The sequence below is a fragment of the Coregonus clupeaformis genome, chromosome 27, assembly GCF_020615455.1.
Source record: "Coregonus clupeaformis isolate EN_2021a chromosome 27, ASM2061545v1, whole genome shotgun sequence".
NCBI lineage: Eukaryota > Metazoa > Chordata > Actinopteri > Salmoniformes > Salmonidae > Coregonus > Coregonus clupeaformis.
In genome coordinates this window covers 34,752,439-34,896,617 of record NC_059218.1, presented here as the reverse complement: position 1 = coordinate 34,896,617, position 144,179 = coordinate 34,752,439, and the positions used below count along the sequence as shown (strand labels likewise).

The following is a 144,179-nucleotide window of genomic DNA, read 5'->3' as shown; positions in this document are numbered from 1 at the left end:
AAAAGAAATAATTTCTCACCATGACTGTTCCCCAATGGTTGTTGTTACAGCTTGATCAGATCTAGGTCTTGTTGAAAGTTTGTGTCCCTGATATGAACAAGCCAATGCGGCCATTATAAGTAATGTCTACCCATTATTGTAAACACTGCATAGTCACTTTACCTCTACCCACAATTACCTCGACTAACCTGTGACCCCGCACATTGACTCTGTACCGGTACCCCCTGTATATAGCCTTGCTACTGTTATTTTACTGCTGCTCTTTAATTATTTGTTATTTTTCTATTTTTTATTTATTTTTATTTTTACTTATCCATTTTTTACTTAACACTTATTTTTCTTAAAACTGAATTGTTGATTAAGGGCTTGTAAGCATTTCACTGTAAGGTCTACACCAGTTGTATTCGGCGCATGTGACAAATTACATTTTATTTTATTTGACTCACTGGTTTATTCGCTGTTTGTTCAACTGATGAAGAGAGAAAATTGAAATTCCATTGATTGAGCCAAATTTGTTTACAGAGGAGGAAGCCAAACATGTAGCGCAGAGAACCTCTCCCCTAAAATGAACTGAAGTTGGACCAACGCCCCAGATGCACACCCTGTCTCTTAGGCAGACCCTCACCGGCCCAGTTTCTCACCCCAATCCCACTAGTAATTCTTAGAGGGTGTTAATATGAACTACCTTGAAGATGGCGAAGCCGATGGTGAGGTTCTCTCCCTGGCCGATACGTCTGTGGATCTTCATGTCTCTCTGCTGTAGGGAGATCAGAACCTCATTCACTTCCTTGGTCACCTCAAACAGGTACTGGGGGTTCTGTAAGAATGTCTGTTTGTGGTTCATGCAGCCTCCACAGCGGTTGTGCAGAGGCTCTGCATTCTTGGTCCAACTCCCAAAAATCATCACTTCGTTCCATGTCTTGTCGATGGTGAGTAGGGAGGTGTTGATGAGATGACACACGTCTGCATCTGTGAAGTACTTACACCAGTCTCTAAACGCCATCCTACGAAGATACAGTAACACACACACACAGAGAGACACAAATGAACATGGGTAGATAGATAAAACACTCTCACACGCTGAACAGAAGAGATAATAGCCTTTAATTGTTTTGTTACACTCACCAGAACTCCCCATCATCTTCCACTGTGATGCCAAGCTTATTCCTCTCCATGCTGCCAACCTTTTTCCATTCTTCTGAGCTGAAGTAGGAGAGGGGGAGGGGCAACAGGAAATAGAGGGACAATGAGATAATGAGTTGATGAGGTCACTTGTGCACTGAAGTGTGGAGAGGTTGAACAGTACGCGAGTGTGGAGGATAAAGGCTCCATGTCCTCCTCACCTGTCACTCCAGGCTCCGTTCCACTCAGTCTTTCCCCAAGGGTTCCTCATGCGGATCAGGGGGATGGTCTCGTTCTGGAAGTAGGCCACCAGCCCGTGGCCCAACCGTACTTTCTTCACTGCAGTCACTGAGTAAGCATGGCCCTTCACCAGCCCACACGCCATCCGTGCCTCGATTTCAGAAGGAGACGCCTAAAAGTGGTCCAAGCACAGTAGACAGTCACTTGTGTCTACTATACACAATTACCTGTGACTATAGTGTGCTGACCAATTGAAAATGATCAATTGAAAAGACAAACCTTGATGGAGCAGCTGATTATTCCATCCCTGTCGAAGACTTTGAACAGGTCCTCAAACAGTTTGTCCATTCTCTCCTGGTCTTTGTGGAAAGCTTCAGCCTCAAGGTTAATGGCCTCTGCCACAGCTCCACTGAAATCCACCACCGCATCCCCAGTGTTGCCCCCGTCCAGCGACTCATAGCAGCCAGAGAGCCTGGAGACAAGAGGAGAGAGAGGCGAGTCCGGAGAAGATACAGAGAGGTTAGAGGGTACGAAAGGTTATGATTTATGATTCAAGGGTTGAGAGTCATGATTCAAGGGTTGAGAAATGGGTCAAAGGATGAGAAATGTTACAGTATACTGACTTGGCATAGGCTTTCTCAAGCAGGGCACTCCAAAACTCGTTTTTGGCTTTGGAGTGGCAGTACATGAGCTCTCCGTTGATGCTGGGCAGGCGGTCATCCACCACCACGTCCACCCACTCCCCAAACACCCAGAACTGGAAGTGGAAGATGCCAGTGTAGTTCTCAGGGTGCTTGGAGTCCCACTCCTGCTCCTTCCAGTTAGGGATGACCTGTCAAAACACAGGGCTTCATAGTGAATCACATGTCTAGTCAAATGTGAATAGTTTTAAACTTGGGTGGGGATGTAGGCAAGTAGTATCTTTCCCAGCCAGGCTTGAATAAGGAAAAGTTGAATGTTTCTGAGTGGTAATGGTCATTTAAGAAGGAAAGATAACACTCTTTTCCTTTCAATGGGAGTTAAAAGCCCCTCAGGTGAATTCCTAACGTGAACTAAGTTACATGAACTGTGAGTCAAGTATCAACAGCATGAAATGGCACACAGACATCCACCCACATACTTCATAGACATTATCTGCTCAATTTCGATTCACACATTAGCAGTGGCGGCTCCTGAAAAAATTCTCAGGGGGGGCAATTTTTCTGATGATTTAGGTGACCTACACACATTTTAAAAAAGATATGTCCAGCAACAACAGGGGCAGCATATAAGTCAATACTGATATACACATTACTTGCTTAAAAAAGGCCTCATGGTTGAATTGGAAATATGTGCACCTGAGCATAATTCACAACAAGCAAGCAGGAGCTTTTGATAGAGGCTACTGAAAACATTGATGCAAGTTATTGGTAATAAGAAATTTTTATAGACTTCCATATTCTGCCCTCTTGTATAGATTTGTGAAAATGAACAGTGATAGACATTTAGCCTGAAAACAGAATTTGAAAATAATTTCTAGAAAAGGTAAACACAGCTATCTGTATGGCTTTGTAAAAATGAACAACCATATTCTGGCCAATTGTATAGATTTGTAAATATGAACAACCATATTCTGGCCAATTGTATAGATTTGTAAAAATGAACATGAACATATATATATTTTTTTTTTTACTTTTTTTAAAATGAAAAATAATTAAGTATTAAATAATAAGCTAGCCATCTTGACAGTTGTACGTGAATTGATTGACGCTGCTACCCGCTCTTTTCTTAGTTATGTTCATGGTTACTTATGTTACGTATGACGAAAGCGCGTAAGTGCAAGCCCTCCCGGAACCCATAGAGATTGTATTGAAAGCTCTGATATTTGAAAACAAAAATATTTTACATGATAGTCTATGAGAGACTCCTGGTTGACTGAAATCGCCCCAAAAGGGGCGGGGCCATTTGAAGCACGACTTTAGCCTGATTGGACATTTAGTGGCAGATCAGACGTCTAGATTAGAACACTGATAACTACTGTTGCCGTGATATAATTGATTAGAAAAAAAATCCCTTCCTTTTCCCGTTTGGCAGTGCGTCGCCCATATCGCCCTAATGAACACACCGCCCCTGCATTAGGAATGTGACCAAAATAGCTTTTTACCACCTGAGGAACATCGCTAAGGTGTGTCAGTTTCTATCTCAGGCTGATACAAAGAGACTCATCCATGCTTTTATTACAAGCAGGCTTTATCCTCTTATGTTTGCTGTGTAGTAAATATTTCTGTTTTTATTTTCATTGACTATTTATTTTTAGTCTTTCCGTTTTTGTTATTCTTTAGTTTTTTTATCCTCTTCTGTTTGCTGTGTAGTAAATATTTCAGTTTTTTATTTTCATTGTATTTTTATTTCTGTTTTTTACCTGTGCGTTGCATCTGAAATGTGCTATATAAATAAAGCTTGATTTGATGTGTTCCTTCCCAAACAGCACCATGTATTCCCCCATAAGGTGACTAAGGAAGGACTGATAAAGGAAACTAATACGCACGGAAATACACACATAGTCTGCTCTTGTGACACTCATCTCAGACTGTGTGACCAGACAGGAGGAAACCAAACTCACCTTCTGCCAGAGGTCTGGCTTCAGTGCCAGGCAGGAGCATGCCGCCACGAACCAGCAGTTACCCAAAAGCCCCTGGTTCAAGTCATGGGAGCTGATGCCCTCCACAAAGAGATGAGGCCCATCACTGATCTCCTGTAGCAGAGAAAGAAAATGTTGTTGACAAGTTATGATGAGGGGTGGTAAAATGTGAAATTGTGAGGTAAAATGTTCCATGTTCCATGTGAAAAATTTAAATACCTTAGAATGTGCTTAGTAATAAGTTATACTTGTAACAATAGTCGCAAATCCTTGGAAAATAGTTCTGGCTTAGAGTACGTTTTCTTTTTAAATGAGTTGGAACTCTCTTGAGGTGTACTGTTGTTATAAATAAGAAATTGTGTTTTCTCTTGTCACTTGGGCAACATGCCATACAGATGCAGGATCTTAATTTGATCACTCTTTTGTTGCTGATCATTTTCCTGCAAAGCAGGAAATGCAAAGTTGTAGTGTATTTTAGTTTTTTTTTAAAGGCTTCTAAAGTTAGTAATTTCCACTTTGAATTTTCAGACTTGATTTTATGCACATAATAATTCACATTTCCTGTTGCTGCAGGATTATTTTCCTGCCGTATTAAGCTGGCTCAAATTAAGTTCCAACATCTGTACAGAGAACAGATACAGTAACACATTAAACAGGAATTATATAACTCTGTCTTCCTCCATTGAACAGAATGGCAGCTATACAAACATAGATTTAATTTTTGTTTTTCTCTGACATTATTGTCATATATCTCACACACTATGTAAAGTATACACTTTGAGACACATCCCAGCACCACCCTCACCCCAGTTTCACAACACAATTTGCTGTCTGTCACCACCATGAGTATTGTGGATGACACTCAACCTTTAACACAATCCTCAGAGGCAACCCTTCAAAAGGCATTAACCTTTGAAGTACTCCATCACAAAATATTGTATGAGCCTATATAAAACCTGGCAGACAACACCTTTCACAATACCTATGTATGGCCAAATGCCATAAGTGCCTTGCAAAAGTATTCATCCCGCTTGACATTTTCCTATTTTGTTGCATCACAACCTGTAATTTAAATTGATTTTTATTTGGATTTCATGCAATGGACGTACACAAAATAGTCAAAATTGATGAAGTGAAATGAATTTAAAAAAAATGAATAAAAAAAAATCTAAGAAATAAATAACGGAAAAGTGGTGCGTGCATATATATTCACCCCCTTTGCTATGAAGCCCCTAAATAAGATCTGGTGCAACCAATTACCTTCAGAAGTCACATAATTAGTTAAATAAAGTCCACCTGTGTGCAATCTAAGTGTCACATGATCTCAGTATATATACACCTATTCTGAAAGGCCCCAGAGTCTGCAACACTGCTAAGCAAGTGGCACCACCAAGCAAGCAGCACCATGAAGACTAAGGAGCTCTCCAAACAGGTAAGGGACAAAGTTGTGGAGAAGTACAGATCAGGGTTCGGTTATAAAAAAATATTCGAAACTTTGAACATCCCACGGAGCACCATTAAATTCAATATTAAAAAATTGAAAGAATATGGCACCACAACAAACCTGCCAAGAGAGGGCTGCCCAACAAAACTCATGGACCAGGCAAGGAAGGCATTAATCAGAGAGGCAACAAAGACACCAAAGATAACCCTGAAGGAGCTGCAAAGCTCCACAGCGGAGATTGGAGTATCTGTCATTAGGACCACTTTAAGCTGTACACTCCACAGAGCTGGGCTTTACAGAAGACTGGCCAGAAAAAAGCCATTGCTTAAAGAAAAAAATAAGCAAACACGTTTGGTGTTCGCCAAAAGGCATTTGGGAGACTCCCCAAACGTATGGAAGAAGGTACTCTGGTCAGATGAGACTAAAATTGAGCTTTTTGACCATCAAGGGGGGCTCAAGTTTTCTGTTTATTTGTCTTATTTCTTGTTTATTTCACCAAAAAATGTATTTTGCATCTTCAAAGTGGTAGGCTTGTTGTGTAAATCAAATGATACAAACCCCCCAAAAATCCATTTTAATTCCAGGTTGTAAGGCAAAATAGGAAAAATGCCAAGGGGGGTGAATACTTTCGCAAGCCACTGTAACACAGTCATACTGTTTGTATATCAATGCCAGAGGTCTTGTAAAAGTATTGTAAAAGTCAGCACACATGAAAATTAAACCATAGACATGACATATTTGGTTTCAATATTGCACCAGAAGAAGGCCATGCTCTGATCCCAGAAAGTACTCTATAACACGTGTCTAAGCTTTAATTTTGACTAATCAACAGCAAACTATAAATTGGTATTTTAAGCAATAACATTTCCTAAAAACTATGAGGAAAAACATGAACAATACATAGTTTCAGTGAGCCATTAAAGCTTGTGACATTCTATTTCCTGTTTCATGTTTTTGCATACAGATTCTGCTTCTGGTATTAAGCTAATAGACAAAAAATAAAGCACAGGTATATTTTTTCCTTGGTAAAATCTGCCTGAAATAAAAATGACTGGTCAGGTGAATAGAAAATCTAATAGAAACGTTGATAATGAGTCAAGTGCTCTGTTTAGCCGTCACAGTCACTCACCCTTGGTCTCTTCCACTCCACCATACCAGGAGGTTGTTTTCTGTAAAACAGGGATGCGTTGGTGACAGGAAACTCTGGATCCTCAAACAGTTTATTGTCCTCCAGACATTTCCTCTTCAGCTCAGAGTAATGCTGGTTCTTGTATGAAGTGGCCGTGGAGAACATGTTTCAGACGCTGGAACCTCAAAACTGCAAACTGACCACAGAAGGAGACTTCATGTTACTTTATAGGCAGACTATCTGGACAGTCCTTGTCAGCTTAGGATATATTATTGTACACCTTTGACCCTGGGTGTCTGGACAAGAGCTCAGCATACCGTACCGTAATACACCCCATAAATCCCAGAGTAGCTCTTTCTTGGAAAATGTTGCAATGGCATTTTTCATCTGAATCACCGTAGTTTGGATATAGTATCCAAGGCAAACTCCCATAGGGGCCGACAGGGCAACAAACTGGTCTAGAGATACAGTGGGGGAAAAAAGTATTTAGTCAGCCACCAATTGTGCAAGTTCTCCCACTTAAAAAGATGAGAGAGGCCTGTAATTTTCATCATAGGTACACGTCAACTATGACAGACAAATTGAGAATTTTTTTCTCCAGAAAATCACATTGTAGGATTTTTAATGAATTTATTTGCAAATTATGGTGGAAAATAAGTATTTGGTCACCTACAAACAAGCAAGATTTCTGGCTCTCACAGACCTGTAACTTCTTCTTTAAGAGGCTCCTCTGTCCTCCACTTGTTACCTGAATTAATGGCACCTGTTTGAACTTGTTATCAGTATAAAAGACACCTGTCCACAACCTCAAACAGTCACACTCCAAACTCCACTATGGCCAAGACCAAAGAGCTGTCAAAGGACACCAGAAACAAAATTGTAGACCTGCACCAGGCTGGGAAGACTGAATCTGCATTAGGTAAGCAGCTTGGTTTGAAGAAATCAACTGTGGGAGCAATTATTAGGAAATGGAAGACATACAAGACCACTGATAATCTCCCCTCGATCTGGGGCTCCACGCAAAGATCTCACCCGTGGGGTCAAAATGATCACAAGAATGGTGAGCAAAAATCCCAGAACCACACGGGGGGACCTAGTGAATGACCTGCAGAGAGCTGGGACCAAAGTAACAAAGCCTACCATCAGTAACACACTACGCCGCCAGGGACTCAAATCCTGCAGTGCAAGACGTGTCCCCCTGCTTAAGCCAGTACATGTCCAGGCCCGTCTGAAGTTTGCTAGAGTGCATTTGGATGATCCAGAAGAGGATTGGGAGAATGCCATATGGTCAGATGAAACCAAAATATAACTTTTTGGTAAAAACTCAACTCGTCGTGTTTGGAGGACAAAGAATGCTGAGTTGCATCCAAAGAACACCATACCTACTGTGAAGCATGGGGGTGGAAACATTATGCTTTGGGGCTGTTTTTCTGCAAAGGGACCAGGACGACTGATCCGTGTAAAGGAAAGAATGAATGGGGCCATGTATCGTGAGATTTTGAGTGAAAACCTCCTTCCATCAGCAAGGGCATTGAAGATGAAACGTGGCTGGGTCTTTCAACATGACAATGATCCCAAACACACCGCCCGAGCAACAAAGGAGTGGCTTCGTAAGAAGCATTTCAAGGTCCTGGAGTGGCCTAGCCAGTCTCCAGATCTCAACCCCATAGAAAATCTTTGGAGGGAGTTGAAAGTCCGTGTTGCCCAGCGACAGCCCCAAAACATCACTGCTCTAGAGGAGATCTGCATGGAGGAATGGGCCAAAATACCAGCAACAGTGTCACGCCCTGGCTCTTGGACTCTGTTATGTTGAGCCAGGGTGTGTGGTTTCTATGTGTTTTGTATTCTAGGTCGTTTATCTAGCTCATTTGTTTCTATGTTGGCCAGTGTGGTTCTCAATCAGAGGCAACGTGAATCAGCTGTTGCTTGTTGTCTCTGATTGGGAACCATACTTAGGCAGCCTGTTTTCCACAGTGTGTTGTGGGATCTTGTTCCGTTGAAGGTTTGTGTTTGTAACCAAGGACGTCACGTTATCGTTTTGTTGTTTTGTTCGTGAGTTCTCTAATAAATAAGTATGTTCGCATTCCACGCTGCGCCTTGGTCCTCTGTGTATGACGATCGTGACAAACAGTGTGTGAAAACCTTTTGAAGACTTACAGAAAAAGTTTGACCTGTGTCATTGCCAACAAAGGGTATATAACAAAGTATTGAGAAACTTTTGTTATTGACCAAATACTTATTTTCCACCATAATTTGCAAATCAATTCATAAAAAATCCTACAATGTGATTTTCTGGATTTTTTAAATTTATTTTGTCTGTCATAGTTGACGTGTACCTATGATGAAAATTACAGGCCTCTCTCATCTTTTTAAGTGGGAGAACTTGCACAATTGGTGGCTGACTAAATACTTTTTTCCCCCACTGTAAATATATCCAATAACCGATATGAAAGCGATGCATATTTCAATAAATGGAAGTAGAAACACAGTCTTCTATAAACAAAATCTACAAACAACTACGCTACATCACTTTAAAAGTTATAGTCAACCATAGATTTTATTGTATCTGACCTTTGACACAAACACAGCAAATGGCTAAACTTTTACTGGTTTTGCGATGGAAACATCCCATGGGTGATTAAACGCATCTGATCAAAACATCTGCTATCCTCTGGGAATATTCTGATATTCTAACTCTATGACCGGTACAGTGCACTTTAATCCTGACCCCCAACCCCATAGGTCAAGCTCTTTATAAACAAGATGAGATTCTATATGGAGTCTGTCTGACAGTGCAGTCTCGTACTTTGCTGTCTGCCATGAATAACACAGACACAAATAATTACATTCCAAAGGAATTCCATTTTGTGGCCACCGGAGAACAGTCAAGCTCTAAACTCCCGGTGAGTCTCTAATTACACATTTCCCAAAAACATTACACACTTTAGGAAATGCCTCTCAGAGCAAAGCCCATTTGGAACAAAGTGAGAGGCAGTTCATGATGAGGTTGTCATGAGGATTCTGACAGTTCATTATCATCATGGCCAACTCTCTGCTACCTTCAGTTTTCAGTCAAAACATTAAGCAGAAATGTACCAACAGCCAATACACTAGAATAATTGGTGGAATAAATTAGAATGTTTTTCTCTCTCTCTCCTTCCTTCCTTCACATACAGAACAACCACATTCTCTGTCTCTTTCTCAAACTATTAAAGCAAAGAGAAGTCCTTACATATATCACATCTAAGGATCTATAAGAAAAAGCTCAATAAAACTGTCTACTGTACCTCACCTGTAATGCTGTGACAACTGCCTCCTCCCAGGATAGTGAAAGAGAAGGGTGTTTCCACTAGGTCTTTGTACCTGTCTGTTTCGCCCCTCCCCCTCCTCCCCTCCTCCCCCACAACACCTCCGCAGTGACCTAGTTTGTGTGTGTGTGTGTGTGTGTGTGTGTGTGTGGGTGTATATGTGTGTGTGTGTGTGTGTGTGTGTGTGTGTGTATGAGTATGGCTTCATTGATTGAATAAGTGACTGTGATTGGAGTTTGCCATGCATTCCTTCATGATGTCACTTCCTTGTAGAAGAGGAAGTCCTTCCTCAGGTGTACACTGGCGTGTCTGTGTGTGTGTTTATACCATATTAGTACCTAACTGACAAGCTCCAACAGGTTTTTCTGTGTTTGGTATGAATGGGGTCACTGCAGGGGAGATTGAGGAGGGTAGAGTGTCGCTGTTCTAATTGTCACAGTTGTTGGGTTTATTGTTATAATGCTCTATTCTGGTGTACGCTTACACAATATGCTTAGACTCGATGGTCACCAACAATCTACTAAAAAGCTGTTGCTGTTTAAATGGTTAGTTCACCAGTACGCATCATCAAAGGTTATGTTACTAACAAGAATGATGGCAAAACTAAAAAGCTTAATTCACTGTAATAATGCCTGTATAATAAATGTTGTAAGTGGAATGCTATTATCGCTATCCAACTGGGAGTATGTCCACATCCAATGTGGTTTCAGTTTAGCATAGCAGAGCTGCCTTAGATGCAGGCTGTAACATGGAGGCTGTGATAGACAGCATTCCACTCCCTCTACAACTGCTGCTGAAAAAATTGAGAGATGCTGCTTTTAAAGGGGAGTACATGTTATGTATATGGCATTCTTAAACAAGACAATTTGACAAATTCATATTCAAACATTCAAGGTGTGCAACCAAACGTAGTTCTCCACAGTGTGTGGCTCTTACCTGTTCTTGTCCTCCTAAAATCCCAATGGAAATCCTAAAGTTCCTTATAAGGTTGTAAAAATGCCACCTCTAATACACCCTGGGAAGTTCCACTGGCACGTCACAACTAGAACCAGAGGGTTGTGTCCTCCTGTCTGTCCCCTGCCTATGACAATGGTCTACAGCACGTGGGGCTCCCAAAGAAGCAGCCAAAAACACACAGCAATGGTATTTCCACTCCTACAAGGAACATAACCCCCAACACACTCATTAACAAACAGACAAACCCACATTCACTCACGCACTCCAAAAACTGGTCTGACGAGTGGTTATTTAGGGCAGAATGCATAATGCAAAGTGCTGGCTCCCAGTCTCATTCCTTTCTAGTGAAGTTAGATGATAGATATGTTATCCACTGCATTCCTGGAGCTGTTACGCTCTCCAAGGTGCAGGGTGCTGAGAGGGGGAGTTGTAAAAGGTCCAGGAGTGTTACGCTATGGTTAAACCCAGCACTCAGAGAAACAAAACACGACTAAGGGAGTGGAAGAAACAAATTATTTTAATAAAAGTTCAATTTGTCTTAGTCCAAAAACAACTGAAGAAAAGGAACAGAGTGGGCTAGTCGGCTCCGGAGGAAGGAGAGGCTGAGGCAGGCAGGCAGGCAGGCAGGCAGGAAGGCAGGCAGGCAGGTTGGGAGGTATGTCTGAACTGAAGACAAATCAAACGACAGGTTAAGGAGAGTAAAGAGCCAGGCTGAAGACAAAGACAATTTAACTCTACTGGTGAGCCAAGTTACCGCTCTAGTAAGAACAACGATCTGGCGCCGGTGGAGAGCCATGCCCAGGAATTAGTAGTGCAGGTTGATGAGAGAATAGGATGCAGCTGCGTAGGCAGGAATCACTGGAAACAACCCGCAGCTGCACAGGAGAGGCAGATCCTGAGCACGCCCCCCGATCCACTCCAGACACAGACCGGCAGACGCACCAACATAATGGGGACAAACACACATACAGATACAACAGACAAAGAGGGGACAAAACAAGGAGGAAGGGAAACAGAAAAGGGAGAGACAAGCTGCCCACATAACAGTACCCCCCCCTCAATGGTCGCCACCTGGCGACCCACCATGCCTGTCAGGGTTGTCGTGATGGAAGTCCGTGATCAGCTGAGGATCCAACACAAAACGCTTAGGGACCCAAGACCTCTCCTCTGGTCCATAACCTTCCCAATCGACTAGGTATTGGAGACCCCTACCCCGCCTCCGAGAGTCCAGGAGCCTATTGACGGTGTAGGCCGGATGGTCGTCAATGAGGCAAACAGGTGGAGGTGGATCTGCCGGCGGACACAAAAGGCTGGAGGACACAGGTTTCAGTTGGGAGACGTGGAAAGTAGGGTGTATCTTCATGGCTGAAGGCAACTTCAAACGAACCGCAGCCGGGTTAACGATGGACTCCACCACAAACGGACCCAGGTACCGAGGAGACAGCTTGCGTGATTTGGTACGAAGAGGTACGTTCTTTGATGACAGCCAAACTTCTTGACCAGGATGAAACACAGGTGCGGGAGTCCTGCTCCTATCCGCTGTCGTCTTGTTCCTGTCGGTGGTCCGAAGCAACGCTTCCCCGAGCGTCGCTCCACACTCTCTGGCAGCGGCGGAGGTTCTCCTGAACCGAAGGAACAGCCAATTCCGTCTCCTGAGCAGGAAACAGAGGGGGTTGATAACCCATGGTTACTTCGAAGGGTGAAAGACTGGTGGCAGAGGTGGTGAGGGAGTTGTGGGCGTACTCTATCCAAGGCAGATGTTTGGCCCAGGATGATGGATGTTGAGCAGCCACACAACGAAGGGTTGCTTCGAGGTCTTGATTGGCTCTTTCTGTTTGACCGTTGGTCTGGGGATGAAACCCTGAGGACAGACTAATGGAAGCACCCAAAGCAGAACAGAAAACCTTCCAAACACGGGAAGTAAACTGTGGGCCTCTATCAGATACGATGTCCACAGGTATTCCATGGGGACGGAATACATGTTGGACTAGGAGGTCCGCTGTCTCACTGGCAGACGGTAATTTTGGTAATGCTATATAGTGAACAGATTTAGAGAATCTGTCCACAATGGTAAGTATAGTATCATTACCTTCAGACTTGGGTAGGCCGGTGACAAAATCCATGGCTATGTGGGACCAGGGACGGCTGGGAACTGGGAGGGGTAGCAGCAGCCCCGAAGGGGACTGATGGGAGGCTTTGCCCCGAGCACAGGTTGAACAGGCTGCCACAAAAGCCCGAACGTCAGTTTCCATTGAAGGCCACCAAAAATGTATCTTAAGCAGCGTCAACGTGCGTCTCATCCCAGGGTGACCAGCAAAACGGGAGGTGTGAATCCACTGCAACACCTGAGACCGGACCGTCTCGGGAACAAAGAGTAGGTTGGGAGGTGCAGTCTTCACAAGAGACTCGATCTCCCACGACGCATGAGGAAGGTAGGACTGCCTCAGGCTCGCTGGTCTCCGAAGGGTCAGCAAACTGGCGGGACAAAGCATCTAGTTTAACATTTCTTGACCCCGGTCTGTATGTTAGAATAAAGTTAAACCTACTAAAAAACAGGGCCCATCTGGCTTGGCGTGAGTTGAGTCTCTTAGTGGCTTGGATGTAAGCCAAGTTTTTGTGGTCTGTCCAGACCACAAACGGAAGTTCAGCTCCATCCAGCCAGTGCCGCCATTCTTCCAGTGCTAGCTTGACCGCCAGCAGTTCCCGGTTTCCAACGTCGTAATTCCGTTCTGTGGGTGACAATTTCTTGGAGAAAAAGCACAGGGGTGAAGCTTTGGTCAGTGGGGGAGCGCTGGGAGAGGACTGCTCCCACACCTGAGTCAGACGCGTCCACCTCCACAATAAACTGCAGAGAGGTATTGGGGTGTATCAACACGGGGAGGTGGAAAACAGTTCCTTCAAAACCCCTACCGCCTGCTCCGCCTCAGGGGACCACAGAAAAGGGACTTTTGGGGATGTGAGTCTAGTAAGGGGTGCCACCACTTTACTAAAACCCTTAATGAATATACGGTAGAAGTTAGCAAAGCCCAAAAATCGTTGAAGTTGCTTACGGGTGGTGGGTGTGGGCCATTCCGTCACTGCCCGGATCTTCTCGGGGTCCGCCTTCACCTGCCCGCTCTCAATGATGAAACCAAGGAACGATGTAGACTGTTTGTGGAACTCACACTTTTCTGCTTTGACGTACAGCTTATTCTCCAAGAGCCGTTGAAGGACTTGACGGACGTGTGACTCATGCTCCTCGGGTGACTTGGAAAAAACAAGAATATCATCCAGGTATACAAAGACAAAACGGTTCAAAAATCCCTAAGAACATCGTTCACCATGGCTTGGAATACAGCAGGGGCGTTTGAGAGCCCAAAGGGCATGACCAAATACTCAAAATGCCCCAGTGGAGTGTTGAAAGCGGTTTTCCACTCATCTCCCTTTTCGGATTCTGACAAGGTGATAAGCGTTCCTGAGGTCGAGCTTGGAGAAAACTGTGGCGCCATGCAGAGGTTCAAAAGCTGAGTTGATGAGTGGAAGGGGATACTTGTTTTTAACAGTTATGTTGTTTAAACCCCTGAAATCGATACAGGGGCGTAACGACTTGTCTTTCTTTTCAACGAAAAAGAAACCTGCACCCAAAGAAGACGACGAGGACGGATTATGCCCGAGGCCAGAGAATCACCAATATACTGCTCCATTGCCTCTCTTTCCGGTCGGGACATATTGTATAGGCGACTAGAGGGCAAGGGAGCACCAGGAAGCAGTTCAATAGGGCAATCATAAGGCCTATGTGGTGGTAGAGACAGAGCCTTGTCCTTACTGAAAACCTCAGCTAAGTCATGGTATTCTTTGGGGACAGATGACAGATCGGGAGGAGCTGAGGGATGAGTTGGGTTACACTTAGTGGGGGGAACCGCTGACCTAAGGCACTCTGAATGGCAGTTAGTGCTCCAACTGAGAATGGTGTGACGTGTCCAATCAATTTGTGGGTTGTGAAGAGCCAACCAGGGTAAGCCAAGGATTAGGGGGGTAGCTGAGCCAGACATAACTCTTAACTGAATGCTTTCACAATGATTGCCAGAAATCACTAGGGTGGTTTGATGAGTTATCTCCGCGAGGAGGCGCCCATCAAGGGCTGTGACTCGAATGGGGGTAGGTAGTGGCTCCACGGGGATACGAGCTTGTGTAACGAACTGGTGGCTAATAAAGTTGTCTTCTGCACCTGAGTCTATGAGAGCTGAGAGTGGCAGGGAATGACTCTGGAAACGTAAGGTTACAGGTACTTGTAATCGGGGAATGATGGGTTCAGGATCTAACTCTGGGCTCGCAAGTAGACCCACCGTTACGAGCGAGCCTTGTCTTTTGGTCGCTTAGGGCATGTAGCCAGAATGTGTGTGGCGTCTCCACAGTACAGGCACTCACCCGCCTGGAGGCGCCGTTGCCGCTCTGCTGGTGGTAGTCGAGCTCGACCCACTTGCATTGGTTCCTCCTCTGTGCTCGGGATGGGATCAGGAACAAGAAGCTGCCGGCTCCGGGGAGGCGAGACTCGAGTGGTTGAAGGCTGGGGAACTCGTCCTCCTAGATGTGGCCGACCGCCTCTCTCCCGACGCCTCTCCCGCAACCGGTTGTCTAGCTTAATGGACAGGGAAACGAGAGAATGTAAATCATGTGGCTCGTCACGAGCAGCCAGTTCATCCTTAATGGCTTCATTCAAACCGTTTAGAAATGCTCCTTGAAGTGCCACATTGTTCCACTTGGAGTCCGCTGCCAAAGTCCAGAACTCAATAGAGTACTCAGCCACACTGTTAGAACCCTGCCTCAAATTAGTATCTTGGAGGAATTACCCACATGGTCAGGATGGTCAAAAACAGTCTTCAATTTAGCAGAAAAATCAGCAAAAGTCAATCCAGTCAAAGTTTGATTTGAGCACACCGCCTCAGCCCAAACCAGAGCTCTCCCTCTTAACAGCCCCAGAACATAATGTACCTTAGAGGAATCAGTAGAAAACGACAGTGGTCTCTGCCGAAAAATCAAGTCACACTGAAGCAAAAATCCCCGGCACTTGTCCAATTCTCCATTGAACGGTTCAGGCGACGTGACAGGGGGTTCCCGATGGAACGAAGCCTGCATAATGTCCGAGGAAACAACTTGGGGTGCATCAAACTGGGGGTCAGAGAGAGATGGAGAACTGATAACAGACAATTTAGAGACTTGTGTTGTTAACTGAGTCACCTGGTTCAGCAGTTGATGATTATTTTCCAAAAGAGTCCGAATCAATTGGTCATGCTGTCCTAGCAACGTTCCTTGAGCCTGGATAGCTTGTTGGAAGCTGTCTTTGTCTGCCCCGTGCTGTTTCTCTGTTGGGTCCATGGCCAGATCGTTCAGTTACGCTATGGTTAAACCCAGCACTCAGAGAAACAAAACATGACTAAGGGAGTGAAGAAAAGGAACAGAGTGGGCTAGTCGGCTCCGGAGGAAGGAGAGGCTGAGGCAGGCAGGCAGGCAGGCAGGCAGGAAGGCAGGCAGGCAGGTTGGGAGGTATGTCTGAACTGAAGACAAATCAAACGACAGGTTAAGGAGAGTAAAGAGCCAGGCTGAAGACAAAGACAATTTAACTCTACTGGTGAGCCAAGTTACCGCTCTAGTAAGAACAACGATCTGGCGCCGGTGGAGAGCCATGTCCAGGAATTAGTAGTGCAGGTTGATGAGAGAATAGGATGCAGCTGCGTAGGCAGGAATCACTGGAAACAACCCGCAGCTGCACAGGAGAGGCAGATCCTGAGCACGCCCCCCGATCCACTCCAGACACACACCGGCAGACGCACCAACATAATGGGGACAAACACACATACAGATACAACAGACAAAGAGGGGACAAAACAAGGAGGAAGGGAAACAGAAAAGGGAGAGACAAGCTGCCCACATAACAAGGAGAGAAGGGAAGAGGAGATGATGGAGAGGAGAGGAGAGGAGAGGAGAGGAGAGGAGAGGAGAGGAGAGGAGAGGAGAGGAGAGGAGAGGAGAAGAGGTGGAAAGAGGAGAGAGAGGAGAGGTGGGAAGAGGAGAGGAGAGAGAGAGGTGGAAAGAGGAGGGAGAGGAGAGGAGGGAAGAGGAGAGGAGGGAAGAGGAGAGGAGATGAGAGAGAGGTGGAGAGAGGAGAGGAGGGAGAAGAGAGGAGGGAGAGGTGGAAAAAGAGGGAGAGGGGAGGGGAGGAGGGAAGAGGAGGAAGAGGGGAGGAGGGAAGAGGAGAGGAGAGAGAGGTGGAAAGAGGAGAGGAGGGAGAAGAGAGGAGGGAAGAGGAGATAAGGGGAGAGGAGGGAGAGGTGGAAAAGGAGGGAGAAGGAGGGGAGGAGGGAAGAGGATGAAGAGGAGAGGAGAGGAGAGAGAGAGAGAGAGAGAGAGAGAGAGAGAGAGAGAGAGAGAGAAGAGGGGAAAGAGGAGAGGAGAGAGAGGTGGAAAAAGGAGGGAGAGAGAGGTGGAAAGAGTAGGAAGAGGTGGGAGAGGAGAGGAGGGAGGAGGAGAGGAGAGGAGAGGAGAGGAGGGAGGGAGGGAGGGAGGGAGGGAGGGAGGGAGGGAGGGAGAGAGAGGAGGGAGAGGAGAGGAGAGGAGAGAGGAGAGGAGAGGAGAGGAGAGGAGAGGAGAGGAGAGGAGAGGAGAGGAGGCATGCGAGAGGAGGGAGAGGAGGGAAAGTTTGTAGGAGGAGGTGGGAGCCAGGTGGGAGGAGAGCTTTACTGCCACTCTCTGTTATATCAAAGTACTAGTGAGAGCTCGTTCGGCTGGGCGCTAACCGTCTCTTCTCCTGATAGGCCCATCCCAACAATGGTTAGCATACCTGTTAGCATACCTGTTCCATTGTTGCATATAGAGCAGAGCTAACAGTCCCATTATACTCCACAGCTGTTTGGATGAAACCACAGAAACTAGATTTACCTGCATGATTGCCTTTGTGCGTTTCTATTGAGATGTCATCAACCAAAAGACACTGTGAGCACAGACAGACTTACAGGAATACAGTCTGGTTCCCTTCAGTGTTTCGTCATGCACCTGTTGTCTGTAAAGCTGACTGTTTGCATGACTACACCTTATTGACGGATGGTTGCTCAGTCTAATTTAGTGGAAACTCAGTGCCAAATAAAACAATTAACGGGCTGGAAATATGCCACAAAATTGGCTGTATACAGAGCCAGGTACTGTCTTAGTGCGGTAGCATTGGTAATGGGATGAGCTGTGTGGTCATCCACATATTGTAGTGGTCTGGTGGTCCCTGTATGCCATGAGAAAGGCTTTAGGAGGAGATTAGAGTTATTAGTTTAAAATTCCAGCAGACAGAGAGACACATCCTGTCTGGCTGCCTGGCCTGGGTCTGTGTGTGGCAGGGCCAAGTGCTCAGCCAAGGGACAGTCACTCAACTCTGAACATGGCAGCAGCAAATTAGGTCAAATCCATGCTAGAGTGAAACACGGCCTGAAGAGATTCCCAAAATAAGGGGGAAGCATCTGGATCAGCAGAGACGGGAGCGAAGAGGGCCATCGGCGCGGCCTCTGAGGTCTCATATACAACCCAAAGTTCAGAATATGAAGACCAGTAGAACTTGTAATGCAACATCATATTACCTAGTAGTTGGTCTCATAGACTAGACGTAACATAGTAAAAGTAAATCCGGGAAACTCAAATGATTATGATATCGTTACATAAGATAGAAGGTTACTTAAGGAAAAAATAAAAGGAGAGTGGTTGGTTGGGATGGGTGGGTGGGTTTGGGCGGGTAACTACTTACTACTTTTTAGCTACTTCACAATTACTTAGCATGTTAGCTAACCCTTCACCTAACGCTTACCCTAACCTTAACCCTTTTAGCTAACCCTTCCCCTAACCCTAACCTTAACCCTTTAACCTAACTTCTAACCTTAACCCCTAACCTTACTGGCTACTGGTCAGGTGAGGTTGTGTTTCTCTAGCGGGAGGTAAGCTTGGCTTCTTATATGGTGTCGAGTAAAGCTTAAACCATGTATTTAGATTGTAGGTAGGTATTGTAGTTAGGCATTGTAGGTAGTTTATCTAGGTAGTTATTGTTGGTTATTGCAGGTAATTATTGTAGGTAAGTATTGTATTCGGCTGAGCCCGGTGAAGCACGAGGTTTTGAGATTTATTCCTGATTATTATTTGACCATGCTTGTCACTTATGAACATTTTTGAACATCTTGGTATGGTTCTGTTATAATCTCCACCCGGCACAGCCAGAAGAGGACTGGCCACCCCTCATAGCCTGGTTCCTCTCTAGGTTTCTTCCTAGGTTTTGGCCTTTCTAGGGAGTTTTTCCTAGCCACCGTGCTTCTACACCTGCATTACTAGCTGTTTGGGGTTTTAGGCTGGGTTTCTGTACAGCACTTCGAGATATTAGCTGATGTACGAAGGGCTATATAAAATAAAATTGATTGATTGATTGATTGATTGAGCTAACCCACTACCTGGACCAATAAAGCTAGCTAGCTAGCGGGTAGCTACTGGTAACTATTAGCAACTGTGGATAGTTGTTTCCAATGTTATTTCACGCTTAAGAGTACCTACCATTCAGCTGTTTTTCTAACCTCATTATCTGAAGCGTTAACGTTAGGTAGTTAGTAGCTACTGTACTCGAAATGTAGCTAGCTTGTTGCTACCTGGATAGCTAACTAAACAATAGCTGGAACGACCTAGCTGTAATATTTGGAGATGCTTTCTCTCCGTTGGGACAGACACGAACTGGCTGAATCGATTCAGTGGCTAGCTTTGTACTTAACTGGCTAACAGTAGCTACTAAGGGTAAGTTATAACCTACATTTATTTTTGTTTTGTTTTTTACATACTGGTAACCAGAGTCGTTCAAGGGAATTCGGGACATGGGTGACTAGTTAACGTTAGCTTGGCTCTCTCTGTGTGTTTCGTGCCGTGGGAGGAGAGGTTGGTTCGTTGGCAGAGAGCAATGACTAGCTAGTATGCTAACTATTCTAGCTAACTAACTGGCTGAATAAGTTGACGACATACTCACTCAAACTGTCAAAACTAACCCAAAACTTTACACAACGTTAGACACGGACACAAATGATCTGTTTGGCGTGTTAACACACTGGTGGTTTGTTGTAACCGAGTATTGGTGCTAAACCGTTTTATTGGAGGCTGGCATGCTAGTTGGCTATGGCTTCATAGGATTCGGTGCCCTGGACGGTTTTCACGGAAGAATACTGTACCAAGTTAGCTAGCTGAATAAACTAAGTTAGAGTCTATTCCTAGAAAACATTGAACCGCTTAAGTTCACAACAATTATAATTTCTAAAGTGGAAGTTGGGAGAGTTATATTTGAGTGTTTCAGTGAAACATAAGTGAGGGAGGCCCCGCTCTCTCGCTTTCCCAGATGTTTAGTTCATTTCATTCCAATCTCCTTTGCATTATTGTAGCCTTTTTCTGTAGCCTGTCAACTATATGTCTGTCTATCCCTGTTCTCTCCTCTCTGCACAGGCCATACAAACGCTTCACACCGCGTGGCTGCTGCCACTCTAATCTGGTGGTCCCTGCGCGCACGACCCACGTGGAGTTCCAGGTCTCCAGCAGCCTCTGGAACTGCCGTTCTGCGGCCAACAAGGCAGAGTTCATCTCAGCCTATGCTACCCTCCAGTCCCTTGACTTCTTGCCGCTGACGGAAACATGGATTACCACAGAAAACACTGCTACTCCTACTGCTCTTTCCTCGTCTGACCATGTGTTCTCGCATACTAGCGTCTGGTAAGCGCGGCGGTGGCACAGGAATCCTCATCTCTTCCAAGTGGACATTCTCTCTTTTTCCCCTGACCCATCTGTCTAGCTCCTCATTTGAATTCCATGCTGTCACAGTCACTAGCCCATTCAAGCTTAACATCCTTGTCATTTATCGCCCTCCAGGTTCCCTTGGAGAGTTCATCAATGAGCTTGACGCCTTGATAAGTTCCTTTCCTGAGGATGGCTCACCCCTCAAAGTTGTGGGTGACTTTACCCTCCCTACGTCTGTCTTTGACTCATTTCTCTCTGCCTCCTTCTTTCCACTCCTTTCCTCTTTTGACCTCATCCTCTCACCGTCCCCCCCTACTCACAAGGCAGGCAATACGCTTGACCTCATCTTTACTAGATGCTGTTCTTCTACTAATCTCACTGCAACTCCCCTCCAAGTCTCCGACCACTACTTTGTATCCTTTTCTCTCTCACTCTCCTCCAACACTACTCACTCTGCCCCTACTCAGATGGTAATGTGCCGTCGCAACCTTCGCTCTCTCTCTCCCGCTACTCTCTCCTCTTCCATCCTATCATCTCTTCCCTCTACTAAATCCTTCTCCCTCCGATCTCCTGATTCTGCCTCCTCAACCCTCCTCTCCTCCCTTTCTGCATCTTTTGACTCTCTATGTCCCCTATCCTCCCGGCCGGCTCGGTCCTCCCCTCCTGCTCCGTGGCTTGACGACTCATTGCGAGCTCACAGAAGAGGGCTCCGGGCAGCCGATCGGAAATGGAGGAAAACTAGACTCCCTGCAGACCTGTCATCTTTTCACTCCCTCCTCTCTACTTTCTCTTCCTCTGTTTCTGCTGCTAAAGCCACTTTCTACCACTCTAAATTTCAAGCCTTTGCCTCTAACCCTATGAAGCTCTTTTCCACCTTCTCCTCCCTGCTGAATCCTCCTCCTCCCCCTCCCTCCTCCCTCTCTGTGGATGACTTCGTCAACCATTTTGAAAAGAAGGTTGACGACATCCGATCCTCTTTTATTAAGTCAAATGACACCGCTGGTCCTTCTCACACTGCCCTACCCTATGCTTTGACTTCTTACTCCCCTCTCTCTCCAGAAGAAATCTTGCGACTTGTGACGGCCGGCTACCCAACATACTGCCCGCTTGACCCTATCCCCTCCTCTCTTCTCCAGACCATTTCCGGAGACCTTCTCCCTTACCTCACCTCGCTCATGAACTCATCCTTGACCGCTGGCCATGTCCCTTCCGTCTTCAAGAGAGCGAGAGTTGCACCCCTCCTCAAAAAACCTACACTCGATCCCTCCGATGTCAACAACTACAGACCAGTATCCCTTCTTTCTTTTCTCTCCAAAACTCTTGAGCGTGCCGTCTCTAGCCAACTCTCCTTCTATCTCTCTCAGAATGACCTTCTTGATCCAAACCAGTCAGGTTTCAAGACTGGTCATTCAACTGAGACTGCTCTTCTCTGTGTCACGGAGGCTCTCCGCACTGCTAAAGCTAACTCTCTCTCCTCTGCTCTTATCCTTCTAGACCTATCCGCTGCCTTTGATACTGTGAACCATCAGATCCTCCTCTCCACCCTCTCCAAGTTGGGCATCTCCGGCGCTGCTCACTCTTGGATTGCGTCCTACCTGACAGGTCGCTCCTACCAGGTGGCTTGGCGAGAATCTGTCTCCGCACCACGTGCTCTCACCACTGGTGTCCCCCAGGGCTCAGTTCTAGGTCCTCTCCTATTCTCTCTATACACCAAGTCACTTGGCTCTGTCATATCCTCACATGGTCTCTCCTATCATTGCTACGCAGACGACACACAATTAATTTTCTCCTTTCCCCCTTCTGATAACCATGTGGTGAATCGTATATCTGCATGTCTGGCAGACATATCAGTGTGGATGTCAGATCACCACCTCAAGCTGAACCTCGGCAAGACGGAGCTGCTCTTCCTCCCGGGGAAGGACTGCCCGCTCCATGATCTCGCCATCACGGTTGACAACTCCATTGTGTCCTCCTCCCAGAGTGCAAAGAAACTTGGCATGACCCTGGACAACACCCTGTCGTTCTCCGCTAATGTCAAAGCGGTGACCCGATCCTGCAGGTTCATGCTCTACAACATTTGTAGACTAGGACCCTACCTCACACAGAAAGCGGCACAGGTCCTAATCCAGGCACTTGTCATCTCCCGTCTGGATTACTGCAACTCGCTGTAGGCTATGCTCCCTGCCTGTGCAATTAAACCCCTACAACTTATCCAGAACGCTGCGGCCCATCTGGTGTTCAACCTTCCCAAGTTCTCTCATGTCACCCCGCTCCTCTGCACACTCCACTGGCTTCCAGTTGAAGCTCACATCTACTACAAGACCATGGTGCTTGCTAACGAAGCTGTGAGGGGAGCGGCACTTCCTTACCTTCAGGCTCTGATCAGACCCTACACCCAAACGAGGGCACTACGTTCATCCACCTCTGGCCTGCTAGCTCCCCTACCTCTACGGAAGCACCGTTCCCGCTCAGCCCAGTCAAAGCTATTCGCTGCTCTAGCACCCCAATGGTGGAACAAGCTCCACCATGATGCCAGGACAGCGGAGTCACTGACCACCTTCCGGAGGCACTTGAAACCCTACCTCTTTAAGGAATACCTGGAATAGTATAAAGTAATCCTTCTTCCCCCACCACCCATACAAAAAAAATAAGTGGTTGTCCCACTGGCTATCATAAGTTGAATGCACCAATTTGTAAGTCGCTCTGGATAAGAGCGTCTGCTAAATGATGTAAATGTAAATGTAATAGCTAATGTTAGCGTTAGCCACCTAGCCACCTAGCTAACATTAGCCACAACAAATTGGAATTCATAACATACAGTGAAGTCGGAAGTTTACATACACCTTAGCCAAATACATTTAAACTCAGTTTTTCACAATTCCTGACATTTAATCCTAGTAAAAATTTTCTGTCTTAGGTCAGTTAGGATCACCACTTTATTTTAAGAATGTGAAATGTCAGAATAATAGTGGAGAGAAGGATTTATTTCAGCTTTAATTTATTTCATCACATTCCCAGTGGGTCAGAAGTTTATATACACTCAATTAGTATTTGGTAGCATTGCCTTTAAATTGTTTAACTTGGGTCAAACGTTTCGGGTAGCCTTCCACAAGCTTCCCACAATAAGTGGGTGAATTTTGGCCCATTCCTCCTGACAGAGCTGGTGTAACTGAGTCAGGTTTGTAGGCCTCCTTGCTCGCACACGCTTTTTCAGTTCTGCCCACAAATGTTCTATAGGATTGAGGTCAGGGCTTTGTGATGGCCACTCCAATACCTTGACTTTGTTGTCCTTAAGCCATTTTGCCACAACTTTTGAAGTATGCTTGGGGTCATTGTCCATTTGGAAGACCCATTTGCGACCAAGCTTTAACTTCCTGACTGATGTCTTGATGTCTTGCTTCAATATATACACATCATTTTCCTTCCTCATGATGCCATCTATTTTGTGAAGTGCACCAGTCCCTCCTGCAGCAAAGCACCCCCACAGCATGATGCTGCCACCCCCGTGCTTCACGGTTGGGATGGTGTTCTTCGGCTTGCAAGCCATCCCCTTTTTCCTCCAAACATACTGACGGTCATTATGGCCAAACAGTTCTATTTTTGTTTCATCAGACCAGAGGGCATTTCTCCAAAAAGTACGATCTTTGTCCCCATGTGCAGTTGCAAACCTTAGTCTTGCTTTTTTGTGGCGGATTTAGAGCAGTGGCTTCTTCCTTGCTGAGCGGCCTTTCAGGTTATGTCGATATAGGACTTGTTTTACTGTGGATATAGATACATTTGTACCTGTTTCCTCCAGCATCTTCACAAGGTCCTTTGTTGTTGTTCTGGGACTGATTTGCACTTTTCGCACCAAAGTACGTTCATCTCTAGGAGACAGAATGCGTCTCCTTCCTGAGCAGTATGACAGCTGCGTGATCCCATGGTGTTTATACTTGCGTACTATTGTTTGTACAGATGAACGTGGTACCTTCAGGCGTTTGGAAATTGCTCCCAAGGATGAACCAGACTTGTGGATGTCTACAATTCTTTTTCTGAGGTCTTGGCTGATTTCTTTTGATTTTCCCATGATGTCAAGCAAAGAGGCACTGAGTTTGAAGGTAGGCCTTGAAATACATCCACAGGTACACCTCCAATTGACTCAAATGATGTCAATTCGTCTATCAGAAGCTTCTAAAGCCATGACATAATTTTCTGGAATTTTCCAAGCTGTTTAAAGGCACAGTCAACTTAGTGTATGTAAACTTCTGACCCACTGGAATTGTGATACAGTGCATTATAAGTGAAATAATCTGTCTGTAAACAATTGTTGGAAAAATTACTTGTGTCATGCACAAAGTAGATGTCCTAACCGACTTGCCAAAACTATAGTTTGTTAACAAGAAATTTGTGGAGTGGTTGAAAAACGAGTTTTAATGACTCCAACCTGAGTGTATGTAAACTTCCGACTTCAACTGTATCATATGAAATGGATTATGGACATCCACAAATTAATACATACCATACAAAACGTAACATATCATACTAAATGGAGTGTCTTGGATTTACGTACAGAAATTACGAAATGCTCTGAGACCACGTTGAAACTAGGCTTACATGAATGAGGCTTCATGAGGAATTTATGTACATGTTGTTACAACCCAGCCCAGTCCAGCCCAGCCCAGCTCTCTCGAGGGTCCAGTTATAGATTGCGTAACACAACATGACTAGTAGTCTCCATGCTGATGGCACCGGCAGGGCACTTCTTCAGGGCACTTCTTCAGGCCACTTCTTCAGGGCACTTCTTCCCCACTAGGGACCCAGATAGAGACGAAAACCACCCTGACTCACTCTCAGAAACATCATTCAAACTAATTATGATAATTAAAAACAGAACTCCACACACAACAACTCTCAAAAAATATCCTTCCTAATCACTCTCACCATCTTTTGCACACACAAAGTCAATGTTAGGAAATCCTTGTAATTCCTGAGAATATTAATGGGAAGTCAGTGCAAACGCTGACTCACATTGTTGCTGATTCATTCTCATAAACCATGTGGGGAATATAAAGCTATATCCTGTCATAGTTCTGTGGAGCTTTGTGTTCAAAGGCAAACAAAGCACAGCCCTCCACTTGTGTGTGTACTGGCAGAGTTGTGTCCCATGAACAGCTATTTATATCGGAATCATCCTGATCCCTTATCATCAGTATGAATACTCCCATAGCCCCTGGTGCCATTCCAGTTACAGAGACAAGGAACATGAGAACTGTCTGTTTCTGAGTTTGAGTGAATGTGAAGTCCTTACTGTAGATACTGCAGAATGAACTGTAACTCTTCTATTGGTAACTTGTGTCTGGCCCTGCCTGTGTCGGTTAAATACCACAGGACAGGATTGTTAACTATAAACCCATTTCCCTTCTAAATACACCACTATGGTAACCACTGCCTAACCCTATTCTCAGCAGTTCACACAGTGTTGAAACATCTCAGTTTTTTCAGTAATTGCAGTAATTACTCAACAGATAGAGCCCGAATTACTGACCTTGTCATGTTGTCTAATGTCAGAGTCCTCCCCTGATGAGGGTCAGTCTAGTGAAAAGCAGCCAGTGGTGCAGCCAGTGGTGCCAAATGACCTGGCGTAGACCTCAGGATGAAGATGTCCTGTTTAATTGACAACCAGAGCAACAGTACAACAGCCTCCCCTGTCTCAAATCAGTTTCACCATTAACATCACCCTTCTGGAGGCAGATAGAATCCAGACCTCTGATCCTCATGCCAAACTCCTAGTGGATTCCTTAGACAACTAATCCATGCAGTGGCAAGTCCTACACATTCCTAGGGAAAGGCGACAAATAAAGGGATGCACTCGTCATGCCCTGACAAGCCTCCAGATGGCAGACAAACCATGTTTTTCTTCTGGCCAATGCCACATATAGCCAGTGGTTAAATTGAGCCGGAGCTACAGGGCAGATATTTTAATTCAGGTAGGTGTTTGGAGTGGCCTGTGTGACCTTTTCCCCTAGCCTCTCTGGCAGCTTTGTGAAATGTCCTCTTATCTAACCTTAACCCTGTAGACAGGGCCCAGAGAAAGAAAAACATACATTTTGTCCTGTCAAAGATTTCTCAGTGGATTACGCTTGTCTATCCCCTACTCTTGCAATTAAGCTTTTGGGTCACCCTGGATATTGCCCCAAAATCCAATATGGCTACCTCAATACCATTAAATGGAGGTTTAGCACCTATAAATATAAAAAGATGTATGATAGAATACAATTTTCAGAGTTGTATTATATATCTATGCCCATTTAGACTATTTTTGTGTAATTTTGCTTTACTGTGAATCCAAAATGTCCGCCATACTGAACATTAAGGCCAGGCATCACACCCAAAGTCTTTTATTTTCTTATTTTCTTCATATCACTATCAACTTTAACCCATTTAATACAGACACAAATATAATAATGTTTTGTATTACTTTTTCTGAAATATTTAATTATATGCAAATAAGGCAATACATGCAGTAAAGATTTCAGTGGGATGCAGACCATGGCCTTTTCTCAATTGAATTGGCTCACCTCTTCTGTCCTCTCTCCTCCGTCCTCTCTAGCCTCCTTTTGAAAAAGGTCAAAGGTAATCGAGGAGAGTCGGTGAGGAGAGTGACCGTGGACAGAAATGCGCTTGTTTGAAATGAGACGGCACTTCTCCACTCCCGCGTCATCAGGCAAATTACATTTACAGGGGTGGAATCTGAAAAGAAATGTGTAAAATATATATATATATATATATTTTTTTAACGAATTTAGCTAGTTGTGCAATACATTTTATAGATAAAAGGAAAAGTTGCATGTTGTTTTTAAATGTGTGCATGCTTTTCTCCTCTTACAATGCCACAGCTGATTCAAAGGGAGTCAACTAAGTACCTCTTACATTATTAGAATCCACTTCCATGTCATTATTATGTGTTGGTTGGGACAGAATTCAGGACTTAAAATTTAGTGAATATGAACACACAGCTTTAATAATTAGGGAATACATTTTTCCCAAGTGGGGTCCCCTGCCTTTTCTTGTGTCAATTTGGGGTTGTGTGCAGTACAAGTTTGGAAACCTCTGCTATAGTGCAATCTTGCCCGTCCAAAGTGGTAAGTGAATGTGGTCTTTTATAGGCGGGGGGGCTCTGAGGTACCGGAACAGATAGTGAGTGCGATAGGGGGGAGGGGGGTATCCGGGGGCTCTGAGGTACCGGAACACATTGAGAAAAAAAGTGTCAAACACAATGTAGCAGCCAAGTAGGCTAGTATTTATGGTGGTGAGATGGAAAGCGCTCTCCAAGGTGCTAATTCATTCAAAGCATTTTAGACGTCACTGCAGTATACCCACATACCTGAGTATAGTATTGGCTTACAGAAGTCCACATTTCTAGACATCAATATACAGCAACATTTTTAGATGACAGTGCAGAACAGCCGCCATATGCACACATAATCAGCTGTGGGGCTTACAAGATCGTACGGCGTACGTTGATACACACCGAACGCCGGGACTCCACAGATCATGAGGATATCTTATTTGTCTGCCTGTGACCTACCGTTATTAGTCACCAGCCCCGAGAGTCAAAATGTTTATTTTACACAACGTTTTCACCAAACAACAAACATCTTACAAGGTAAGCTTCGATTTGGTCTGTGTTTGAGCTATTGCTACATGGGGGTATCAAATTAATCCTTAGGTTAGTAGGAACAAATCTAGCCTATTGCCAATGTTATCTGATGATGTATGACTTAATGACAACATCGAATGTCCACCAAGTGACTATATCTTTGCACATCAAAAATATGTTGCCTGCTTACACGCTGTAGGCATCCATATCCCCTGTATGTCCCCGAACACCACCACAATGTTTGAGAGAGGTTGGTGTTGTAGAAATGTAGATTTTATAGTGAACAACAATTTTTAGGCACATCCAATGTGCAAAAACAGTGCAATTACCACATTCGGACAGGTTTAAGGACACTTGAATGTACCCTGGATACCCCATCATAATGTTTGAGTTTTTTAAATTTTATTTAACTAGGCAAGTCAGTTAAGAACACATTCTTATTTACAATGACGGCCTACACCGGTCAAACCCGGACCAATTGTGCACCGCCCTATGGGACTCCCAATCACGGCCGGTTGTGATACAGCCTGGAATTGAACCAGGGGGTCTGTAGTGACACCTCAAGCACTGAGATGCAGAGCCTTAGACCGCTGCGCCACTCGGGAGCCCAGTGAGGTTGATGGCAGAAATTGTGTTTTTATACTGAACAAATAGCATTTAGGTATTGCAAATATGTAATAGCACTGGAATTATCTAATTTACAGACATATGCCACTTTGGAGAGGTTTAGGGACACTTGGAAACTTATTTAATGAGGTATTACTTTATTTGCAGATTTTAATTAAATATTTAAGAAAAAGTGTTATACAAAGTATTATATTTGTGTTTATATTCAACTGGTAAAAGTTGATTGTGATATAAATAAAGGGGAAAGGAAGACCCTATAAGGGTGTGATGCCTGGCCTTAATATGCTTATACAAAACATACATACAACAAGAGTGTGTGTGTGTGTGTGTGTGTGTGTGTGTGTGTGTGTGTGTGTGTGTGTGTGTGTGTGTGTGTGTGTGTGTGTGTGTGTGTGTGTGTGTGTGTGTGTGTGTGTGTGTGTGTGTGTGTGTGTGTGTGTGTGTGTGGTTTGGTTTGGTTTGGTTTGGTATTATGACAGCAAAATTATCAATTTCTATTGTGAAATACATTCAGTTAAGTCTACTGCACTGACTTCATGTTGTGTCTGATGATGTGTGAAACATAACTACTGGTACATAGGAAGCTACAATCTCAGGAAATAAGTAGGAATTGTATTAATATGCTAACACAAATGTTTTACATGTTTGCACTCGTGTGTGTGTGTGTGCATGTGTGAGAGAGAGAGAGAGAGAGAGAGAGAGAGAGAGAGAGAGAGAGAGAGAGAGAGAGAGAGAGAGAGAGAGAGAGAGAGAGAGAGAGAGAGAGAGAGAGAGAGAGAGAGAGAGAGAGAGAGAGAGAGAGAGAGAGAAAAATGGGACAAACACCAAATTGAGACTCTGCATGCAGAATTCTGCAAAGAATATCCTCTGTGTACAATGTAAAACACCAAATAATGCATGCACCTGGAGAATAGTCCCCTAAGCAAGCTGGTCCTGGGGCTCTGTTCACAAACAGACCCCACAGAGACCCAGGACAGCAACACAATTAGACCCAACCAAATCATGAGAAAACAAAAAGATAATTACTTGACACATTGGAAAGAATAAAACAAAGAAAACAGAGCAAACTAGAATGCTATTTGGCCCTAAACAGAGAGTACACAGCGGCAGAATACCTGACCACTGTGACTGACCCAAAATTAAGGAAAGCTTTGACTATGTACAGACTCAGTGAGCATAGCCTTGCTATTGAGAAAGGTCGCCGTAGGCAGATCTGGCTCTCAAGAGAAGACAGGCTATGTGCACACTGCCCACACAATTAGGTGGAAACTGAGCTGCACTTCCTAACCTCCTGCCAAATGTATGATCATATTAGAGACACATATTTCCCTCAGATTACACAGACCCACAAAGAATTCAAAAACAAATCCAATTTTGATAAACTCCCATATCTATTGGGTGAAATACCACAGTGTGCAATCACAGCAGCAATATTTGTGACCTGTTGCCACAAGAAAAGGGCAACCAGTGAAGAACAAACACCATTGTAAATACAACCCATATTTATGTTTATTTCCTTTCCCTTTTTAACTTTAACTATTTGCACATCGTTACAACACTGTATATATACATAATTTAACACTTGAAATGTCTTTATTATTTTGGAACTTTTGTGAGTGTAATGTTTACTGTTCATTTTTTATGGTGGCCATTTTGGATTCACATTATATTATAATTACCCACAAAATAGTTGAAATGGGCATAGATAATATAACACAACTCTGAAAATTGTCTTCTATCATAAATTTTTTACATTTATAGGTGCCTAAACCTCCCTGCAATGGTATTACGGCAGCCATATTGGATTTTGACCACCATATTGGATTTGGGGCAAAATCCAGGGTGACAGCCCAGCTCATCACCAACTCAAGCCATAAACCTAACCTAACCTAACGTTAACCTTAACCCTAGCCCTACATTAGCTTCATGTCCATGGATCTGTCCATGGCAGAGCTTCAGTCCTGCAACAGAGGGCAACAAAGCCACACATTCACTCTACATGGCCATTAGAGGACAGGGACATGGCCTAGAGAGCACTCACTTGTTTGTGTCTTCCCCTGTTTTATCAGTGTCATGTGAGTCATTTGGGGTTGTGCATGAAGTGATTGTGATTATTCAGAAGGGAAATTGTGCTATGCATTGTGTGGATGCATTATATCTGTTGTGCTTGTGTACAGGAAGAACAAATGTTGCGACAGTGTTCACAAAGAACCAGGGTCTCAGACAAAGCAGATAGTGTTTTCTTTGTGATCAAATTTATTAGATTTTATATGACAGCGATGTTCACAAAAATGAAAGCTTCAGATTTTAATTTCACTCAGTTTTGATCTTTACATTGTATAGTTGTGTCCATAGAAGGACCATAGAAACCCCTACTTACCCCAATATTGTTACATGTACTAATGTACTAAGCATGCAATCTCACTTTAAAAAAAAAAACTTAATAATGTTTAGTTTTACAAAGATAAGTTATTTTTTAAGTCAGAACTCACAAGAACTAAATGGACATACGTCATCTCAGCAAGACACACGTTGAATTCTATAATTTTGCAAACTATCCTCTAAACTACGGAACGTTTCTTTCTTTGCCTTCTAAAGTCTATAACAGTAGAAATATCCATGTGCAAAATGAATATCTCACAATAAATATTCATTTAAACAAAGGCCAAAAAGTGGGCATGACTGAGAATCGTACACATGGACAGCCAAACCAACACATGAGATTGAGATCAGACAATCATTATTATTTTTGTGTGTGTGTTTTTCTGTGCTATGAATAATCAGTGTTGATCAGTCATTATCATCAGTAATGACCACAGATGAAGAACAGCTTTATAATCCATGGCCAATAGGGGATGATATGACTGTTTATTCTGGTTTTGACATGCCTTTAAAGGTCAACTGGACCTTGCGTTGTTCCAAATAATACATATAAACATTGTTTAGTTACGTAGCTACATTATCTAAGAAATTAACCATTGTATCAATCTGTTTCTTATTCTTGACTAAATAGTGTAGTTAATTTCTTTGCAAACCCATGGATGATAGTATTAGTTATTCATCAGAACGTCCCTGCATACAGTAATGTAGACTACAGTATAAAGGTTTGAATGGTCCTGTATTAGGAGATTCCTAGACAAGATGAGAGTATAAAGGTTTGAATGGTCCTCTATTAAGATTCCTAGCACCGTGATAAAATGTGGAGTTTACTATTTACAGATTTGCCCAACAGCCCTGTCCAATTCCAATAAACGTTGTCATATACTGTGTATAGCATGTCTCTCTGTGTGTGTGTTTTTTTGGCTTTACTATCCTTGTGGGGACCAGAAGTCCTAACAAGCATAGTAAAACAAGGACAATTCATACAAGTGGGGACGTTTCGCCTGTCCCCACAAGGAAATGTATATTTTAGGGTTAGGGGTAAGGTTGGGGTTACAATTAGGTTTAGGGTTAGAATTAGGGTTGGGGGTTAGGTTTAGGGTTAGGAGTTACGGTTAGGTTTAGGGGTTTGGGGTTAAGATTAGGATTAGGGTTGTGGTTAGGTTACAGGTTACAGGTTAGGTTTAGGGGTTAGGGAAAATAGGATTTTGAATTGAAATTAATTGTTTGGTCCCCACAAGAATAGTAAAACAAATGTGTGTGTGTATGTGTATGTGTGTGCAAGCATGTGTGTATTTATGTGTGCATCATTGCACTGTCTGTGGGCAACACTGCTGTATCCTTCATAGGGTTGACCAACTCTCAGCAGGTGTGCTGCCTGGGGGTCAATGAGGAGCAAGTGGTTTCTGCACCAGACAAAAGTTAAAATAATAATGCCTGAGTTTATACCTGTAATATGTTATATTCTAGTGGATGAATGACAATCATCTGTATTGAATTCTATGAGGTACACAGTAATTGTGGATGTATTTAGCCCGTACAGGTGGTTAGGTGCATGTGTTGATAAATGCTTTATCTTAGGATTGTCTTATTGCAGTTTGGTTGCACTCTCCTCAGTAAAATATAATGAGTAACAATGAAGATATACTGTAGTAAATGATATAATGGATTTAGGCAGCTTTTGTCTGTATGGATGCATTTACTACTAGAAAATAATTGACATGCTACTCTGTCTTCATGACTGTCTTGGACACTGTGCTCGTTAGAGAGAAAGCATGTCTTCCAGTCGCCCTGTTATGTTTTACCAGAGGAAACCTTACAGAACAGCAGCAGTTATTCAGTGCTTTGCTGTGTTTCCAGCAGGTCTACTAATGTGCCACGATCACAGCTGCATTGAAAGCAGTGTAAACGTGAGGAGAACTCCCCAGTAGCATACAGTGGAATGAATTCCCCAGACACCCCTGTTTATATGGAGACAGATACAATGGAGACAGATACAATGGTGAGTTCTCATGAACAGAATAGAATAGAAATATCGTGTTTTTCACACTGTGGTACTGCCTGTGGCATTCCTTGTATATAACCATGTTATTTTTACTCATTGTTACGCGTTATTCACTGTGTATTTATTCCTCGTCACTATTTCGATTTGTTTATCTTTAACTTGGAATTGTTGGAACAGGACCCGTAAGCATTTCACTGTTAGTTGACACCTGTTGTTTACAAAGTATATGACAAATAAAATTTGATACGATTTTTTTGTACCTCTTGATGTCTCGACCTAGCTATGCAGCTTTGCATCTCATTCAGACTTCCCACTACCACAAACACTTCCAAATTCACCTGAGCTTGCATGTCTCTAGAATACAGCTAAGAGGAGCTGCTGCTAATATTACACAGAAGAATCCATTGCAGCACAGACCACGCTTTGTTCACTAGCCTAATAATGGTCAAAAACAGCTTGGAGATGGACTGTAATGTGATTTCAACATTATAAGATTTATGGATATGAATGTGTGGATATAGATGTATGGTAGTGGTGTGAATAAAACAATGAGACAGAAGTGTAAAACTGTGTTGCTTGGTTAAGACTGAGCTAACAGCCATCATTGGAATACAGCCAGAGGGAGAGGTGGAATACAACTCTTTTAATTGCAAAAGGGAATCGATTAATACATAGAATGAAGCACTGAAACAAGCCACTGTGACATTGCAAAAAACACCATTAAAGACATTGTACATTTCCCAGTAACCCAAGTCATAAAGAGCATAATACATTTGCACCATGATAAAGTTATCCTGGCAGTCTACAAAACAATGTATGAGAGCTCACACCGCGCTGACGGCAGCTCTACAATTCAAGACATTTAAAAATTATTTACAAACAGTTGGTTAACAAAGAAGACATGTCTTAGTTTCCCTGTTTTATTTTTTAAAAACATTTTAAAATCAAAAGACAGCAATCCAAAAGAAAAAAGAAAAAAGGGCACCACTGGAGCTGAGAGGTGGTTCCCACCTCCTGTCTTACATGGTAACTGCAGCTTCACACAAACAACTGACTGACACTGTTAATGTTAAGCTGTAGAAAATCTGGGGCAAAGACCAAAGATATCAAACAGCCGGTGAGATAAAGTAGAACTGAAATTTCCACAAAAGAAAAACTGACTCCTAAGGTTTTATTTTACAAAGTGTTGATTCCCAGACGGTGTAAAAGTGGACCTGCAGTTGGACTAGCTGTAGTGCTGACATCACAATGACATCACTCCCTGCAGAAAGAGGGTGGGAGTAGTCAAGGTGCTGTGCTGCTCACTTGGGTCCGATTTAGCAGATGTTTTTTGCAGTCAGGTAGATCCAGAGAGAGGTGCACACTGGATCACCTGACATACGTAATACATAGTATGTCTACCTAATAGTCTAGTATGTCACACTATTCCTTGCGATGACTGCCACAGAAAAATGTCCCTGTATGCCTGCCCTAATTCACTTTCTATTGCACAATGTGTTCATCAGATTTAATAGGACATTCTCTCCATGAACATGACATTATTATAACCATTCATGTGTTATTCTTCAAGAAAAGGAAAATCAGCTATTGTTTTAGACATATATATATATTACTTTTAAGATCATTTTATCAAGACAATTTTTTTTTTTTTTTTTTTTTACAAATCCAAAAATGCAATTTACTCCTATCTAAACTTTGTATTCAATCATTAAGAAAAAAGAAAAGATATTTAGCCATGCAAAATGTGAGAAGCTCTACTTATTGTATTTCTATGCTGGTGAAAATCTATTTCCCCTACACGGACATGGTCTGGTCCGATTGGCCTCATGGGAGGCCCCAGTAACATGCAGACAGTACATGTGGCTTACAGGTATGACTCCACTGGGGAATTACAGATGATCTACATTTCAGATTGACACATTGCTCGTTTATTAAAAACTTTCCTCAATATAGTACACCTGGCTTTATCACATTAACACTAAAATCTCCTTCTTAGAATCAGCTTGAAAAAGGAGGAAAGGTAATCATGCTAAAATAGACTTAAAAATCCTAAACCCTTTTTTAATGAAAAAATATGTGCTTGTTTGTTTTTAAAAAGGGCCTAATTTTCTGGCTTTGGTTGGTTGGTTGGCTTGTACACACTAATAGGACTTCCCACAGTACCCCTACTCTAACGGTTTCACAGCTGCTTGGCTTTACTGTGCCTTACAGTGTCTCTTTCTTCTCATAGATAGATGATACACAGAAAACATGTTATGTTGATTCAACGTTTGGCAGACGTTGTATTGACGTTGGATGGAAGCACGAATGTTAGGCATTAGCTGGGATGTTGCGATGGCTATACACAGTATTTACAACAGATGAAAAGGATATTCACCTCTCATGGCTAAAGAGCCTTCCCCTAAAAATGTTCTCATTGCTTTTAACACCTTGAACCATAGCACAGAAAGAGAGATGGACACAGAGGGACATTATTATTACTTTGACTCAAGTCTGACTACTACACCCCTGGAGAAATAGTCAATTTGCTGCTTGGAATTGTTCACTTGAATTTAGAAAATCTTTCAAATGTGTTGTTTGCTCTGTATCAGAATGCATGGTTTTAAGAAGAAGAAAAATACTCTTCGTAGTTATATTGTGGGAACTGCCTTTTTGAAATTGCTTGTAAATAAATGATGAGCTCTCTTTTGAAAGCATAACAAAAAACATGTAATAGTGAACTTTCACACAATATAATGATTTGGTGAATTTGTTAGAGGCGGTAATTCATACATCATTGTTGTATACGCCCAGCATATACATTCTTAACAACATAGGATATAAAAAAACATTGATCTAGTCGTGAATTCTCAAGCAGCAAAAGGTGGAACAGCCGTTGTGGCCAAGGCCAGGTAGACTTTACACGTGGCACCAGGGAGAGCTCAAATGGAGAAGTCCTCCAGGAACACTAGAGAGCGCTGGCCGTTAGTGAAGGTGGAGAGCATCAGAGATACATCTGAGTGGTAGGCCAGGGGGAGACAGGCAGGCAGCAGCAGCTGACAGAGAAACAGACAGGAGGCTCTACATAGACTCCCCAAGAGAATCATCATCATCCAGAGATAGGGGCAGGTAGAGATCCTACAGGGAAAAACATGGAAAATCATTATCTGAATGAGCTAGGGCAGGGGTTTTCAAACTTTTGTTGCCCAGAGACCCCCGCCAAGGCAAACTGGCGGACCAGGTATCTATTAGCAAAAAATCAAATAAAAAATCCCATATTTTCTTATAATCAGATGAATGATAATGGCAAGTAAAAGTAATCAACATTTTATGAATAGATTTGGTAGACAGTGTCATTATTCTGACCTCCCCACAGTTCACTGGAAGAGGAAGTGTAAACTCTAACATAGTCTATTAGCTAGAAAGGTATCTTGGCGGCATTGAGAACATTTTGCTATTGTAAAGCACGTTTATGCAATTCTACCAATTTTTTAATGGCGCTGAGTGACAATTTTGCTGTTTTAAAGCTAATTTCCTGCAATTCTATGCATTTTGCCATGGCTAATGCTGTGTTCCTCTGCTCAAACATTATTTTTAAAAATCTATGGGCATGTGCCCTGAAAGCCCAGTTTTTGGAATTTTCGATTCTCCCTGACTAACCATCCACAGTTTTTATGCGTGTAAAGTCTTACCGTATAAAATAAAATCACGACAGTTGTGATGGAAACAGGAAGTTTATGTACAATTTCATTAATGCCGACAGATAATTTGTCCATTCAACATGATAATCTTTTGTGTCTGTAACTATATATATTTTTTTTCTTTTTTTACTTTATCATTTTTTTAGGGGGTAGATCAGCTTTAATATTGCAGATACAGTGCATTCTGAAAGTATTCAGACCCCTTCCCCTTTTCCACATTTTGTTACATTACAGCCTTATTCTAAAATAGATTAAATAAATACAAATCCTCATCAATACCCCATAATGACAAAGCAAAAACAGGTTTTTAGAAATCTTTGCAAATGTATTAAAGATTCTACAAACCTGTTTTTGCTTTGTCATTATGGGGTATTGTGTGTAGATTGATGGGGGAAAAAAGCAATTTAATCCATTTTAGAATAAGGCTGTAACGTAACAAAATGTGGAAAAAGTAAAGGGGTCTGAATACTTTCCGAATGCACTGTAGATTGTGGCTTCTATCAATTTAATTGTCTGCATCATTTCCAATCCCCCATATATATATATTTTAAAATATATTTTCCTTTATTATTTCCCCCTGTGTCTGTAAAATGTATTATGCAAGAAATGGCGGTGGAAAAGGCTTTATGTGCAAATATTTATATAATAACCATCATATCGAAGTCACGCGATGATATGGTGTGTGGTCCTCCCACTACGACTCGGGAAACCATGCTGTTTATTAGGCTACAGATTAAATAATTTATGATGAACTTCCACAGTGCACGGTGATCTTGATGCTCCTTTCCAATAAATATTGAGGGTCTGATTCTGGTGATATGATGATCGATGCTTGACTGCCGTTTAACAAATAAAAATATTCTGGCTCTTATCCATAATAATCTCATCATGTAGACTAGCCTACCCATATGACACAGACTACCGACACTGTATCTGCCAGAGTAGGCACATTTGCTATTTAACGCAACAGTTTTTGTGACAAAACTATCGGTAGAGTTGAAAATGCAATGGAAACATATTGAACTTTCGATTTTTATTCGGTACATGAAAACTAAAGAGAAAAAATACATTTTGTTTGCACTACGTCATCAAGCACTGATTTCAGTTTGGTGGAAACACACCACTGGTGGGAAAATGCGCATATGTTCTTTATGCGGATTTTAGAATATTCACATGAAAATCTTTTGCCAATTGAGTGGAAACCTAGCTAGTGTCTAGCTTTTATTTGATTGTTAAATATTATTTCTGCATGCATTCGATCTGGTTTTGGACGTTTAAATTGACACTGAAACAGTTTTTCCATCCTGAAAATTACCACAGACGTCCCACCTAAGAATTTTCTATACAGAAAAAAACCTGTAATTAGCTCCAATGACTGTAATTTCCTCCATATTAAAGCGATGGTTCGAGATTTTGGCAATAAAGCCATTTATCTACTTCCCTAGAGTCGGTTGAACAGAAACAGCTAGCATGCTAACTGTTCCTGTAGACTTCCAGTCATTGCGCTAACGCTAGTTAGCATTGGCTAGTGAAACTACCTCTAACTTCTTTCATAAGGGATGCAGATACATAAAATAAAATAAAAAACGTTTGCGGACCCCCTGAAGTACCTCAGTGGACACCTAGGGAGCCGTGGATCCTCGTTTGAAAACCCCTGAGCTAGGGGACAGATCCTCTTCAATGAGTTCTGAGCTGAGCTATGGGCTTCTAGGTGAAGTACGAGAGAGATTAAGAGAGAAGGCAGTATGAGAGAGAACAGGGAAAGAGAGAGGGAGGGGAAAGAGAGAGGGAGGGATAGGTAGTGGTAGTGAGGTAGTGGAGAGGATGGGGTACCTTCTGCTTGCGGTGGATGCCTGGGCTGTTGGGGGTGGAGGTGGGGGACTGCTTGGAAATTGGGGTAGAGAGCTGGCTGCTGGAGCCCGTCCCGTTGGCTGTGAGAACCCAGACGGAGTGAGAAAGAAGAGGTGTAAAGAGAGAGAATAAAAGAGGTAAAGGGAGAGAGAAAAAGAGAGAGAGCAGTGAATTAGACCGTGTTTAAGACCTGTATGCAGACCAGTGAATTAGACCGTGTTTAAGACCTGTATGCAGACCAGTGAATTAGACCGTGTTTAAGACCTGTATGCAGACCAGTGAATTAGACTGTGTGTAAGACCTGTATGCAGACCAGTGAATTAGACTGTGTTTAAGACCTGTATGCAGACCAGTGAATTAGACAGTGTGTAAGACCTGTATGCAGACCAGTGAATTAGACCGTGTTTAAGACCTGTATGCAGACCAGTGAATTAGACAGTGTGTAAGACCTGTATGCAGACCAGTGAATTAGACCGTGTTCAAGACCTGTATGCAGACCAGTGAATTAGACCGTGTTTAAGACCTGTATGCAGACCAGTGAATTAGACCGTTGTGACGTCACGAGAGGCTACACAGCTTTCAGCGGGGTTGCTCAAGTAGTGCAAGGAGACAAGGTTCAAACAAAACAAGGATTTTATTATAGGTCTTGGGAAATTAACGAAAATATAACAAAATTCTGTTCTCTTGTGGCTCTTTAAGGGTTAACAGTTCAGGGATGTCTCTTCCACATCCAAAATCATAATTCTCACTCGCTCAGATAACTTTTCCCCAGCCTTACTGTAGTCCACGTTGCAGCTAGTGGCCAACCCAGCAAAAAGTCCTTCCAAATGTCTCTCACGTATTTCCACAGGTGCATATATCCAAAGGTGAGTATTTCCCAAAGGTAAGCATCTCCAAATCCTTATATTCCTCATGGAAGTGGACGTGCAGCACTCTTGTCCTCCAGAGAGCCCAGGTTGGAGACTGTGTCTCTTCCCTTCCCCAAACCTTCAGCTCATCAGCTCCTCATTTGTTTCAGCTGCGTGGGAAGATTGGCCATAGAGGGGTGGAGTTCCCGACCATACCAGCAGATGGAGCCATAGCTGTCTGGGTTTGCAGCCACCTCAGGGGATGTAACGTCCCTCCAGGACACAGCCTCTCGTGACATCACACATCCCTCCTCGGGACCGACGTCCTCGTCGGGGTAAAGGCAGCGAAGAAGGCATCACGCCGGGAGAGGCGTCCGCATTGCCGTGGTGCTTGCCAGCCTGCCTCTCTTCCACTCCTCCAACTCTAGGACCAGGGACTCAGCCTCCTGTTGTCTCTCCTTGAGTTTCTTACTGAACGCATCAGCCTTGGTTTTAGCAGAGTTTAGCTTCAGCTGAGCAGCTTTCAGTTCCTTCTCTCTCTGCCTCCGCATTCTTCATCTTGTTCTCCAACACCTTGTACTTCTCCTCTGCCTTCTTCTGGACCTCCTTACTACTGCGCAGGGTCTCCTCACACTCCTCGATGGTCCTGCGTAGCCTCTCCAGCTCCTCCTGTTGCTTAGGGAAGGAGCTCTGTTGGAGTTTAGCCTGGAGGATATCTAACTCTTCTGTCTTCATGTCTAACTGTTGCTTTAACAAACGATACCTCTCAGCGGTCCCCTTCAGACCAGACAGTTCTTTGTCCAGATTCTGTAGCTCCGTCTCTGTGTCGGTCTGGGCACCTGCCATCCCTATCAGAGCCCGGGCGGGAGTGAGTAACTCGGAGGATTGCACCGGAGCCTTCCCAGGATGAGTCTTGCCTCTCCGTTTCCGAGGTACTCGGGTTATCCTCTCCTGAGACTCTCTCCAGAGTGGGTAAAAGGCTGGGCAGTCTCGTCCAATTAGGACAGGGACGGGGAGGGGAATCAACCACCCCCGCCGTCGTGTGTATGGTTCCCCGTGTGCTGGTCATTGTAAGTTCAGTAATGGGGTATTCTCTGGTGTCCCCCATGGACACAGGAAACTGGGAGGACTTTCCCCGGGGTCAGACACGTTGGGCCCACCAAATCCTTACGCACCAGGGTGGCCCGGCTACCAGAATCCAGTAAGGCCTCCACATCATGGTGATTCACAGTTACCGGGCAGGTGGGGGTCGATCTGGGCCGCCATCTACGACTCCCAAGAGCGAGGCAAAGCGGTGTGTGGGTGCTGAGCTGGAGGACTCCGCAGTGGGCATAGGTTCATCGGCTGGTTTCCCACACTGCCAGGAGATATGTCCCATCTCCCCACACCGGTAACACTGTCGAGTTTCCCCCCTCCTGGTGTACTCTTCTTGGACCCGCCTGGTTTCTGGCTCCCCCTGGAGCCGGGATAAGTCCTGACGTGGCTGGGTTCGAGACCTTGGGGTCCTTTGGACGGGTTCTTCCCATTTGTGGTGGGGCCGCACTCCTGGGGTCTTTCGGGAAGCATTCAGCATCTCCGCTGTGGCCTGGTACTTTTCCACAGCTTCCACGGTCAGATCAGCCGTGGTCAAGGCCTGTTGACTGATGAACCGTTTTGCCTCATAAGGCAGGCGCGTAGGTAACGATCCACCACAACGGCCTCCACCACCGCCGCTGCTGTATTCCTCTGCGGATCCAGCCATTTCCTTGCGGTCGGACAAGTTCATGCATCTGCGCCCGAGGAGGTTGGTCTGGTTGGAAGGTCCAGCTGTGAAAGCGCTGGGCCATACCAAACTTTGTGAGTCCATATCTGCTGAGGATCTCAGACTTCAGGGCATCATAGTCAGTAACCTGGTCAGGCCCCAGGTCCCGGACAGCATTCAGCGATTCCCCGGTTAGAAAGGGGGCTAACAGACCAACCCACTGTTGCTTGGGCCAGGCTTCCCTAGTGGCCGTGGCCTCAAATGCATGCAGGTATGCCTCAATGTCATCGGTAGCTCCCATCTTAGATATAAAGTCACTTGCCTTTATTGGGCGGGTATTTTGGACAACCCTCTGTCTCTGCAACTGCAATTCCTCTGCCTTCAGAAGGTTGGCTTTCTTTTGCTCCTCCAAGAGAGCCACGTTTGCTTGCATCTGGGCTTGCTGGCCAGCAACAAGGGCTTTCAATATGTCCTCCATTTCAGTCGGCGGGGAGCCTACGGCCAACTTGGAAAACTGGGTGATCAAACCTTCGGTATCCTCCTCTGACATGCACTATTAACGCAGGCGTGCCCGTATTCTCCACCATCTGTGACGTCACGAGAGGCTACACAGCTTTCAGCGGGGTTGCTCAAGTAGTGCAAGGAGACAAGGTTCAAACAAAACAAGGATTTTATTATAGGTCTTGGGAAATTAACGAAAATATAACAAAATTCTGTTCTCTTGTGGCTCTTTAAGGGTTAACAGTTCAGGGATGTCTCTTCCACATCCAAAATCATAATTCTCACTCGCTTAGATAACTTTTCCCCAGCCTTACTGTAGTCCACGTTGCAGCTAGTGGCCAACCCAGCAAAAAGTCCTTCCAAATGTCTCTCACGTATTTCCACAGGTGCATATATCCAAAGGTGAGTATTTCCCAAAGGTAAGTATCTCCAAATCCTTATATTCCTCATGGAAGTGGACGTGCAGCACTCTTGTCCTCCAGAGAGCCCAGGTTGGAGACTGTGTCTCTTCCCTTCCCAAACCTTCAGCTCATCAGCTCCTCATTTGTTTCAGCTGCGTGGGAAGATTGGCCATAGAGGGGTGGAGTTCCCGACCATACCAGCAGATGGAGCCATAGCTGTCTGGGTTTGCAGCCACCTCAGGGGGATGTAACGTCCCTCCAGGACACAGCCTCTCGTGACATCACACCGTGTTTAAGACCTGTATGCAGACCAGTGAATTAGACCGTGTTTAAGACCTGTATGCAGACCAGTGAATTAGACCGTGTTTAAGACCTGTATGCCAGGAGTACTGTCTGTCACACCCAGAAGAGGACTGGCCACCCCTCAGAGCCTGATTCCTCTCTGGGTTTCTTCCTAGGTTCCTGCCTTTCTAGGGTGTTTTTCCTAGCCACTGTGCTTCTACATCTGCATTTCTTGCTCTTTGTAGTTTAAGGCTGGGTATCTGTATAGCACTTTATGACAACTGCTGATGTAAAAAGGACTTTATAAAATACATTTGATTGATGGAGTCCTTGGCCCTCACTTGGCTGTGGACAGAGTCTCTCTGGGTGGCTGACTGCCTGGGTCCCTGTTTGTTCCTCTCTACCGGAGGACGTTTGGCCATTACTCTACAGCCCTTTCAGGTTGCTAAGATACTCCTGGCCTAGACAGTGTTTACATCTGAGAATGGTGTGATGTCGTAGTTGGTGGAGTAAGACTTTTTAAAGAGCAAAACTGAATCCCGAAGGAAAGACTTTAAAACAGATGGCCAGTCTCTCTGCCAGGCTGAATTGTAAACAGGTACAGTGGAGCAAGAGCAGAGCTTTGCAGATGAAGCCAACTCCAATTCCATAAAGTGAATATCTTCATCCGAATCTAAAATGTCTATTTAACTAAAATCAGAAAACCAGAACTAAAAAGCCAAGAAATAATGACATGAAAGCAGTATGTACAGAACTAGGTTGGGAAGGCAATGAAGATATGCTTTCATCTATTCTTGTCCATGCCTATTTCAGAAGATTGGTCTATGGGTGTATATGCTGTAGGGTAGTATGGTGGCCAGGAGATGACGTTTTCCTGTCACATACAGCCAACCTTTAGTCTGATTCCAGCCTTTAAATATAAATGGTATAAAAAAAAGAAATGCAGGGTGTTTCGGAAAGAAGCAGCGGTACACAGAAACATGCACCACAGATAACTGAAAACATGGCTTTTATTTCAATTGAAGAAAAATAACAAAAATGTGCAATAAAACTAAACAAACATAAACAGCAAAACAAAAGAGTGAACAAAAGAGTCAAACCAAAAGCACCATTGGAGGAAGGAGTTAGAAGAGTTAATATTGGGAAGGTGTATAAAAAGGAGCAAGCATGCTGGCATTCAGGCTTGAGTTTACTTGAAAGCTAGAAACCATATCAATAACCCACCATGATAAACATTTAATAAATATACAATAAATAATTTCAGACCAAGCCACAGCAACAGCAACATACTGTATTTCTGCCTCAATGTATGAAACAATGAAAGCTAAAACATCAGTGTATCAGTACTCCATCCAAAACTGTATGATTGTTAAAAGGGTATATTTTGGATGACTTACATACGATATTGAAATAGCAAACATAAAACAGTGTGATGATGTCCTTTAAAACGGAACTATTTTGATAATGTGTCTGACTGCGGTGTAAAATGTGGACCTCTGTGGAGGCTGTATAAATCGTTTTCATTGAGACATTTGTCTCAGGTTCTGCTGCTCATGTTATGGCTGCATCAGCCCAGATAACAGGCCAGCACTGGCACCCTCTACCCCTGTTCCTACCCTAAGTGTCCCCCCACTCCTCCTGATCCCTATTCCATCACCCACCCGGGTGGCCACTCTACCCTCACCACAGTAAAGAGGCCGTTTAACCTTGGACACATTAGAAGGACTAGCCACTTGGCTGTCCATCTGCTGCCTTTACAAGCCCGGTCCCCACCGTTACGCACTGAAATATTAAACGTAACACATCATACTTAATGGAGGTGCACAAATGTACGTAAAATAGCCAACGTTTGATCAGTGACGCCAGTCTGAGCAACCACCTCACTGTGGAGTGACACAGGGTGCCATGGTGACAGGGGGACACCAGACCAGGGAGCATGCCACTCTATACCAATCAGTCGGTGTGACACATGTCAGCTAGGATAGCACCTTAATGGTGTGTGTGTATCTTAGCCTACGTGTACACTTCACTGGATGAATTGGTGCTCAATAAATGTTCAAGGTGGGAGAATAAAGTGCCTAATTAACAGTCTTGTGCCATCAACCTTTCACCTGTCTAGTGAACCCGCTGACCCTTATGATGAGTAGTTATAACGGATCTAGTAGTTATAACTGGTCTAGTAGTTATAACTGGTCTAGTAGTTATAACTGGTCTAGTAGTTATAACGGATCTAGTAGTTATAACGGATCTAGTAGTTATAACTGGTCTAGTAGTTATAACTGGTCTAGTAGTTATAACTGGTCTAGTAGTTATAACGGATCTAGTAGTTATAACGGATCTAGTAGTTATAACTGGTCTAGTAGTTATAACTGGTCTAGTAGTTATAACGGATCTAGTAGTTATAACTGGTCTAGTAGTTATAACTGGTCTAGTAGTTATAACGGATCTAGTAGTTATAACTGGTCTAGTAGTTATAACTGGTCTAGTAGTTATAACTGGTCTAGTAGTTATAACTGGTCTAGTAGTTAGTGCTGAGGGAGACTGCTGCCCATTCCTGAGTGTTCTCTTCAAATCTCTGTCTGTCTATCTTGTTGGCCCCCTCCTTGACATAGACAGCTAAGCGCTAGAGACAGATGTGAGGTATTTACAATCCTGCACTACCTTTGCTTTCTTTTCATATTTCATATTTTCGTAAATGCTTAAGGACAGCAGATCTGGATTAGTATCATTTTGTAATTCATAATCTGCTCACATTATCCTAATCAAACAAAGGCTGGATTTTTTGGGGGGTATTGGGCAACACGGCATGCAGAAGGTATTGTGTTGAGGTTTGAGGGCAGTGCCCACCAGTAACCACTGTCTGCCTCACTGTCTCACTCACAGGATAGACAGACAGGACAGACAGGACAGACAACTGGCACCAGGGTTTAAACACCCTGACTGCGCAATCAAATCCTGGACATGCAAATTACAGACATATAATTCAACATTTAAAAAAATAATGAAACAAAATCAATAGAACAGAAAAACTAATATCATGTTAATGACATATAAAAACAATAATAACCACATGCATCCATATCAGTTGGTTTAAATCTAGCTGCATTTAGAATGATCAAGGTGGATGGATGGATGTTGATAGTAAAGGGGTGAGTAGTAGTAGTAACTCTGTAATAAAGTCTATGTGGGCCAGCAGGAAGTCACATAGTAGATCAGACAATAATGAGCTTACTGGATTCAGCAGGAGACTTGCTGCGACGGATCGGACCTGGACTCTTAGAACCTTTCTTCTTCATCATCCTGCACCCTTCTGTGGAGAGAAATGCAGACGCACACACACACACACACACACACACACACACACACACACACACACACACACACACACACACACACACACACACACACACACATACACACACAGTGTGTGAGCATCAGACAAACAGGTCACAGTAACCACAGTAGCATCTTTCACATGAAAGGCAGCATTGGCAAAGAAACAGACGTTTATACAAACAGACTGACATGAACACTAACATTATAATTGATTGCCAAATGGCATACAGATGTGTCTTTAGTGAAGTCTGTTGCTGCAATGTTTTCAGTAAGGGGGATTATGTGGTAGTTTGGTGGTGTCTGTTGTACAAAGACTAGCTTCATAGCGAGCTTCAGTCTGCGTGGTTTCTGTGTGTACAGCAATTATATATTGTGTATGCAGAGCAGTGAAGTTTACTGTCTGTAGACTGTATGCAGAGCAGTTAAGTTTACTGTCTGTAGACTGTATGCAGAGCAGTGAAGTTTACTGTCTGTAGATTGTATGCAGAGCGGTGAGGTTTACTGTCTGTAGACTGTATACAGAGTGGTGAGGTTTACTGTCTGTCGACTGTATGCAGAGTGGTGAGGTTTACTGTCTGTAGACTGTATACAGAGTGGTGAGGTTTACTGTTTGTAGACTGTATACAGAGTGGTGAGGTTTACTGTTTGTAGACTGTATACAGAGTGGTGAGGTTTACTGTTTGTAGACTGTATGCAGAGTGGTGAGGTTTACTGTCTGTAGACTGTATACAGAGTGGTGAGGTTTACGGTCTGTAGACTGTATGCAGAGTGGTGAGGTTTACTGTCTGTAGACTGTATACAGAGTGGTGAGGTTTACTGTCTGTAGACTGTATACAGAGTGGTGAGGTTTACTGTCTGTCGACTGTATGCAGGGCGGTGAGGTTTACTGTCTGTCGACTGTATGCAGAGCAGTGAAGTTTACTGTCTTTACAGTAGTTGTGTACAGTGGGGGAAAAAAGTATTTAGTCAGCCACCAATTGTGCAAGTTCTCCCACTTAAAAAGATGAGAGAGGCCTGTAATTTTCATCATAGGTACACGTCAACTATGACAGACAAATTGAGGAAAAAAAATCCAGAAAATCACATTGTAGGATTTTTAATGAATTTATTTGCAAATTATGGTGGAAAATAAGTATTTGGTCACCTACAAACAAGCAAGATTTCTGGCTCTCACAGACCTGTAACTTCTTCTTTAAGAGGCTCCTCTGTCCTCCACTCGTTACCTGTATTAATGGCACCTGTTTGAACTTGTTATCAGTATAAAATACACCTGTCCACAACCTCAAACAGTCACACTCCAAACTCCACTATGGCCAAGACCAAAGAGCTGTCAAAGGACACCAGAAACAAAATTGTAGACCTGCACCAGGCTGGGAAGACTGAATCTGCAATAGGTAAGCAGCTTGGTTTGAAGAAATCAACTGTGGGAGCAGTTATTAGGAAATGGAAGACATACAAGACCACTGATAATCTCCCTCGATCTGGGGCTCCACGCAAGATCTCACCCCGTGGGGGTCAAAATGATCACAAGAACGGTGAGCAAAAATCCCAGAACCACACGGGGGGGACCTAGTGAATGACCTGCAGAGAGCTGGGACCAAAGTAACAAAGCCTACCATCAGTAACACACTACGCCGCCAGGGACTCAAATCCTGCAGTGCCAGACGTGTCCCCCTGCTTAAACCAGTACATGTCCAGGCCCGTCTGAAGTTTGCTAGAGTGCATTTGGATGATCCAGAAGAGGATTGGGAGAATGTCATATGGTCAGATGAAACCAAAATATAACTTTTTGGTAAAAACTCAACTCGTCGTGTTTGGAGGACAAAGAATGCTGAGTTGCATCCAAAGAACACCATACCTACTGTGAAGCATGGGGGTGGAAACATCATGCTTTGGGGCTGTTTTTCTGCAAAGGGACCAGGACGACTGATCCGTGTAAAGGAAAGAATGAATGGGGCCATGTATCGTGAGATTTTGAGTGAAAACCTCCTTCCATCAGCAAGGGCATTGAAGATGAAACGTGGCTGGGTCTTTCAGCATGACAATGATCCCAAACTCACCGCCCGGGCAACGAAGGAGTGGCTTCGTAAGAAGCATTTCAAGGTCCTGGAGTGGCCTAGCCAGTCTCCAGATCTCAACCCCATAGAAAATCTTTGGAGGGAGTTGAAAGTCCGTGTTGCCCAGCGACAGCCCCAAAACATCACCGCTCTAGAGGAGATCTGCATGGAGGAATGGGCCAAAATACCAGCAACAGTGTGTGAAAACGTTTGACCTGTGTCATTGCCAACAAAGGGTATATAACAAAGTATTGAGAAACTTTTGTTATTGACCAAATACTTATTTTCCACCATCATTTGCAAATAAATTCATTAAAAATCCTACAATGTGATTTTCTGGATTTTCTTTTCTCATTTTGTCTGTCATAGTTGACGTGTACCTATGATGAAAATTACAGGCCTCTCTCATCTTTTTAAGTGGGAGAACTTGCACAATTGGTGGCTGACTAAATACTTTTTTCCCCACTGTATGTCATGCAGTTTATTCTGGGTCATTGCATTAATCAGTGTAAACAGTGCAGCATGAAGCCGACAGCCACAAAGACTCCTAGACATCCTCTTCTCCTCCCTCCGCTTCACTCCCCTCTCCACTCCCCCTTCTCTGCCTTCCTTTCAGTACTACACAGCCTTTCTATTCCTCCACCCTACTCTCTCTTCTCTCAATATCTCTATTCCCCAAACCATCCACTCTCCTCCCTCAGTATCTCTTTTCTTCCACCTTCATCTCTATGCTCTCAGTAGTGCAGTCTTTGTTTTCTTCCATCCTACGATCCTCTAGTGTCCATCCCTCCACCCTCCTCTATCCTCTAGTGTCCATCCCTCCACCCTCCTCCCTCCTCTATCCTCTAGTGTCCATCCCTCCACCCTCCTCCCTCCTCTAGTGTCCATCCCTCCACCCTCCTCCCTCCTCTATCCTCTAGTGTCCATCCCTCCATCCTCCTCCCTCCTCTATCCTCTAGTGTCCATCCCTCCACCCTCCTCCCTCCTCTATCCTCTAGTGTCCATCCCTCCACCCTCCTCCCTCCTCTATCCTCTAGTGTCCATCCCTCCACCCTCCTCCCTCCTCTATCCTCTAGTGTCCATCCCTCCACCCTCCTCCCTCCACCCTCCTCTAGTGTCCATCCCTCCATCCTCCTCCCTCCTCTATCCTCTAGTGTCCATCCCTCCACCCTCCTCCCTCCTCCCTCCTCTAGTGTCCATCCCTCCACCCTCCTCTCTGTCTGACTTTCCTGTCTGCTGAGAGCTGATCACACAGTGTCTGTCTGTCTGTCTGTCTGTCTCCTCTCTCCTAACCTTCACGCACCAGGAGTGACACACACAGCCAGATGTCTGTGTGCCAGTGCTCGTGTGAAATGCCAGCGGGTATTTAAAAATACTTCACACTCAAAGAGCATATTAGGCACTCGCTTCCCCTCTACACCACTCTTACCCCACCCACCCCTCTCTCTGGCAGAGTGGTTTAGTATATGGAATGCTCTGCTACACCCCCAGGGAGAGGAAATGGTATGGCCCAAAGATGACAGAAGGGTTCTTAAAATAACAGATTTGACTTATCTGAAATCGCCTTATATATTGAGACTTTTAAAGGGTTAACTAAAGGGCTTTGAGTTCAGTCCAGATTTGCCATCGCCAATTGAAGGGGATCAATTCTGCTTTTAGTGATGCTTATTAAATACTGAGCTACATACACTCCCCGCTGTCTCCTGCAATGGCCATCATCAAAATACATTTTGATGTGCAAATCCGATTAAGCAACAGGATCCAAATCTATACCAAATATGGCTGTTTATGGTGATAGGGTTAGATTATCTCTGTGACTATGCTGTATCAGTTTGGACCAGTGCAGGACCAGTGTGGTGTGTGAAAGACAGGGCCCTCTCCGTCCCCCGCCCCTGGCCCCACCCAGGCCAACTCAGTGGTCTCCAGCAGACATAATATGATGTCAGTGTGATGTCGGCATGACCCCACTGACCTTGGTTATTATAGGCCCCCTGGGCTGATTTGGGTTTGGTTCCAGAGGGGTAGAGTGCTGAAAGAAAGGAACCACAACATTAAAGCACACAGGCCAAACCTAAACCCTTCAGTCAAGGACCCAGTGAGAGGGCAGGCAGGGGGTTAGGAAATGGACCCTGCCTAAAACATATCACTCCTACACTGATACTGTACAGTAATCATGTATGTTATGACTTCCCCTTGTTACTAAGCTCTCTGCTATAGAGAGGTGTGACGAGGTATGGGAGAGGGAGCTGAGTGTGCAGTGGCCTGTGTAGCTATTATGTAAAAATAGGCTTTGAAACCTGTAGGGAGTGGCCAGGCTTGGTAGCGTAGCCTGTAGGGAGTGGCCAGGCTTGGTAGCGTAGCCTGTAGGGAGTGGCCAGGCTTGGTAGCGTAGCCTGTAGGGAGTGGCCAGGCTTGGTAGCGTAGCCTGTAGGGAGTGGCCAGGCTTGGTAGCGTAGCCTGTAGGGGAGTGGCCAGGCTTGGTAGCGTAGCCTGTAGGGAGTGGCCAGGCTTGGTAGCGTAGCCTGTAGGGAGTGGCCAGGCTTGGTAGTGAAACCTGTAGGGAGTGGCCAGGCTTGGTAGCGTAGCCTGTAGGGAGTGGCCAGGCTTGGTAGCGTAGCCTGTAGGGAGTGGCCAGGCTTGGTAGCGTAGCCTGTAGGGAGTGGCCAGGCTTGGTAGTGAAACCTGTAGGGAGTGGCCAGGCTTGGTAGCGTAGCCTGTAGGGAGTGGCCAGGCTTGGTAGCGTAGCCTGTAGGGAGTGGCCAGGCTTGGTAGCGTAGCCTGTAGGGAGTGGCCAGGCTTGGTAGCGTAGCCCGTAGGGAGTGGCCAGGCTTGGTAGCGTAGCCTGTAGGGAGTGGCCAGGCTTGGTAGTGAAACCTGTAGGGAGTGGCCAGGCTTGGTAGCGTAGCCTGTAGGGAGTGGCCAGGATTGGTAGCGTAGCCTGTAGGGAGTGGCCAGGCTTGGTAGCGTAGCCTGTAGGGAGTGGCCAGGCTTGGTAGCGTAGCCTGTAGGCAGTGGCCAGGCTTGGTAGCGTAGCCTGTAGGGAGTGGCCAGGCTTGGTAGCGTAGCCTGTAGGGAGTGGCCAGGCTTGGTAGCGTAGCCTGTAGGGAGTGGCCAGGCTTGGTAGTGAAGCCTGTAGGGAGTGGCCAGGCTTGGTAGCGTAGCCTGTAGGGAGTGGCCAGGCTTGGTAGCGTAGCCTGTAGGGGAGTGGCCAGGCTTGGTAGCGTAGCCTGTAGGGAGTGGCCAGGCTTGGTAGCGTAGCCTGTAGGGAGTGGCCAGGCTTGGTAGCGTAGCCTGTAGGGGAGTGGCCAGGCTTGGTAGCGTAGCCTGTAGGGAGTGGCCAGGCTTGGTAGCGTAGCCTGTAGGGGAGTGGCCAGGCTTGGTAGCGTAGCCTGTAGGGAGTGGCCAGGATTGGTAGCGTAGCCTGTAGGGAGTGGCCAGGCTTGGTAGTGAAACCTGTAGGGAGTGGCCAGGCTTGGTAGTGAAACCTGTAGGGAGTGGCCAGGCTTGGTAGCGTAGCCTGTAGGGAGTGGCCAGGCTTGGTAGCGTAGCCTGTAGGGAGTGGCCAGGATTGGTAGCGTAGCCTGTAGGGAGTGGCCAGGCTTGGTAGCGTAGCCTGTAGGGAGTGGCCAGGCTTGGTAGCGTAGCTCTACTTCTCTCCTCCACTCAGAGTCAGTATCAGCACCAATGGATCATCTGACCTAAACCTGTCACTACCAAGATGAATGGCCGTTCCTCTACCCAGGCTTATCCTTCCCTGCTGCTTACTGCACACAACACAGCAGACCAATACACTACATTTACATTCACTACCACACACACATGAATACACAAATGGCACACAATCACTGAAAGGAATTATACATTTATTCTGGTATGTAAGAGGCATATGTTCTAGTGTAGCCTGGAAATGCCTGTTCTATATGTAGGCCTGTCTGTTAAAATGTGATGGGAGGAACACTTAAAATGGCCATTCTTAAGTCCTTCCCATTATGGCCCTGGCGGTGCTTGATCCAGTTTGGCATTTGAGGTGCCCTAGAGACTACTTATCACTCTATTTACATGTCTAAAACCAAATGTACATCAACCCAATCTAAATAATGAGCTCCAGTGCAGTACTGATTTGAAAGACCTAAGCGTTGGACTATAAAGAAAAGACTCCAAAAGGAGACAAAAGAAGAAGATTATGTGATGTATTTGCAAGTCATTCCATTGAACAGCTACAGTGGGGAAAAAAAGTATTTAGTCAGCCACCAATTGTGCAAGTTCTCCCACTTAAAAATATGAGAGAGGCCTGTAATTTTCATCATAGGTACACGTCAACTATGACAGACAAAATAAAAAATAAAAATCCTGAAAATCACATTGTAGGATTTTTTATGAATTTATTTGCAAATTATGGTGGAAAATAAGTATTTGGTCAATAACAAAAGTTTCTCAATACTTTGTTATATACCCTTTGTTGGCAATGACACAGGTCAAACGTTTTCTGTAAGTCTTCACAAGGTTTTCACACACTGTTGCTGATATTTTGGCCCATTCCTCCATGCAGATCTCCTCTAGAGCAGTGATGTTTTGGGGCTGTCGCTGGGCAACACAGACTTTCAACTCCCTCCAAAGATTTTCTATGGGGTTGAGATCTGGAGACTGGCTAGGCCACTCCAGGACCTTGAAATGCTTACGAAGCCACTCCTTCGTTGCCCGGGCGGTGTGTTTGGGATCATTGTCATGCTGAAAGACCCAGCCACGTTTCATCTTCAATGCCCTTGCTGATGGAAGGAGGTTTTCACTCAAAATCTCACGATACATGGCCCCATTCATTCTTTCCTTTACACGGATCAGTCGTCCTGGTCCCTTTGCAGGAAAACAGCCCCAAAGCATGATGTTTCCACCCCCATGCTTCACAGTAGGTATGGTGTTCTTTGGATGCAACTCAGCATTCTTTGTCCTCCAAAACGACGAGTTGAGTTTTTACCAAAAAGTTATATTTTGGTTTCATCTGACCATATGACATTCTCCCAATCCTCTTCTGGATCATCCAAATGCACTCTAGCAAACTTCAGACGGGCCTGGACATTTACTGGCTTAAGCAGGGGGACACATCTGGCACTGCAGGATTTGAGTCCCTGGTGGCGTAGTGTGTTACTGATGGTAGGCTTTGTTACTTTGGTCCCAGCTCTCTGCAGGTCATTCACTAGGTCCCCCCGTGTGGTTCTGGGATTTTTGCTCACCGTTCTTGTGATCATTTTGACCCCATGGGGTGAGATCTTGCGTGGAGCCCCAGATCGAGGGAGATTATCAGTGGTCTTGTATTTTACATTTAAATTTTCGTCATTTAGCAGACGCTCTTATCCAGAGCGACTTACAGTTAGTGAATACATACATGTTTTTAGTTTTTTCCATACTTGCCCCCCGTGGGAAACTAACCCACATCCCTGCCTGCCAAACCCTCCCCTACCTTGGACGACGCTCAACCAATTGTGCGCCGCCCATGGGTCTCCCGGTCGCGGCCGGCTGCAACAGAGCCTGGACTCGAACCAGGATCTCTAGTGGCACAGCTAGCACTGCGATGCAGTGCCTTAGACCACTGCGCCACTCGGGAGTGCGTCTTCCATTTCCTAATAATTGCTCCCACAGTTGATTTCTTCAAACCAAGCTGCTTACCTATTGCAGATTCAGTCTTCCCAGCCTGGTGCAGGTCTACAATTTTGTTTCTGGTGTCCTTTGACAGCTCTTTGGTCTTGGCCATAGTGGAGTTTGGAGTGTGACTGTTTGAGGTTGTGGACAGGTGTCTTTTATACTGATAACAAGTTCAAACAGGTGCCATTAATACAGGTAACGAGTAGAGGACAGAGGAGCCTCTTAAAGAAGAAGTTACAGGTCTGTGAGAGCCAGAAATCTTGCTTGTTTGTAGGTGACCAAATACTTATTTTCCACCATAATTTGCAAATAAATTCATTAAAAATCCTACAATGTGATTTTCTGGAGAAAAAAAAACTGAATTTGTCTGTCATAGTTGACGTGTACCTATAATGAAAAGTACAGGCCTCTCTCATCTTTTTAAGTGGGAGAACGTGCACAATTGGTGGCTGACTAAATACTTTTTTCCCCCACTGTAGCTACCATAGCCTACATGTGGACTGAGCTGTATGTTGACATAACTGAGTCCGGCCTTTAGCCAAAATCTGGGTTTACTGGGGTGCATATATTTATTTAATTATATATTTCAGAGTGATTATTTCCTTTCGAAATCAAACCTGCGAGTTCCTGTCTGCACTGTGTGCGTTTGTGTGTGTGTGCGCATTTCTGTGCGTGTGTGTGTGTATATGTGTGTGTGTGTGTGTGTGTGTGTGTGTGTGTGCGTGGGTGGGTGTGAGAGAAAGAAATATACAGTGACTAAAATACCACAATCGCATTGACAGATTAGAGAATTTCACAAAAAGTTACAACACTTCCTATGTTGCAGTGTATACAGTACAAATCTAATACAAATCTAAATCTGTGTGTGTGTGTGTGTGTGTGTGTGTGTGTGTGTGTGTGTGTGTGTGTGTGTGTGTGTGTGTGTGTGTGTGTGTGTGTGTGTGTGTGTGAGAGAGAAAGAAATATACAGTGACTAAAATACCACAATCACATTGACAGATTAGAGAATTTCACAAAAAGTTACAACACTTCCTATGTTGCAGTGTATACAGTACAAATCTAATACATGTCACATCACAGAAAATGGACAATATTGTAGATAGAACAGTAACAGTAACATTTGACGACAGTAAATCAGTGACTTTTGCAGTGTATGAGTGAAACAGGTTCTGGTCCCAGGGACTTAGGCAGGGAACATTGATTCAGTGAGAGTGGTGTGAAGGGGGACTAGCAGTGTTACAGTGGTATAGTTAGTGACTAGCAGTGTTACAGTGGTGTAGTTAGTGACTAGCAGTGTTACAGTGGTGTAGTTAGTGACTAGCAGTGTTACAGTGGTGTAGTTAGTGACTAGCAGTGTTACAGTGGTGTAGTTAGTGACTAGCAGTGTTACAGTGGTGTAGTTAGTGACTAGCGGTGTTACAGTGGTATAGTTAGTGACTAGCGGTGTTACAGTGGTGTAGTTAGTGACTAGCAGTGTTACAGTGGTGTAGTTAGTGACTAGCGGTGTTACAGTGGTGTAGTTAGTATCTAATGGTGTTACAGTGATGTAGTTAGTAACTAATGGTGTTACAGTGGTGTAGTTAGTAACTAGTGGTGTTACAGTGTTGTAGTTAGTGACTAGCAGTGTTACAGTGGTGTAGTTAGTATCTAATGGTGTTACAGTGGTGTAGTTAGTGACTATCGGTGTTACAGTGGTGTAGTTAGTATCTAATGGTGTTACAGTGGTGTAGTTAGTAACTAATGGTGTTACAGTGGTGTAGTTAGTATCTAATGGTGTTACAGTGGTGTAGTTAGTAACTAATGGTGTTACAGTGGTGTAGTTAGTAACTAGTGGTGTTACAGTGGTGTAGGTAGTGACTAGTGGTGTTACAGTGGTGTAGTTAGTAACTAATGGTGTTACAGTGGTGTAGTTAGTGGCTAGTGGTGTTACAGTGGTGTAATTAGTAACTAATGGTGTTACAGTGGTGTCGTTAGTTACTAGTGGTGTTACAGTGGTGTAGTTAGTAACTAATGGTGTTACAGTGGTGTAGTTAGTAACTAATGGTGTTACAGTGGTGTAGTTAGTAACTAGTGGTGTTACAGTGGTGTAGGTAGTGACTAGTGGTGTTACAGTGATGTAGTTAGTAACTAATGGTGTTACAGTGGTGTAGTTAGTAACTAACGGTGTTACAGTGGTGTAATTAGTAACTAATGGTGTTACAGTGGTGTAGTTAGTAACTAATGGTGTGGCTGCTCTCACCATTCTCATCCAGGGAAAAGTCATCCTGGGCGTAGCGGAACTTCTCTGGGCCACAGGCGATGAAGACATCATCATCACCAAAGAAATCCTGAAGACAGGTGACCTGGAGGAGCAGAGAGAGACAGTACCATTTGAGAATGCAGCCCTGCAACAACACATATCAGATATCAAATAAATCCATCTTAGACAGTGACCAGTGTAACATCTCAGCACTACTACCTCCATGACTCCGCACTTATCTCCATGTCACATCATACCAGTAACAGTGGCGGCCGCTGCTGATTGGCTGAATACCCGGGGCGCGGGGGGTGGCGGTGGTTGGAGTGTCAACAAAGCAGCATGAGAGAAATATGATGCCAAGTTTTCGAACTACTGGTAGTTTCTTTGAGACGATATAGCTACTGTATAAAGCGATCTATGCATTTGAACAACAGCATAAATACACCTATTTCACTGTTGCATGTCAAAAACCAAATGACCACTGCTGCACATGATGCCACTGTTTTGAACAGATCAGTTGATACTATTTAGAACGAGCAGCCAGCTCATGAACGAACGAGTGCACCAGGGAGAACGCAACAAGCATGCAGATACAATAAGTGAAAACACATTATCTAACTGGGGATGGTTAACATAATGCCACAAAGCATGATGCGCTAGCCAGTTCAATCTGAAATAACTTCATATTTCCGAGTTAGTCAGATACCAGCTAGCACAATTGGTTCCTTGGAAATTATGGGAACGTACGTTTTTGGTTTCCCATTGGTTCTGGGAACGAAGCCATACGTTTCCTGACCGGTAAAACTGAATGTTTTTTAAAAAACATTCTGAGAACGGAAATGAAAACTTTGCCACAGGAGAACGTTGTTTCTTAACATTGTCTGAACTATCTGAGAACATTCCCAATGTCAAACCGTTCCTAGAACATTACCAAAAATTTAATTAAATGTAACCATGTTTGAACTTTCAGGAAACGTTCTGTTAAAGTAATGAAATACCAAGTTCCTTAAATCTGCTGAGAATGTTCCAAAGCCAAGCAACTATTCTGCACTATTCCCAGAACGTTGTGGGAAGGTTCTATGGAAAAGAACCAAAAGGACAACTAAGCTCTCACCAAGCTCTATGAAGCATATGGTTCTCAGAACGTTATGTGCTAGCTGGGATATTAGTTTGAAATTGGCATGGGAACTAAATAGCTAGCAAGCTACCAGCTGGCTATAGCTAGCTAGCTGCTTATCAAAAGGTACAGTATATAACAGGCTAATTTGACCCCAGAAAAATGTATCAAACCATTTCTCAATGTTTCTCAAAATTACTTTAGCTGGCTAATTAATTATATCATGCTTTGTGATACACCCGGTTTTATGCTGATTTAGTCCACACAACATGTCGCCCTGTCACCTACAGTAGAACCTGATGGAAACAATACAACATTTGCCAGCCACAGTCATGCATTTCTGTCCTACCAGATCAGCGATGAGAAGGTTCTAGCTAGTGTATCTCTCTGTCATTCGATTCTTGTTGGCAGTAGATGTCTGATTTATCAGGTCCCAGGCTCCCATGACTGTTATGATTATTAATTTACACGTTAATTACACGTTAATTGTACCTGATAGAGCAGATATAGTCTCACGTGTGGAAGTAAGACGTCTGGTGCGAGAGACTCATTGGGAGGGAGACTAGAACAGACCCAGAAGTTATGACTGAGCGCACATTTGAGCGCCCCAGGCCAGTCCATTTACCTTGTGCTGTTAAAATGTATGCTATGAAACCCTGCGGGGCAGTTCCCCCTCATTGCAATTAGCTGTAAAAACAATCCAAGCAATGCACGCACAGCCTATTCGCCCAGGGAGCTGCTGTCAGAGTCACAGAGGGGCAGAGTAGTAAGTAACTGAACAGCTTATTTTGAACAATATATTATTGAAACAGGAACAATTTACACATTTACCACACTTTCATGAGCATATAAAACATAATCCATGAATTATATATATGTACAGTATAAACTGGGTGGTTCAAGCCCTGAAGGATGATTGGCTGACAGCCGTGGTATATCAGACCGTATACCACGGGTATGACAAAATATTTATTGTTACTGCTCTAATTACGTTGGTAACCTGTTTATGATAGCAATAAGGCACCTCAGGGGTTTGTGGTATATGGCCAATATACCACAGCTAAAGGCTGTATCCAGGCACTCCGCGTTGCGTCGTGCTTAAGAACAGCCCTTGGCTGTGTTATATTGGCCATTTACCACACCCTCTCGTGTCTTATTGCTTAAATATACAGTACCAGTCAAAAGTTTGGACACACAGCTCTGGCTGGGGAGTCCTTCTGGTTCCTCTTTGTGAGGGAGGTGGGGACCACTTCAACACAACCAACGACTGAAGGCATTTTCACGCCTTTTAATTTTATTTTTTATTCATTGTTGGTCTGAAAAACTTTTTGGTGGATAATTTAGGTTTCCATAGAACCTTCCCACAACTCATTCAAGGGTTTTCTTTATTTTTACTATTTTCTACATTGTACAATAATAGTGAAGACATCAAAACTATGAAATAACACATATGGAATCATGTAGTAACCAATTTTTTTTTAAACAAATCAAAATATATTTTTGATTTTAGATTCTTCAAAGTAGCCACCCTTTGCCTTTATGACAGCTTTATACATTCTTGGCATTCTCTCAACCAGATTCATGAGGTAGTCACCTGGAATGCTTTTCCAACAGTCTTGAAAGAGTTCCCACATTTGCTGAGCACTTGTTGGCTGCTTTTCCTTCACTCTGCGATCCAACTCATCCCAAACCATCTCAATTGGGTTGAAGTCGGGTGATTGTGGAGGCCAGGTCATCTGATGCAGCACTCAATCACTCTCCTTCTTGGTCAAATAGCCCTTAAACAGCCTGGAGGCGTGTTTAGGGTAATTGTCCTGTTGAAAAGCAAATAATAGTCCCACTAAGCGCAAACCAGATGTGATGGAGTATCGCTGCAGAATGCAGTGGTAGCCATGCTGGTTAAGTGTGCCTTGAATTCTAAATACATCACTGACAGTGTCACCAGCAAAGCACCCCCACACCATCACACCTCCTCCTCCACGCTTCACGGTGGGAACCACACATGCAGAGATCATCCGTTCACCTACTCTGCATCTCACAAAGACACAGCGGTTGGAACCAAACATCTCAAATTTGGACTCATCAGACCAAAGGACAGATTTCCACTGGTCTAATGTCCATTGCTCGTGTTTCTTGGCCCAAGCAAGTCTCTTCTTCTTATTGGTGTCCTTTAGTAGTGGTTTCTTTGCAGTAATTAGACCACAAAGGCCTCATTCACGCAGTCTCCTATGAACAGTTGATGTTGAGATGTGTCTGTTACTTGAACTCTGTGAAGCATTTATTTGGGCTGCAATTTCTGAGGTGCAGTTAATTGCCTATTTCTGAGGCTAGTAACTCTAATGAACTTGTCCACTGCAGCAGAGGTAACTCTGGGTCTTCCTTTCTTGTGGCGGTCCTCATGAGAGCCAGTTTCATCATAGCGCTTGATGGTTTTTGCGACTGCACTTGAAGAAACTTTCAAAGTTCTTGAAATTTTCCGGATTGACTGACCTTCATGTCTTAAAGTAATGATGGACTGTCGTTTCTCTTTGCTTATTTGAGCTGTTCTTGCCATAATATGGACTTGGTCTTTTACCAAATAGGGCTATCTTCCCCACCACAACACAACTGATTGGCTCAAATACATTAAGAAGGAAATAAATTCCACAAATTAACTGTTAACAAGGCACATCTGTTAATTGAAATGCATTCCAGGAAGCTGGTTGAGAGAATGCCAAGAGTGTGCAAAACTGTCATCAAGGCAAAGGGTGGCTACTTTAAAGAATCTCAAATATAAAATATATTTTGATTTGTTTAGAACTTTTTTGGTTACTACATGATTCCATATGTGTTATTTCATAGTTATGATGTCTTCACTATTATTCTACAAAGTAAAAAATAGTAAAAATAAAGAAAAACCCTAGAATGAGTAGGTGTATCCAAACTTTTGACTGGTACTGTATTTCTTGAACAATCACAAGTGGGGCGCCGCCCCTAACGCCCTAATGGGCGGGCCGCCACTGGTCAGTAACAACATTACAGTAACAGCTACACACAGAAAGAGCAGGGAAATTCAGCAGACAATGTGTGCTCCAAAAAGAGGGCCAGTCTCATACTTCATTAACATTCTCTGTTTCGCTAAAGTGTTTTAAAAATAATGACTGTGTGCTAATATTTTTTTTTTGCTTATAATTGTGCATGGTTTGAGATTAGTGAATAGCTGTGGGGCTAGCTCCTAGAATTATTTAAAACCCTGTGTTTAATACAGCTTACATTTTAGATGGTTGTTGATTAGAAATTCTGTGGATAACAAAGGACTGACTAAGAAATGGAATATGAGACTAATATCCTAGATCAAGAGCTTGTATTAGGAGGAACTGAACTCTTCAGTATACAGGAGACAGAGGTGAACTTACAGTGAGGGAAAAAAAGTATTTGATCCCCTGCTGATTTTGTACGTTTGCCCACTGACAAAGACATGATCAGTCTATAATTTGAATGGTAGGTTTATTTGAACAGTGAGAGGCAGAATAACAACAAAAAAATCCAGAAAAACGCATGTCAAAAATGTAATAAATTGAATTGCATTTTAATGAGGGAAATAAGTATTTGACCCCTCTGCAAAACACGACTTAGTACTTGGTGGCAAAACCCTTGTTGGCAATCACAGAGGTCAGACGTTTCTTGTAGTTGGCCACCAGGTTTGCACACATCTCAGGAGGGATTTTGTCCCACTCCTCTTTGCAGATCTTCTCCAAGTCAGTAAGGTTTCGAGGCTGACGTTTGGCAACTCTAACTTTCAGCTCCCTCCACAGATTTTCGATGGGATTAAGGTCTGGAGACTGGCTAGGCCACTCTGGAATACACATCCACGACCCATTTTCAATGCCCTGGCTGAGGGAAGGAGGTTCTCACCCAAGATTTGACGGTACTTGGCCCTGTCCATCGTCCCTTTGATACGGTGAAGTTGTCCTGTCCCCTTAGCAGAAAAACACCCCCAAAGCATAATGTTTCCACCTCCATGTTTGACGGTGGGGATGGTGTTCTTGGGGTCATAGGCAGCATTCCTCATCCTCCAAACACGGCGAGTTGAGTTGATGCCAAAGAGCTCGATTTTGGTCTCATCTGACCACCACTTTCACCCAGTTCTCCTCTGAATCATTCAGATGTTCATTGTCAATGTCACGGTTTCGGCCGAGGCTGCTCCTCCTCCTGGTTCGGGCAGGCTTCGGCGTTCGCCGTCCCCGGAGTACTAGCTGCCACCGCTCTATGTTTCTGAGTTTGATTGCTTTTGTCTGTCTGTCACACCTGTGTCTGTTTGAGAGTTGATTACGTGTCTTATAAGTTCCGTGTTGTAATCTAGGGTATTTGTGTGTTGTTTTCCGTTGCCACTTTGTATATGATACGTGTTTGTTTTCCGTGTCATTTTTCCATGTTTAGTGTTTTACGCGTGTGCGTAATTTTCCCTCGCCACTTCGTGTTATCGAGGTCGGGGTTTGTTATCTTGCTTTTAAGACTATTAAAAGTATTGTTGGACTAAACCTCTGCTTCCTGCGCTTGACTCCTCCACCACATCCACGACGGGTTATGACAGTCAAACTTCAGACGGGCCTGTATATGTGCTTTCTTGAGCAGGGGGACCTTGCGGGCGCTGCAGGATTTCAGTCCTTCACGGCGTAGTGTGTTACCAATTGTTTTCTTGGTGACTATGGTCCCAGCTGCCTTGAGATCATTGACAAGATCCTCCCGTGTAGTTCTGGGCTGATTCCTCACTGTTCTCATGATCATTGCAACTCCACGAGGTGAGATCTTGCATGGAGCCCCAGGCCGAGGGAGATTGACAGTTATTTTGTGTTTCTTCCATTTGCAAATAATCGCACCAATCGTTGCACAACTATTGTGCAACGCGCCAGGTGATCTATTTAGAAAAATCTGTGGAGGGAACTGAAGGTTCGAGTTGACAAACGTCAGCCTCGAAACCTTAATGACTTGGAGAAGATCTGCAAAGAGGAGTGGGACAAAATCCCTCCTGAGATGTGTGCAAACCTGGTGGCCAACTACAAGAAACATCTGACCTCTGTGATTGCCAACAAGGGTTTTGCCACCAAGTACTAAGTCATGTTTTGCAGAGGGGTCAAGTTAGCATTGTCTATGGGATTTTACATGTACCTGCTAGCATTGCTAACCTTCTGATTACAGAGGCTCAGTGGGGTAAGAAATAAGCGCCCCCTTGTGGTCAGTGCAAGTATTACTTAATATCCCGGGATGGCACAAGGTTGGTATGAAGGTATGACAATCTGGATACTGCCCAAGCCTTCCAATGTAGTCCAACAGCAGTCAAAAACGTTGGTTTACAGTATGTAACCTGGATTCTCATTGGTCACTATTGGATCAATGACCCGCCAATGAGAGTCAATGACCCACACAAGGGCGCGGCCCATAGTGAGATGTTGAACCGAGTTGACTGAAAGAGAACTCCCCTACAACAGCTAGGCCTATAGGTAGTATTCAGCCAATGAAAGAAAGCTGCTTGTGCCTCTTTAGGACACTTGGCACGTTAGCATGGCTATTAGAGCCACACATGTTACAATCACACACACAGTCTAACGTTATTGAGTCTTTCATAATGACTAATTACTGTGTTTAACACAGCTCAGTTTAACCCATTCCTCTAGGGTATGCTCCCCTCCACTGCAGCTGTTCATATCAGAGGCTGCTTACTGGACAGATGTCTCTGGCCACACCCCTTTCCTCCAATAGAAAAGCCCTGTTACTGGGTAGCAGGTTTAATAGGCCCTCCCACACCCCACCTTCAAAACACAGTCCTACTCTCTGGTCTCCCTGGTGACAGGGGGTCCAGGCAGGGGGCCACGCCCCAGAGGTTCAGGCCCTGTAGGGTAATACCCAGAATGCATCACAAGACAACCTCCTTTGTGACACACGTCTAAACTATGAGCTGCTGCTAATCCTGGAGCGCCCCACCCCGGCAGCTGCCATGATGCTTGTCTTCTCTACTGGAAATGCTGCTAAAAGTGGAGGAGTGTCCGGATGGCATGTTGTCTGGAAGATGTACCCCTTCCATGTCCCATGGGTCCAGGCCATGGCCAGGGGGTAGGAGTGGCACAAACACTAGGATCAAACCCTAGTGATGAAATGAATATATATGATCCCTTTCTTATTGCTTTTTGACTGTAGACCTCTAATTAACGGAACTCTTTCATCGAAATGAATGGTGTCTGTTGAACACTCAATATTGTAAGCTTAAAAGTAAATAACGTTTCTATTTCCTTTAATCTTACAATTGCTGTGTGGCATTTAACAGGGATACGCGCTTTGGATAAAAGCGTCTGCTAAATGGCATATTATTATTATTATTATTATTATTATGTAGCTATAATGGTGACATTTTAAGGATGCCTCTCGGGCTGTCAATCATGTCTCAGATGGGGAGTGTGATGGGGTCCCTCTGCCCCCCAACCTGCCCCCAACCCAGCCCCCCACCACATCCCTAGGTGGTGCTGATGGAGATGGGATGTAAATGGGGTCTCTGGGGGTCTCTGGGGGTCTCTGGGGGTCGATGTGTCAGGCCCTCTGATGACAACAGCCCATCAAGGCTGGCTGGGCTCCCCAGCTGCACTGCTAATGAAATCAATGCAGAGCGGGAGGAGAGGGGGGCCGCGGGGGCAAAGCAGGCCACAGGGCCCTATGAGGGAGGTCATAGTTGGTTCATATCTGTCTCTGTCTCTCTGTGTCCCACACACCTTTTGTTTAGGGTCACTCTGGACGAGTCAGAGGTCATTATTAGAGTGATGAGAATCCAGCAGACAGACAAAAGGAGCAATACAGTATAACTTCTTAGAAGACAGAAACATTTAGTGCAAATATAATGGTCTATAGAAAATAAGCCTCCCATGTATCGCTTTATGCAGTGATGGTCAACATTAGTATGAGACAATTCAATGTATTTATTTATCTATCTAGTCCACTACTTTAGAATGACAGGTCAGTGACCAGAGTACTGGCCTGAGGGCATCCAAACATGCCCATGTATGAAATCAGATCATCAATAAAATCAGTGACCCTAGACTTCATATGGCAATGTTATTTTGAGAATGAATCAATTTCTGGAGATCAACATTGGAACTCATAGCCAGCGAGAAGCGTTTTGGAAACAAGCTGTGGTGTGAGAATGTGGGCTGACTAGAAAACAAATTACTTTGGATGGAAATAAAAATGTTTTCACAGTCATACTTCATTGAGAAGCACTACTTGATCACCAAATACAACTGAATGTTTATGTTTATGCTCAGACATGAGTGCAGCCACTGCTGTTCGGTGCTATAGGCAGCCAGCTCAGCACACCAGTGCGTTTTAGACTAGAGGAGGTGTCATGTCATCCAGTGTGACATCCACTGATTGTGTGTGGATTTGTGCTGACACACGTGTAGAGCTAATTGACTGCAGAGCTCCTGATTATAGAAATGCCTGTCTGATCTGACAGCACTATCACTGTGACACATATGGCCTAGAAAGGTCCAGAATGTCCAGGGACGGTAGGAGCAGGACAGGGACAGGAAGCAGGGGTGGAGGAGGAACTGGGGACAAAGGCAGGGGAGACTTCCCAGTGAACAAGACAGTCATTATGACATCACTGCAACCAGTTTTGCCAGGTGTGTTGTCCTGTCCTCCATCTTGCTAAGGATGTCTTACACAGAGAAAGAGTGTTCATGGAAGTCTGAGCAGATCAGGACCGAGACAGCAGAGAGCATGACATGTTGCCTGTAGACACCAGCTTAATCCTGATTGGGCTAGCTTCCGCCAGCTCATATAAGGAACTGTCGCGCTAGCCAGGATAAGGTGGGGCCACTAACCCTCATCTGTCAACTCCTGTCACTCCTCAGCCCCACAGTCACCACAGCTTACACAGACTAGCCAACCAATCACAACCCTCAGCCAGGCATACACCACAGCTTATACAGACCTGCCAGCCAACCAATCACAACCCTCAGCCAGGCATACACCACAGCTTATACAGACCAGCCAGCCAACCAATCACAACCCTCAGCCAGGCAGACACCATATCTTAAACTAGCCAGCCAACCAATCACAACCCTCAGCCAGGCATACACCACAGCTTATACAGACCTGCCAGCCAACCAATCACAACCCTCAGCCAGGCATACACCACAGCTTATACAGACCTGCCAGCCAACCAATCACAACCCTCAGCCAGGCATACACCACAGCTTATACAGACCAGCCAGCCAACCAATCACAACCCTCAGCCAGGCAGACACCATATCTTAAACTAGCCAGCCAACCAATCACAACCCTCAGCCAGGCATACACCACAGCTTAAACTGGCCAGCCAACCAATCACAACTCACAGCCAGGTAGACACCACAGTTTACACTGACCAGCCAGCCAATCACATCTCACTAACCATGAGGAGGACAGGGGCTGGTCAGAGACACGCTGTACACTTACATTAAGATCAAATATCTAATCACCACAAGGCTTTACCCAACCATTAACATAAACAGTAAGGAGGACGTTTGGAAATACTCTATGGGTCATTTCAATCATGTTTGCTCTTATTAAAGTACTTATCCAGAGAGATTAAAGTTGTCAACTTTCTCAAGTCAATACATCACAACTGCAGTTTAATTTCAACTGTGCATTTATTTACATTGTAGTTGCATTGATACTAAATTCAATATAAAGTTATACCCTAACATACAGCTAAATTTGTTCATAGACCCTCCTCTCAGCCTAGACTTATCACTGAATATTAAAGAGGAAAGCTGTGCATCCTGGGAGAATAGTGGGTCTACTTGAGATCATTCTCCAGATATCATATGATGCTTACTGCTGTGAAGACAGAGGCACATCTACATCTATATTAAATGGCTTTGCTCAGGGCTTTCTTCTTGCAGGGCAACTGTCACATTGCCACACAGTGAGACAGAGGAGATTTGGAAGCACAGTCATAGGATGAGGCTGTGGCTGACAGGGCAGCAGACAGTGGTGATGTGATCTGAGTGGATGGGAGAGAAGGTGCCTACAAACATGGACCAGGGAGGAAAGGGGAGAAGGGGGTGACCTTCAACGTGGGTGAGCCTGTCAGACTGGCCACCAGCACTCACATATACAGTAGACACACACAGAGAGAGAGCTGGAGATGGACCCAGGGGAGGGACTGTCTAGGCCCCCAACTAGGCCAGACACTATGCAATAAGAGGAAAGACAGTGCTCTAGCCTCAACAGAGGAACACATCAAGGCCAATCAACAGCTCCCTCCTCAGCACATCAAGGCCAATCAACAGCTCCCTCCTCAGCACATCAAGGACAATCAAAAGCTCCCTCCTCAGCACATCAAGGACAATCAAAAGCTCCCTCTTCTCAGATAGGGGGATCTACACTGCCTCAAAGAAGAAATGGAGTTCAAAAACATCTGATGATGTGAGATGACAGGTCAATGCCAATCCATTCTGTCTGAGTTCATTCAATCGCAGACAAGGCCTTTCTTACTCTATCGGTCCAAGTCCTTTCTTACTACTCTACCATTGGTCTGATTAGACGGTGCATTTGGATTAGTAGCTAACACTGTAACTAAAGACTGTGTGAATGAGCACTTAACACTAGAACCGCCATAGGCCAACAGCCACTGACGTTTGATTTTGTAAATAAATAAAACATCTGTCCCCCCCAAAAAAGTCCTGCTCCGACCCTGACTTTTCTTAAATGTTCGTATTTTATACTGCTAATTTTTTCAATGGAATGGCCGATAATTGTGAAATTTACAATCGACTTTAAGTTAGGCCTAACTGAATGATGAGGGTGAAGAGGTTGATTTAATTTATAACAACAATAGTGTAATGATGAGTTTGTGTTATGCCTATTTATCAGCATTGGCGATCATGTTAATAATTTGTCCATTCTCTTTTATGTTTTACTTTGTAAAAATAGGCTGTTACAGGACTGTTTTATTTACTGTAACTTATTACTAATCAAATGTAAGGGGAACAAAAACATGTTGCAGTAGGCCTTTAGAATAATACAAAACATATCCTTGACTCTATCCAAGTTGATGAGCGGGAAGCAAACGATGCCAGTCAGCCTGCACAGCCGGCCCATCAAAACTACCCCTAAACTATACCCAAACTAATTTCACACATAATAAGAGTTAGCCTATAGACATAGTCAAATTGTACAATACATGAAGACATGGGCGCATCTTGTAATTGACAGATGCAGGGAAAGGAGCATCACTTTATCAAAACCTCCTTCAGAGTCTAATGCAGGTCAAACATTTTGATTTCTATATAGTATCAGAAAGAGCATATTCTGCAGTTTCTATGACACTTACCCTTGTCAAATAACTCTCAAATTCAAGGGGTGCCGCTCTATTTCCAAATTTAACTTTTTCCAAGAATATCCATGCTGTCCATGCATTCAGCACATTCAGCACATGACCACTCGCATTCAGCACATTACCACCAGCATTGCTCTGGCAACTAAGGAAAAACTAGTAAAATAATCAACTTTAAATTAAAATATGCTATTCTGTCGTCAATGGATGAATGGGCGATAGAAAGCAGATAGAAACTAATAATGGTGCATGTGACTTCAATAAGCTGAATGATGAGGAGGGTGAAGAGGGTGATTGCATTTGATAGATCTGAATGATGAGGGTGAAGAGGATGATTGAATTTAGAACAATAGTTTAATGATGATGAAGAATTGTGGCGATCTAATTATTTTAATTATGAAAGGCTGGAAATTGTATGTCATTTCCCCTGGGAGAGTCAAATCAGACACTGAGTACAACATACACTGTGTGAAGTTCACAATGGCAAGCCCAACCAAACGAATGGACACACTGACAGCATTGCAAATGCTGCAGAATTTAGATGGGTTGGAGTCGGATGGAGGATTGGATATTGAGCTTGAAATCGACAGCTGCTGATGAAGAGTCTTCATCTGATTCTGATGTTGACTTCGAGTCTCCGCCTCTGATGCCTGAGCCTCACCGCAGAAAAACCAGAACAGAGCCAACTGAGACGGTGATCCCAACTGCCACAGTGAGACAGGAGTCTGGCAGGGATGGCACGGTTTGGGTAGAAAAGAGTGACGAGTTTATTTGACATGCAGATGTTACAGAACATCAGAGATTGTACAGTTGCTCATGCACACAGAAAAGGAAACAGTAGGTGGGACATGTCTATGGATGAACTCAAAGCATTTATTGCACTCTTGTATGTCTGCGGGGCATATGGCGGAAAGAGCATGGATGTGGAGTCATTTTGGTCTGATAGGTATGAGGTGGACTTGACCATGCCACGCAACCGCTTCAGAGAGATTATGCGACACCTACAGCAGCTGCACACGAAGCTGTGTGCTCACTGTGGACTGAAGCATAAAGAGAGGAAGAGATTGATTCATGCGTAAAAGCATGTGTATAAGGGCACAATACAGTGTCCAATACAATCAACTAATGACTGTTTTTATATCTTGTCATGAATGTATTTCTATGAATATTTATTTATGCATTTCATCTTTTACAATTGTTCATGCAGTGCTGCTTTTGTTTAGGAATATGGCAACATGTTCACCTGTGCACCTGGCTGGTTATATTATTATTATTATTATTATTATTATCTTTTTAGTTTCTACTTTGTCAAAAGAAGCAGTAACTTTATTAAGTACTATAACTCTACTACTAATCTAATCTACAAATAAAGTTGATCAGATGGATTACACTGTCATGTTTTTATTGTTAAGGGAAACTAAAATAGGCTATAGGACTACGTTCTTTATCTAGCACTTTGTAGAATTATACAAAACATATCCTTGACTCTATCTAAACAAATCTCTTTTTTTTGTGATACATTTCCACAAATATTTCTTCATGCAATTCATCCTTTACAATAGTTATCAAGCGCTCGTGCTTATGTTTGCACACCTTGCAGATTGATATGCATCTGATGCATATGCTACAGGTGACGCCCGGCAACATTCTCTAGCGAGTATTGATAGACTGAAAGGCCAGGCAGTTCTAGTGTTAATGGTTAATTTAGCCTTGATACTATTGAACACAGTGGAGTTATACAGCAGCTCAGCCTAGCTCTCTCTCTGTGTGTGTGTGTGTGTGTGTGTGTGTGTGTGTGTGTGTGTGTGTGTGTGTGTGTGTGTTCTGAGTGATGGGAGGGAGACGGCCATAAACCTTCCGACAGACAACTTCAATCTGCAGGCTATACATTACCATAATTACATGTACACTTCATCTAGAAACCCATTGGAGCTTTAAGACCACTAGCGCTCATAAAACAAAGCAGAATGAGCGAAATCAATGAGCAGGGTAACCACGGCAACAGACACACAGGCTCCACACTGTGCAGGGAGCCTGAGAACACAGGTTCCCAGTCCTAACTGTGTCAGTCTGCCTATCCCAGTTCATCTCCGTCATCTATGTCCGCTACAGCAGTCAAGGTTACACAACATACGACAGTTACCACTGGAGAGCTTCCCAGAATAAATAACACTTATGAGGATTCACTGGGGTCAAATGTTTCATTATTATTTTTTTAAACATAAACTCAACTGTCTGCCCCCCCCCCACCACGACCAGATCGACAGAATGCAGCGTCAGACAGCAGCAGCCAGGAGAGGACATGATGTCATCCCAATCTACCTGCTCCCTTCCAGGCCCGGCTAAAATGGCCATACCAGTGTAATCCCATTAGAGTTAATCCCAGCTCGGTGCCTCTCTCCTGGGTACAGCTCCCTGCTCCGTACCCCTCCACCCGCTCTTCTTCCCCTCTCCCTGGCCCTGCCTCTCTGAGGGGTAGGGTGGGGTGAAGGCACCCAGGGGGGGCTAGGGTGTTCCACTAATTAAGCTGTAGAGGTACATTGACATCCAAACATGCAGATTGGCTGTGAGAATGGCTTGTGTAATCCAAACATAGGCTCTCATTATCATGCTGGGGAGAAAATAGTGTTATTGGTTAATCCTATCCAAGTGCATCCTGGGACAGTGCCCATAGTGGCTGACACAAACACACACACACACACACACACACACACACACACACACACACACACACACACACACACAAGCTCTATTACAAGTCTATTGTTACACTGTCTTAGAAAATGGCACCGACAGAGAGGGCTGCCTTGCTTCTAGCGCTTAAGAAACCTGTTAGGCTCTGGAACACTATTGTGTGTAGTATCTTTCTCTATATAGAGCCCGGCAGCAGCTTCTACACACAGCTGAAAGGTGAAAAAACTGGTTGGAATGTTCCCCCGTTGCCATAGAGACACATGATCTACGCTTGTTTTACATTGAACTCTTATGTATATTTGATCCATACAAATTAGCTCTAAATATTTCAGCGTCTTGTCTCACCATAACCTATTGTACAGCATACAGCTAGGCTCCTATATATAGCTAGGCTCCACAGGAGGTTGGTGGCACCTTAATTGGGGAGGACGGGCTCGTATATAAACAGCAGTTGATCCATACATTGTATGCTATACAGCAATTCTGCTTGAGTAAATGAATACAGATGTAGGATCTTAATTTGATCACCCTGTTACAGGAAAACTTTCCTGCAATGCAATTTTAAGTGTATTTGAGGTTTAAAAAGGATCTGAAGTTTGTAATTTCCACTTTGAAATTCGAGACTTGATTTTCCTTTATGAAAAATGTATCAACCCCTACAAAAATGTCCATTAATTATAATCCACATAATAATACACATTTCCTGTTGCTGCAGGATTATTTCCCTGCTGAAGCAAACTGGCTCAAATTAAGATCCTACATCTGTAGCAGTGATAATGGCACTAGAACCAGTGTTGTTCCATCCTGGCTGCTGGCTGTTTCCCCTGGGAGTCTGATAGGTCAACATGGAGCTAATCCTCCACAGCTACCGCCACACTGACCTGTCAATCAGAACACTGATCTGTCAATCAGAGATAACCACCTGATTAAGCAATCATACATAAATATGGCACAGCTCTGTGGATCAATACCCCCTGCAATCACAATGACTGGAAGGATCTCCCAAGCTAATCACGTAACCAAGCAATCAAAATGTTTTATCTTAATTAATATTAATGAAACAATTAGCTTTCTTCCTTTTCTGACTGCAGGCGAGGCACACTGCATTTTCCAGTCTGTTGTCTTTGGTTACTGAATCTACAGTATGAAGCCAGCCAAAGATGAAAATAACAATGCAATGGGATAGGACTAGGTCTCTCATTCTACATGATCTATATCCCTGTAGTTCCTAAACAGAAACCAATGACCTTTCAACAAAAAGCCCAGTCCAGCCAAGGACGGAGACAGCAAGTCTTCCACTAGGCACCAACACTTGTCTGAGACAAAACTAAAACCCTCTTCAAAGGAAAAAACGATGTGTCTGTTGACTGTAGCCTTTATGCAGTGTGACTGACTGGGCCCTTGAGAGGAGCATGGGGCTAGTTAGAGAGGCTGGGGCAGAGGCAGAGACTGAGGCAGAGGCAGAGACTGAGGCAGAGACTGAGGCAGAGACTGAGGCAGAGGCAGAGACTGAGGCAGAGACTGAGGCAGAGACTGAGGCAGAGGCAGAGACTGAGGCAGAGACAGAGACTGAGGCAGAGACTGAGGCAGAGACTGAGGCAGAGGCAGAGACTGAGGCAGAGACTGAGGCAGAGACAGAGGCAGAAGGATGGTGAGGGAGGGAGGGTGAGACAGAGCCAGTGCTGCTGCAGCTCCCTCCTCTAATCCCCTCCCTGTTAAACGTTGACAGCAGGAGAATGATTAGTCCTGTACTCAGGCTCTCAGGGGTGACAAGGAGAAGCTGACATATTCAAAAGGGAGCCTTATCAGCAACCGCTCACAGGGTGTTTGCGCTGCAATTTCCATAAAGTAAGTTGAGGAAGTGAGAGAGCTCACACTCTCCACTCTCCTGCTCTCATCTGCACCGCTCTCCCAATACTGGAAGAGGGATGTAGTGTTTGGAGGGGTTGGATGGGCTGGGATGGGGGTGGAGATGCTAGTTTGCTTTCCTCTTCAGTCTTCCTCACAGTAGTGTGGTCCCATGTAGCCTGCTGCATCTAGAGGCTTTTTAACAAATGTAAACTCAAATGTGGCCTTGAGGAATAAATGGCCCATGTTTGTTGTGTGTGTTTTTGAAAATACAAGGGGAGTCTGGGAATCTGGAAAACATACACTAGAGGCAACATTCAAATCTGATAGAATCTGTCAGGGTATAACACAAAAGCATGAACGCACTATCATCTTTACACCTCTAGGGACAGATGCTACAAGAGGCAGATGTCTGTACTGCCCTACAAAGGCAAAGTGATGTAACTACGCAAAAAAATGAACTGCAAAATCTGACTTCAAAGTATTTTTCTGTCTAGACAGACAGCAATTACTGGTACAATTACTGGTACTTCATGATATATTCTGATCGACTGGCTTGTTCTTGTGTCAGGAAACGTAATACCACATTAATCAGATAATATACCTGTCCATTACAAGAGATCAATTTTTTGTTGTTGTAAACTAACCATCTTTTCTGAGAACTGTCTTGTATTTCCAGACATGTTGAAGCAAACATCTGTGTAGGCAGCATACCTGCAGCTGAAATGTGAAATGTCACAGTCCCTCACAGCCATGACTGTAGTCAACATTGGGAATGCCTGCTTGAGGAATATTCATATTAAATAAGATGAGCATCATGTCTCTGTGTTAAAAGGCAGGCCACATTGTCATCTAAGCCTCATTTATACCTGGCGCTAACATGCGTCCTTAGCCCTGATTTTATCCATATTCTGATTGTGCCACATTTTCAGATATGCGTCTACACATGGTATTAAAATGTGTCTCATATCTGTCCACTGTGTCCGCATTGTGATCAGATTTCCTGGTCCCTCCCTGTATGCTAATTATTTGACAGCTATTCTTTCAAAATAATATTTATTTGTTATTTTAAGACACATATTGATGCCATAAGTCAATGGCGCTACCTGTCAATGACTTTAGAAGGAGGATAATGATGATTTAAATAGATTCACTGTCCAGATCAGACACTTGTAAGATATCCGGACACAATGCGTGCCTGACTACCTCCGAAGGTGGTAGGAAGATCTGATCACAATCAGATCACAATGCATCATTTAATCGTCTACACCTGTCTGAAAATCTATCAGAATTTGGACAAGATTAGGACAAAGGATGCATGTAGAACCAAGTATAAACAGGGTTCCTGTCGCCTAGCAACAGGATCCAGTGGTGGGATGACACAAGACACACTTTCAAGATGTTTTAATATTCATCCCTGTATTGTCTACATATATGTTCATTTAAATGTGTTTACATGTACGCTCTGTACCACAGCACAGTATTTACACGTCATAGTCTATGCCAATATAAAGTATGTGTGTCTGGGTCTTCAGCCACCCTACCTCCCTGATCTACAGCAGCAGTAGTGGGTGTCCTGTTCAGAGCCTGGCCCCTCCCTGACTCCAGGTGTCCCCCACCCCTAATCCCTGTTTTACCAGCTGTCAGGGCCACATGGCCCCCCAAACTACCACCACTACGACCAGCACCAGCAGCCAAGCAGGGACCCCACAACTACACCAACTGAATTATTCAAAGCTCTTTTCTTGACACAATTCCAAACAATGGCTCATTCTCCCAGATGCTTTACAATCTGATAGCAGTGGATTAGTGAGTAATAAAGTCAATGTATTCCTCTAAACCACCTTCATCTCAGCAAAACTATTGAGAGTGCCCTCAAGCCTATGGACAATTCTATCATCTCTCTAAAGGCAGTGAAAACATTTGTTTTCCTTCCAATATCCAGTCTAAAGAAATTGTGGAGTAACACGACCAAATTACCTAGTCCTAGGCCCAGACGCTTTGCCTTTTAAAGGAAATCATTTTCACAACCTTGGAGAAAAAGTTTCTAGAGACACGGCTAAAAGAAGGCACTTCAGATCACCTCCAGCTCATATAGCAGGAATGAAACATACATGCTAGTGTATCCTTGTTCCGAGGTTGAATGGTGTGGATTACTGTAGGTTGATATGATTCATGTTATACAAGCCAATAAGAATAACAGAAAATATATCCCTCCCTAATTTTTCAGATAGCAGATAGGGGTAATATTTCACAGTTTGACAGCAGAAAATGGGCGCTGTATTTAAAGAAAAAATGCAAACAAAAAGGTCCATAATTTGACTATTAATTATAAGTCAGCACCAATGCGAGCTGGTTTCAAATAAAAAATGCACCTAGGCTTTCGATTTACACATTGTTGAAAGACAGAGTTGAATTCCAATAAAAATATATCTATACACGTCAATCCATAGCGAACCACCTTTCTTACGACTGGCTTACCATTTTGTCTGAGAAACAAAGACTTCAGTTGTCTGAACAGAGCAAGACGATTTCATGCCAGATAATTATGGCTGAACACCAGTTCCTTGACTCTGACCTTGATTATTGTGCCAAATATGACAAGCAGCAGGAAGCATTTCCCCCAATCCCCACTCTGGAACCATCTCTCCGTGTTTAACAGCCACATTTGTCTTGAATGCATTTATTCCCATAGCACTTTTGGCCGGAAATGAATGAATGAACAAATGATTAGCCTTGAGATACCTCTTCTCTCTCTGCATCTCTTCCTGGACTGACGCCATCCCTACTGTTGCCCCGGGCAATCATGTTAATTAATCTCCATGCACAACAAAAGCACAGCAATTACTGCATTTTGGTTGAGATGGGTGGCTAATGTAATCAGGAAGGAGCACAGGTCTGGGACATGGGAGGGATCTCACTTATCTTACCAACACTTGAGACTCACAACTATTGTTAACAAGGAATCAAAAGAGAATTGAGTTGGAATCAATGCCTAAACCGTCAGTGATTACAGTCATTATCAGAGATCTGCTCCTATTTAATCTGAGAAAAAGACATCAGTTGGTGACAGTCAGTCAGATACATGTCTACTTTCTATTACAGGATGCAGCTGTTTCATATGCCTCCAGTGCTCCCCGTTCACATTTATCATACTATTAAACAATCATACAAATATGTATGTAACTCATACAGTATTGCTTAGCATAAGTCAAAAAGAACAACAGTAAACTTTGAGAGAACTTTGTTGGGGTTGTCTTGGGTATTTCAGTCAGCATGGATGGCCAGGCGAGGCCAATCGATAGCCTGTGATACCTATTGATCTGCCGGGGGCTGAATGTGGGACTGTGGGGCTTTGCTAGCTGTTGTTGTAGAGCCAGCACAGTAACAGCCAGCAGGCCTTCTCACCACTGCTGTACTTTCCAGGAGAAGAGAGGGGCGAGGGGCGACAAACGAGGGATCTTCTTTCTACAGAGCCAAGCAGCCATGCTAAATCATTTCGGCAGCTCTTCCCAGAGCAATTTAACAACATCTCAGATTCACTCTATCATCTCCCTCCGTACACACAGGCTATGATATCGTGAAACAAAGTAAGCGCCATGTGGAATATTAAAGACCTAGGAACATGGAAAATGAGGTGTAGCAGAGTAGAGTGCATGCTGCAGTAGTTTCTGCCGCACTAGGCTTTCTCAGAGACATAGAGAAAGTGGGGGTAAGGTGAGCAGAGTATTGTCCCCCTAGAGAGGAGAAGGGGGCAGTGGGCAGGACAGGCATACAGGTGGAGAAGACATGGCTAGGTTTTCTTTAAAAATCCCAATGCTGAGTTAATGGCTGAATGGCATTAGAAATGTGAAAGATATGACAAACTAGAAAATAAAATACTTTGTGAAACCCGTAAGGAAAATGCAACAGAATAGGTATTTATGTTTAAGCTGTCTCCACCACCATTACCCAAACTATGAGCCAGCACAGTGAGAGAATAAAGTCCTGAGCCTGAATCCAGAAGGAACCGTTACCTGACCTGAGGGCAACTCCAACTCTATTCCTTCCTCTGCAGACTCCTCCCCATGATCGATAGTGTGGGCTCTGAAGCATGCATTAAACAGGACCGTTTTATCTTCCCAAAAACACTGCATTTCTCTCACCACTGCCTCAGTACAGAGTTGATAAAGCACTGTGCTACTTCTTCCTATTGATTGTGTGAAAGGTAATACTGTACGTGCTTTCGTCCTTAATGACATCTGGTCTGTAATGTTGAGAAGAATGGATTACAACATTTTTATAACAAGCCTAAATCACACTAGGCTGATAATCAACGTGTTTGTTTCAGTTCTTTTAATTGAAAGGAAGGGATTTGTTAGCAAATTAATTATACCGCTGGTAATTTATTTGCCAGGGATTATTCTGGGAATATATGAGCTGCAAATTTAAAGGAAAATACCATGTGAGTAGTCATAATGGCCAAGACACTCACTCAGTCTCTCTGTCTCTGTCTCTCTCTCTCTCTCTCTCACTCAGCCCTGTACAGATGAGTGAAATGTTCCTGCTACACATCTTCAATAAAGCTGCAGAGCCAATAAACATGCATTGCACACGTGAGTGATTGGGCACTGATTCCATGTCCCATTTCTATCCATACAGCACATAGATCAAGGAACAACTGCAGGTGAAGGACTGGTGGCCAATAACACTGCATACTGTGGCTCCTCTGACGCCATGTGGCTTTGAGACATGTGTTTGAATGTCAGAGCCTAATCCAGCCTGGGCATTGGAAAATAGATTATTTCATATTAGTGTACATCAGCAATCTTTGGGGTAAAAAACCCTCTGAAATACCTCAAAGTCCACAGTCAGCTCTCTGATAACTGAACAAGCCTTTTGGTCCCGGAGAGATTGGGAAGGGATCAGGCGTGTCAGCAAAGCAGCATCATGGATACACTTTACCAAAGACTCTTTGAAAGTCAAACATGAATGTTCCCCAATAATGTCACTTTTTACAATAACATTTGTTCCAATATATTCATATTACAGTACAAGTAGTGCCACAATATAAGGATATTTGGGGAAATTCTATGAAAGGATGGCGTCTCTTTTCAAAATGGCAGATATGTTTACCTCAACAGGGATTAGAATCATAATCTTTGATTCCAGAGCCTCGTCATAGAACCACCGCTCCGTTCCATTACCCTCCAAACAGCCAACAGAAATTACCTATTTAAAAATAATAAATGCCCTTATCTAGCCCAGCAGTCATTTGTGTGTTTTCCTGCGGGAGGTAGGGAGTAGGCCTGTGATATTTTGGTGCGACCGGCGCTTTGAAGACAGAGAAGAGGAAGCGAAGAGGCTGGTTTGGCGGGTTTAAGGATAAGACAGGCCCATGGAAAGAAGGATTAGCAGGATTTAGAGGCAGCATCGTGGGTGTGCAGCTCACATCACAAAATATGCTGTTTCTATCTTAGTCACTGTTCTGAAACTTTATGAGAACCCTTCAAAGCTGAAACCATGACTTTGTGAAAGATTCAAGGTGGGAGGTAGAGCACACACAAACACAATGAGCTGTAGGTCACTCTGAGATCAGAGGTAAATACACCTACTGTATTCTCTGGCTTAATGGTCGTCTCATACACTATGGGATCTTCTGAAGCTTTTGTAAAATGGATGACTCACCTATGACAAAAGGTGAAGTAGGTCTCCATATGAGACAATGACAACAAATATTGAGACAACTTTGGTAAATCAAAGTGTTCAGCAGCTCTGTTGACAGTGCATTGTGACAATGTGTACAGTAAGGGAGGGGGATCTGCAGCAAATAAGAAGCCAAATTCTGAAATTCCCATTAGCGGTGAGCTAAATTCAGTGAGGTTCAAACGACGGGAGAATCTGAAGAAAATAACGACGCTCCGAATGGACGCAGTGTGTTGACTTTTGGATGAAAGGCGACCAGAATGAGGAAAGCGAGAAATGAGCCTGGGTCGACAAGCCTGGGTCAACAAGCCTGGGTCGACATTCCTGGGTCAACAAGCCTGGGTCGACATTCCTGGGTCGACAAGCCTGGGTCGACATTCCTGGGTCGACATTCCTGGGTTGACAAGCCTGGGTCGACATTCCTGGGTCGACAAGCCTGGGTCGACATTCCTGGGTCGACAAGCCTGGGTCGACAAGCCTGGGTCGACATTCCTGGGTCGACAAGCCTGGGTTGACATTCCTGGGTCGACAAGCCTGGGTCGACAAGCCTGGGTCGACATGCCTGGGTCGACATTCCTGGGTCGACAAGCCTGGGTCGACATTCCTGGGTCGACAAGCCTGGGTCGACATTCCTGGGTCGACAAGCCTGGGTCGACAAGCCTGGGTCGACAAGCCTGGGTCAACAAGCTTGGGTCAACAAGCTTGGGTCAACAAGCCTGGGTCATTCAGCAAACAGACAGTAAACAGGGCAGGGGGACAAAAGCTGCATGCAGCTCATCAGCATATTCAGGCTTCACGTATTGTTGGGTCTGTGATGTCAATGGTGAGTGCCACCGGAGGTTGGCTCACAAGCTCTGTGGCGGGTTTAGTGCCGTGGTAACCATGCTTTTCAGCTGGCTCTCTGGGTGGTTTCTCCCCTGCTCTCAGTGTGCAGAGTTGGGCTAAGGACCCTAAGTAGAGCACACTACTTACTAGGACTTAGAGCACTTTAACTGCCCTCTCAGACATATGAGCCCTTCTTCGGTGTAACACACTAGATTATTAATTACTGCAACGACAGCTGACACAAATAAAGGTGCGCACACACACACTAATCACAGTAATCACAGTAATCACTGTTCAGGGAGCCTAGAGGTGGATATTGGACCTTCTCTCTCTGACTGAAGAGCCTCTTGCTGGTGAGGTCAAATGAACTCCTATCCTTATCTCTATGTAGAGGTACAGAGTGGCAGTAGGGTAGAGCCTGGAAGAGTGTGTTAGGGAGGTTGGGAACAGGGTCAGTACCAAGGACTGCATATCATCCTCCCTCCCCCATCCCATCCCTCTCTCCTTGTGCACTCTGGTAATTTAGTTGGTCCTGTGTATCAGGAAGCATCAGGCAGAGAGGGACCAGAGAGGACTGAGGCTGCCAGGATTTATTTAGGTTGAGATTGTAATGACACTGAAACATTCCCAGCATAGTACTCAAAATAAATACACACAAGTCAAAGAAATCCCTGAAAAAAATATTTTTGTTCAAATAATGACAGTTGTTTGCGGGGGACAAAACAAAGTGATATGCCTTCAGATGGTTTACTGGGTCATGAGTCTGGTCTTGCAGAATGCCTCGCTTCGCATTCTTTATTTCTAGCCTTGTTATCTATCCAATTAAAAAGTCTAGAGGAGATGTTCTGATTTATATCCAGCTTGTTTTCTTCCATATAAGGAGAAATAATGTAGGTCGTAAGGAGTGGTCACAATCATCACAGACTCAGGGACAGGAGAGAACTGTTGAGTGCAGACCACCCAGGGAGACCAGGGGAAAAGGAAGAAGACTAGGATGTGTAATGACAACATTCTTGGGTCTGGTATTTCACAACCATGGCTTTTGGCCCTGCCCCACACCCACACAGACCAACCATGCTCAAATCACTACATTGTCGTTACTATCTGTCCACTGGTCAGTACCACTATAATTAAACATGGTCTTAACAGTCATCACCATTAACCTTTCTTCCTTAAGCACCAGCTACACTTGCCCCCCAATCCCCCCTTCCCAAAAACACGGGTAAATATTGGACTATAAATTGTGCCTTCCTGTATTATACTGATGCTAAAATGCTTATTTTATTTACTTTATGTTCGTGTTCTTATCTTTTTTATTATTTATTTTTGTTGTTGCATTGGACGGTGTAGACCATGTGTATCCTGTACCTATTACAGATCTCTGATTGGCCCATGCTTGGTGCTTCAACGGTGTTGAGGGCAGCAGTAGTAAAACAGAAGTCAGTCAGCCGGGCAGTCAGCCGGGCAGTCAGCCGGGCAGTCAGCCGGGCAGTCAGCCGGGCAGTCAGATCTGCAGAGTTATGGGGGCCAGCTGGTGCCTGATGTTCCAGAGGCCCCCAGGGTCACACATCACAGCTGTGATGTCACTAATGGGCTCCAAATGCTTCCGAGGCACACACTGCTGCCTCCATGCAATCTCCATGGAGACAGCCAGGCTGGCGATGTGGCTCTGGTGTTATTAGATTTATTCTGCTCATACACCCAGGTTGTGGTCACTTGTTGATGTGGGCTAGATATGGGGGTGGGGGGTGAGGGCAGCACCGGATGCCTGCAGCAATGTCTGTTCAGTCAGGATGCTTTATCATTTGAGCCATGCCCCTTGGTCAGCTCATCCATCTCTCTCTCGCTCTCTCTCAAATCCTGTACCAGCGAGGCGGGGTTGGAGGAAGGAATGATTGTGAATGTGAATGTGTGTTGGGGGTAGGTGAGAGGTTAAGAGTTCTGCGGCTAGTTCCGTTACAGAATGTAAAGAGCATACTCAGCGTATTTTGCTGCACAGCCATTGTCACAGACACGGAGTCCATCACTGTGGAGTAAATTGCCATGACAACCGCCTCCGCTGCATGCCATGCAAACCCTCCCCTGATCGGAGGAGGAGACAGAAAGAACCCTGCAATATCCAGAGAAAGGCAGTTTTTCAGGTATTCAAACTGGGAACATTTAAACATGAAGCATACGTACCTAAATCGTACAATGTCCTATTTTGTGAATATCCACTGTGATTCACTGGCCAAACTGGATGGGGGGGGTCTATTGTGCTGAGACAATTGCAGCATGACCTTGTGCAGGGAACATGGATGTATGAGATTGAATTGAGTGCTAATTAGCATCTATAGAGCCTCTTTGTAGGAAATTCGTTTACAAGACATATGGACAAGCTCAGCTCAGGACCTTGATGCAATAACGAACATTCTAAAGCGAGAGGGCTATAATACAGTGTACTCATCACTTCCTTTAATGAATAGATGATTTCAAGAAAGATTGGAGAGCTACTCCCAATTCAGCAAATATTAGAAAACGATTGTGGTGTAAGTCACAAAGAATCTGATCGACAATTTGCCAGAACTTGCTGTTATGAGCCAACCATGAACACAGCTATTAGGAAGAAATACGGACAAAATGGCTGCCAGGAAAATAAGTCTCTCCTCCCTAATGTACCCTGGAAAGACGCTGAGGGCGAATGAAGGAATTCACTCCAGCTTTTTAGACACAGGGAATAATTATCTCCTGCAGTGAATATAAAACAGATCCCAATTTTCTGTCTTTTAAACTGGAGAATGCATCCTGTACCCCATCACCCCGCCACTGTTCTCCTTGGGTCTGAATGTGCAGGCTGTTGAGGGGAAAATGGGGGCGATTTGCTCACTGACAGCGAAGGAGGGGTGCGGCGGCTGGTGGGGGGTGGGGGGGTGCTATATCTTCACATAGCAATAAACAGTGGTGAAGTCTGCATTCAAGGACTAATTGCCATATTATAACATGCAATTAGCTGGCCCCATGCATCTGACTCTCCCGCTCGCTCTTACACACACTGTCAAATGCTTATGCAAAGCACACACACACGTACCCAGACAGTGTACAATGAACATACAGTACATACAGTGGGGAGAACAAGTCTTTGATACACTGCCGATTTTGCAGGTTTTCCTACTTACAAAGCATGTAGAGGTCTGTAATTTTTATCATAGGTACACTTCAACTGTGAGAGACGTAATCTAAAACAAAAATCCAGAAAATCACATTGTATGATTTTTAAGTAATTAATTTGCATTTTATTGCATGACATAAGTATTTTATCACCTACCAACCAGTAAGAATTCCGGCTCTCACAGACCTGTTAGTTTTTCTTTAAGAAGCCCTCCTGTTCGCCACTCATTACCTGTATTAACTGCACCTGTTTGAACTCGTTACCTGTATAAAAGACACCTGTCCACACACTCAATCAAACAGACTCCAACCTCTCCACAATGGCCAAGACCAGAGAGCTGTGTAAGGACATCAGGGATAAAATTGTAGACCTGCACAAGGCTGGGATGGGCTACAGGACAATAGGCAAGCAGCTTGGTGAGAAGGCAACAACTGTTGGTGCAATTATTAGAAAATGGAAGAAGTTCAAGATGACGGTCAATCACCCTTGGTCTGGGGCTCCATGCAAGATCTCACCTCGTGGGGCATCAATGATCATGAGGAAGGTGAGGGATCAGCCCAGAACTACACGGCAGGACCTGGTCAATGACCTGAAGAGAGCTGGGACCACAGTCTCAAAGAAAACCATTAGTAACACACTACGCCGTCATGGATTAAAATCCTGCAGCGCACACAAGGTCCCCCTGCTCAAGCTAGCGCATGTCCAGGCCCGTCTGAAGTTTGCCAATGACCATCTGGATGATCCAGAGGAGGAATGGGAGAAGGTCATGTGGTCTGATGAGACAAAAATAGAGCTTTTTGGTCTAAACTCCACTCGCCGTGTTTGGAGGAAGAAGAAGGATGGGTACAACCCCAAGAATACCATCCCCACCGGGAAGCATGGAGGTGGAAACATCATTCTTTGGGGATGCTTTTCTGCAAAGAAGACAGGACGACTGCACCGTATTGAGGGGAGGATGGATGGGGCCATGTATCGCGAGATCTTGGCCAACAACCTCCTTCCCTCAGTAAGAGCATTGAAGATGGGTCGTGGCTGGGTCTTCCAGCATGACAACAACCCGAAACACACAGCCAGGGCAACTAAGGAGTGGCTCCGTAAGAAGCATCACAAGGTCCTGGAGTGGCCTAGCCAGTCTCCAGACCTGAACCGAATAGAAAATCTTTGGAGGGAGCTGAAAGTTCGTATTGCTCAGCGACAGCCCCAAAACCTGAAGGATCTGGAGAAGGTATGGAGGAGTGGGCCAAAATCCCTGCTGCAGTGTGTGCAAACCTGGTCAAGACCTACAGGAAACGTATGATCTCTGTAATTGCAAACAAAGGTTTCTGTACCAAATATTAAGTTCTGCCTTTCTGATGTATCAAATACTTATGTCATGCAATCAAATGCAAATTAATTACTTAAAAATCATACAATGTGATTTTCTGGATTTTTGTTTTAGATTCCGTCTCTCACAGTTGAAGTGTACATATGATAAAAATTACAGACCTCTACATGCAGGAAAACCTGCAAAATCGGCAGTGTATCAAATACTTGTTCTCCCCACTGTACATGCAGTACTTGACTTGGGCAGGAGCTCACCGGAGCTGAGTACCAGCACCTCAAATTGTATAGCTACTGCTTGAGCTCCTGTTCCTCTTATAGAATATTAGCTCAAAAGTATTGTGCAGCTAAATATAAACAGTACCTGCACCCAAAATGAGTACTGACACCTATTTCAGTCCAAGTCAAGCACTGCATACATGGCAGCTGATATTGAAACACACACACACAGAGGATGTGGTGACTGATAGACCAGTCCACACCAGCTGGGCTCTCTTTGTGCTTCGGATGTGGTCACCTAGCAACCAGTCACACCAGCTGTCGGTGTGTGGAATGGGAAGAGGAGGAACGGTGCAGGATCAGGGAGGGGCTGGCACTGCATCAAGACTCCCCCTACCATATCACCAGCAGCACATCGCCCCTGCCTCGCCTGCAGTATGCAGCTAGCCTAGCCACCCCTGCCTCGCCTGCAGTATGCAGCCACCCCTGCCTCGCCTGCAGTTTGCAGCTAGCTTAGCCACCCTGCCTCGCCTGCTTCAGCACACAAAGAGAGCCCTAATACTACTCTCATCGCTGTTTCATCACTCCAGAACCGGAGGTGAACCCTACGTGTCTGTGCATTACAATGAACCTCCGGACTGGAGACACATTCTGAGACAGACACACACACACTGTATATTATAATACACTTTGATTAGGCTGGTGAACACATGGTTAGAGTGTGTTTGTTAGTGCTACACAATATGGCATCTGAGAGCCATGTGGGTTTAAGAGCGTACTGGGTAACACACAGACCAAAGGCAAACGTGTGGGTTTCACTGATGTAAAATATTATAATAACAGATGACATGTACAATCATATCACATCAAACTGTATTGTACATATGGCACATGCAATCATACAGCCAGCATTAAAATCAGTGTGTGAAATACATCTTATTAAACATTCATAGCATGCAGCCAACAGTTCCTAGAGACAGAGAGAAAGAGAAAGACAGAGAGACAGAGACAGAGAGAGATAGAAAGAGAGAGACAGAGAGAGATAGAGAGACAGAGAGACAGAGAGATAGAAAGAGAGAGAGAGACAGAGAGAGAGAGATAGAAAGAGAGAGACAGAGACAGAGAGAGAGATAGAAAGAGAGAGACAGAGAGACAGAGAGAGAGATAGAAAAGAGAGAGACAGAGAGACAGAGAGAGATAGAAAGAGAGAGACAGAGAGGAGAGAGATAGAAAGAGAGAGACAGAGAGACAGAGAGATAGAAAGAGAGAGACAGAGAGAGAGAGAGAGAGAGAAAGAGAGAGACAGAGAGAGAGAGAGAGATAGAAAGAGAGAGACAGAGAGACAGAGAGAGATAGAAAGAGAGAGACAGAGAGAGAGAGAGAGATAGAAAGAGAGAGACAGAGAGAGAGAGAGAGAGAGAGACAGAGAGACAGAGAGAGATAGAAAGAGAGAGACAGAGAGACAGAGAGATAGAAAGAGAGAGAGAGAGAGAGAGAGAGAGAGAGAGAGACAGAGAGACAGAGAGAGATAGAAAGAGAGAGACAGAGAGACAGAGAGAGATAGAAAGAGAGAGACAGAGAGACAGAGAGAGATAGAAAGAGAGAGACAGAGAGAGAGACAACAGATCTGAGATTCAAACCAAAAGAAGGTCTAGTGCCTTTAAGCTGACACCGCCTCTCATTCAGGAAAAACATCCCCATTTTGTATAAACGCTAAAGAGGTTTGGCATATTATTACTGTACTTCTCATGCAGGTATGGATGTGGTGGTCCGCTTGTAACGCCAAGGTAGTGGGTTCGATCCCCGGGACCACCCATACACAAAAATGTATGCACGCATGACTGTAAGTCGCTTTGGATAAAAGCGTCTGCTAAATGGCATATTATTATTATTATTACTTGAATAACAGTGTAGCTGACGGGATGAAGACCGCCATGAAAATAAAATAACCAACAAAATCGTTTAAATAGGCCTACATTCATTTATTTTATTTTATTAACTTTATTTTCATGTAGATACACTTTACCTAATCGCAGGAGTGTTTACTAATGATTATAAGCAATTATTTTGCTAACTTAGTCTGTCTTTTAAACTGTCTACATCTCCTCTTTCCAACGGTGGTTTGATGCTCCAGCAGCTATCCGCCCGGGGGCGTAGAAGCACTAGCCTATCTACAGGCTATGGCACTTCAGTTTAAAAAGAATTGTGTGGACTTTCTTTTATACAATGCACATTTTCAATGCTTTCTAGTAAATAAATAAATTGGTCTTCTTTTAAAAAAGGTCTGACTATTCATTAATTATTCAACATCAGTCGACAAGGTTGTTCTGGCTCTGAGGCCTATAATGTGCTAATGTTGTGTCAAATGGACAATGCACCAATCCTATCCAACCTGGCATGGTATGATTTGATACGGAATATTTTCTTACATTTATAGACTAACCAACGCTGATAAATAGGCTTAGGACATGTTGCGTGTATTTGTTTCTATTTTAATGGATTGTCTCTCTCCCCTTCATACTGTCCTTGTCAATTCATTATCTTATAGCCTACTTTCAGAAAGCCTAAGGTAGGCCTAGGTTTTTTAATACGTTTTAAGGAAAGGACAAATATTTGCTCGTGTCTGACATAAGCTGGTTCGCTGATTCTCTCTCTCAGTCTATAGCCTATGTCCATTCAGAAAGTTCCCTAAAGTAGCATGTCTGGACTCTCTCTTTAATAAGAATCAAACGCTCCCGTCATGATTTAATGTTGTAAAAGGCCTATTTTCGGTAAAGGCCCTTTCTAACCAAGTACGTTATTTTCGTCAGAACAATTCTGAAGAAAAAAAATACGAGCACATTTCTCGTTTATGATGCCGTTCACACCAATTGCGAAATATTGTCCTGCCACAATCCCTCAATTATTTGTTTGGAACAAGTTTGTTGTGTGAATTGATTAATTAATACATTTCTCTCTGCCTGTTTTTTACGTTTGCAATGCATCAGTGCAGCAAGGTATCAATTTGGCCAATGTGATCACATCACACCAGAGCTACGCTACACGTCGCCATTCAAACTTTCTCACACTGTCACGAATTCAGCCGAGGCTGCCCCTCCTCCTTGCTCGGGCAGGTTTCGGCGTTCGTCGTCACCGGCTTACTAGCCACTACCGCTCCATTTATCATCACTCCATTTGTCTTGTCTTGTCAATCACACACACCTGGTACTCATTCCCTCATTAGTCTGTGTATAAGTGTTCCCTCTGGCCCCTTGTCCTTTGTGAGTGATTGTTCATTGTGAGAGTGAGTAGCTCGGTTGAGCTACTCTTTCCTTGTATGTAGCCAAGGTGGATTTTTCCCTTGTGCTAGTTTCGTTTTGAAGCTTGCTGCGCTTTATTCATGCACACTGAATAAACTCTGGATTTCTGTGTTTTACCTCCTGCGCCTGACTCCGTCATTCACACCTCATCACAGAATCACTCACCTCTATGGAATCAGCAGGAGAGGAGCGCATGCCTGGAATAGTGGCAAGGGTCCAGGAACATTCCACTATGCTGGCCAGCTTGGGGGAAGCGATGGATCGGGTTCTTCAGGTCGTTCAATGCCTGGAGAGAAGAGGAACCGATCCGTCGAGACCAGCTGGCCAACCGGATCCAGCCACCTACATCACAGCACCCGGAGGGATCCAGATATCTCGACCACGGGCGTTCGATGGGATGCCGGATCTATGTCAGGGATTCCTTCAGGCCGGCGCCATCAGATCGAGAGCAGGTGTCTGTCCTCATTTCCTGCCTTTCGGGGAAAGCCCTGGAGTGGGCCAACGCGGTTTGGAGAGAAGGAGGAGCCGCGTTGGAGGACTACAGTGAGTTCGCCCGCCTATTTCGGGCGTTTTTGATCACCCACCTGAGGGTCGAGAGGCGGGTGAGCAGCTGGTCCACTTGAGGCAGGGGACGAGGACAGGACAGGAGTTCGTGCTGGAGTTCTGGATTCTGGCAGCAGGATCCGGGTGGAACGAGCGGGCCCTGATCAACCAGTTCCGGTGCCTTCTACGGGAGGACGTCCGACGGGAGCTAGCCTGCCATGACACCAGTTTGTCTTTTACCGAACTGGTGGACATGGCAATTCGTCGGATAACCTGCTGGCAACCAGAGGACGTCCTGGAGGAGGTCTGCCCTTTCCCGCCCCGACCAACGCGGATCCAGAGCTCGTGGAGCTGGGTGGTACCGCGCACCGAGAGAGCGGAAGACGACAGCGCCAGTGCCAATCGGATGGCACGAAGGGACATTCTACCACACGTTGTCATCAGCGCTCTTTTGGGTCAGGAGGCGGCCGGCAGGGCACTCTCGCATCACCCCAGGTATTGAGCACCCACACTTGTTCAGTGCCCTCTGCTGTGCACTGTACCATACCCATATACTTCCCTGATTACATGAGAGTTCCCAAGTGTAAGGCGCTAGTAGATTCAGGCGCAGCTGGGAACTTTATGGATAAAACTTTTGCACGCCGCCAGGGCATTTCATTAGTTCCCCTATCCATTCCACGCCCCATCAGAGCACTTGATAGTCGACCATTAGGGTCCGGGTTGACAAAGGATGTCACGGTACCAGTCACCATGATCACACAGGAGACTCATTGTGAGCAGGTCACTTTTTCCATCATTGAGTCTCCTGCTTTCCTTGTGGTGTTAGGTATTCCGTGGCTAGCACTCCACAACCCCACTTTCTCATGGCCACAGAGGGTTCTCACAGGGTGGTCGCGAGAGTGTCAGGTTAGGTGTCTGGCTGTTTCCGTTGGTGCAACCAGGGTGGAAAGTCCAGACGGTGCCTCCACCGTGCGCATTCCCCCCGAATACCATGATCTGGCACAAGTTTTCTCCAAGAATAAAGCAACTAAATCATAAAAAGAATAAAGCAACTACTCAATCGGGCGGGGGATTGCGCAATAAACCTTCGGGTAGACGCTGTACCTCCCAGGAGTCATGTGTATTCCCTGTCGCATGCGGAGAGACGGAGGCTATGGAGACATAAGTCACCGAGTCCCTGGCCAGGGGTACATACGTCCCTCCACGTCACCTGTCTCCTCGAGTTTCTTTTTTGAGAAGAAGACAGACGGCGGTCTGCGCGCGTGCATTGACTATCGACCACTGAACAAGGAGACGATTAGATTTAGTTATCCTCTCCCCCTCATTCCGTCAGTGGTTGAGTCATTGCATGGAGCGCGCTTCTTCACTAAATTAGATCTCAGGAATGCGTACAACCTGGTGCGTATCCGAGAGGGAGATGAGTGGAAGACAGCATTCAGCACAACCACGGGGCATTATGAATAACTGGTGATGCCCTTTGGTTTGATGAATGCTCCCTCAGTCTTCCAGTCCTTTGTGAACGAGGTGTTTCGGGACATGCTTGGTCGCGGTGTAGTGGTCTACATCGACGACATCTTGGTGTATTCCACTATGCGCGCCGAGCATGTGTCCCTGGTTCACAAAGTACTGGCCCGACTGTTGGAAAATGACCTTTATGCTAAGGCAGAAAAGTGTATGTTTTTCCAGCAGTCCGTCTCCTTCCTCGGATACCGCATTTCTACCACAGGTGTGGAGATGGAGGGCGACTGCATTGCAGCCGTGCGTAATTGGCCGACTCCAACCACGGTAAAGGAGGTGCAGCGCTTCCTTGGCTTCGCCAACTATTATCGGAGGTTTATCCAGGGCTTTGGCAAGGTCGCAGCTCCCATTACATCTCTGTTGAAGGGTGGGCCGTCCCGGCTCCGGTGGTCTGCTGAGGCTGACAGGGCCTTCAGTAACCTGAGGGAACTGTCCACCTCGGCCCCGGTACTTGCCCACCCCGATCCATCACTACCGTTCGTAGTGGAGGTGGATGCGTCCGAGGTTGGGATGGGAGCAGTCCTGTCTCAACACTCGGGCACGCCACCCAAGCTCCGCCCCTGTGCCTTCTTCTCAAAGAAGCTCAGCCCGGCGGAGCAGAACTACGGCGTTGGTGATCGGGAGCTGTTGGCTGTTGACCGAGCACTGACCGTGTGGAGACATTGGCTCGAGGGGGCGAAACACCCATTCCTCGTCTGGACGGACCACCGTAACCTGGAGTACATTCAGGCAGCAAGGAGGCTGAACCCTCGCCAGGCCAGGTGGGCCCTATTCTTCACCCGGTATGATTTCACACTGTCATACATTCCGGGTACGAAGAACGTGAAGGCAGACGCACTATCCTGGCTGTATGATACAGAGGAGAGGCCCAGAGACAATACCCCCATACTGACAGACTCATGCATTGTGGCGCCGGTAGTATGGGCGATGGACGCGGATATAGCGCAGGCATTACGCACAGATCCATCTCCACCACAGTGTCCAGCTGGGCTGCAGTACGTGCCTGCGCTTATCCGTGACCGTCTGATCTACTGGGCACACACGTCACCCTCCTCTGGTCACCCAGGTATCGGTCGTACATTGCGCTGCCTGACCGAAAAGTACTGATGGCCTACCTTGGCTAAGGACATGAGGGTGTATGTTTCCTCCTGCTCAGTGTGCGCCCAGAGAAAGGCACCTAGGCACCTCCCAGCGGGTAAGTTAAAACCTTTACCAGTTCCACAACGACCATGTGAGTGTTTAACTGATCTGCTCTCTCTCAAGGGAACACCACCATCCTGGTCGTTGTGGACCGCTTTTCGAAGGCCTGCCGCCTCCTTCCTCTGCCCGGTCTCCCCATGGCTCTGCAAACTGCGGAGGCCCTGTTTACACACGTCTTCCGGCACTACGGGCTACCAGAGGATATAGTGTCTGACCGACATCCCCAGTTCACGTCAAAAGTCTGGAAGGCGTTCATGGAACGTCTGGGAGTCTCGGTCAGCCTGACCTCTGGGTTCCACCCTGAGAGTAATGGGCAGGTGGAACAGGTAAATCAGGATGTGGGAAAATATAATAATAATAAATAATAATATGCCATTTAGCAGACGCTTTTATCCAAAGCGACTTACAGTCATGCGTGCATTCATTATTTTTATTTTTTTTGGTGTATGGGTGGTCCCGGGGATCGAACCCACTACCTTGGCGTTACAAGCGCCGTGCTCTACCAGCTGAGCTACAGAGGACCACAGGGGGAGGTTCCTGAGGTCCTATTGCCAGGACCGGCCGGGGGAGTGGTTGGTGTTCCTGCCATGGGCAGAATATGCCCAGAACTCTCTCCACCACTCCTCTATGAACCTAACGCCATTTCAGGGTGTTTTAGGTTACCAACCGGTTCTGGCACCGTGGCACCAGAGCCAGACCGAAGCTCCTGCGGTGGATGACTGGTTTCGGCGCGCGGAGGAGACATGGAACGCTGCCCATGTTCACCTCCAACGCGCCGTGCGTCGTCAGAAGGCCAACGCTGACCGTCACCGCAGTGAGGCCCCCGTCTTTGTACCGGGGGATCGGGTCTGGCTCTCGACCCAGAATCTGCCCCTCCGCCTGCCCTGCCGGAAGCTGAGCCCGCGGTTTGTAGGGCCGTTCAAAGTCCTGAGGAGAATCAACGAGGTCACATATAGGTTATTACTCCCCCCTGATTACCGTATTAACCCCTCGTTTCATGTGTCTCTCCTCAGGCCAGTGGTGGCTGGTCCGCTCCAGGAGTCTGAGGTGCGGGAGGTCCCTCCACCTCCTTTGGACATTGAGGGGGCGCCGGCGTACTCTGTCCGTTCCATACTGGATTCGAGGCGCCGGGTGGGGGGCCTTCAGTACCTCGTGGAGTGGGAAGGGTACGGTCCGGAGGAACGGTGCTGGGTCCCGGTGAGGGATATCCTCGATCCCTCTCTGTTGAGGTAATTCCATCATCGCCATCCGACTCGCCCTGCGCCACGTCCTCCTGGCCGTCCCCGAGGCCGGTGTCGGCGCGCTGCTGGAGCTGCGCATCAAGGGGGGGTACTGTCACGAATTCAGCCGAGGCTGCCCCTCCTCCTTGCTCGGGCAGGTTTCGGCGTTCGTCGTCACCGGCTTACTAGCCACTACCACTCCATTTATCATCACTCCATTTGCCTTGTCTTGTCACACACACACACCAAGTACTCATTCCCTCATTAGTCTGTGTATAAGTGTTCCCTCTGCCCCCTTGTCCTTTGTAAGTGATTGTTCATTGTGAGAGTGAGTAGCTCAGTTGAGCTACTATTTCCTTGTATGTAGCCAAGGTGGATTTTTCCCTTGTGCTAGTTTCGTTATGACGCTTGCTGCGCTTTATTCATGCACACTGAATAAACTCTGGATTTCGGTGTTTTACCTCCTGCGCCTGACTCTGTCATTTACACCTCATCACACACCAGTTCATTGCCAACACAGTAGCCTATTTTTAAGCCATTCAGCATGCAAGAGGATTGAGCAATGCTTCTCTCCTCGAATAGACCTAGGCCTATTAGTTAACATTTTTGCTCTAAATAAGTTTCAAACTATATTGCTATTCATTGTCTATATACAGTGCATTTGGAAAGTATTCAGACCTTACATTTTTTTTACGTTACAGCCTTATTCTAAAAAAAAAAAATTATCATCAAGCTGCACACACACACACACAATACCCCATAATGGCAAAGCAAAAACAGGTTTTTAGAAATGTTTGCAAATTTATTAAAAATAAAAAACTGAAATATTACATTTACTATTAGTATTCAGACCCTTTACTCAGTACTTTGTTGAAGAACCTTTGGCAGCGATTACAGCCTCGAGCCTTCTTGTATATGACGCTACAAGCTTGACACATCTGTATTTGGGGAGTTTCTCCCATTCTTCTCTGCAGATCCTCTCAAGCTCTGTCTGGTTGGATGGGGAGCGTCGCTGCACAGCTATTTTCAGGTCTCTCCAGAGATGTTCGATTGGGTTCAAGTCCGGGCTCTGGCTGGGCCACTCAAGGACATTCAGAGACTTGTCCCGAAGCCACTCCTGCCTTGTCTTGGCTGTGTGCTTAGGGTCGTTGTCCTGTTGGAAGGTGAACCTTTGCCCCAGCCTGAGGTCCTGAGCGCTCTGGAGCAGGTTTTCATCAAGGATCTCTCTGTACTTTGCTCTGTTCATCTTTCCCTCGATCCTGACTAGTCTCCCAGTCCCTGCCTCTGAAAAACATCCCCACAGCATGATGCTGCCACCACCATGCTGTACCGTAGGGATGGTGCCAGGTTTCCTTCAGATGTGACGCTTGGCATTCAGGCCAAAGAGTTCAATCTTGGTTTCATCAGACCAGAGAATCTTGTTTCTCATGGTCAGAGAATCCTTTAGGTGCCTTTTGGCAAACTCCAAGTGGGCTGTCATGTGCCTTTTACTGAGGAGTGGCTTCTGTCTGGCCACTCTACCATAAATGCCTGATTGGTGGAGTGCTGGAGAGATGGTTGTCCTTCTGGAAGGTTCTCTCATCTCCACAGAGGGACTCTGGAGCCCTGTCAGAGTGACCATCGGGTTCTTGGTCACCTCCCTGACCAAGGCCCTTCTCCCCCGATTGCTCAGTTTCGCCGGGCGGCCAGCTCTAGGAAGAGTCTTGGTGGTTCCAAACTTCTTCCATTTAAGAATGATGGAGGCCACTGTGTTCTTAGGGACCTTCAATGCTGCAAACATTTTTTGGTACCCTTCCCCAGATCTGTGCTTCGACACAATCCTGTCTCGGAGCTTTACGGACAATTCCTTCCACCTCATGGCTTGGTTTTTGCTCTGACATGCAGTGTCAACTGTGGGACCATATCATGTCCAATCAATAGAATTTACCACAGGTGGACTCCAATCAAGCTGTAGAAACAGCTCAAGGATGATCAATGGAAACAGGATGCACTTTGCCTTTCCAAATCATGTCCAATCAATAGAATTTACCACAGGTGGACTCCAATCAAGCTGTAGAAACAGCTCAAGGATGATCAATGGAAACAGGATGCACTTGAGCTCAATTTCGAGTCTCCTAGCAAAGGGTCTGAATACTTATGTAAATAAGATATTTCTGTTTTTATTGTTAATAAATGTGCATTTATAAAAACCAGTTTTCACTTTGTCATTATGGGGATATTGTGTAGGCACACACCTACACAAAACATTTTCCATTTGTTATAGGCAGTATTTAACGACACGTAACTGTGGATCACTTTCGCTAATTCATTGATGGCGCTGCCAGCGCCCGGTCGGAGGTTTCGTTTGCGCTCTCTTTCTACTCTCGGATCTAAGCGGGTCTCTCGGATCCGAACCGGCACGGGTCTGTTTGGGTCTGTTTTTCCACTCCAGACTGGGTCAGTGAAATATGCTGATCAGACTTCATGTGAGACTGAATGTAAATATAAATCCTGTACAGTATTGTGTACACACACAAACATGCATATACGCACGCACAGACATAAGTCCAGCATGTTGCTATCCATATTGATCCACAGCTGGCCTTATACCTCAAAGAATACACAACGCTGCCTAGGCTAAAAGTGACAGAAATCTCAAGGGGCGTACTATGAGACAGTGACATGGGGCAGCCATACAGTGAGGCCCTAGGGTGGGGAATTAAAGTCAAATCAGCCTGCCATCTCCACACTGCAGTTCTGCCCTCCTCTAAACCCTGCTGACTAAGATCTGGGCGTTATTAACAGGAAGAATAAGGAAGAACTAAAAGAAAGAGAGAACAAAAAAGCAGAGGAGATCTGACTTCTCCACAAAGGCAGAGAGAGAGAGAGAGAGAGAGAGGGGGATTTCCTTAGTTAGCCTGCCGACCGTGGCCCCAGATGCGTGTTTGATGACTCATACAATCAGAGTGGTCCAGACATGGGGGATTAGCAGTCAGTTTAACCATATCAAAGAGGTGGGCCTGAGGACCAGCTGGAAACACTCAGCCTGGCAAGGCCTGGACTGGGTCTATAGTACTGGAGCCTAATTTAGCCTGGCCTCTTGCAGCACTGAGTAGTGTTGGACAGCCTGGAGAGGAGAAGAGGACAATCTAATGAACAGGGTCCGATGCATTATGACGGGGCAGAATTGTCTTTTGCTCCCAGCAAGGATATGAAATCAACAATGCTATCTTTTTAAATCAGATTCCGCTCTACCACTGCCAACACACTTTAGGACGTGGGTGTAATGAAGTCCTCTCTCTATATGTCAGGTCATCAGGGTTGCTTGTGCCTCCTGATGTGTCCTCTGTGTGTCTCGGGCTGACCAGGCCAGACCAGGGCTGAGGCTTGCTGCTGAGGTAGAGGCACTTTAAACTCTCAGAGGAGCCCTCACACTGTCATTACCTCCATTTCTACTACTCTATTCTACCTAAAGCCTGTAAAGCTGCTTTATGAGCCTACGGACAGCTGGCCATTTGTCTTTACAGCTGCTAATTGCTGCACTTTGAGTGGCCTCCTGGCAGTGTAAATAGATTCATTGGATATTGTCCATTTAAATATTCATATACATTATGGAGCATTACAACCCTTTGTAATAGGCAATGTTCTTTTCATGTTTGGGATGTAGCGGTCTATTCTATCTCATCTGAGTCATGAAGATCATGATGAAACAGAGTCTATTCACATATTGATTAACAGTAACTAGCCTATATGGATGTGTCCATGCAGGTCTGGTAGAGACCTGGGAGCCAAGGCAGCAAGGGAGACGATCTCCTGCCTCCCTCTTTCTGTCTGTCTGCCTTCCTTTCTGACTGACTGATCAATGGATCGCTGTGGGAGTTTCTGATGTCAGTCCAGCTCTCTGAAGAAGCTGCACTTTGATCTGAGCCCTCTGCCACATTTCTGATGAAGTATCCCACTTCAGCCAACTGGTGGGCTGCTTAGTCAGGTCAGGGGTGGGTGGGTGGGTGTGTGAGTGTGTCTCAACAAACAGATGAGAGTTGCATCTTGTCAGTGAGTCGCCCCCGACCCATAGACTCAACTTCACATCCTGGTGCTGCTGTGGAGCGGTTGGTTTCTCTACACAGCATCTAGAGCTCGACCTTACTGTGGTAATAGGAAACGTCTTTGGGATGACATAGCATGACTTCATTCTCTTCTTTAAATGATTTGAAATCACATCAGTATTTAAACATACTCTTTACTTATTCCAGCTTTTATCCTCTTATTCCAGTTTGGATATTCCCTAGAGTCTCAATAGAAACTACATTATAGGGACAACAAAACAAACCATAGTATAGGTTATTGTCAGGATGCCTCTCAATTTCAACAGTGACAGAACTAAACACAAGAGACTTCTTATGTATATTTTTGATTCATGTTTGTTTCAGATGTTTGTATAATAACTTGGAGGTAGTAGAGCTGAATGTGACCTTAGTCTGACTTCTATCTGAGTCCAACTAGCATTCTGGAGGTGAACTGGGCGTTGAGGTGTGCCAGTGTGTGTGAATGTGTGACCTACCTGCTTTCCGTCCAGTGTGTAGATCCTCTTGACCACGCCGCTCTCCAGCTTGATGGCCTCTGTGATGTCGGTGAGCACCTGTTCGAAGGAGTGCGCCGTCTTTTTGTTGAGCAGCACGCGGACGGCCTTCCTAGGCTTCACGCCACTCCGCATCACCGTCACCAGCTTGGGCCGAACAAACTCCTTACCCTCCCGGGCCTCGCTGGCCTGCTTGCTGGCCAGGCTCTGCAGGTTCTTCTGGCTGGCCGAGGCCTTCACGTTCACAGACCAGTTGGGGTTGACGTTCTTTGTGTAGTCAACCTTCTTGTAGATGTTCTCGGACGCACAGACGTAGCTCTCACCTGAGGGGGTGAGAGGAAAGAGAGGATGCCGAATGGAATATGAAATATTTAACTTTTTTTTATTTTTTTTATCAACACTCCCTGAGGAAATATTTGCTTCAACAGGAACCCATGTAATGTGAAACATCAGTACTATTGGGAGAAGAGGTGTGGAGTTAAAATCTGTAGGATAACCAGCTCAGATATCACATAATGGCAGATCATATTCTAGACTTTCGTGAGGGAGAAAATACAAACACATCTTCATGTAAACTATGCATCCCCACTACATCTGATCTAAATGCATGGATTCAAGATAAACTTCTGAGGAGGACAGAAAAACACCCTCATACTCAAGTGGGACAATCTAGCTCTACTGAATCTGATAGTGTGTTGGCAAGCTAGCAGTTATTTTCCCAGAAGTTTCTAAAACGAGCCAGTGACGTGTGCTTCCACTCTGTCTGTAATTGCTATAGCATCTCCATTAACCTAATCCAAATCATGGTGACCTGTGCACTGAACTCTCCCCCAATCATTAAACAGCAGGAGGCTGCTCTGTCAGAGATACGCCAGACAGTGATGGAATAGCAATCAAGAAAACTGACTAATAAAGAAAAACGGACCCCAACGTGATCACTCGCTCCCCCCCCCCCCATTCGCTGAAACACATACAGAACATACAATATTGTAATGCCATATCACTCCATGAGTACTCCTCCACCATACTTTAATACAGCAATGTGAAGAAAGCTGAAGCATTAGTCCATACTCATACTCTGCACTTCCTGTTACATCACTCACACTCCACTACCTGCACTCTAGGGTCACCTGCATCAACACACGTGACAATGACATGGTCCTCTTAGTGGGTGCATCAAGTTCTTAACATCAGCTGATGGAATTATCTTAGATCCTAGGTGTGGTAATGCTCTCCAATTTGTCCTAGTTTTAAAAACACTGATCATGAAGACCTGTGGTTCTACTGTGACCTGTAGGAGGAGGGTGGATCTACTGTGACCTGTAGGAGGAGGGTGGTTCTACTGTGACCTGTAAGAGCAGGGTGGTTCTACTGTGACCTGTAGGAGGAGGGTAGTTCTACTGTGACCTGTAGGAGGAGGGTGGTTCTACTGTGACCTGTAAGAGCAGGGTGGTTCTACTGTGACCTGTAGGAGGAGGGTGGTTCTACTGTGACCTGTAGGAGGAGGGTGGTTCTACTGTGACCTGTAAGAGCAGGGTGGTTCTACTGTGACCTGTAGGAGGAGGGTGGTTCTACTGTGACCTGTAGGAGGAGGGTGGTTCTACTGTGACCTGTAGGTAGTGTTCTGTAGGAGGAGGGTGGATCTACTGTGACCTGCAGGAGGAGGGTGGTTCTACTGTGACCTGTAAGAGCAGGGTGGTTCTACTGTGACCTGTAGGTACTGTGCTGTAGGAGGAGGTGTAACGGGACCTGTCACTGTGGATCAGAGTTTTCATCACACCAGGGCCAGCTATAGGTCTTCTCTATAGACCAGTGACAGGATGACGCCTATACTGCCCTCCAGTTAAGAGAGTCAGGGATAAACATTTGATATACAGAGAGACTAAGTACATGAAAGGGGGTGGAAATTAGGTATAACTATTCACACCACATGACCCTAAAGGGGAGAGGAGAAGCGAGCGTAACGTTTAGAGGCTGAGGAGAGGAGAGGAGAGGAGAGGAGAGGAGAGGAGAGGAGAGGAGAGGAGAGGAGAGGGAGAGGAGAGGAGAGGAGAGGGAGAGGAGAGGAGAGGAGAGGGAGGAGAGGAGGAGAGGAGAGGAGAGGAGAGGAGAGGAGAAGAGAGGAGGAGAAGAGAGAAGAGACAGGACAGTCAGTGGATAGACTGATGATCCCTGTCACTGAGAGAGGAAGCGAACCAGAGAAAGATAGATGGAATCTGCAGGAGCGAGAGCTGGGAGAGAAAACTCATCAGGCTGGTGATGAGAGCTACAGTAGCTAGGTGCCAGAATAGCAATGACACACCAGAGGACAGGAGGACCAGAGGAGCAATGACACACCAGAGGACAGGAGGACCAGAGGAGCAATGACACACCAGAGGACAGGAGGACCAGAGGAGCAATGACACACCAGAGGACAGGAGGACCAGAGGAGCAATGACACACCAGAGGACAGGAGGACCAGAGGAGCAATGACACACCAGAGGACAGGAGGACCAGAGGAGCAATGACACACCAGAGGACAGGAGGACCAGAGGAGCAATGACACACCAGAGGACAGGAGGACCAGAGGAGCAATGACACACCAGAGGACAGGAGGACCAGAGGAGCAATGACACACCAGAGGACAGGAGGACCAGAGGAGCAATGACACACCAGAGGACAGGAGGACCAGAGGAGCAATGACACACCAGAGGACAGGGCAAACAGCAGAGCTGTGCTACCAGGGGATCCAGTGACCAGCAAGATCTCTCATAATTAGTTGGTCTATTTAAATTAACCCACAACTAGACGAGTAGAAACGATATACAATTAATATTAGGACATTGGCACTATTGTTACATCACAGTGTACTGTCTGCATCCACTCAAACAAAGTGATTTGTATTTATTATGGATCACTCTACATTTACATTTTAGTAGATGCTCTTATCCAGAGTGACTTACAGGAGCAATTAGGGTTAAGTGCATCGCACAAGGGCACAGACAGATTTTTCACGCAGTCTGCTCGGGGATTCGAATCAACAACCTTTCGGTTGCTGGTCCAACACTCTTAACCGTTAGGTTACCCTGCCACCTACTCATTACATTCTCTGCATTTGTTCCAAACAGCACACAGAGAAGGCACAGCCAGTGCTGTCACTGAGACATGATCATAGCTACATAGCCTTCTGTAGCATGTTCATCCCTGGAGAACGCATAAAGGAATTTTGATGACTTTGGCTAAGCAAATGAATAAGTTAAGTCTAAAATGAGCTCTTTGAGCATCAAAACGCTGTTATAATATAATATTCATGTCTAGCCGAAATACTAATCTGAATTTCTACTAGAAGTCTTCCTACATGTGGTGCTAGAAATCATGATATGTTGTGTCATGAGATCCAACGTACAGTATTATAGGTATATTTCTACAGATGTTTTTCCAATGGAAAGTGAATAAATTACGCTAGCACGTGTGAGAGAGAACCCTCCATCTGAAACTGTGGCTGTCCTGTGTAAAAGTGCAGAGACAGCAGAGACAGCTTTTCAAAGAGTGTTATGACAGCATCTACCTAGAGTGCACCGCTTACTCACAGCACCTAGAAAGATTTTATTTATATCTCTTTCATCAGATCTATAAGATTCAGTAGTAGGATAGCAGAAAACTGCCTGCTACATCTCACTATTATAAGTGAGCTAGTCTATACAGTAGGGCATACTGCCCAGCAACAGTGTGAATGGCAACACTCAACACTTCCATCCAGGTAAGCAGGTCCTGATTTCTCTTACGGTTAGATCGTAAGAGTCAGCCAGTCCCACTAAGCCTAAGCCTTCTGCGTGGGTGGCCTGTCAGCTTGGGCTGAGCTCCAGCTCTCTGACTCGTACAGTACCGTACAGTAAGATCTAGAGGCCTGTAAGGTGGTGCGGCAGGTAACTCAGGCTAATAGTGGATCATGTAAGCCTTCCTCTAAAGGCGTCCGCATGCTTCCCATCCGAAACAGTTTGTGTATATATTATGACAACATTTTGTGACGTTTGTATTCGTTTTGGTCTTCGGCAAGGGGTTTTCCGTACACACAAAAGGTCTACGCCCCTTCGTCGGTGATTGGTCAACAGTAGGGATTCTTCAATGAAGTGTTTGTTGTCATTCAACAAAAGACGACTCGTTTTCATGCAAAAAAAATGTTTTTGAGAAATACTGCAACTAACATCTTAGTTGGATTGTGCGACTAAGATCTCCTCGGCAAAAACGTCCAAATGAATAACAGATTTCTTGAGTTATCTTAGATTAATTCGGACTATTTTGAGGAAGTGTATACTGGCTACGCCGTCTCAAGATGCACAAACAGTACTATTTTTTCTCGTTTTTCAAGCAAAGGTCTTTTAAGGGAATATGCGAGCATACTCGTTCGGTTCGCCTTATCGGTTCGGCTGGCAAGGCGCCAGCCGAACCGAAGCATGCGGAAGCCTTCTTCAGCAGTCTGGGATCCTTTCCCTACTTGCACTGTTAGTGACCTAAATAAGAAAGAGGATGGGGGGTGGCTGGCTGCTACTCTATCTGTTTTTCATAATACCCTCCATCTCTCTTCCATTTCTCTACCCATCTCTCCTTCATTTCCATGTGTCCCTCCCTGGTCTCTCCTGCATCATGTTGCCCAGACAGTCAGACACTGCAGTGTGGAGGCGCTCTCCTGGAGGCAGGGAGAGCCAGAGAGATCCAGAGGACATCCATCAACCTGGGGCTCTGCAGCACCAGACAAAGGACAGTGGGGGATAATACAGTGCAGAGGAGTTCATTATCCTCTGTAAGAGGAGGACCTGCCCTCTTCCTGCCACCACACACACACACACCAACTCTCGCTCTTGCAAAAACACACACACATAAACACAAACACACTCACTCTCCCTGCTGTACCATACACTGGTGTACCACACACCTTCTTATGATGGGATAAAGGTCAGCCATTTTGGTCAGGGAGTTGGTCGACCGTGGTTTGCTAGTGCTGTGATAAGATAGTGTAAAATAATACATTTGAAGAATTTATCTGCACTGTATGTTTGTTAGCTAGCTATCCAGACAGTTTTAGAGGAATTATTTCATGAATGTTTCAAATTAACTACCAATATGCCAACTTTCCATTGAAACAATGCAGACAATCCACAGCCATACACTGGCTGAAATCAGTAGATGATAGGACTTAGACAAGTTGTAAATGCAACAAGTACTGATATTGTATCATATAATAGCACTCTCAGCTTTCCAAGAAAACAAAAATTGAGATATTTATGGTCTGTTTACATATATTTTAGAGGCTATTCATACAGAACTGTATTTATGATTATATGACAATATTTTAGGTTGACAATTATTCTATTATAGAATTTCTGATATATCACATGCCTTTGTTTAATTTTCCTTTGGCATGGAAAGAAAACCAGGATTATGCCTCTACTGCCATTAATTCCAATTAGACTAGTTTGGATTTCTCCCTGACCAATATGCCTGTCATTTTCACCCCATTCTGGAACGTCAAGGGTTTATGACATAGCCCCTAGTAATTTTATAGGATCTCTATGGTTGCCCGCCAAAAAAAACTGCACATGCCAATGTGTAGAATTGCAGGTAATGATCTTAAAAAATCCACAATTTTCTCAGCCTCATTGCAAAATATGTAGAACAGCATGAGAGTAGCTATAAAACTACAAATGTTTCTGATCTTGCAGGGGGGGCTCAGTTGGTAGAGCATGACACGTGCAATGCCAGGGTTGTGGGTTCAATTCCCACGGGGGACCACTACGAAAAAATTTATGCACTCACTATTGTAAGTCGCTCTGGATAAGAGCATCTGCTAAATGACAAAAAAGTACATGTAAAATGAAACTGCAGTATGCCACTGCTGCCATACATGGTCTCCTCTGGAGCGCCTCAGCCGCCCCACACATACGACATAGAGACACCCCCCTGAAGCCCCATCTCTTTCCTAAGCAGTAAGCAAGAAGAGATGATCACCTCATTTTGATCAAATTAAGCCAGGGTTTATATCTTTGTATCATTTGCATAATCTCAGCCCCTTTCCCCTCTCACCCACCCCCTTCCCTAGAAACACCCCCTCAAGGGCTTCCAAGCTTTTTGGAAAATACGTCTGCTACACACTCGGATGAATTGGCATGTTGTTTTGTGTTCCTGTTCATTGGCGTCAGAAAAAAAAATGAGTAGAAAGATAAGACATAATGGTTGATGTGTCAGTAGGAAGGAGGGAGGGTATCCAGGGAAGTGAACAGCACAATTAGCCAAGGGTGTTGAGTGTAATCGAAAAACTCTGCCTCCTGGGCAGATGGCGTTGAGGGAGAGTCTTAACCAACACTGGCAGAGGACACTGAATTCCCGGGTCATACGAGTCGAGAGGAAGAGTTAAGTAATTGCATCAGAGCGAAGTGTATAAGGTTACAGGGTTTTCTTACTCTTAGGGGTGTGGTCTCAAGGTAATGAACCCAAAGGTAGAGTACATTACTGGCAAGCTGTACTTCAAATAGCATAGTGTAGTGAACTAACTGCTGTATACTGAAACTAGAAGACATCTCTTTTTGCCTTCTATATCCTCTCTCTTTCACTACATGGCCCTTCACACATTTATTTTCACTTGTCCTGGCTTTTACTCTATTTTCCTATTTTCCAAACATGCAGGCTCTCTTTCTTTCCTCAAGTCATCCCTTTTAACAACCATAGATCATTTCCCAGCTAGCAACATAATATAATCTAAAACGTTTTATAACGCTAAGTAGCAGTAAGATCTATTTCTATTCTATTAATAGGCCTCAATATGATCTATTTTTCCTGGCAGGCAGAAACAGTTATTCTCCCCAATACAGGGAACCAGCTGGTGTCTGGAGAGAGAGAGGAAGCTCAGCTCCGCCTACCTGTCAGCCTCCCCAGACTGTGCATCACTTCATTCCTGGGAGAGACTGTTTTATATAGTTACAGACCCACTTCCACCTCATTTATGAGCTTTCTAACAAGAAGGAATAGGGTTGCAAAGCTACCGGTAATTTACCAAAGTTACCTGAATATTCTGTAACTTTAGTAATTAACAGGTAATCTATGGCAATCTATGGTAACTTTGGTCATTTATACTTGAATAACTTATGTATTATGAATAAAAATGTATTCATATATAGTTTTATATATATACAGTGGGGAGAACAAGTATTTGATACACTGCCGATTTTGCAGGTTTTCCTACTTACAAAGCATGTAGAGGTCTGTAATTTTTATCATAGGTACACTTCAACTGTGAGAGACGGAATCTAAAACAAAAATCCAGAAAATCACATTGTATGATTTTTAAGTAATTAATTTGCATTTTATTGCATGACATAAGTATTTGATACATCAGAAAAGCAGAACTTAATATTTGGTACAGAAACCTTTGTTTGCAATTACAGAGATCATACGTTTTCTGTAGGTCTTGACCAGGTTTGCACACACTGCAGCAGGGATTTTGGCCCACTGCTCCATACAGACCTTCTCCAGATCCTTCAGGTTTCGGGGCTGTCGCTGGGCAATACAGACTTTCAGCTCCCTCCAAATATTTTCTATTGGGTTCAGGTCTGGAGACTGGCTAGGCCACTCCAGGACCTTGAGATGCTTCTTACGGAGCCACTCCTTAGTTGCCCTGGCTGTGTGTTTCGGGTCGTTGTCATGCTGGAAGACCCAGCCACGACCCATCTTCAATGCTCTTACTGAGGGAAGGAGGTTGTTGGCCGAGATCTCGCGATACATGGCCCCATCCATCCTCCCCTCAATACAGTGCAGTCGTCCTGTCCCCTTTGCAGAAAAGCATCCACAAAGAATGATGTTTCCACCTCCATGCTTCACGGTTGGGATGGTGTTCTTGGGGTTGTACTCATCCTTCTTCTTCCTCCAAATACGGCGAGTGGAGTTTAGACAAAAAAGCTATATTTTTGTCTCATCAGACCACATGACCTTCTCCCATTCCTCCTCTGGATCATCCAGATGGTCATTGGCAAACTTCAGACGGGCCTGGACATACGCTGGCTTGAGCAGGGGGACCTTGCGTGCGCTGCAGGATTTTAATCCATGACGGCGTAGTGTGTTACTAATGGTTTTCTTTGAGACTGTGGTCCCAGCTCTCTTCAGGTCATTGACCAGGTCCTGCCGTGTAGTTCTGGGTTGATCCCTCACCTTCCTCATGATCATTGATGCCCCACGAGGTGAGATCTTGCATGGAGCCCCAGACCAAGGGTGATTGACCGTCATCTTGAACTTCTTCCATTTTCTAATAATTGCGCCAACAGTTGTTGCCCTCTCACCAAGCTGCTTGCCTATTGTCCTGTAGCCCATCCCAGCCTTGTGCAGGTCTACAATTTTATCCCTGATGTCCTTACACAGCTCTCTGGTCTTGGCCATTGTGGAGAGGTTGGAGTCTGTTTGATTGAGTGTGTGGACAGGTGTCTTTTATACAGGTAACGAGTTCAAACAGGTGCAGTTAATACAGGTAATGAGTGGAGAACAGGAGTGCTTCTTAAAGAAAAACTAACAGGTCTGTGAGAGCTGGAATTCTTACTGGTTGGTAGGTGATCAAATACTTATGTCATGCAATAAAATGCAATAAAATGCAAATTAATTACTTAAAAATCATACAATGTGATTTTCTGGATTTTTGTTTTAGATTATGTCTCTCACAGTTGAAGTGTACCTATGATAAAAATGACAGACCTCTACATGCTTTGTAAGTAGGAAAACCTGCAAAATCGGCAGTGTATCAAATACTTGTTCTCCCCACTGTATATATATATGTGTCCCTATTGTCCATGAGTTTCTAGTGGATAGATCATATGGTTCAAGAGAAAATAGCCTAATTAATGAAAAAATTATCTAATCAACAAAGGCATTTTTTCAATTAACTCTGCAACTCTTTCAACTATTGACTTTTTTCACAACTGCCACCAGTTTGGCGCCAAAACATTTACAACAAAGTCATACTGACATAGACAAATAAATAAGTGTGTACAAATATATATATATAAAAGGATATTTCATGCTGAAACCTTCGCCCTTGAGCAAGGCATTGCTCCCGTGAGTCGCTCTGGATAAGAGCATCTGCTAAATGACTAAAATAAAAATGAAATTACAAATAATATTAAACACCAATGGTAATCACAGAGTTGATGATTTATATTTAGGAGAATGTTTTTTGTATCATCTTGTTTGATTATTTTAGATATTTTACATGTGACAATGCCACACAGAGGGACAGAGATCATTACAGACTTGTGTGACAATCTGAAGTACCCAAAAATGCCACTAGATGTCATCTGATAAAATTCCAAACAAACCTTGAAAGTTACCAAAATTCTGTTAGTTTACTGGTAAACTTTGAAAGTTCCCACTAATATAACGTCCTGTTGCAACCATAAGAAGGAATAACAGACACTCCTGCTGTTGAGGGGGGTATTAATATAACAGAGTAAGAGATGTACAGGGAGTACAGGAGGGGGCTGAGCATGCACCCCTGGGAGGCCCCCCGTGTTAATGGCCACCGTGGCTGAGGTGTTATTGACTACCCTCACCACCTGGGGTCTGCTGTCAGGCAGTCCAGGATCCAGTTACAGAGGGAGGTGCTCATACCCAGGGCCTTGAGCAGTGTCAAGCTTGGAGGGGACTATTATGTTGAATGCTGAGCTGTAGTCGATGAACAGCATTCTCACATAGGTGTTCCTCTTGTCCAGGAGAGATAGGGCAGTGTGTAGAGCATCCAGCAGTCTTCATGATATTCTGCTTCAGGGAGATTGGCTGAGCTGGCTGGAAGACTCCTGTACGGTTAATTATGAAGAGTCTGAGACTCAGCGATCACATCAAAGGTGGAGGAGTCCCACTAATGAGAGGAGGAGACGTTACATTACATCACGCCAAAGAGAGGTGCTGAGACCCCGTCTGTCTGCTCATCAAACAGAATGCTGCCTGTGCTCCAGCCTCCAGGCAGATGGATGGATGGTTCCACTGGGACAACAGGCTCCGTTTAGGAACCATTTTCTAATTCCTGGATGCAGACGCAGCTATTACGGCTTTGGATCCTGCCAAGCACTCTCATTGCAATGCTCTCTCTCTCCACTTCTGAGGGGAGAATTCCACGTGTACATTCCAGTGAGAGTCACTGGCTGGATAAAAACCTCTGTGAGAATCTCTAATAACAGCGTAGGGTTTCACACAACGAGAGCAGCAGACTACTACACCATGCATATCAATGAGAGGAGGAAGAAATCATACATGTGAAAACTGTTTCACTATCCGTGTCCAACCTACTGACTATGATGATCATGATGACAGTAGTATGCATCATTATCACAATCCATCAACCTTCAAAAAGACCCAAGGAGCACTAAAGCAATCAGTAAAGTGGTGGACACTGACAGTGGAACAGTGGTGGTAAAGTGGTGGTAAAGTGGTGGAACAGTGGTGGTAAAGTGGTGGTAAAGTGGTGGTAAAGTGGTAGTAAAGTGGTGGTAAAGTGGTAGTAAAGTGGTGGTAAAGTGGTAGTAAAGTGGTAGTAAAGTGGTGGTAAAGTGGTGGTAAAGTCAAATCAAATGTTATTTGCCACATGCGCCGAATACAACAGGTGAAAGTCTGTTTACTTACAGTGAAAGTCTGGGTAGCCATGATTAGCTGTTCAGGAGTCTTATGGCTTGGGGGTAGAAGCTATTAAGAAGCCTTTTGGACCTAGACTTGGCGCTCCGGTACCGCTTGCTGTGCGGTAGCAGAGAGAACAGTCTATGACTATGGTGGCTGGAGTCTTTGACCATTTTTAGGGCCTTCCTCTGACACCACCTGGTATAGAGGTCCTGGATGGCAGGAAGCTTGGCATCAGTGATGTACTGGGCCGTACGTACTACCCTCTGTAGTGCCTTGCAGTCGGAGGCCGAGCAGTTGCCATACCAGGCGGTGATGCATCCAGTCAGGATGCTTCGATGGTGCAGCTGTATAACTTTTTGAGGATCTGAGGACCCATGCCAAATCTTTTCAGTCTCCTGAGGGGGAATAGGCTTTGTCGAGCCCTCTTCACGACTGTCTTGGTGTGTTTGGACCATGATAGTTGGTGATGTGGACACCAAGGAACTTGAAGCTCTCAACCTGTTCCACTACAGCCCCGTCGATGAGAATGGGGGCGTGCTCAGTCCTCTTTTTTTTTCCTGTAGTCCACAATCATCTCCTTTGTCTTGATCACGTTGAGGGAGAGTGGTGGTAAAGTGGTGGTAAAGTGGTGGTAAGGTGGTAAACCAGCTCCTCATATTAGGAGAGTTAGTCTAGATCAGGGTTTCCTAAACTATGGGTTGGGACGCAAAGTGGGCCCTGGGCATGTGAGCGGTGGGTCGCGAGTTTTGAGTAAACATTTATTTTCACAGACTATTTCTACTTCATTTGGGTCGTTTGAGGACAGTACATTTCTCACATGGGTCTCGAGCTGAAAAAGTTTAATAACCTCTGGTCTAGATGATGTTCTGATGCTATCATAAGTCTGCTCCAGACATACTGAGACTGCTGCTCTGTGGCTCCTGAGGCGCTGAGTGAATCACTGGTAATGAATTATTGAGATTTAACAGCATGACTGAAGTGACTGTACTTCTGCTGCTCACTAACTACCAGCGTTTAGCAGAGTGGCAGAGTCTCTGGAGGACACTGTGTAAACTAACATAGCACACTATTCCACTGCACCATCGCCCTGTAAACCATCAGATTATCATATCTAATATGCAGAGATTACAGCCGGCTAGACCAGCCAGACTAGATCACATTAACCTCTATGGGATGGGTGTCCCTATACCGGGACGGTTGCGACCAGCCAGACTAGATCACATTAACCTCTACGAGATCGGTGTCCCTATACCGGGACGGTTGCTGCACAATATGGGATTTGTGAATAGAATGACAAACAAAACACTTTTGTCTCGGCAACTGGTTTCACACATTCACCTCTGACGGTAAATAATGTACTTACATTCAGTAATCTTGCTCTGATTTGTCATCCTGAAGGTCCCAGAGATAAAATGTAGCATATTTTTGTTTGATAAAATCCATTTTTATATTCAAATGTAGAAACTGGGTTCCACAGTTTGACCCCCTGATGTCTCTGTATTATATTTTACCAAATCTAATGTGTTATATTCTCCTAAATTAATTTCACATTTCCACAAACTTCAAAGTGCTTCCTTTCAAATGGTACCAATAATATGCATATCCTTGCTTCAGGTACTGAGATACAGGCAGTTAGATATGGGTATGTCATTTTAGGTGAAAATTGAAAAAATGGGTACGATCCTTAAGAGGTTTTAACAGACCTTAGAATGATAAGGTTCACTTAAAGAGGAAACTATGCACAAACACTTCCAAAAATGTCTATAAACCTGTAATAACGCTAAAGTAATGACCCCCACTACCTACCACCCAACCTCACTGTGAGCTCACCTTTCTCCATAATGACCCCCACTCTGTATACTGTATATGAGCCCAAGACCAATTTTTTTTGTTGATTGTGCCATTATACAATACATAGCCTACCACATATTACACACGGCAGAAAAACATAAAACAATACTGATTTAAGATATCTTTGGTACATAATTGGTCTAGCCTATATTAAACAAATTCAGATTTGGCCTACATTTATAGTGCATTTTGTATTTGATTTTGAATAGCCTAGTAATAGGGCATTTTTTACATTTTCATAATTAATTGGATGGCACATTACCTTTAGCTATATAGAATATCTCACCACCATGCGTTTCCATCTCCTCTCTCTCCTTCATTTCTTTCTCCAGCTGTCAACTGTTTAATGAAATATGTTTCATTGTGAAAACGTTACTATCAAGGTTGCCGAACAGATTTTACTTGGTTTCCCAAATTAAGCACTGGGTAGCTGCAGGAACAGGGTTGGAGAGCCCATGGCATACACAGTTTGGGTGGAATATCACCTGTCCTGCAGCGAAATTACCGGAGTAGCCTACCCGACATGACTGAAAAACGTACTGCCGGGAAAGTGGCCTCCATTCGCTATTCCAGACATCTTTTTTGTCTTGCTCCTGTTCTTGCCCATTTGATAAATGGGCCATTCTAAATCGAAACAAATTTTACATATTAGTAAAGACAAGATTCAATTGAGAATAGTCTGATGGGTGAAAATATGATAATTTGATGAGAGAACACACAGCATGTGCAGCCTGAGGCAAGGAATAGAGCGCAAACTTTTTTTTGCGACTTTCTCAAATCATCAATAGCATTTAGTCACATCATGCAGCCCATATATGTTTTGATTTCTAAGACATTTTATGGTTTGTATCATTCACAACTAAAGCTGCCAAATAACTCTAAATCTAGCATATGACAATAACCGGTTGGCAAAATTTACTGACACAGCCCTACAGCCCTACTCCCTACCACCCAACCCCCCTTTAGCTCACCTTCCTCCATAATGACCCCCACTCCCTACCACCCAACCCCCCTTTAGCTCACCTTCCTCCATAATGACCCCCACTCCCTACCACCCAACCCCCCTTTAGCTCACCTTCCTCCATAATGACCCCCCACTCCCTAGCACTCAACCCCCCCTTTAGCTCACCTTCCTCCATAATGACCCCCACTCCCTACCACCCAACCCCCCTTTAGCTCACCTTCCTCCATAATGACCCCCACCCCCTACCACCCAACCCCCCTTTAGCTCACCTTCCTCCATAATGACCCCCACTCCCCTACCACCCAACCCCCCTTTAGCTCACCTTCCTCCATAATGACCCCCCACTCCCTACCACCCAACCCCCCCTTTAGCTCACCTTCCTCCATAATGACCCCCCACTCCCTACCACCCAACCCCCCCTTTAGCTCACCTTCCTCCATAATGACCCCCACTCCCTACCACCCAACCCCCCTTTAGCTCACCTTCCTCCATAATGACCCCCACTCCCTACCACCCAACCCCCCCTTTAGCTCACCTTCCTCCATAATGACCCCCACTCCCTACCACCCAACCCCCTTTAGCTCACCTTCCTCCATAATGACCCCCACCCCCTACCACCCAACCCCCTGTGAGCTCAACGTCCTCCATAATGACCCCCACTCCCTACCACCCAACCCCCCTTTAGCTCACCTTCCTCCATAATGACCCCCCACTCCCTACCACCCAACCCCCCTTTAGCTCACCTTCCTCCATAATGACCCCCACTCCCTACCACCCAACCCCCCCTGTGAGCTCACCTTCCTCCATAATGACCCCCACATCCTACCACCCAACCCCCTGTGAGCTCACCTTCCTCCATAATGACCCCCACTCCCTACCACCCAACCCTCTGTGAGCTCACCTTCCTCCAGCTCGTCCATGGTGGTGATCTTGCGTGTTCCGTCGATGGAGAAGATGAAGCGGACCCCCTGGGGCAGGTTGATGTGGTCGGAGAGGGAGCGCGTCAGGTCGGCCAGGAGGGCGTCGAAGGTACGGAAGCGGTCAACGGCCACGGCGTACACGATGCCCTTGAAGTAGCGGTCTCCGTTGCGGTAGAAGCGCACCTTCTTGGCCTTCTTCTCGTTGGTGAGGGCCTGCAGGGTGCGCGTGCGGTAGAAGCTGCAGTGGGCGCTGTGGGTGGGGCTGGGCAACCCATTCATGCGCCCGCCCCGTGGGGTACGGGGCTTGTCGCGCTCGTCAAAATGGCCGAAGTCCAGCTCCATGGTGACAGAGGTCAGGGAGGGTCCGTGGTAGATAGGTGCTGGTTGTGGTGAGCTCTGGGAAGTCTGGCATTGGAAAAACATAACACTATGAGTTATAATGATGATCATTCAGTATAGAACTAAGGGGACTTGGTAAAGATATTTTAGTTCAGGCATGAACATCTAAAAAGGACTTTTCAATAACAGAGTACCAAAGTGGTAACTACATCCATCAACATTCCACCATCTAGCTACTGTAAAATTCCCCTGCAGTGAGTATCACTTTCCATCTCCATCCCTCTAATACAGTAGTGTACCATGCACCACAGGTGTGCTGGGGTTCACATGCAGTAAACTGAGCCAGGCCTCCCCTGTCCTGTCTCTCCAGAGGGTGTTTGGTTTCTGCAAGATGAAGAGAGGCCGGGCCAGCCCAATCAATTACAGCCCTCACTATCGATTAGCCCACCCACTCACAGAGAGTGTGTTAACCCCCCGCCCCTCTGTGTGTGTGAGTGTGTATGTAAGTGTGTGTTAAGAGACTGAAAGAAACTGGAGAACGGTGCAACAGAAACACAAGCCTCATGTAGGATGTTCCCGAGCGAACAGGGAATCAATATTTAATGTCAGGTGAACAGAATCACTCTGCTGTATACTCAGTAGTACATGTCCTATGTAGGCCTTACAACCCTTCAGTGACCCTAAAACTAAGGCCATTAGTTATGAACATACACTACATACTAAATGGTATGTACTAAATGGGCTAAACATTTAGAACGGTTGTACATGTCTCCTGTAGAGCGGAGGCTGCTCCGCCTGTACGTCTGTCTGTGTTCTGTCATCTACCCTACATTCAGCCCGTGCCCTTGAGAGAGGCCAGTAAGGGACTATTATTAAGAAGGCCCAGTGGATGTGTGATATTTTGGAGAAGAATTTCTCATCAGAGAGAGCTGCTGATCTGACCAGGGTGTTTTAACAGAATGGGAAACGAGACACTTCCCCTCTGGCTCCAGGATATGTACACAGGTTGACGTTTATTGTCATGAATCTTGCCCTGGAGGCAGAAATTAGCGATTTCTGCTAGATGGGCCAGCTGCAAAGTCATAATTGGCTATATTATATATATATATTTTTTTTATAGCTTTTTGGTATTCATTTAAGGTTAGGGTTAGGCATTAGGGTTAGCAGTGTGGTTAGGGTTAAGGTTACGGTTATGTTTAAAGTCAGATTTTATGACTTTGTGGCTGTGACAGCTAGTGACCACTCTGCAGAGCTGCCTCCAGGTAAAGAAATGTGATTCTGGTTTCTGTATCTGATCTCTGTACAGTTCCCCATTGCCTTTTAACCATGGCACCATACTAATGTTTGGGATGTGCATTTGCAAGTACCATATATCTTACATGAAAAGGCTAACAAAAATGTTTCACCACATTGGTCGTTTTAAAGAACAGATATGGCAGAAATAAGCTAGGGCCATCTGAATCAGAGGATCATCCCACACATCTGAGTCCGAGCTATGAGCAGGCAGCAGGGAAGGACCTGTATCTACCGTAGCATCATCATCCCATAAAGGGCTCTTGGACCAGAGAGCTGAGCTGAACATTTGGAGCGTTAGTCACTGATGTAAAGTACATGGTATCACAGTCACTCTATGTGTGGTGCTGAGCAGCATATGTGAGGTTATATTCACACTTGTCAGTGGTTACTCATCCTCTACATCACTGGGAAAGGTACATGGGGTGATCCACCCACAAGTTTACATAATCCAATGTACAATTGAAGCCTGTCTAAAACATTATAGCATACAAAGACTCTGAAAGAAAGAACAAAGTTTGTGGGTAAAAAAACGTTTCACTGTATTTTTTTAAGGGTTTTCTATTGGGTGTCTTTTGGCAGATAACATAGCGTGTGTAAAGGCCTGAGCAGCCCAGTAGGAATGGTCTCTTTCAGGGTAGTCCAGATCTCTCTGTAGATGCTGCGAGGGGTAGAGAGCTCAGCGTGCTCGTGCCAAAACTCTCTACTAACAGCTGCTCTTTTTAAACGCAAGCAGACCGTTTTATCCCCTTTTCAAAAAGACAGAAGAAAAGAAAGCATGGTGGGAGGGACTGGCTGACTGACTGACTGGCTGACTGACTGGCTGACTGACTGGCTGACTGGCTGACTGACTGACTGGCTGACTGACTGGCTGACTGACTGGCTGACTGACTGGCTGGCTGACGGCTGACTGACTGACTGACTGGCTGACTGGCTGACTGACTGACTGGCTGACTGGCTGACTGGCTGACTGGCTGACTGGCTGACTGACTGGCTGACTGACTGGCTGGCTGACTGACTGGCTGACTGGCTGACTGGCTGACTGGCTGACTGACTGGCTGACTGACTGGCTGACTGACTGGCTGATTGGCTGACTGGCTGACTGACTGACTGGCTGGCTGACTGGCTGACTGACTGACTGACTGGCTGACTGGCTGACTGACTGACTGGCTGGCCAGAGACGTGTTTGCTACTACCCAGTTCGGACTGGAACTTTGCAATAGACAGTTTTGAATAATGAAGAGATTAGCCACTAAACGGGCAGAGAGCACTCATTACAGTGCCACTCTGAACGGGCACCCAGCAGCAGTCACCCTCTCTGCCGCGTCTCACAACTCACACCAGTCATAACAAAGTCCCCGCCATAGGAGGACAGAGGGCACAGTGAAGGTCATCGTTGCAATGCCATGCCCTGGAGCATGCTGGGACTCCTGCCCTGCCCTGCCCTGGTCAGACTGGCAGTCTGTCTGTTTGCTCCGACTAACGTTTCGATTCCGGGCATTCAGGAGTGGAACTAGCGTTTCAGTGAAACTAGCCGACTGCAGAGCAGACAAAGAAACACAGCAGAGTCGTTCTACTCCAGTGGGGCAGGTTGCGTCGCTACAACGACACACAAAACCCCCTTTCTAATGAATCTCATTAGCCATCTCTGTGTGATCTAATCAAAATGAATAGAATTCCTCTGTACGAGATGGAAAACGTGCAGTTATGATGACCGCACAGTAGAGCTGTATGCTAGCTGCTCCATGTCAGGACAAAGACTCACCACACTACAGCTGCAGCAGTCTCCACGTGGCAGAGCACAGGCACAGCAGCCATATTTTACTGTACAAGACCTGTGAATGAGGTTAGCTGCAGTAGGACAAACCTCATCTACACCTGCCTAGAATGTGCTGACACCCAAGTCTGGGCTGTCTGGCTGCATTTGTAGCCATGCTTATCAGGCTCTGTAAAAGACACACAGCAGATAACAGGAACTAGTGGCTTTGTATTTTACAATCCAAGTCACAAGGTATGCCATCTTTTTATCTTTCAACTTCTATCAAAGTACAGTAACTATCAAGTAAAACAACATCACTACTCTAGGGACAATATGGGTGCTCGTCTAGCTCCAGGCCTACGATTTTCCTATATCTTTCAACCATGATCAATAGCCACTCTCGCTCAATTGCCCAAAAAGGCCTCTTCTATACAACTCTGATCAATAACCACTAGTCAATACGCTCAGGCCCATTGTTCACAAACAAAGCATTTGTCAATGTCGCCCCCCCCCCCCGACTCCCAAGATATCCTGTCATTTATGACAGTCTGACCTCCTGTGGAGGGATGGAGGGGGTGCTCTGGAGCCCCACAGAGACCACATCCCCTTCCTGGAGTGGACTAAAAAACATAACAGCACCCCCTCCATCCTTCCATCTCACCTCCTACTAACACCACATCCCTCTGCCTGATGACATCCCAGGACAAGCCCTTTTTATGTGGCCTTAACTATACCCCCAACCCACCCTGCAACAATATAATGTTCTTGTTGTGAGCCCCCTGGGGCTCTTTGATATCCTGTCGAGAATGAGATTTGTCTGCTAAATTCTTAATGCAGTGTTAGTATTAGAACAAGGCTGGAGGTGCTGCACTCTGGGGAAATGTAGCAAAACCAGGCCTGTGTTTAAGAAAAGGATTAGAGGGGGAGAATCACAGCTCTGATTCACTGGTGACTAACTGACTGACACTCTTACAGAGCTGCTGCTGCTGCCTCACTCCACAAATAGACTCCACAAATAGATTCTTAAGACTATTTATGAACATTGATTGATCAATAATCAATCATCATATGTAGATGATCAATAATTCAGTAATTCATTTGATACAGAGTGAGTCTTGAGTGAGAAACGTGTGTAACGATGTCACATTCTAAGGTAACTCTATAATACACCTCAATGCACCATGTGGTTAAATAAACTTTTAAATAGCACATAAACCCAGTGCTCAGGACAATTATTGGATTTCTAGGTGTTAGATCTGGGCTTGTCAGTTTGATTATCAGTAGGACTGAAATCCCCGATCTAAAATAAACTGCCACCTCCTGAGAGTAGCACTGTAACAGCCCCTGTTCACCATGCCCCTACCCAACAGTTTCCACTTCGTACAAAAACAGACCCACATGTGGGGAGGGAGATGAGATTAGTTTATACATCTGACCACTGATCAACACAAAGCTTAATCACACATTAATGGACTGGAAAAACAGCTTTAACTAGCAATAAAAGGGCTTTGGCACACATTGTTATGTCAACACGTTCAGTCCATCTTGGCCATAAATTATTGGGCAAGTTAGCATTTTTTGTCATGAATCTTGTTCCGGAGGCAGCTCTACAGAGTGGTCACTAGCTGGCACAGCCACAAAGTCATCAAATCTGATTTTAAACCTAACCTTAACCACACTGCTAACCCTAATGCCTAACACTAACCTTAAATTAAGACAAAAAGCACATTTTTGTTTTTATTAATTTTTACAATATAGACCATATTTACTTTGCTGCTGGCCCATCTAGAGGTAATTGCTCAGTTCTGCCTCCAGGACAAGACTCATCCCAATAAACATCAACCTGCCGCTAGTGATGGTGTGTAGACTAGAGGCTGCTATCTGTGACATTTAAAGCTCTGATCTGTGCCAGACAGGCAGACAGACAGACAGACCAGTCCAGGGCTGGGCCAAGGATTGGAGCAGCTTTACCAATTAAAGCCTTGCCACTTCCTGTCAAATCCTCACCTAGTGGCTATGACCAGTGACCACACCTCGATGGCTTCAGCCTAACCCCTCAACACCCCTGCTATCACCCTTACTCTCGCTCCACATACAATGTCCACACATGGCTCAGCTGCTGGGCGCTAGCAACCAAATGTAGACTCCATGACTTAACAGGGGCTTGTTAATCCATTTCTGCTTAAACAGTGATTGTGTTACTGGCAACGCCCCAATGCCAAAGGTCATGAAACTCACTGCTTTTAACGGTGAAATACTGATTATGATTGATATGTCCTCCTCCCCTTATCTCTCCACAGCCCCATCACGTGTCCTCCTCCATGAAGACAAACAGAGAGGACCACATTGTCCCCACCCTGAATGTGTCTGGGACCTCCCCTCCCCCGCACACCCTGGCTGAGTCTGGCTGAGGTTTCATGATAGGTCCTGAGATGGGGATGGGGGTAGGTCCCAGACCAGGGAGGGATGGGTTATGGGTAGTGGTACTCCTCCTGACAGAAAGGGGCCGGGCTCCCAGCCCATCTGCTCGTCTAAAATAATGGACAGAGGTAAATGACTGACCCTCTCCCTATGACGTCACTCAGGACTATATAGGGTCTATGCTCAGGACAGCCCATTGTCTCACAGGGACACCCCCACAGGGACACCCCCACAGGGACACCCCCATCACTACTACTACTGAAGTGCTACACTACTCCACACACGGATACAACTACAAATAATAGTATTATTACTAGACTAATGATTCACCACAGTGCATTACCATCATCAGGGCTCAAATTATGGGAGGGGCCCCTAAGTATTTCAATATTTAAAATGGCCATCCCCATAAGGTCCAGACCACTAGTCATACCGCACCCCAACAGTTAATATGTAATTCAAACCCTGAATATCACAAATAAATGAATGTGTAAAAATAATACAATGCTCTCACCATGCTTAGCTAACCAGGGCAGGCTCCTAATTCCTGCTCACAGCGCAGCAGACAGACTTCAAAGCTGTTCTATTGTGTGACTGTGACATGCGTAACTACACGACAGAGATATGAGGCTGGGTCTGTGACACCACCACCACCACAGTCCCCCGTAGAACAACCTGCCAGTCAGTGAACTGCATCAAATGATGTCACCCCAAACATCCTCATCACAGCTGATCTGTCTTATCTAGTAACACTAAGCCAGTCTGAGCTGGTTTTAAGTCATATTTAAAAAAATAAAAAAGTTTTTCAGTTCCCCCTCTATTTTTCAATAACAAAAAAAAACGCATCAGTTGTCCATATGACCTCAGAGAAGAGCGGTGGGCGCCGTACATACAGATGAGCCCTGACAGTTTTGTACCAACGGGTACGCGCACACCTACAATCACCTGCTCATTTAGCCGACAGCCTAAACAGCCTACAATTCTACCAATCCTCAACAGTGTCCAATACTCCTGAACACAACAACTTCACTATCCGTCAGAAACAGAACTTAAATACTGACATATTCTTTTGTCGCCATTTAATTATGTTTAACCTAAATATAAAAAGTATCGGGTACTCACCCGCGCTGGAGCGTTTGGAGTGAGGTTGGTGGGTGTGGATGCTGCAGGATAGCGGCACGAGCTCTCTCTGCCTTTGTCTGCCTCTCTCTAGTCTACGAGCTGTGCCTACCTGACCGGCTGCACTGCTGGGTCCTAGAGGCGACCCGCTGAACCCGCCCTAGTATGGCAATGGCACAGACCGGCATTTTGGGGTATTGCTCACAAAAGGATGACGTAAATCTTTTCAAAGCAGATTTTTTTCAACTTTCGGAATCTACTGTGTCATGATGAATAGTTATTAATTCAGACATCCATGCACTGTATATGCTGCCTATTGAAATTAGAAATACAAATCTAGAGAGAGAAAAAATCTACATCTGCCTGCTGAGTTGATTTGATCCCTGTGTTTTGAGAAAATTATGCCACAGGTTCTTTCCACTATTTCTATTGTAAAGTAATGTAGTGTTGATAATCCCCTCCCAACAGATTGAACTGTGTGGATGTTGCTCCTCTCTTCACACCATCCATGTTATATTGTGTGTGTGTGTGTGTGTGTGTTTGTGTGTGTGTGTGTGTGTGTGTGTGTTGGCTTCTGAAGGTAAAAGCCCATTATCTACACCGCTGCCAGAGAAAGGAGAAAGGATAGCTCTAAAGAGCTGATGTCCTTGCAGATATAGGCTCTGTATATGGGATGCGTCTGGTGTGTGGTGTGTGTATCAGGTGCAAGTGGAGGTGTCTATGAGCACCTTTGTTTAGATGTGTGTGTGTGTGTGTGTGTGTGTGTGTGTGTGTGTGTGTGTGTGTGTGTGTGTGTGTGTGTGTGTTTGTATTAAGTTGTTATCATACAATCCTGTGTGTAATGAACTGAGACAAAGTCATCCCAGAGACAAAGTCATCCCAGACTATTGGCATTGACCCCCTTTGCACTAACTATTTTGACTCATCACATACACTGCTGTTACTGCTTATTATCTATCCTGATGCCTAGACATTTTAACCCTACCTAAACTCGGCAAAAAAAAAAGTCATCTCACTGTCAACTGCATTTATTTTCAGCAAACTTAACATGTGTAAATATTTGTATGAACATAACAAGATTCAACAACTGAGACATAAACTAAACAAGTTCCACAGACATGTGACTAACAGAAATTGAATAATGTGTCCCTGAACAAAGGGGGGGTCAAAATCAAAAGTAACAGTCAGTATCTGGTGTGGCCACCAGCTGCATTAAGTACTGCAGTGCATCTCCTTGCTCTAGAGTACAGGCCTCATTGTAACGCTCATTCCTTCGACGATAAACGCGAATCCGACCATCACCCCTGGGGAGACAAAACCGTGACTCGTCAATGAAGAGCACTTTTTGCCAGTTCTGTCTGGTCCAGCGACGGTGGGTTGTTGCCGGTGATGTCTGGTGAGGACCTGCCTTACAACAGGCCTACAAGCCCTCAGTCCAGCCTCTCTCAGCCTATTGCGGACAGTCTGAGCACTGATGGAGGTATTGTGTGTTCCTGGTGTAACTCGGGCAGTTGTTGTTGCCATCCTGTACCTGTACCGCAGGTGTGATGTTCGGATGTACCGATCCTGTGCAGGTGTTGTTACACGTGGTCTGCCACTGCGAGGACGATCAGCTGTCCGTCCTGTCTTCCTGTAGCTCTGTCTTAGGCGTCTCACAGTACGGACATTGCAATTTATTGCCCTGGCCACATCTGCAGTCTCATGCCTCCTTGCAGCATGCCTAAGGCACATTCACGCAGATGAGCAGGGACCCTGGGCATCTTTCTTTTGGTGTTTTTCAGAGTCAGTAGAAAGACCTCTTTAGTGTCCTAAGTTTTCATGACTGTGACCTTAATTGCCTACCGTCTGTAAGCTGTTAGTGTCTTAACGACCGTTCCACAGGAGCATGTTCATTAATTGTTTATGGTTCATTGAACAAGCATGGGAAACAGTGTTTAAACCCTTTACAATGAAGATCTGTTAAGTTATTTGGATTTTTACAAATTATCTTTGAAAGACAGGGTCCTGAAAAAGGGACATTTCTTTTTTTGCTGAGTTTATATATGTACATATCTACCTCAATTACCTCGTACCCCTGCACATCGACTCGGAACTGGTACCCCATGTAAATAGCCAAGTTATCTTTACTCACTGTTATTCCTCAGCCAAGTTATCGTTACTCATTGTTATTCCTCAGCCAAGTTATCGTTACTCATTGTTATTCCTCAGCCAAGTTATCGTTACTCATTGTTATTCCTCAGCCAAGTTATCTTTACTCATTGTTATTCCTCAGCCAAGTTATCTTTACTCATTGTTATTCCTCAGCCAAGTTATCGTTACTCATTGTTATTCCTCAGCCAAGTTATCTTTACTCATTGTTATTCCTCAGCCAAGTTATATTTACTCATTGTTATTCCTCAGCCAAGTTATCTTTACTCATTGTTATTCCTCAGCCAAGTTATCGTTACTCATTGTTATTCCTCAGCCAAGTTATCTTTAATCATTGTTATTCCTCAGCCAAGTTATCTTTACTCATTGTTATTCCTCAGCCAAGTTATCATTACTCATTGTTATTCCTCAGCCAAGTTATCTTTACTCATTGTTATTCCTCTGCCACGATATCGTTACTCATTGTTATTCCTCAGCCAAGTTATCTTTACTCATTGTTATTCCTCAGCCAAGTTATCGTTACTCATTGTTATTCCTCAGCCAAGTTATCGTTACTCATTGTTATTCCTCAGCCAAGTTATCTTTACTCATTGTTATTCCTCAGCCAAGTTATCTTTACTCATTGTTATTCCTCAGCCAAGTTATCTTTACTCATTGTTATTCCTCAGCCAAGTTATCGTTACTCATTGTTATTCCTCAGCCAAGTTATCTTTACTTATTGTTATTCCTCAGCCAAGTTATCTTTACTCATTGTTATTCCTCAGCCAAGTTATCTTTACTCATTGTTATTCCTCAGCCAAGTTATCTTTACTTATTGTTATTCCTCAGCCAAGTTATCTTTACTCATTGTTATTCCTCAGCCAAGTTATCTTTACTCATTGTTATTCCTCAGCCAAGTTATCATTACTCATTGTTATTCCTCAGCCAAGTTATCTTTACTCATTGTTATTCCTCTGCCACGATATCGTTACTCATTGTTATTCCTCAGCAAAGTTATCTTTACTCATTGTTATTCCTCAGCCAAGTTATCTTTACTCATTGTTATTCCTCAGCCAAGTTATCGTTACTCATTGTTATTCCTCAGCCAAGTTATCTTTACTCATTGTTATTCCTCAGCCAAGTTATCTTTACTCATTGTTATTCCTCAGCCAAGTTATCTTTACTCATTGTTATTCCTCAGCCAAGTTATCGTTACTCATTGTTATTCCTCAGCCAAGTTATCTTCACTTATTGTTATTCCTCAGCCAAGTTATCTTTACACATTGTTATTCCTCAGCCAAGTTATTGTTACTCATTGTTATTCCTCAGCCAAGTTATCTTTAATCATTGTTATTCCTCAGCCAAGTTATCTTTACTCATTGTTATTCCTCTGCCACGATATCGTTACTCATTGTTATTCCTCAGCCAAGTTATCTTTACTCATTGTTATTCCTCAGCCAAGTTATCTTTACTCATTGTTATTCCTCAGCCAAGTTATCTTTACTCATTGTTATTCCTCAGCCAAGTTATCTTTACTCATTGTTATTCCTCAGCCAAGTTATCTTTACTCATTGTTATTCCTCAGCCAAGTTATCTTTACTCATTGTTATTCCTCAGCCAAGTTATCTTTACTCATTGTTATTCCTCAGCCAAGTTATCTTTAATCATTGTTATTCCTCAGCTAAGTAATCTTTACTCATTGTTATTCCTCAGCCAAGTTATCATTACTCATTGTTATTCCTCAGCCAAGTTATCTTTACTCATTGTTATTCCTCTGCCACGATATCGTTACTCATTGTTATTCCTCAGCCAAGTTATCTTTACTCATTGTTATTCCTCAGCCAAGTTATCTTTACTCATTGTTATTCCTCAGCCAAGTTATCGTTACTCATTGTTATTCCTCAGCCAAGTTACCTTTACTCATTGTTATTCCTCAGCCAAGTTATCTTTACTCATTGTTATTCCTCAGCCAAGTTATCTTTACTCATTGTTATTCCTCAGCCAAGTTATCGTTACTCATTGTTATTCCTCAGCCAAGTTATCTTTACTTATTGTTATTCCTCAGCCAAGTTATCGTTACTCATTGTTATTCCTCAGCCAAGTTATCTTTACTCATTGTTATTCCTCATTCAAGTTATCTTTACTTATTGTTATTCCTCAGCCAAGTTATCTTTACTCATTGTTATTCCTCAGCCAAGTTATCTTTACTCATTGTTATTCCTCAGCCAAGTTATCTTCACTTATTGTTATTCCTCAGCCAAGTTATCTTTACTCATTGTTATTCCTCAGCCAAGTTATCGTTACTCATTGTTATTCCTCAGCCAAGTTATCTTTAATCATTGTTATTCCTCAGCCAAGTTATCTTTACTCATTGTTATTCCTCAGCCAAGTTATCAATCAATTTCAATCAATTTTATTTTATATAGCCCTTCTTACATCAGCTAATATCTCGAAGTGCTGTACAGAAACCCAGCCTAAAACCCCAAACAGCTAGTAATGCAGGTGTAGAAGCACGGTGGCTAGGAAAAACTCCCTAGAAAGGCCAAAACCTAGGAAGAAACCTAGAGAGGAACCAGGCTATGAGGGGTGGCCAGTCCTCTTCTGGCTGTGCCGGGTGGAGATTATAACAGAACCATGCCAAGATGTTCAAAAATGTTCATAAGTGACAAGCATGGTCAAATAATAATCAGGAATAAATCTCAGTTGGCTTTTCATAGCCGATCATTAAGAGTTGAAAACAGCAGGTCTGGGACAGGTAGGGGTTCCATAACCGCAGGCAGAAAAGTTGAAACTGGAATAGCAGCAAGGCCAGGCGGACTGGGGACAGCAAGGAGTCACCACGGCCGGTAGTCCCGGCCGTGGTGACTCCTTGCTATCATTACTCATTGTTATTCCTCAGCCAAGTTATCTTTACTCATTGTTATTCCTCTGCCCCGATATCGTTACTCATTGTTATTCCTCAGCCAAGTTATCTTTACTCATTGTTATTCCTCAGCCAAGTTATCTTTACTCATTGTTATTCCTCAGCCAAGTTATCGTTACTCATTGTTATTCCTCAGCCAAGTTATCTTTACTCATTGTTATTCCTCAGCCAAGTTATCTTTACTCATTGTTATTCCTCAGCCAAGTTATCTTTACTCATTGTTATTCCTCAGCCAAGTTATCGTTACTCATTGTTATTCCTCAGCCAAGTTATCGTTACTCATTGTTATTCCTCAGCCAAGTTGTCTTCACTTATTGTTATTCCTCAGCCAAGTTATCTTTACTCATTGTTATTCCTCAGCCAAGTTATTGTTACTCATTGTTATTCCTCAGCCAAGTTATCTTTACTCATTGTTATTCCTCAGTCAAGTTATCTTTACTCATTGTTATTCCTCTGCCACAATATCGTTACTCATTGTTATTCCTCAGCCAAGTTATCTTTACTCATTGTTATTCCTCAGCCAAGTTATCTTTACTCATTGTTATTCCTCAGCCAAGTTATCTTTACTCATTGTTATTCCTCAGCCAAGTTATCTTTACTCATTGTTATTCCTCAGCCAAGTTATCTTTACTCATTGGTATTCCTCGTGTTATTATCTTTCTATTATTCTACACCTGTTGTTTACGAAGCATGTGACAAATAAAATATGATTTGATTTGATCTCTTTGAGACTAATCAGTAATGATGTTGTGATGCGGGGCCTCTTTGGGGAGTATTGATAAAAGCCTAAACACCTCAATGCATCTGTCCAATCTGCCTTGCTTCCGTGGAGTTGGGGTTTTAAGAAGAGCCAACTCTTTAAATCAAATCTGTGTCTTGGCCCAGTCAACAACACACACACTACATCACCCTGTGGTGACAGATGAGTGTAATGTGGTATCACATAAACACCAACACCTCTTTATAAGGCTCCTGTCACCGTCAATAACAATACTGCTCTCCATCAGATATAGGATCCATTGGACTCTGTCCAAGTGAGTCCCCATAGCATTTGATCTAGCTGATGTAACACAGATTTGCAAAGCTGTATTGTCAACATTTGTCATCTCACCTCGTGGCTAGGCACAATGAATCATAAAATGAGAGTGTGGTGTAGTATTGATGTTAGTCACACCTCTGACAGGGCACTACAGGCATAAAGTCTAGCCCAGGTGATATCTGCCCTGAGGGACCTGACCTTGAGCATGTCATGGGATACTCTCAGAACTTTAGTCCAGTTGATTCTTGCTTGTCCTAACCCATCGATAGGTCAAAGTGTATCAACGAGGAAAAATCATGACAGAGTACAATGACAAATAAAACACAAAAACTTTTACCAAGGCAGGTATGAACACTGTAACAGTGGCTGGTGACTTCAGCGCCCATGTGGACCGCTGGAGCAAAGCGAGGGTTGATTTTCTCCATTTGTGAAACTATTTCTGTCGGACATGGGTTTCTGATGCATTTTAAAGAAACTGCCCCCAACAACATTTTCAGGAAATAGTTTCCAGTTTATCTTGCAGTTCACAACAACAAATGACCTGTGGCCATTTCATACCACAGAAACCACCAATCTCTGCCTCTCTGACACCAGGGAGCTAGTACTGCTGTTTAATGTTTCATGCTCTCTGGTACTGCTGGTGCCAAGAACACAGGAAGAGTGGCCTTTCTTTTGTATTTTTCCATTTGTTTCTCTATTCAAAATAGAGCAGACTAATTCTCTACAAATGTTCTTCCTATTTAACTCTGAAATGAATTTTTTCTTTAGACCCAAACAATGATGAACAGATTATTTACAGTGAATTAGCTATTATTGTGCCTAGAAGGAATATACACCTTGATGCACAAAGTAGAAGTGAGGGGCATGGCCCAGGCTGGTAGAGAAGGGCATGGCCCAGGCTGGTAGAGAGGGGCATGGCCCAGGCTGGTAGAGAAGGGCATGGCCCAGGCTGGTAGAGAAGGGCATGGCCCAGGCTGGTAGAGAAGGGCATGGCCCAGGCTGGTAGAGAGGGGCATGGCCCAGGCTGGTAGAGCTATAAGAGACAGGTGGAGGAGGGGGGTACTGGCTGCTTAGACCACATAGTGAATGTGAGACCCAGCAGGGTATTCCTGACATCAGGATCCATATTCCCACAGAAACTCACCCACTATCCTTCTGTAAGACAGTGGAAACAGAAGCAATGATTTATACTAGATTGTTAAATATTACAGCTGTTGTGTCTGTCTAGCTCTTGTGTGTCTCATCAGCCACCGTGCTGTCAATTCTAGCCAAACAAATAAAAACATTGATATTCATTTCAGCTGTGATCAAATAAGGATCAAATAATCAAATCCTGACCTGAAAATGGATCCCATAATTCAGTTTGTGTTAAATTGCATTTTATCACCCTTGTGGTGTGTGTTTGTAAAAACCACCAGCTGCTTCACTCAATCATTTCACAAAGGATCCGATCATACAAACAGTTCAAGATCCTGGACTTCCTGATGGGCCGCCCCCAGGTGGTAAGGGTAGGCAACAACACATCTGCCACGCTGATCCTCAACACCAGTGCCCCTAAGGGGTGCGTGCTTAGTCCCCTCCTGTACTCCCTGTTCACCCACGACTGTGTGGCCAAGCACGACTCCAACACCATCATTAAGTTTGCTGTCGACACAACAGTGGCAGGCCTGATCACCGACAACGATGAGACTGCCTATAGGGAGGAGGTCAGAGACCTGGCAGTGTGGTGCCAGGATAGCAACTTCTCCCTCAATGTGAGCAAGACAAAGGAGATGATCGTGGACTACAGGAAAAGGAGGGCTGAACACGCCCCCATTCACATTGACAGGCTGTACTGGAGCGGGTCGAGAGCTTCAAGTTCCTTGGTGTCCACATCACCAACAAACTATCATGGTCCAAACACACCAAGACAGTTGTGAAGAGGGCACGACAACACATTTTCCCCCTCAGGAGACTGAAATGATTTGGCATGGGTCCCCAGATCCTAAAAAAGTTATACAGCTGCACCATTGAGAGCATCCTGACCAGTTGCATCACCGCCTGGTGTGGCAACTGCTCGGCATCCGACCGTAAGGCGCTACAGAGGGTAGTGCGTATGGCCCAATACATCACTGGGGCCAAGCTTCCTGCCATCCAGGACCTACAGTTGAAGTCGGAAGTTTACATACACCTTAGCCAAATACATTTAAACTCAGTTATTCACAATTCCTGACATTTAATCCTAGTAAAGATTCCCTGTCTTAGGTCAGTTAGGATCAACACTTTATTTTAAGAATGTGAAATGTCAGAATAATAGTAGAGAGAATTATTTATTTCACCTTTTATTTCTTTCATCACATTCCCAGTGGGTCAGAAGTTTACATACACTCAATTAGTATTAGGTAGCATTACCTTGAAAGTGTTTAACTTGGGTCAAACGTTTTGGGTAGCCTTCCACAAGCTTCCCACAATAAGTTGGGTGAATTTTGGCCCATTCCTTCTGACAGAGCTGGTGTAACTGAGTCAGGTTTGTAGGCCTCCTTGCTCGCACACGCTTTTTCAGTTCTGCCCACACATTTTCTATAGGATTGAGGTCAGGGCTTTGTGATGGCCACTCCAATACCTTGACTTTGTTGTCCTTAAGCCATTTTGCCACAACTTTGGAAGTATGTTTGGGGTCATTGTCCATTTGGAAGACCCATTTGCGACCAAGCTTTAACTTCCTGACTGATGTCTTGAGATGTTGCTTCAATATATCCACATAATTTTCCTTCCTCTTTGTGCCATCTATTTTGTGAAGTGCACCAGTCCCTCCTGCAGCAAAGCACCCCCACAGCATGATGCTGCCACCCCTGTGCTTCACGGTTGGGATTGTGTTCTACGGCTTGCAAGCAACCCCCTTTTTCCTCCAAACATAACGATGGTCATTATGGCCAAACAGTTCTATTTTTGTTTCATCAGACTAGAGGACATTTCTCCAATATCTCTTTGTCCCCATGTGCAGTTGCAAACCGTAGTCTGGCTTTTTTATGGCGGTTTTGGAGCAGTGGCTTCTTCCTTGCTGAGCGGCCTTTCAGGTTATGTCGACATAGGACTCGTTTTTACTGTGGATATAGATACTTTTGTACCTGTTTCCTCCAGCATCTTCACAAGGTCCTTTGCTGTTGTTCTGGGATTGATTTGCATTTTTCGCACCAAAGTACGCTCATCTCTAGGAGACAGAACACGTCTCCTTCCTGAGCGGTATGACGGCTGCGTGGTCCCATGGTGTTTATACTTGCATACTATTGTTTGTACAGATGAACGTGGTACCTTCAGGCGTTTGGAAATTGCTCCCAAGGATGAACCAGACTTGTGGAGGTCTACAATTATTCTTCTGAGGTCTTGGCTGATGTCTTTTGATTTTCCCATGATGTCAAATAAAGAGGCACTGAGTTTGAAGGTAGGCCTTGAAATACATCCACAGGTACACCTCCAATTGACTCAAATGATGTCCATTAGCCTATCAGAAGCTTCTAAACCCATCACATAATTTTCTGGAATTTTCCAAGCTGTTTAAAGGCACAGTCAACTTAGTGTATGTAAACTTCTGACCCACTGGAATTGTGATACAGTGAATTATTGTCACGATTCAGACAGACGACCAGAGGACCACAATTGCGTCACACCAGAAAGTTTATTAAACTTAAGGGAAAAGGGAAGTAGGGAGTGAATGAAGGCTCCAGGGGTAACAGGGATCCCGTCCAATGCGCTGGGTCTGTGCCCCCCAGTGGCAGCGATGCGTCCTATGAAGCCGGGTGGTGGGTGGTCCAGAAGTCCTGGGGGGAGACACAGACACAACAGGGCGGAATGAAACCAGGCAGCAGTACAGTTCAAGGGAAATCCAAAATACGAGTAGCAAGGCAGAAGGCTGGTCAGAGTTACCGGGATTGAAGAGTAGTCAGGAGTCGTAATGGCAGAAGCAGGTCTGGATCTCCTGAGGCAGAAGAGAATCCAAAAAACAGGGCAGGTCCGGGGGTCACAAAACCAGGGTGAGCCAGAAGCGCGAGCAAACAGGTTCCGGGGTGAGCTTTGCAGACGATCTGACACCGGAGAGCTGAAAGACAGGGCCTTAAATACTGGGAGAGGTTAGTGGGTAATGCAGCGCAGCTGGCAGAGTAATTAGAGCCGAGCAGAGCAGGGACAGGTGGAGCTAGTTAGGCTGAGTAGAGAGAGGGAGGTGAGCAGAGTGGAAGATAGTGGAAACAAATTAAGGTGGTAACCCGGTGGAGTGAGAGGGCTCATGACAGAACCCCCCCAAGGGACGGCCCCAGAAGTCCCAAGAGCAACACCACGCCGGGCGGGAGGAGGGGAGCCGGAGGAGGGCTAGAACTCCTCCGAACGGTCCGAGTGAACGTCCTCATCCTCGGAGGAAGCCGGAGGGCCGTGGTCGGGAGATGGGACAGGTCCCAGACAGGATCAGGCACAGGACAGGAAGCCGAGCGGGCCGGACGGTTAGGGACCCTCTGGGGCGGCCCCCTACGGATTGCAGGTTGATCAGGATGCCGTTGGTGGAAAGCGGTGATGAGAGTCCCATCCACAATCCGACTAGCTGGCACCCAGGTCCTTTCCTCAGGTCCACAGCCTCCCAGTCAATGAGGTACTGAGACCCCTACCCTCCGTCTGGACCGAAGCAGGCGGCGGACGGGTGTAAACCAGACCACCATCGACGAGCCGTGGAGGAGGAGGACCAGGCGCAGCAGGGACCAGCGGACTCTCATGGATGGGCTTAATCTTAGACACATGGAAAGTGGGGTGCACCTCAGGGAATTAGGCAGTTGGAGCCGGACAGCAGTTGGGCTAATCACTCTTATGATAGGGAATGGGCCAATGAACCGAGGTGCCAGCTTCTGCGACTCCACCCTGAGTGGCAGGTTCTTCGATGACAACCACACCCTTTGACCAACATGGTAGGTGGGAGCAGGAATTCTCCGACGGTTGGCCCCGGTAGTGTAGCTGGCAACGGACCTGGAGGAGTGTGGCTCGGGCTTGTGACCAGGTGCGGCGACATCGACGGGCAAAAGCAAGTGCAGATGGGCAAGTAACCTCCTCCTCCTGGCTGGCAAATAGAGGAGGCTGGTATCCATAAACACATTGGAAAGGGGACATACCGATGGCAGAGCAGGTCAGAGAATTGTGTGCGTACTCCACCCATGTCAATTGCTGCGACCAGGAGTGGGGGGTATGCGTGAAGTCATGCATCGCAGTGCCTTCTCGAGCTCCTGATTAGCCCGCTCTGACTGCCCATTGGATTGGGGATGGAATCCGGGAAGTCAGACTGACTGTGGCTCCCAGCAGGTGACAGAACTCCTTCCAAAAAGCGGAGGAGAATTGTGGACCACGGTCAGAAACAACATCCCTTGGCAGTCCGTGGATCCGGAAGACGTGTTCCAGGACCACCTGGGCGGTCTCCCCCTGGCGGTTGGGAGCTTGGGGAGGGGAATGAAGTGTGCCATCTTGCTGAAACGGTCAACGATGGTGAGAATGACGGTCATGCCACTTGAAGGGGGGCAGCCCCGTGACAAAGTCAAGGGCGATGTGAGACCAGGGACGTCTGGGCACAGGCAGGGGCTGCAGCAATCCGGCTGGGGGCTGGCAGGACGACTTGTGTTGGTTGCAGATGGGGCAGGCCTGGACGAATTCCCGTACATCCTTCCTCAGAGAGGGCCACCAGAACCTCTGGGCGAGCAGGTTGTAAGTGCGGGTGGAGCCAGGGTGACAAGCTAGGCGGGAGTCATGACCCCACTGAATGACCTGGGACCTCAGGTCTTCGGGGACAAAAAGGCGGTCAGCTGGGCAAGTGCTGGGACCTGGCTGGTTACGGAGAGCCTCCAGCACCTGTTCCTCAACAGCCCAGGTCAGAGCTGCAACGATGCAGGGACTTGGCAGAATCGACACAGGGTCCTTGGAGGGGGTGTCATCCTTCTGGAATTGACGGGAGAGGGCGTCTGGCTTGGTGTTGCGTGATCCAGGCCGGATGACAGAGTGAAATTAAACCTGGTGAAGAACAGGGCCCAGCGGGACTGCCTGGAGTTCAACCGTTTGGCCGCAGCGGATGTACTCCAAGTTCTTATGATCGGTCCACACGAGAAATGGAATGGTGGACCCCTCCAGCCAGTGACGCCACTCCTCCAAGGCAAGCTCACAGCCAGCAGCTCACGGTTCCTATGTCGTAATTGCACTCAGAGGGGGACAACCGACGTGAGAAAAAGGCACAGGGATGGAGCTTCCTATCCTCCGCAGCCCACTGAGAAATCACAGCACCAACTCCCACATCCGAGGCGTCCACCTCCACAATGAATTGCCGGTCCACATCAGGCATCTGGAGGATGGGAGCGGAGGTGAACCTCACCTTGAGGGTACTGAAGGCTTTGTCGGCTGCTGGGGTCCAGGTGAAGGGTTGCTTGGTGCTGGTTAGAGCAGTGAGAGGGGCAGCAACGGTACTGTAGTTCGGATAAACTTCCTATAGAAGTTAGCAAACCCCAGAAACTGTTGCAGCTTCTTTCTGTTCTCCGGAACTGGCCATGAAGTGACTGCTGATACTTTGGCAGGATCCATTTGGATACTTCCTTCTGCCACTATGTACCCCAGGAAGGCCACTGTCTTGACGTGAAACTCACATTTCTCTGCCTTGGCGTAGAGGGAATTCTCCAGAAGACGATGAAGGACTTGCTGGACATGGCGGGTGTGTTCAGACAGGTTTCTGGAGTAAATTAAGATGTCATCCAGGTAAACGAAGACAAACTTGTTTAACATGTCCCGCAGTACATCATTCACTAGAGCCTGGAACACAGCAGGAGCATTGGTGAGGCCAAAAGGCATAACCAGATACTCGTAGTGGCCTGTTGGTGTATTGAATGCGGTTTTCCATTCATCTCCTCCCGGATCCGCACTAGGTGGTAAGCGTTTCTGAGATCCAACTTGGTAAAAACAGTGGCTCCTGGAGCAACTCAAAAGCAGAGGTGAGCAGAGGCAGAGGGTAACGGTTTTTCACTGTGATGTCGTTGAGTCCCCTGTAGTCGATGCAGGGGCGAAGAGATCCGTCCTTCTTCCCCACAAAGAAGAAGCCAGCACCAGCAGGAGATGAAGATGAACGGATTAATCCTGCGGACAGAGAGCCATTGATGTAGTCCTCCATGGACTTTCTTTCAGGAGCAGACAACGAATAAAGACGACCCCTTGGAGGAGCTGTTCCAGGGAGGAGGTCGATGGCACAGTCGTACGGTCGGTGAGGGGGGCAGAGATGTGGCTCTTGCTTTGTTAAACACCTCTCTGAGACCATGGTAGCATTCTGGGACATTGGAGAGGTCAGGAGCGGAGTTAGTAGGTACTTGGCCGAGGGGGGTAGTGCGGCAGCAAGCAGGCAGGTTCGGTGGCAGTCCTCTCCCCACTCCCTGATCACCCCGGTCACCCAGTCGAGCTGAGGGTTGTGCCGGGCGCGAGCCATGGGTAACCCAGGATGAGGGGTTGGCCTGGAGAGGGGAGCAGGTGAAACTGGATAGTTTCTTGATGGTTTCCGGACAGACCCATCGAGACCGGGGCCGTGACATGAGTGACCGATCCGAGTAAGTGTCCGTCCAGTGCCCGGGCAGGAATAGGAGGTGTCAAACGGAGGTTCTCCAGTCCCAGTTGGCGTGCCAGCTTGATGTCCATTATGTTGGCTTCGGCGCCAGAATCCACCAGAGCAGCCAGGGTGTGAGTTGAGTCAGAGAGGCGGAGGTGAACTTGCAGCAGGGGTTTGCGGTCGGAGGACTGGATGGTCATTGAACTCAACCGGACTCCCCTACGCCCGGTGAGCTTCGGCCCTTTAAAGGGCAGGTTACCACACGATGTCCATCACCTCCACAATAGAGGCAGAGGTTAGAGGTGAAGCGGCGCTGGCGCTCTGCAGGAGTGAGGGAGGCTCGCCCAATCTCCATAGGCTCAGACTGATCAAGCTGACCTGGGTGAGTGGCAGTAGATGACAGGAGCCCAGTCGGATCTCTCCGAATGCCGGTAGTAGGTGGACCTTGGCGCCCCTCTCACGGACGACGGGTCTGTATCCTTCGTCGATCCTGACAGTCAGTGCGATGGCTTCATCAAGAGTGGAAGGCAGTTCATGGGAGACCAACTCGTCCTTGATATAGTCAGCCAAACTATGGAAGAACGCGGCCCACCAACGATGGTGTGTTCCAAGAACTTCGTCTAGCCAGGATTCGGAAGTCGATGGAATGGTCTGCGACTGCACGTCTGCCTTGTCGAATACTGAACAGTTCACGAGACGCCTCTGCGGTGGGTGAATCCAGGTCAAACACCTTCAGCATCTCCTCAGCAAACAGGTCGAAGGTTGCACATGCGGGGGTTTGACGTTCGAACTCTGCTGTTCCCCAGAGTCGAGCTCGGCCCGTCAGGTGAGTGATGGCATACCCAACTTTAGCCCCTCCGTGGCGAAGGTCCTTGGCTGCAAGGAGAACTGAAGTCGGCAGCTAGTCAGGAATGGCCGGACCTGGGTTGAATCGCCGTTGAACCGCTCGGGGTTTCCAATCTTGGGTTCCGGAGCAGCGGCTGCAATGACCGGGGCAGGTAACTCGGGGCTGGGCTGGTGGGCAGACTGGCTGGGGTAAGGTTGGTGAGGAGTTGAATGATCATGGCGAGGTTGTTGCTGCTGCTGGAACTGCTGCTCATGCTCATCGGTTTCCATGTCGGGAAAGTGTGCGCTGAGTCCATAATGGTCAGATCGTACTGTCACGATTCAGACAGACGACCAGAGGACCACAATTGCGTCACACCAGAAAGTTTATTAAACTTAAGGGAAAAAGGGAAGTAGGGAGTGAATGAAGGCTCCAGGGGGTAACAGGGATCCCGTCAATGCGCTGGGTCTGTGCCCCCCAGTGGCAGCGATGCGTCCTATGAAGCCGGTGGTGGGTGGTCCAGAAGTCCTGGGGGGGGAGACACAGACACAACAGGGCGGAATGAAACCAGGCAGCAGTACAGTTCAAGGGAAATCCAAAATACGTAGTAGCAAGGCAGAAGGCTGGTCAGAGTTACCGGGATTGAAGAGTAGTCAGGAGTCGTAATGGCAGAAGCAGGTCTGGATCTCCTGAGGCAGAAGAGAATCCAAAAACAGGCAGGTCCGGGGTCACAAAACCAGGGTGAGCCAGAAGCGGCGAGCAAACAGGTTCCGGGTGTGAGCTTTGCAGACGATCTGACACCGGAGAGCTGAAAGACAGGGCCTTAAATACTGGGAGAGGTTAGTGGGTAATGCAGCGCAGCTGGCAGAGTAATTAGAGCCGAGCAGAGCAGGGACAGGTGGAGCTAGTTAGGCTGAGTAGAGAGAGGGAGGTGAGCAGAGTGGAAGATAGTGGAAACAAATTAAGGTGGTAACCCGGTGGAGTGAGAGGGCTCATGACAATTATAAGTGAAATAATCTGTCTGTAAACAATTGTTGGAAAAAGTATTTGTGTCATGCACAAAGTAGATGTCCTAACCGACTTGCCAAAACTATAGTTCGTTAACAAGTAATTTGTGGAGTGGTTGAAAAACAAGTTTCAATGACTCCAACCTAAGTGTATGTAAACTTCCGACTTCAACTGTATATACTAGGCAGTATCAGAGGAAGGCCCAAAATATTTTCAAAGACTCCAGTCACCCAAGTCATAGACTGTTCTCTCTGCTACCGCACGGCAAGGGATACCGGAGAGCCAAGTCTAGGTCCAAAAGGCTCCTTAACAGCTTCTACCCCAAAGCCATAAGACTGCTGAACAATTAATCAAATGGCCACCCAGACTATTTACATTGCTGCTACTCACTGTTTATTATATGTAGAAATTACCTTGACTAACCGGTACCACCGCACATTGACTTGGTACCAGTACTCCCTGTATATAGCCTCGTTATTGTTATGTAATCTTATTGTGTTACTTTTTATTAAATGTTTTACTTTAGTTTATTTAGCAAATATTTTCTTAATTCTATTTCTTGAACTGCATTGTTGGTTAAGGGCTTGTAAGTAAGCATTTCACGGTAAGGTCTACACCTGTTGTATTCGGTGCATGTGACAAATACAATTTGATTTGATTTGATTTAAAGATGCATATTAAACATTTATATGCATGAATATTTCTCTTCATAAAAGTAAAGTGATGTAAATTTCCGCTGTGCTGTATTTAAATGTTGGTGAGACGGCTGTGTTTTGAGATAACATACAGATAGATGGTCCCTGATCTTTCGGTTTGGAAGGAGCACCAGCTTGTGTATCAGGCTGATGTTATCATGGTCTCCAGACTGGAACTAAGTAAAGTCTGACACACAGTCAGCCAGTCAGCCAGTCAGCCAGTCAGCCAGTCAGCCAGCCAGCCAGTCAGCCAGTCAGTCAGTCCATCAACCATGCACATGTTAATAACATTACCCATCATGCACCACAGTTTTCAGTGTAAATACACTGATAATGAATCTCATCATGATAAAAGTCATCAGCAAGACCACTTTGACCACTTTTACTGATCATATTTCAGCAGCTCATTCATACTTTCTGCTAGATTCAATGTGGATTGAGCAGATGAGCTAATGTGACTCTGGGAAACTAATTAGTGCTGTTAGAAAGCTTTTTATCACAGCAGCAGTCTGAATGGATCCATCAGTCGGCCTCTTCCTGTTCCTGCCCGGCTCAGTCAGCACTCTGCTGGAGCACTCAGTGACATCATCAGTAAGGGGTTGACCAGCAGGAAGCATCATCACACCGACCTGACATGCAGCCCTGACTCAAACAGACAAGCCAAGGGTTGGAGGGTCCAGGGGGGTTGAACTTTGTTGCCACAGATATAGGAAGACTGGGTGGGAAGGGAGGAATTAGTAGTGATGACAGTATCAGTAGGATAATGACCCATCCATAAAACTGTGTCTAATGAGACCCTATTCATTCTCTGAGGAGCCATAAGTGGTTTACATCCAGAGGCCCAGGGTTAGGGATGAGCTCCGTCACACACACTGCCAGGAAACCATGGAGAACACTAGAGGACTAAAGATACTTATCATCACATCTGGTGAATCACAGCTGCTCCCCGCACCACATGTATGTGTGCGTGTGCGTGCGTGTGTGTGATATTGCACTTCTCAAGGTGATATCAGTCAGTGCCTGTGCAGTCAGTGTGACGTGGCGCCGGGCTTTGTCTCTCTCAATGCCAGTTGAGACTGAGGCAGACCTACAGCCATACCAGAGCCTGGCACACCCCTCTGACCGACTGCAGGAGAGAAAGAGTTACAGTGGGGTCATGGCGGGTTCAGTCTGCCTCCCGCTACGAGAGACTCTGCTCCCCTCCTTCTCCCTCCACCTTCATACACCTCCCCTCCTTCTCCCTCCACCTTCGTACACCTCCCCTCCTTCTCCCTCCACCTTCGTACACCTCCCCTCCTTCTCCCTCTACCTTCATACACCTCCCCTCCTTCTCCCTCCATCTTCGTACACATCCCATTCTTCTCCCTCCACCTTCAAACACCTCCCCTCCTTCTCCCTCCACCTTCGTACACCTCCCCTCCTTCTCCCTCCACCTTCGTACACCTCCCCTCCTTCTCCCTCCACCTTCGTACACCTCCCCTCCTTCTCCCTCCACCTTCGTACACCTCCCCTCCTTCTCCCTCCACCTTCGTACACCTCCCCTCCTTCTCCTTGTTACTGTATCAAACATTCTGAAATGGAAAAAAAAAAGACATGACCTGGATTTCCTTTATCCGCTCTCCCATCACTATGGTTACCACAGTCAGTAACCTTTTGTGCAGAGTAACAAGTAGCCTGGTCTCTTTACCCCATTTTCTAATGAAGAGGTTTGGAGAGGGATGACAGCACATGCTGCATGCTCACAGGGGGAAAGGAGGGGCATCAAAAGAGAACGTCCATTAGGATGTCACCTCAGACTGGAACCCCCTCCGCCCTGCTGGCAGTTTGACAGTACTATGTAGACAGAGTGGCATTAGTCTGTTATTTAACCCACTGAATGTCAGACTCACTGAAAGCCTCTAATTTAGACACTGTTTAGGAAAATGGTTCGGGTGGAGGGGGCACACAGCCTTTTGACAAAAAATAGGAGTTCAGACAGAGGCTTGCTAGGGTCTTGTGTCTTGTAGTTTCTAGTGAATAATATAAGAGGAGCAAAGCTCTTCCATACTTACATTAGGGGGAGAAAGTCTTTGTTGTGCAGCAGCACTTCCCACGTAGTAGCTGACCTCAGTCTAACACTGGATGTGATGAAACAGCCTCCAGGTCAGTTATTAGGGCAGTAGATAGTCTAGCGGTTGGAGTGTTGGGACAGTAACCGAAAGGTTTCTGGTTTGAATATTCGTGCTGACAAGGTTAAAATTCTGTTGATGTTCCCTTGAGCAAGGCACTTAACCCTAATTTGGTCCAGGGGCGCCGTACTACTATGGCTGATTGTGTAAAACAACACATTTCCCTGTACCTATCCAGGGACAATAAAACATAATTTTTTTATAATGCTGCCTTGATGTCAAATATGAACACTCTCCTAATATCATAAAAACACAGAAAGGGAATATGAAAGCATATCTTATTCTGTGGGTCAGACAATAGTTGACCACGACACTGCTAGAAATACTAACCAAAGGAAACCTGGATCTTGCCTGGGTACCAGTTTGTTTGTGATAACATTCCACTCTTTTCCACTCCTTGTCATGCACTTTGTGACAACTGCTGTAAAAAGGGATTTATAAAATTATTAATTGATTAATGCCAAACATACCGTATGACACAGAGTACAAGGAGTGGAATATTATGACAAAACAGGTCTGGATTTCAGGCTAACCTGGATCATATTAGATCCACAAATATTGGTGGAATAAAATAATATCTAAAGCTGTGGGATTTTGTGTGCAGAAGGCAGCTGGAGCCTACACAACAGAGCCTCTCCTCCACTTGAGATGCCAGACAAAACAGTACCCTGTTATTATGGTGGCACAGGATTGGCACCCTATTGTTAGCATGCGCCCATGTGCCTCCCTAATCTCAACTTTCCATGGAAACATTTCGGGGAGATGGTGTTATGCTGTGGTTATCAGCTGTATTATGTTTTATAATCTGTGTCATATTCACTCTAAACTTCAAATGGATTAAAATAACTATTTTTATGATGAATCATAAAATTATGATCTGTGATTTAAAAAGTGTATAGCCATTAGATGACCCAGTTCAGGGATTACACAACAAATGCAACCCTCACTCACCCAGCAGGCGACAACTAGCTTAGCTGAAAGGAAAAAGTGTATTCATACGGAGTGGAACAAAAATGAACTGGCAGAGCATGAAGGCTTTGCCACAAAACAATCTATTTTGTGTGGATAATGGATACTCACTTTTTCATTCCTCTTTAATCAATAGCTGTGCCCTCGAAGTATCACTGAGGACTCTCTGTTTGACAGGAAATGAAACACAAAAAGTGGACACTGGACAAAGAAACATCACAGGTGAGTTCAAACTGACCTCACAGATCAAACAGGCGAGGACTCAGGACTCCACCCAGCCACACCTTGCTGACCTCTACACAATACAATGGTTTCACATGAAGGGGAATAGCAAAGATTGACAAATAAACTCTCTAAAGAAGCTCAAGGCTTTTTGTAACAGAGGGTCAAATGAGAAGGGCACCCATTGTGTAGGGACATTATCTCTCTCCATCAATGCTCTCAATCCCAGAAACATCAAAGGAAGAGACATTTACCACTATCCGTTTCATCTTGACATATCTAAAGCAAAGTTATCCATCATTTGAAGATTAATAGCCATAGCCCAATAGAAACGCTTAATTTTTACCACAGACAAGATTTCTACTTGTGAGCAGGGGCGGTGTGTTCATTAGGGCGATATGGGCGACGCACTGCCAAACGGGAAAAGGAAGGGATTTTTTTTCTAATCAATTATATCACGGCAACAGTAGTTATCAGTGTTCTAATCTAGACGTCTGATCTGCCACTAAATGTCCAATCAGGCTAAAGTCGTGCTTCAAATGGCCCCGCCCGTTTTGGGGCGATTTCAGTCAGGTTGAAAATCGCCCCAGAAGTCTCTCATAGACTCTCATGTAAAATCTTTTTTTTTTCAAATATCAGAGCTTTCAATACAATCTCTATGGGTTCCGGGAGGGCTTGCACTTACGCGCTTTCGTCATACGTAACATAACCATGAACATAACTAAGAAAAGAGAGGGTAGCAGCGTCAATCAATTCACGTACTACTGTCAAGATGGCTAGCGTTCAGTGCAACTCGATTGTCTCTTTGAAAGAAGTTCCATTTTGTCGGCGAACAAATCAAGATAAATTGGCAACGAAACAATTAGGACCTCCCAGACCAAATTTAATAATTCAACAGGTTTCTACTAAAGGGGGAAAGTCCTACACCCGAGGATTTTCCAAAAATTGGTACGAACAAAGAACCTGGCTAGCAGGCTGCGATGTAGCTAATGCAGTCTTCTGCTACCCCTGCTTACTCTTTCACCCTGAAGGCGGCACGGCAGACAGCACCGCTTGGACAGCGACTGGTGTAACGGACATGCACCATCTTTCAGAAAAGATTAAGAAACATGAGCTGTCAAAGACCCACATGGATAGCTGTTTGAGATTGTCTGCTTTGGGGAGAGTGAACATTGCCACTCAACTGGATGAGGGATACAGGCTAGCTGTCCGCCGCCACAACGATGAGGTTAGCAAGAACCGCCACATCCTCAGCCGGCTAATCCAGTGTGTGAAGTTTTGCGGAGTGTTTGAGTTAGCTTTGCGAGGCAAAGATGAAACTGAGGGCTCCACCAACCCTGGTATTTTTCTTGGACTTGTCAACTTTGTGGCACAATTAGATGAGGTGTTTGATGACCATCTTAAAAATGCTAAAGTTTTCAAGGGCACATCAAAGACCATTCAAAACGAGCTACTGGAGTGTATGCTAGCGGTCATGAGGGAACATATTGTGGAGGAGGTGAAGTCGGCGAACTTCGTAGCTATCCAAGCTGACGAGACCACGGACGTTTCTACACAGACACAGCTGGTGCTTGTGCTGAGGTACATAGATAGCAACCACAAAGTGCAGGAGCGCTTTTTGAGTTCCTTCCCATCTCGGAATCAACCTCAGTCTCAATCGCCAGTGTTCTTTTGGAGAGACTGAACGGTCTTTTGCCGACGACGAGAAAGTCAAACTCATTGCGCAAGCTACGATGGAGCCAGTGTGATGAGGGGAGAGAAGGCTGGTGTGCAGCAAAAGGTGCGTGAGCATTTCAAGAATGCCCATTACGTGCATTGCTATGCGCATCAGCTGAATTTGATCATGCAGCAAGCTACTTCTCGCATCAAAAAAGTGAACATTTTCTTTTCCGATCTGAGCGGGATTGCAACTTTTTTTTCCCGGTCACCCAAACGCACCAGCATTCTTGACCAGACTGTTGCACGAAGACTGCCCAGACCTTCATCCACACGGTGGAACTTCAACAGCAGAGTCGTGAACACTGTCTACGAGAATCGAGACGACCTCATAGAATGTTTTGAAGCCATCCGGACGGGTTCATTGGATTCATTTGACCAGCCCACCGTGAGAGAGGCATCTGGCTACGTGAGGATGCTACATGATGAAGATTTTATTTTTTTCCTGGGGCTTTTTCACAAAATCATGCCCCACGTCGACATTCTGTACCAGAAGCTACAGAAGAAGGACATCGATGCTGTCTTCATCAAACGTGCCCTCGACAGCTTCACAAGCAGTGTGCAGGCCATAAGGTAAGATTAAACAATATAATTCGATCTTTCTCAAAGCAGAGCTTTATTTGAAAATGTATGCATGAAAGGAGACTGCATTTGTGTTTGAAATTACATTATTCTCATTATATATGGCCAGTGGTGTAATCTAGCTTATTTTATATACTATGTGTACTGTACAGTGGTGCTCATAAGTGTATGAACACATTCTAAAGTTGACTAAAAGAGGAATAAAAAAATAAAAAAATCATCTTTTGGAAATTGATCTTAATGACTTAATTAAAAAAGTTGGAAAATCCAACCTTTAAGGACACCAATTTTCTTTTCTTTTTTATTCCTCTTTTTAGTCAACTTTAGCATGGGCTCATAAGCTTATGAGCACCACTGTATACTGTGCTGAACATCCAGGCTATGTGAGACACAAAGGCTAACTTAAACACTAAAGACTTTATGCATCCCTGCCCATTTTAAGTGGAACTGAAGTATTTGTACTATACATGGATACATTGCATATACCTGTGCATCACATAGACAACAATACTGTACAAAGCCAACAAACACATTGGTCTGTTTGCCTTCAGGGACTCCTCTCAACAGCAGCTGCAAGAAGCAACAGGAGCCAAAAGACCCAGAACAGCTTTGAGAGAAGAGGAGAAGCAGAGGCTGTCTGAAGAGGTCTGCAACACCATCCTGGATCACACCAAAGAAAGGTTCTCTTTCTCTGGCCACCTTGTGAGTGCTACCTTACTGCAAGCAGACATGTTTGAAAGGTACTGCCATTCATTTCCTGATGAGGCTCTGAATGCCACTGTGAATGCATAGCCATGCTGAGCAAGGCAAAGCTCAAGACAGAACTATCTCTAATCTATGAGAATCCTGAATTCAAGGGCTGCTGTGGTGCACTGGCACTGTACCAGGTTCTCATGAGCTACAACCTCCAGGAGACGTTCTCTGAGACTGTGACTCTGTTGAACATCCTCATAACTACTCCCATGACAACAGCTGAAGCTGAGAGATGTTTCTCAACTTTGACACGAGTTAAGACATTCCTGCGAAATTCAATGGGCCAGGAACGTCTGAATGCACTGGCCATGCTTTCCATGGAGAGGGAACTAGTCCTCAGCATGCCTGATTTCAATGAGAAAGTCATTGACCGCTTTGCTGCATTGAAAGAGAGAAGAGAACAGTTTCAGTACAAGTAATGTAGCCTCTCTCTCTCTTTGTCCCTCCCTGTCTGTCTCTTTAACACACACTCCCAAATCAGTTCACAGTTGATGTTGTTTAAAATAGTTGTTTTTCATTTTTTTTAAAGTAAAAAAAAAAAAAAATTCTGTTCATGTTCATTTTTACAAATCTATACAATTGGCCAGAATATGGTTGTTCATATTTACAAATCTATACAATTGGCCAGAATATGGTTGTTCATTTTTACAAAGCCATACAGATAGCTGTGTTTACCTTTTCTAGAAATTATTTTCAAATTCTGTTTTCAGTCAAAATGTCTATCACTGTTCATTTTCACAAATCTATACAAGAGGGCAGAATATGGAAGTCTATAAAAATGTCTTATTACCAATAACTTGCATCAACGTTTTCAGTAGCCTCTATCAAAAGCTCCTGCTTGCTTGTTGTGAATTATGCTCAGGTGCACATATTTCCAATTCAACCATGAGGCCTTTTTGAAGCAAGTAATGTGTATATCAGTATTGACTTATATGCTGCCCCTGTCTTCATGTTGTTGCTGGACATATCTTTTTTTAAATGTGTGTAGGTCACCTAAATCATCAGAAAAATTGCCCCCCCTGAGAATTTTTTCAGGAGCCGCCACTGCTTGTGAGATACAGCATATGATCACAAGGTCCAGGCATCACTTGCGATGTGCTAACTGTGAGACTGAAGTGCCACCTTGTGGACAATCTACAAACTTACGCTGCGCTCGCCTTTTTTTCTTTACATTTTATGGTCGGAAGGAGAGAAGGACAAACATGATCCGTTTAATCCCTTAATGATCTGCTCCAAGATCATATTAGGTACGACATAAATAAGAAAATAAGAAATATATAAATATTGTCACATACACCGGATAGGTGCAGTGAAATGTGTTGTTTTACAGAGTCAGCCATAGTAGTACAGCACCCCTGGAGCAGATGAGGGTTAAGTATTTTGGCCCTTTTATTCTGTGATCACTTGTCAGCAATTAGGTTGCTGTGGGCTAATGAGTTGACGTATTAAACCAATTCTGAGACAGGATGTAATCTATGAATGATTGTAGGCTATCTTTTGAGTCTTAGTGAATCTTCTAACACGGTGATGTTATTTATAGCCAGAGCCTGTCAGATAAGCTGTTCTAGTGACCCCTAGTGTGAAGGCTCATAACCACACGCCATTTCAGCCTCAGGGCAGGAGGCCACACTGAAAACCTATGAGCATAGCTAGCTGGGGAGAAAAAAACTGGACAGATGTCTCCAGGGTGTAGGATCCCACCCATCCATCTGAAAAGAAATAGAACGTCTCTCATCACTACCACTAAATATTGAGTGAGTGATGTAGCCTAAACGCAGGCGAAATCTGTGTAGACGAACAAGCGCTGCTACACTAACTTAAAACCCTGGTGCTATGTACGGTGCATTAGGAAAGTATTCAGACCCCTTCACTTTTTCCACATTTTGTTACGTTACAGCCTTATTCTAAAAATGTATTTTTATTTTTTATTCCCTTATCAATCTACACACAATACCCCATAATGACAAAGCAAAAACAGGTTTAGAAATGTTTGCACATTTATATAAAAAAAAAAAAACAGAAATATCACATTTACATAAGTATTCAGACCCTTTACTCAGTACTTTGTTGAAGCACCTTTGGCAGCGATTACAGCCTCAAGTCTTCTTTGGTATGACGCTACAACCCCAGTCTGAGATCCTGAGAGCTCTGGAGGAGGTTTTCATCAAGGATCTCTCTGTACTTTGCTCCGTTCATCTTTCCCTCGATCCTGACTAGTCTCCCAGTCCCTGCCTCTGAAAAAAAACAACATCCATCCTCAATCTTGGTTTCATCAGACCAGAGAATCTTGTTTCTCATGGTCTGAGAGTCCTTTAGGTGCCTTTTGGCAAACTCTAAGTGGGCTGTCATGTGCCTTTTACTGAGGAGTGGCTTCCGTTTGGCCACTCTACCATAAAGGCCTGATTAGTGGAGTGGTGCAGAGATGGTTGTCCTTCTGGAAGGTTCTCCCATCTCCACAGAGGAACTCTGGAGCTCTGTCAGAGTGACCATCGGGTTCTTGGTCACCTCCCTGACCAAGGCACTTCTCCCCCAATTGCTCAGTTTGCAATGTGTAGATTGATGAGGAAAATGTTTTATTTAATACATTTTAGAATAAAGGCTGTAATGTAACAAAATTTGGAAAATGTCAAGGGATCTGAATACTTTCCGAATGCGCTGTATATGCCCATGCCTTTCACAGGCTCCCCCTGAGAATACCTGGCAGCAGCCATCGCTGATTTTTGACTGAATGTGACCCCATGACACGGAGGTGCCCAGGACGGCTAGTCACTCAGGCTCCCAGAATGCTCAGGGGTTTCATTCCCCTCTATTAATCTGGAAAATATGTGTCATGTCCTAACGGTCCTCAGATTTGCCCACTAGACCTTGCTACCTGCTCTGGCACAAGGTGATGACGTAAGCATCACTCCAGGACCAGAGAGCAGGGCAAGCAATTATGGGGACAAAGAAGAGGGAAATGGAGCAGCAATTAAAGCCATCTGAGTCAATAGAGGGGGAGAGATTGGGATGGCTGTGCTGTGGAGATAGGCTGTTCCTCCATCACTGCCGAACAAACCCAGTGAGTTTATATGTGGATAGGCTACTCCGACTGGGAGGCTGTGGTACTACATGGGCACCAGCTATTTCAGGTAAAACACCGTTTTCAAAATGCATAAAATCAAGGAAGACATTTAACAATCCTGCTGATCATTTAATCAAAGTAGTAGCATCACTCACATGAGGGAATTGAGAGATGTGCACAAAAAGCAGGAAAGTCCTTACAGTGCAATGACACAATATGAGAGCACGTAGATAAAGGGCCAATGGTGGTCATAGAAAGATAATTAGAATGCACAAAAACATTGGTAAAGGACACAGAATAATGCTTTCAAGGAATACATTATATTACACAGATACCAACAGTACAATCAAGAAGGCACATACGTTGTGTAAAATAAAAAAAAGGCTGAATTGTATAAATATGGTCTTTCTTACATTTGTTACATTCATCCTGTTATGCTAAAATAGATGAGCCAACACCTCAGACTAGTTGGGCAGATCTCCAGTTGTGTTCTTGCCTGCCTGGAGTCTGCCAATTAGTGATCATGTCAGGTGAACTGGCCCTTCACTGCTGTGATGCTACAGGTGAGGTTGGGGGGGTGATAGCTCTCATCTCAAGAGGGCAACCAACCCCTACCAAGCAGGCACTCACGCTCTGCCTCAATTAGCTTTCATGTACTCGAGAGTATGGAGGCCTGGTCCATTAGCTTCCCACCACAGATCGGGCACCAGACTGATCTTAGAGTAATACAGGAATATTTTAATGTTAATTTCCTGCGGGAGCTTTAATTAAGCATTTCATTAAAACATGATAAAAGAAAGAGTACTTGAAAAAGATGCATCTAACCCCTCTGTGAAAAATGTCTCAGCAAGTTAACCCTGTAGTGAAGCCTACACAAGAAATAAGCAAATAAATGCTCTCCGATCTGATTCATTGAGTTGGGTGAAATAATGGCTCTGTAATATCAATGTTAAAGAAACATTACTAGAGGATCCACATCTGCAGGTCTTAAATGTTACATGTGGAGATATTATATGCCAAAAGAGTCAAAAGTCATATCAAGATAACAAGTATGGCACTATTTTCCGACATCAATATTTTCCACTCCTTCAATGATCCAGAATTTGTTGACAATTCTGTTTAGTTAACGCTTGACAGGTCTACTACTGAGCAAAGTGAGAGAAACTTTACAATATCATCTGTTTATCAAAACAGTAACCCAGCTTACAAGACAGGTCCCCAGCACATAAGATAACGTTTTCCTTTGGTTTATATTTTCTAAACATTGTTAGAACGTTTTTAGTCAAGCATGATAAAAATGATCTGCCACAAAATAACGTGCTTAAAATGGTTCAAATGTTCAACATAGAATTTGAAAGGTGTAAATATTTATAGAATATAAATCACAAAACAATTTATTAGACTAGTAATTTATACTGTAGTTTGATCAGCACAAAGTGATGTGAGAGGCAGGACAATGCGTCCGAGTGGGCTCTGATGATCCGAATGAGCTACACGGCGGCCAGTTCAAAATCTGGAAACATTTCCATATGACCCGCATTCTCCATATCTGAGGGCAACGGAGCAATTTTGTGTTTCATTCGGTAAAGCATCACGATCAACATGCCAAGCAAAAATAAGAGGAAACATACAAAAAGTCCAAGGTATGTCGATAAACTTGGTAGCGTTGGGTCTTGACGTTCAATTTGCGCGACAGTTGTTGTCCAGATGGGCTCCTCGCTGGAGTTGAATACAATTTTGGAAAAACCATCAGGTCTTGGGGTAGAAAAGTTCCTCCAGATTATTTGGTGATTCATCATGGTGAATATTACAGTGGTGTCATCAAGCTGTTGCCTGTGGGTTTCACGTGAATGAATGGTT

The 144,179-nt window shown here is 45.0% G+C and overlaps 2 protein-coding genes across 5 annotated transcripts in view; both read right to left on the bottom strand.

The window, feature by feature from the left end:
- Positions 1-11,028, bottom strand: part of LOC121541884 (calpain-5) — a 16,213-nt gene extending 5,185 nt beyond the window's left edge. The window contains exons 1-8 of one of the 3 annotated variants that reach the window (XM_041851249.2): positions 10,800-11,028; positions 6,556-6,751; positions 3,965-4,096; positions 1,986-2,194; positions 1,642-1,834; positions 1,344-1,534; positions 1,126-1,203; positions 686-1,004 (exon numbers count right to left, since the gene is read on the bottom strand). In XM_041851249.2, the coding sequence (XP_041707183.1) occupies positions 686-1,004; positions 1,126-1,203; positions 1,344-1,534; positions 1,642-1,834; positions 1,986-2,194; positions 3,965-4,096; positions 6,556-6,720 (1,287 nt within the window). In that variant the 5' untranslated portion in view covers positions 6,721-6,751; positions 10,800-11,028. Of the gene's footprint in view, positions 1-685; positions 1,005-1,125; positions 1,204-1,343; positions 1,535-1,641; positions 1,835-1,985; positions 2,195-3,964; positions 4,097-6,555; positions 6,752-9,842; positions 9,927-10,799 lie in introns of those variants that run through there. The other 2 variants (XM_041851246.2, XM_041851247.2) reach the window with 2 other exon arrangements.
- A 22,838-nt stretch (positions 11,029-33,866) lies between these two features.
- On the bottom strand, positions 33,867-116,752 carry LOC121541883 (neuronal migration protein doublecortin). 2 transcript variants are annotated; one of them, XM_041851244.2, is made up of 8 exons: positions 116,652-116,752; positions 109,699-110,122; positions 95,339-95,679; positions 55,812-55,914; positions 49,908-49,964; positions 45,775-45,852; positions 38,752-38,849; positions 33,867-36,355 (listed from the first exon to the last, which is right to left on the bottom strand). In XM_041851244.2, exons 2-8 carry the CDS (start codon positions 110,057-110,059, stop codon positions 36,299-36,301), a joined length of 1,095 nt encoding a protein of 364 aa, XP_041707178.1. In that variant the 5' UTR covers positions 110,060-110,122; positions 116,652-116,752; the 3' UTR covers positions 33,867-36,298. The 2 variants fall into 2 exon arrangements, with proteins under 2 accessions (XP_041707178.1, XP_041707179.1); XM_041851245.2 differs by lacking the exon at positions 49,908-49,964.
- Between the last annotated feature and the right edge of the window lie 27,427 nt (positions 116,753-144,179).

Excerpts from the sequence above, each read along its gene's own strand:
- LOC121541883 (XM_041851244.2), bottom strand. The coding sequence starts at position 110,059 with ATGGAGCTGGACTTCGGCCATTTTGACGAGCGCGACAAGCCCCGTACC. Across the intron at positions 55,915-95,338 it reads ACACACTGGACGGAAAGCAG|GTCACCTGTCTTCAGGATTT; the intron begins GTAGGTCACACA and ends CTGCTCCTCCAG. Across the intron at positions 36,356-38,751 it reads GCATCCACCGCAAGCAGAAG|GATCTCTACCTGCCCCTATC; the intron begins GTACCCCATCCT and ends TTTTCCCTGTAG.